Source organism: Pezoporus wallicus, unplaced genomic scaffold, assembly GCF_028554395.1.
Source record: "Pezoporus wallicus isolate ANWC-B61680 ecotype Strahan unplaced genomic scaffold, APGP_CSIRO_Pwel_v1 contig_5767, whole genome shotgun sequence".
NCBI classification, from domain to species: domain Eukaryota; kingdom Metazoa; phylum Chordata; class Aves; order Psittaciformes; family Psittacidae; genus Pezoporus; species Pezoporus wallicus.
Genome location: NW_026640599.1, coordinates 6,765,484 through 6,909,662, shown reverse-complemented (window position 1 = coordinate 6,909,662; position 144,179 = coordinate 6,765,484). Strand labels below are relative to the sequence as shown.

Sequence of the window (144,179 nt, the reverse complement as noted above, 5' to 3'; positions counted from 1 at the left end):
CTAAGCACTGACTATAAATGTACTTTATTCCTTGCAAAGTATCATGGCTATGCAGCATACATATGTTGAACATCAGGATAAAACACAGCCAAGCCGATTTAGAAGTGAACTGTCAGAGACATGCTGTCATTAGACAAATCCCAAACTGCATGTCACAGAGAACAAGAAAGTCCAAGATGATGCGACACTGCTACAGCTCAAGGTTTTCCATGACAGCGGGGTATTGGTTAGGTGTGATTTATACTGGGGAGGTAATAATTGCTAGGTAAATACAAACAAAAATTGGATGAGCAGTGGGGAAAATAAACATGGACACATTTCAAGAAATTGTGAATGGATGCTTGCTTCAATTAAACCGACGTGTGCTTTTCTTACCTGCCTGTTTGATGAAAAGGATTTATTCCAAACAAGCTGCTGAAACTATGGAATGACAGCAAATATATTAGAGAATAATAAATGCTGAGGCTGCTACTTTACTTTTCCAATAGGTAGTTCTGAGGTTTGTGCAAACTTAATTTTATTTAAACAGTTTTCTGACTGAAATGGTCATTCCCAGTAATACCTACACCTACTTGCTGAGCTGTGCTATGAACATCCATCAGCTCTGCATAACGTATGAGACAGAAGCATTGGCAAGCCAGCTAATTCTTTGCAGGGTAATAAATCAGCATACATGTCTTCAAGCTGAAAATTAATAAGTGCATATAATTCTTCATAAGTATATCTGGCGCTTTGAAGCACAATGCAGCACATACAATTGAGGATGCAGGAGACATTTTTTTTTACTGAAACGAAAATGCAGTATTTCATGCTTAGGTTTGAAAGAAGTATAGCTTAATAAAATAAAGCTTACAATTCAAGTCACTCTTTTACTTCAAAACTAATTTATTGCACATTTTACACATCCTGCAAGTGATGAACAATGGCCTTGGATAATTACTTTCCTTACAAAGTGTGGGAATCAAAGGATATGTTTTAGATGTGTGGTCACAGATATGACCGTGCTGATGAATTGCAAATAACCAGCCTGAGAGCTGATGATGTGCCTTCTTTGATAGCTGTACTGTTTATAAATTCTCTTTTCCAGGATGAGTAAAGCACTTAATAACAGGATTTTTGGTGCATGCATTTAAATTAAAAGAAAGTGTGGCTGTGTGCAAGTATAGTTGCTAACAAGGAGAAGAGAACTGTGGTCACTTACCAGCTATTTTGACATCTATTTGTGACAGGTTTTGTCCACTGCAGCTAGTACTAGTCCTGGCAGCCTGTGAAGACTCTAACTCAATTTGCAGATGCTACAGAGTGCAATAATTCATGGAGCAAAATCCCTCTCTTCACTTGTAATTCAGCCAAGCCCTACCTGACATCATTGGAGGATAATTTTGTGTATTGTTTTCCAAAACTAATTCACTCTCCCCCCATCGTTTTCCAGGTTAAGCTGTGGCAGCAGATACTGCTGTTCACAGCAAAAGCTACAAAAAATATCCCACCCAAACACTCACACAGACTTCATCTTTCAAGGGGCCATGTAATCACCCTTCAGTGAGAGCTACCTGAAGGTCACTTAAAGCCAGGAAGCCTGACAGAGATTTTCCGTTATCCAGTATCTGAGGTTTAAGTAACGCATGCTCTGTAACACTGCACAGACTCTGAAAGGTTCAGTCTTCACCCTCCAACATTTTAGGAAGGCTTCAGCACTTCGTAGAAGTAGACACATACTTGGCAGCAAATACCAAAACAACTAGCATGCATTGCCAAAGGCAAGCTGGTAACACATCTGGTATGATCAAGGCTCTGTGTCTGTGTTAACACACTCACTCCTGCACTCTTGTGTCGCAGATGATTTTGCAGCTTCTGATTAATTTAAGAGGATTCTCATTTTGAATAAGCCATGCATAGCTTTAATTCCCATTTGTGCAGGTTTAAGGAGAAGATTCATATATAGTTATTTAACTTCACCAAAAATATTTTTTCAACAGTCTGGCCAAAAGAGCAACGATTCATTAGGAAAGGCTTCCTGTTTGAGGAGCTGGGTGCTGACCTCAGCTTTCTTCCCTGATTCTCACGCTACAGCCTTTGGCTGCCATTACCAGCCTCTCACTCTCCAGCCTCTCCTCAACATAAACATTTGCCATAACTGGATTCTTTGTCTGCAAAACTGGAGTCCAGACCATAGAAGGCTCAGCCCATGAAGAGTGTCCTCACAGAGGGAAATGAAAAACACTGGCTCTTATCAGCTGCGTTTCACTCTCTCCTGCCACTATCTCTAGCTGAGCATGGTGAGCTTCACTACAGAGCTAATTTCTTCCCCTTCTGAGACTTGAGGCACGTGTGCTTTAGTGATACGAGATTCCTCTCGCTGAGTTTAATACTGAAGCAGGAATTCATCTTAAGACTGTAAGTCACAACATGATAGGAAAACCAACGCAATTCAGAGCCAAAAAGTTCCTTTGTATCTTTAAGGGGATTTGAGAATCTAACCTGATTCCTGCCTCTGTTCCCATTACAGGCTGTTACCTGTAGCAAGCACTGTTTATTTAAGCTGAACACAAAGCAGTTACATTAAATGGTCTTTCGGTAGTGATAGCTGAACAAGAGAACAGAAATGCTGGGCTGGCATGGTGGTAAAGCTGTATTTTGATTTGTATGTGACTGCTTAAATGAAGCTGTCACCACAGTAGTCAGACAATACCACCGACACTATTAGACAAAAAACAGAATGTAGAAGGCTGATTTTATATGGCTTTATGAGATATTATGTGGATTCCGCATCTCTGGAAGTGTTCAAGGCCAGGCTGGAAGAGGCTTTGAGCAACCTGGTCTAGTGGAAGGTGTCCCTGCTCATGGCAGGGGGGTTGGAACTGGATCATCTTTAAGGTCCCTTAAACCCAAACCGTTCTGTGATTCTATGACTGAGGGTTCAATAATGCAATGCAATGTCTTCCATGCCCTGACTGCAACTAACAGTTCAAACATTAATTTCCTCTAGAAAATTAAGCAACATTGTTCTCTTCAGCACATTGCAGAGAAACAGCAACTGGTCACCTGTGTCCTCTATAGCCTTTTTACCTTCAGATTTCCCGTTGAAAAGCGGGACTAATCTAAGTAGTATCGTTCAGGGTTTATTAGCTCACACTACAGGAACCTCAGCAGCGCTGCTTTACCTACAGCGCCCCCTCGCGGTAGCAGCGCGGCCAGGCCCCCATGCCTCTAATGAGCCCGCAACCCCGCACCCTTGCGGCCGCCCACCGCCACCGCCTCCGCCTCCTCCTCCTCCTCGCACCCTTCTCTCCGCTCCGCCCCGTAAACGCTCACTGCCCTCCGCGCGCTCCATTGGCTGTCGCGGTGGGCGGTGGTGCTGCGGGAAGCGCAGACGGCGCATGCGCGGTGGCGTGAGGCGCGGGTTGGAAGCCGGGTGTCCCGCGCGTGGCGGGGCTCCCGCCGGCGGGGTCTGCCTTCCTCCGCCTCTTATTCCCCCTTCAACGCCGTTAGCCGCCGCTTCCCGCCCTGCGTCACACCCAAAATGGCGAGCAAGGAAGGTAGGAGACCCCCGCTCCCTGCGGAGACCCTCCTCGTGCTTCCTCTCCAAGGAGCTTCCGACCGGATGGTAGTGAGGGAGGGCCGTTGCTCCCGGTGGCCTCCCCTTCGGGACCCAGTCTCCTACCCCTTCCCCGCCCTGGTGTAGCCGCGGCCCGTGTCGGCAGGCTCTTCTCGCCCTCTCCGCGCCGCGGTTCAGCGGCGGAAGGCGCCGAGCGCCTGGTTCATTTCTCTTTCCCACCCGCAGCGCTGGAGGACACGGTGGAGGAGCGCGTTATTAGTGAGGAGTACAAGATCTGGAAGAAGAACACCCCCTTCTTGTACGATCTGGTGATGACACATGCACTGGAGTGGCCCAGCCTCACCGTGCAGTGGTTACCTGATGTGACCAGGTGAGAGAAAGGGGAGAGAGGCCTGGAAGGCACAGGGCTTAGCTGCTGATTTGCTCACTTTGCAAAGCAGGAGGAGCTGAGGCTCTGTGCAATAGCTTGTTCCACTGCTCTTTCTGTCTCTCTTAACCATGGTAATTTAAGGATAAAGACCACACAAGATGAGAATAATTTGTGTTAGACACCTCCTTGTGAGCTTATAACTATTTTGCTCGTTTGGGTATGCAGAAGCTATGAAGGAAAAAGTTACAAGCTGATACTTTACCAAAGCTTAGCATAGCAGAAGATGTTGTGAGGTGTGAGGAGAGAAATCTCAATTTATTGGTATGAGACATAACACCTTCCTGTAGTTACAGCTGATCAGAGAAATTTGTGTATTAAATCGGCTTTTTCTTGAAGCCTGGTTTTCCTCATGTGCACTATAGATTACTGATTTGTAAAAACTATAGTATGTGCCCTTTTTTGTTTAAGTCTGGACTTTTTTAAGAGGATACTGTTCTAAGACTGGTGCTTCACATCCTGGTTCTGTCCCTGGCTTGCTGATGACTTCACATATTTTAATTTTCCCATTCTTCCACCTCTCCCAAAAAATTATGGTCTCACTGGTTAATTTCTTAAAGAATAGTGAAGGTGGGGATAGATTCTGTTCATATGACAGCTATTTTGATTATTGCAGTAACCACTCAGTGCTCCATTGAGGTAGCGGACAAAGACCAGATCCCTCATGTTGTTGTAAACTGGATACAGCTAGGTTTTAAAGTACCTTGTTCGTAAAGTTTGTGCAATAATCAGAGGATGGTTTCTTTCCTCTTTAAAAATTCCATCGTACAAGTGTGAGGTTGTACTTGGTGGTTAGATGATCCCTTCAGAATGTTTGGGGAAGATGTTGAGAGATGCGAGCTAACTAGTTGTGGCATGGAGAAAATGAACTGGGGATTTGAGGGTGTGGAGCCCTTATGAGGAACACTTCTGCTTGCCTCATATTTTGCAGATTGACTTAATATTCAGTTTAAAACCTGGTATTTCCAATAATATCTCCAGTGTCAAAATATATATGCCATTAAAGGCAAGGACTGTCTCTTTGTATGGCACCTGACATGATGGGACATCTGTTCCTGATGCAAGTAAGTGTGTGTGCATTGTGTGTTTTGTTTCATTTCATATTTTTCTTTCCCCCTCAACATGTACGATGATGCATTGGAAGTGGTGTAGTAATACCTGTGGTAATACAGTGGTATATGATTGCCTAAGTGATTCCTGTTTGTTTGGATTCAGACATGTAATGAGTTTGCTGCTTTCAAGAATGCAGAAACTGCTTGGTTTTGACTGTTCACACTTTTTCCTTTCAGAGATAAATGGCGCTGTGCATCCAGTCTTTCGCGTATTACTAATTGTTGCAGTTAACCACCAGAAGAGAAATTTCTAATTAGCTAGGATTTGTACAGTTTAAAAATGAGCTTCTGAAATAAAATAACAACTGTTAAAAGCTTCTAAGAGAAGTAACTAAAATAGGTTGCCAATTGTCCTCAGTATTTGTTTTATAGAAAGTAGTATTGATTGTTTTCTAAATACTGTGTGACTGCCTTGGGAATTAAAGACAGAAGTAGTTATTAATGTCACCTTTAACTACATACAAATTGTTAATTGTCCCTTTTACTGACTCACTCTAGCCTTGCTGGTTGTATCTTTGGCTTGCTTAAGTCAGGGTCAAGTTCAATTTGTTGCACAAGTCTCTTGCAGCAAAAGAAAGGATCTCTTACCTGAGTCTCTGTTTCCTAGCTCTCTGAAGAAGTTTTGACCCTGAGTGATATTAAAGCCAGCAAACTTCTGGAACTGAGCATGTAATTTTATTCCATGCATTTATTATCCTAAACAGGCCAGAAGGAAAGGATTATGCTCTACATTGGCTGGTTTTGGGAACACACACATCTGATGAACAGAACCACCTGGTTGTTGCAAGAGTCCAGATTCCCAATGATGATCAGTTTGATACTGCGCAGTATGACAGTGAGAAAGGAGGTGGGCATGCATGAGTTACCAGATGATGTTTCTTGGAGTAGGGAGGATGGCACAAAATGCTGTTTTACCTGTTTAAAATGGCTGGTGTGATAAACTGACCTTCTTCTGACAAATTTAGAGTTTGGAGGCTTTGGATCTGTGACTGGCAAAATTGAAACAGAGATTAAAATTAACCATGAAGGTGAAGTGAACCGTGCTCGTTACATGCCACAGAATCCCTGCATCATTGCTACAAAAACACCATCTGCTGATGTGTTGGTATTTGACTACACTAAACATCCTTCAAAATCAGGTGGGTCACACTTCTTGAAGTTAGGCAAAATGCCTCTTGTCATTAAGAGGTAAACTTGTATTTAACTGTCATTAGGAGAAGAGGTGATGGGCTCTGTAACCCAAATGAGAGGGACCATATCTTTGAAGACTTTAACTGCCTGGTTATGCTCAATGTCATAAGAGAATCTTGATACAAGCAGCAACAGAAACAAAGTTCTTGAATGATAATAATGCTTTTGGGGATTGATGTGCAAGGTGAAGCTAAATGGAAAGTATTTTCTGTCTTTCAGACCCAAGTGGAGAGTGTAATCCTGACCTTAGATTAAGAGGGCACCAGAAGGAAGGCTATGGCTTATCCTGGAACTCAAATTTGAGTGGACATCTTCTCAGCGCATCAGATGATCATGTAAAAAACACATCTTTTATTCTGGTTTAAAACAAACAAACACAACAACCAACCCCTCTTAATTTATGCTGTAATAGATAATTGGAGAAAAACTGGGTTAGTGTAGCTGTATATTGTTATGGTAGGAAGTTCTCACATATTGTAATAATATTTATAAAGGCTGTTAGTTGACTTTAGGCTGTAATCAACAACCAGTTTTTGTAATGTTCTTAATGAGATAAGAACAGAATGTTTTTATGGTTGTCTGCTGGAAGAAATTGTTGTGTAGCAACCCTTTAAACTGGCTTGGGTCTTAGACTATAAGTTAGTAAGATTGTCAAAGATAATTGAACTAATAGCTTATAGATATCTTTGGGCTTTAAAAGTGTGAATTGCTTTTGTGACCTTATAAATAATCCTTGTGCCTTGAATTCACGCAAAACTGATTAAGAACTTGGCTCGCTTCTCACTTTTGGCATATTGAGTGTTCCTTTTCAAAGACAAGAAACTGTTTCAGGAGTGTCATCTCTGTTTATATGGAGCATGTGATTATTCGTTTTTTTTGAAAGATAATACAGTCACAGTCATGTAACAATAGAATATGCCTCTTATTTACAGACTGTGTGTTTATGGGATATAAGTGCTGGACCAAAAGAAGGCAAAATTGTTGATGCAAAAGCGATCTTTACTGGGCACTCTGCAGTGGTTGAGGATGTGGCATGGCATTTGCTTCATGAATCTCTGTTTGGATCTGTGGCAGATGATCAGAAGCTCATGATGTAAGTTGGGGTTAAGCAGTTTTTGGATGGTGTCTGCTGTCAGGCAATCCAGAGCTTTTGGGGGGAAAAAATCTGAATTCTGGAATGACCTCATTTAACTCTTCAGTGCAGTAATGCTGCAGTCACTGAAATCTGCATGTCATTTAATGTGTTTGCACCATTTGAAAATAAAATGTGATTAATACGTATGTCAGCTTCCTGGTACCGACTGCTCATGTATAACAGATACAAAATACTGACAGGTTATGGAATAAAAACTGCAGCTTTAGACTAAGGCTGAGTAATAGCACAGTCTCTTAAACTAATGTGTAGTGAAAAAGAACCTCCTGCGAAAACTTAATATTTTTTCACTCTTGCTCTCTCCTCCCTGCCCCATGCCCTTACCCAAATCCTTCATTGCAACAGTTGGGACACAAGATCTAATACCACGTCCAAGCCAAGTCATTCTGTAGATGCTCATACAGCCGAGGTCAACTGTCTGTCCTTCAATCCTTACAGCGAGTTCATTCTAGCAACTGGTTCTGCTGACAAGGTTTTTACTTGTGTATACTTTAAATTCATGAGTATTCTAGATGATAGCTCTATAGTCATTATAGTAAAATTTCTTGTTACCTTTCTCAGACAGTGGCTCTGTGGGATCTTCGAAACTTAAAATTGAAACTCCATTCTTTCGAGTCTCATAAAGATGAAATTTTTCAGGTGGGTAAACTTTTCTCACAAGCTGTAAACAAAAATACAAGAGTACTGACATGAACAAGATCAAGTAGATTTTCATATGGTGACCAAACACAATAAATAAGTCTGCTAAATATTAAATAGTAAATTTTGGTTCAACAAGTACAGACACTACCACACAGTTTCTTACAGCCTTTTCTCACTTGACTCTGAAGCAAGTAGTCAACAACTGATTGCTAAAAAGATACTAGGGGTTTGCAGGTGCTGTCAGTACAGGTAGAAGATTTTTCTAAAATGTCTTTCTGTAGAGAGGACTTGGTTTAAATTTAGTATTGTGAACTCTGCCTATTCAGTAGGTGCAAGTAACAGTGAATTTTAGACAATCAAACTTCATAATAGAGTATATCTCTAACAGTGAAGTAAGGCTGGCTATTCAACTTGAGAAATCTTTGAGACTTTAAAGCACTCTGTTGGCACTACAGGATATTTTTTTGTGCTGTAAGGAAATGATTAATTCAGTATAGTTACTAAAAACTGGTGGCCAGTTACCTGGTGATGGTCATTCAGGATATGCTTTAGGAATCAGTAACTGGTCCAGTCAACATTTTTTCTTTCAACAGGTTCACTGGTCTCCTCATAATGAAACAATTCTTGCATCAAGTGGTACTGATCGTCGGCTTAATGTATGGGATCTAAGGTGAAGAGCAGTTCCTTTCTTTCAGTATATATAAACACATGGTAAAAAGGCTGCAGACATGCTTTATTTGGTAGGCTTGATTTGTACTGTTCTCTAGCCTGCCTTGCTTGCTTATCTCATACCTGGTCTTGCAGGTATACAGTTGAAGCAGCACAGTACTTAAATTGTTACTTCTCTGTGAGGTTTTCTTGTTGATGAGTTGTTTTCTATTGTCTTTGGTGAAAAGTGATTTCTGCCTCCCTGTGCTTCACAAGTTAGATTCTCTTTCAGTGTTGGTAGTGCCAAACAGCTGATGACTTATACCTGAGGCTTACAGTTACTTGACAGTGAGAAAAAACAATAGCAAAAGCAAATACTGGAGAAACAGGCTAGGAAGTGTCGAGTTAAATTGATGTAGGATGCAATTTTATTTATTAATAAAAAGTATAAACTATTTTCTTACAGTAAAATTGGTGAAGAGCAGTCTGCAGAGGATGCAGAAGATGGGCCTCCTGAGCTGCTGGTATGCTGCTCTTCAGGTTGCAGTCTGCTGACATGCTGTGTGGTAGTAGGATGCGTTATGACTGTGCTACTAAATCTGCAGCGGTTCATAAATCTTTCCACCTTCCTGGTTTTCAGTCCATTACTCTAACTTGCAGTAGTCTTCCTCTGTTCCATTTGGACTGGATTTTTATTTTTTTTCAAAGCTGTCTTGGACATGATTTGCACATACTCATTGCTGAACATATTTACAGTTTGGCCATGTGCTTGTTTGTACTCTAACTAAATGTCTGTAAAGCCAAGGCCTCCAATTGTTTATTTTGAAATAGACCTGTTAGGTCCCCCATAGCTAACCTTACTGATGTAGAGTGCAAAGACTTATGTTTTGGTTTGCTTCCTTAGGAAACAAATAATTAAAAATGCTTACAGTTCAGTTTTCCTATTTCCTCCATAACTGTGTAAGTGCTCATGTAATTAGATAAGGTAATGGAAATATGGCTGGATTTCATAGCCCAACCTTATGTGAAGTGGCACTGTTCTGAGGATGTTAGCCAGTTGTTGCTATAATATGAACTGTTGTCTTAACCACACTTGCAGCAATTGTATCGGCATCCCACACCTTTGTCTGTGTTGTGAATCTCTAGTAGCAGGTTTTTGTTCTTTGTATAGTCATTAGCATGACATTTGGCTTCTGAATCCTGGGGTTTAACAGATTTCTCTCTGAAGAAGCATGTGATGTGGTTTACGTGGTTTCTTTTTTTTTTTTACAGTTTATTCATGGAGGACACACTGCCAAAATTTCGGACTTCAGTTGGAATCCTAATGAGCCTTGGGTGATCTGTTCTGTATCGGAAGACAACATAATGCAGATATGGCAAATGGTGAGTGTCGCAGCAGCTTGTTCTTCTTAGGGCAGCCTGTGCCTTCAGTGACTGAAAGTAGCCCGTCCCCTGTACTTCCTACACTGTTTGATTGGAAAGTAAGAGTTTCAAAAGAAAACAGACTAAGCCAACCTGAATAAATACAGCTGCTGCTAATTCTTGACTCCCAGGTCCTAGGTACTAGTTTAAAATAAATGTGGCAGTTGCAAACTTATATCCAATACTAGCCAAGACTTGTTCTTACCCCAGCTTCCCACATGCTCACTGTGAAGCAAGATGCCATTTACCGCTCCAGTTAGTTCATATTACTTTACATTACAGGAGTTTGATCAGTTATCTTACAAATGTGGAATAAAGTCATTTGGGAATAATCTAAGTTAGGAAAAAAAAAGTAACAGACTTCAGCGTACATCACAGGTCAGGTTTCCAGTTTTTAGACCTGTTCTTTAACTTGTTTTGTGTGTTCAGACTGAGGTTGATACATGTCCGAGTAAAACGTCTGTAGTAAGGCTAATGTAGTTAAATGGCGAATGCTTCTGCTGTAGAAATAAAATGGTACCTGAAGACAGCTGCTGAAGTCTGGCCACTGTGTACACATCTTTAATTTGTCTGCCCCTAAGAAAAGGCAGGGAGAAGGTCTCTTTAAGGCAGGAGTGATGCCTATGCTGCCTTGCTATTACCGTTTTTTTTTCTGTATAAAGTGTAGAAGACTGCTTAAAACCCATTGTGTTTACCACTTTTAATATCTTGTGTCTTTAGGCAGAAAACATTTACAATGATGAAGAGCCAGATATAGCAGCAGCCGAACTGGAGGGTCAAGGAACATGATTTTTCTTCCTTAAGGAAATACTGGTTGTTACATAGTAATGTAATTTGACTACTGTATACATGGGGGAGGGGGGGAGAAAAACAAACCAAAATCAACCCAAGCACGGGGCAAAAGCATTGCATCTGATCGGGAATATTCTTTATTGGGCACAAAAACTTTGTATAGCCAAGTTGCCATGGGATACCCTTGGTTATTTGGGCACTTGGAGCAATTGTATACTGTACAGCAATTAGCTTTTAGGGAAAATAAGGATGACTTAATACCTAGGTCTGTATATTTTTAAAGAAACTTGTGGGTTCTTGTAAATAAAACAGTCAAATCCTCACTTGTCCCACACGCAAAGTGCAATGAAGAAATAGTTTTTATTAAATATGTAGAAAGAACTTTTCACTTTTACACAACACTTTTGGATTGGCTTTGCATAAATAAAATTTATTAAATGAAGTGTTTGGTGTGTTTAATGTCCATTGACACATGGTGAATGCCATCCCACCTGAATATAATTGAATTTCTGCATGGGTATAGAGATCTGTAGGTTTTTGTAACTTAGCCCACACTTAAGGGTCTGGGGAGATGAGAGTTGTCTTGATGTGAACAACTTGGAAATTTGAATCCTTTACAAACAGAATGGGCATAGAAGGAGGTTTGGGGAATGCATGGAGAATGACCTATGAGAGACCTGTAAGCCTCAGCTCTTGAGCAGAGTCAAGTAACTGTGGTGAGTTGGGGTTTGGGTGGTGGTGGAAGTGCTGTCCTCTAACATTTTGTTGTCTTAGGTGCTGAGATGGTGAGGTCCTCTCTGTGGACTCAGTTGGGTCCTGCCTGTGTTCACTTAGAGCCTACCTGTAGCTTTGTTTTGGTTAAAATGATGTGAGGCTATCGGGCAGGTGTCTAAAATACATTAATACCTGAACAAACACAAGACAAATATACAGTTTGTTTCTAAAGCTGGGGCTGACTGAAAAGCTGGAGAATTTGGATCATGTAGAATTAAATATCTTTGTGTTTATTCGTTACAAGTTATGGATCACCTTGGCAGCTGTCAGACAAGTCTTAAGTCAGTGTCTAACGAGTTTAAATTAAAGCTTTTAGTAACTTAAGGCAGCCCTTGATTAAATTAATTGTTGGCTTTCCTGATCTTTCTGTTCAAGCTGAAGGAAATGGAAGACATTGACTGTCACTGAAAATGTGATTTTTTGATGTTGAAAATGTTAAAATCCAAGTAAAAGGGAAGTAACAAGTCTCTAGGCTGCTGAGCTCAAGCTGCTTGTACTGGGTTGGGCTGGGATAGGGTCTGCTTCATGGTGCTGTGTTTTGGGTTTATGCCTAGAATGGTGCTGGTAACGCACCTGTGTTGTGGCAAGGGCTGTGCAGCGCTTGGACACCACAGGGCAGTGAAGATACAGTGCATGACAGCTGATCTGAGCTGAGGGGATGCTCCTTACCCTGAATCCCGCTTGGCAGCGGAACTGGGGCAGAGGAGGAAGGGAGCATGTCATGCTGAATGCTGCTTGGAAGCTGGCAGGGCACTGGCCTGCTTCTGGCAGGGGCCAGTGGTAGTTATGACAAGGGCACAAATTTGTTTTCCGGAGAGAACTGGGTATAGGTGCTATGTACTGGTACTGCAGTATTGGAATGTTCAGTGGAAGTTAGCCCTTTCTGGGCAGAGGTAGTGGTTGTGAGCTGGAACTTGGCTATAAACATCCTGAGGAACAAAATCGGTTCAGGATTTTGTTCCTCAGGGAGGAGCTTGCCTTTATGTCACAAAAAGAACCAGTCTCCGGGACGCACTGTCCTTTGGTTATCTACAGCAGATGGTCCCTAGGCCAGTGCTGTGAGGGGTTGGTGATGAACTGGTAGAGCAAAGGTGTTGGGAACTTCCCATCTTAGCTATGGGTCATTCAGCTGAGAGAGTCAACATCTGTTGACAAAGTCTTGCAATGTATGAGCAGCCCAGCAGTTTTCTTCACCTCACAGGAAGGGCTCCACAGTGACTTCTAAGGGGAACTTGCACTGCTCTGGATGATAATTTAATTTGCAAGTGACAGCAAATGATGTGTTAAACATACTGAGCTCAGAGATGGGTTTTGATCAGGTCCTTTTGACATGCATTCTGACATATACAGCTCTTGGAAAAGTAGGAAATTAAAAGGTTGGTGGCTTGATTACTACTGGAAAAACAGAAGTGTTTCCCACAGAGTGCAGTGGTGGCTGTTCCAGGCCCAGAGTGACTGTGGGCTCTACACAACTCCCACTGCTGGTTCTCTTCAGGGCTGGCTTCAAGGAGATCTGCAGCTGCTTTGCACCTGCACGTACAGTGCGGTTCCTCCCTGCAGTTGGTGATTTCAGCTTTGTGTGTCTGTTACAATTGGGGTTGTCTGCTTACATCTTCTTACTGCCTTGCCTCACTAATTAACTGGGAGTGGGAAAAATGGGTGAGCAACTAACTGCAGCTCTTTGCTCTCCTTCAGCTACATGTTTTTGTCTTCCTGCCTGCTGTTACAGGGACCCACCCCCTATGCTGTAGGCCCTGGGTCATCATGCATAGACATGTCTCCTTCCACACCTTTTCCCAGAATGGCTCCTCTAAATGTGATGCAGGTAGGTGCGAAAGCATCCAAATGTTCCCATGGAAGGCTGAGATGCTGTTGGAGTTCAGCAGGCAGGCGGCAGCTAGAGAGGATGTACTGGACAGTACGAAAGATCAGTGCTGCTGAAGGACAGCTCAGCTGCTGCCTGGTTAACCATGGTCTAGCTAACCACTGGTCTAGCCAGTGTTCATGGGTGTAAAAACACTACAGCGCTGTGTCTGGGAAGTGGAGATGAATACATCTGCTAAGTGTGGTTCTGTTTTGACTAACAGAGGTATACAGGAGGCTTTGGGTCTCCTGCTGAGTAGCCCGAGACAGCCCCTGCAGCTGCTGTGCCAGCACCTCCTGTTGTGGCTGTCCCACTTGCCAGAAACGTCTGTCCCACTGGCTCCAGGAACATCTCAATGTCCCCTTGGGAAGCTGGATGCTGGTGGCTCGGTGTTCGAGGCCCACATGATGTCCCTGTAATTTTCACATCAGGCTCTCTGAATTCATTCTTGTCAGAAAAGGGGTCTCTTGTACAAGGCAGAACACGGCTGAAGCACAGCTGGGTCTGGCAAAACCTGGGCAGGTTGCTGCTTGTTCACTCACAAAAGCCTAAAGGCATTCTGTTTTCTTCATTACCTTGTTTTGCATCCTGGTTAACTGGACAAAAACAAATCAGATAGATACTGCAAAAGTATAGTGGCATACTGTCCAGAGCAATTTTATTGCTGATAGAATGCTATTGTACGGGTGCTTTTTTACAGGTGTACACACCTTTTAAAATAAGATGTGGTTGTCAGTGTTCCTGGCTTCCTACACTGAACTGCCAGGAGCTATGAGCCGGAGCTTTCTGCCTTGTCACTGTTGGTGGATAGCTTCAGTGTACCACCAAGCCCTGCCACTTCCCTGTAGAGCATGGAGGCATCAGCTAGCCAGGGATCACGGCTGTGCTCAGTATCCATGCTTGTACAGCTGAAAGGTGGCAGGGATAATATATTATGGAGCAAAATGAGAGCATAATTTCCTTATCTTTAATGTAGTTCAAAGTACTGCAGTAAATGCAACCTCTATACTGCTTTCTTCTCCCTGAGTCTGAATTCTCTTTCACAATTGTCCTGGGTTCAGTTTTAACAGTTATTTTTCTTCTTCCTATTAGCCGGTGCAGTGCTGTGTTTTGGCTGTAGTCTGAGAAAAAAGCTGTTAACACACTGATGTTTTTAGTTGTTGCAAAGTAATGTTTACCTTGATCAAGGACTTTTCAGTCTCATGCTCTGCCAGTGAGGAGGGGCACAAGAAGCTGGGAGGAAGCAGAGACAGGACACCTGACCCAAACTAACCAACGGGGTATTCCGTACCACATCACATCGTGTCCAGTATATAAACTGGAGGGAGTTATGTGGGAAGCCCAGATCACTGCTTTTGTTGGGCTGGGTATTAGTTGGTGGATGGTGAGCAAGTGTACTGTGCATCACTGCTGTTTATTGTGGTTTTTTCCTGTTCCCTTTTTTAGCTTTATATTCTCTTTCCTTGTTATTTCCCTTCTCATTATTATTACTGGTGGTAGCAGCAGTGGTTTGTGTTATACCTTAGTTACTGGACTGTTCTTATCTCAACCTGTGGGGTTTACATTCTTTCGATTCTCTTCCCCATTCTGCCAAAAGCAGGGAAGGGGGTGTGGAGAGAAGAGGGGAGCAAGCAGCTGCATGGTTCTTCCGAGTTACTGGCTGGGCTTAAACCACAACAACAACAACGTGTGTGCACATACATAGAGTCCTTCACTTGTGGCAACCTTGCACAAGCCTGGTTTTGATACCTCTGGGACAGCTGGTCCTACAGCCAGGTTTCAGGGCCAGTATGTAAGAATCAGCCTACATCTTGTTGACTTCAACCAAACATTTTGTTACTGAGTGAGAATGTGCTGCTGGGACCATTGGGACTTTAAATTTGCAAGTCATTTTCTTTAAATACATTTTGTTATTTCCCAAGCAGAATACTTGTGAAACATTGATAAGTTGTTGTATTTAAGCCTATTTGTCTGAGTGCCTTAAGATTTTTGGTTTTATAGACAGATAGGAACAGCCTCATGCTCACAGGCCCTTGTTCTCATGGTGGACTTCAACCACCCTGATATCTGTTGGAGCAACGGTAACAGTCCGGCACAAGCAATCCAGGAGGTTCCTCGGTTGTGTGGAAGACAACTTCCTTCTGCAAGTAATAGAGGAGCCGACAAGGAGAGGTGCCGTGCTTGACCTCGTGCTCACCAACAGGGAAGGGCTCGTTGGAAATGTGACGCTCCAGGGCACCCTTGGATGCAGCGATCATGAGATGCTCGAATTTGAGATCTTCAGGACAGTGAGAAGAGCGTGCAGCAAGCTCACTGCCCTGGAATTCAAAAGAGCAGACTTTGGCCTCTTCAGGAACCTGCTCAGTAAGGCTCCGTGGGATATAGCCCTAGAGGGCAGGGGGACCCAAGACTCTTGCTTGATATTCAAGGAACACCTGCTGCAAGCTCAGGAGTGTTGCATCCCAACTAGAAGGAAGTGCAGCAGGAGGGCCAGGAGACCTCCTTGGATGGATAAGGAGCTGCTGAGGAAACTTAGAGGGAAAAAGGAGGCTTATAAAAGGTGGAAGCAAGGACAGGTGGCCTGGGAAGAATACAGGGATGTTGTCTGGGAAGCTAGGGACCAGGTTAGGAAAGCTAAAGCCCAGTTAGAATTAAACTTGGCTAGGGATGTGAAAGAGAACAGGTAGGGATTCTATATTTACACTGCAAATAAAAGACAGACTAGGGACAACGTGGGACTTCTCTGGAAGCTATCAGGAGAACTGGCTACCCTGTATTTGGAGAAGGCTGAGGTTCTGAATGACTTCTTTGCCTTGGTCTTCACTGGAAAAGGCTCTGACCACACCACCCAAGTCTTGGAAGGCAGACGCAGAGACTGTGAGACTGAAGACCTTGGGCCCACTGTAGGAAAGGATCTGGTTTGAGACCATCTTAAGAACCTGAATGTGCACAAGTCCGTGGGACCTGATGAAATCCATCTGTGGGTCCTGAAGGAGCTGGTGAATGAAGTTGCTAAGCCACTGGCCATCATATTTGAAAAATCATGGCAGTCAGGTGAAGTTCCCAATGACTGGAAAAAGGGAAATATAACCCCCATTTTCAAGAAGGGGAAAATGGATGACCCAGGGAATTACAGACCAGTCAGTCTCACCTCTGTGCCTGGCAAAATCTTGGAGCAGATTCTCCTGGAAGGCATGCTAAGGCACATGAAAAACAACAAGGTGCTTGGTGACAGCCAGCATGGCTTCACTAAGGGGAAATCCTGCCTGACCAATTTGGTGGCCTTCTATGATGGGGCTACAGAACTGATGGACAGGGGCAGAGCAGCTGATGTCATCTACCTGGACTTGTGCAAAGCGTTCGACACTGTCCCACACGACATCCTTGTCTCTAAATTGGAGAGACATCAATTTGATGGATGGACCACTCGGTGGATAAAGAACTGGCTGGATGGCCGCACACAAAGAGTTGTCATCAATGGCTCAATGTCCAGCTGGAGACCAGTAACGAGTGGTGTCCTTCAGGGATCGGGGTTGGGACCGGTCTTGTTCAACATCTTTGTCGCTGACATGGACAGTGGGATTGAGTGCGCCCTCAGCAAGTTTGCCAATGACACCAAGCTGTGTGGTTCGGTTGATATCCTGGAGGGAAGGAATGCCATCCAGAGGGACCTGGACACACTTGTGAGGTGGGCTGATGCCAACCTCATGGAGTTTAACCATGCCAAGTGCAAGGTCTTACACCTGGGTTGGAGCAATCCCAGGCACAGCTACAGGTTGGGCAGAGAAGAGATTCAGAGCAGCCCTGCAGAGAAGGACCGCTGTTGGGTGTTGGTCTATGAGGAATTTAACATGAGCTGGCTTCAGTGTGCACTCACAGCCCAGAAAGCCAACCGTATCCTGGGCTGCATCAAAAGGAGTGTGACCAGCAGGTTGAAGGAGGTGATCCTGCCCCTCTACTCTGCTCTTGTGAGACCTCACCTGGAGTATTGTGTGCAGTTCTGGTGTCCTCAACATAAAAAGGACATGGAACTGTTGGAACAAGTCCAGAGAAGGGCCACAAGGATGATCAGGGGACTGGAGCACCTCTCCAGGCTGAGGAAGTTGGGGCTGTTCAGCCTGGAGAAGAGAAGGCTGCGTGGAGACCTCATAGCAGCCTTCCAGTACCTGAAGGGGGCCTATAGTGATGCTGGGGAGGGACTCTTGATTAGGGACTGTAGTGACAGGACAAGGAGTAATGGGTTAAAACTTAAACAGGGGAAGTTTAGATTGGATGTAAAAAGGAAGTTCTTTACTGTGAGGGTGGTGAGGCACTGGAATGGGTTGCCCAGGGAGGTTGTGAATGCTCCATCCCTGGTGGTGTTCAAGGCCAGGTTGGACAGAGCCTTGGGTGAGATGGTTTAGTGTGAGGTGTCCCTGCCCATGGCAGGGGGTTGCAACAAGGTGATCTTAAGGTCCTTTCCAACCCTAACTATTCTATGATTCTATGAATATTGGGTGACCTCCATAGGAAGTAGATACCACTTATATACTGCTGCTAGTAGTAAATACAGTGGAATTTTATGTAAAAATAATCTGGACAACGGCTACAGCAAATTATTTCTTTATTGCATTAAACAGCAATAACTTTGGGTGTACTTACTCAGTACCTATGGAGCATACTTAATTCATTCAGTTATTCCTGCATGCTGGTACGTGCTGGGGAGAGGAAAAACCAGCAGGATTTTCACCTACACGACTCTCTTTTAAAGGGAGCTGTATGCAGAGTTTTGAGACCTACCTCTTCTGTATTACCTGATTCCAGAAGTGCAGGCATAACAAGCACTAGGGAAGGTAATTTAAAGTGAAAAATTGACAATTTAGGGTGACTTCCTCATTTGCGCTCAACACATATGTATCTGATGCAATTTTTAAGTGTAAAGGGTATCCTCTCTCTCCGTTTTCAACCTGCATCAAGGAACTCTAAATTCTTTCATCTTTGTAATGAAATATAATATGAATGACAGTGGAATTACAAAGTACATTTTAAACCTGTTTTATTTCAACAAAACCTGTGTTTTTTTGAAGTTGAATGATAAAATCTTCAGCTATGCTATCTCTTCAGACCACTTGAGCATTTTAGAAAAGGGGTGGGTAGCTGGAGAGCAGCATGCTGCCAGCGCTGCAGTGTACTTTGCTGGTTTGTCACTATAAAGACAAGGCACATTACTGGTGTGCATGACAATTTCTTTTTCCCACTATTTTCTTCTCTAAGAACCTTTGAGTGTAAACTTGAAAACTAGAAATGTCTCTGTGAGGAGCTGCAAGACGGTTAAGTTACTTACTGATACGGAAATATTTTAGAAGACTGATACCTGTCCAACAACAAAGCTGAGAGAGTAACATTCCTTCATTTCTTCTCATAGAATCACGGACTGGTTTCCAGTTCCAATCCCCCTGCCACAAGCAGGGACACCTTCCACTAGAGCAGGTTGTTCCAAGCCCCGTCCAACCTGGCCTTGAACACTGCCAGGGATGGGGCAGCCACAGCTTCTCTGGGCAATCTGTGCCAGTGTCTCATTACCCTCATAGCGAAAAACTTCTTATGTCTAATCAAAATCTCCCCTCTTTCAGTTTAAAGCCATGCCCTCTTGTCCTATCACTACACGCCCCTGTGAAAAGTCCCTCTCCAGGCTGAACAAGACCAACTCTCTCAGCCTGTCTCCACAGGAGAGGTGCTCCAGCCCTCCGGTCATCTTTGTGGCCTCCTCCGGCCTCACTCCAATTGTTTTCAGTTTCAAGCAATTTCAGGGTTTTTCCTTTATTGTGAGCGAAGAACTGCATTTCCTTTTTATTGCAGCACACAAGACTCTTAACAGTGTCAACTGTTCGATCCCACAGAATTTTTGATACACAGCCATGTGGTTATGCCCTTACTCATAGTATACTTTGTTATTGCTGGTGTGCATACTGTACCTTTTCACTTCAGCACTGAAAGAACAGAACAAAGTGCACTTTGTTGGCTGTGTAAACTCTCTACAGAGAACCAAGTGCTTTGACCTTTTGCTTTTCAGCCACTAAAAAGTCCATTGTGGTAGGTTCTTCTTCATTCTCTCAACATCACCTTATGTCCTGTGAATGTCAAACCCAGAGCTTCCCCCAGTCCAGGCACGGCCCAATATGGGTAACAAGTGCTGACCTGATGCTTGGGAGCTGTGTATCTACTCTTCCCCTTTACTAAAAGGCAAAGATTCTCTGCTTCAAAATTCAAGCCTGCATAAAAGACATATGCCAGATAAAAGGCTTAAGGAGAAGTCAGAAACCTCCTGGCAGGAAAGGGCAGAACCACAATCAAAGCCAGCAAAAGCGCTTATGAACAGGATTTATAAGACAGGAAACATGATCAAGATTAAATGGCTTTATATGAATACTGGTGGTAGGGAAAAAAACCCCAACCAACCAACCCACCAAATCACACAGCTTAAATAGCAGTAACATATCCTGGACTTGGCAGAACTGAGGTAGTTATTTTGACTCTTGACACCAAGGCAAAAACCTGGTGGAAGTGACAGTGAACTACATCAGTATGGAATATCCTGTTACACGACTGTATTTAGAATAAAGTTAAAAAGGACTTGAATGAGGACTTGAACTCATCCCCTCAGCTTGAGCAAACAGGGTGTTTAGATTTGTAGATGCTGTAAGAAATTACTTCCATGAGTCAGAGCTTTAGGAGCAATATTCTTGGCAAAGTCCTGAATTAAGCAGGGAGCCTGCTGCAAGAGTCAACTACCACAGTCCACATAACACGCACACCCCAGATCCTTGTTTGAGCAAGAAATCCAAAATAACCTGCAACCTCAAAGCTAGAAGATAGCAGTTTGAAAAGAAATCAAAATTAAGTCTTTACAGGTAGCACAATATTCTTAAATCACTTAAGTTCAAGGCTAAATGGGGTGCCAGCGTCAGCAAGGTCAGTAACAAGTAGCATAGTTAGATGAGTCTGAGTTGCACTGATAGAAGAAAATACACCCTTCTTTCAAGAAGACATGCCTGAAGAAGAGCAAAAAGGTGGATCATCAGAATTTAAATGTAAAAAAGGAAAAAAAAAAAAGAAAGAAAAAAATCAGAAAGAAGTAAAAAGTACCTGTGAAGAATAACTAACTGAAGGCACAAACACAACTATCTTGTTAAAGAACACCGAACACACTTGCCCACCTGCCAGGCAGATGATACCCCAGCAGCTGGACTGAAAGGCTGGAAATGCAGGTGGTGAAAGAGGTTCTCATGTCCGAGCTACTCTTCACAAGAGTTAAGTACAGCTCAAATGTACAGCTGTGTGTGTACATGAACAGAAGAGACTTAGCACCTAATAAAAAGGCAAATTTCCCAGCTATTAACTGTGATGCATAACCAAATTTATCTCCAGTAAAAGCTTTCAAATCTGATCAGTTTTCATGAGGAATTTAGGAAGACTGGGGAGATCCACGGCACTACTAACAGTAGATTGGAATTCTTCATCAGTATGTACCATAACAAAGGATAGAAATAGTAGAGAAGCTGTGGCTGCCCCATCCCTGGCAGTGTTCAAGGCCAGGCTGGAGAGGGCTTGGACCAACCTTGTCTAGTGGAAGGTGTCCCTGCCCATGGCAGGGGGGCTGTAACTGGGTAGTCTTTAAGGTCCCTTTCCAAACCAGTCTATGATTCTACAATTCTGTACAGGGGCAGAAGCAGTGCCTTTTGTGGAGACAAGTCTCAGATGCCAGGGAATATCTGGAGCAGCAAACAAGTACAGCAAGGACTGCAGTGGAGACCAGGCAATGCACTTGGATTTTCAATACTTGACACAGCTCTAGACAAGGCTCAGGTGTAGAACCTACACTGTTCACTTGTTTGAAGATACCCATTTTATAAAAGCTGAGAAATTTAAATAAACCCTCTTCCCCCTGACTCCTCATCCTCAAAGAGTCACAGGGAACATCACAGTATATTGTAAAACAATCCTATGTGCTACCTAGAAGAAATGTGTATGTAAAGGAAAAATGAACCCCCAAAATGTTCTCGTAAGTTAGGGGAAGTTGCCAAATGTTAGGGAATATGCCAAAGGTGGCAAACAGAGCGCTTAGCATTATTAGGAAACTGAGAGGGAACTGTGCATTAGTAGGACCCCACACCACATGACAGAACGGGGAGCACCAGATGACATTACTAGAGAACCTGATTTTTAACACAGAACCCCGTATTTCTCATACTGCAGCAGTTGAACCATGGTAGGTAAATTTTTGGGGACAGAAATCAAAGCAAGCTGCCACAGGATCAGCAGAGCACCTGCCCTCCATGGCCTGAGCTCCCCCCCATCTTACTTCCTGTACTCAAGCTTGTAGAGTTTCCACTGGTAGCACACCACTCACCAACACAACCATGTGGCAGCACCTGCTCAGGGCACTGCACTTGAACAATACACTTCAACTCAAATTTAACATCTTTTAATTTTCATTTTTGATTTTTTTTTGCAAACAAATACAATGAGCTCAGTAGATCCAGTCAGAAGACATGAATACGATGTTAAAGAAAAACTCAGAGTCCAATATATTAAGCATACTTATTTACTTAATCTATACAGAATTGAGTAGATAAAATTTCAGATTCACATTAGTGAAAAATCTCTACAAAATGTTCTTGAAAAGCAAAACAAAGACTGCCTGTTCATTTATCATTTTTCCTCATGAAAGCAGACATGGGTTGTAAAAATAAAGCAGTGTGTTTAGCACAAACTAGATTTCTGCATCACTTTTTTCACAGTTATTTCCATCTACAGTCCAAAGAGGTAGATTTTCTGCAACACCTGAGAATTGAACTGTAACGTAACCAGGTGTAATGAAAGGAAGGACAAAACATTAGAGATACAGCCCTAACTTACTTGTGTACATATACACACATTTGGGTCTTGAATCACATCCCATTTAGCTTTCTGCAGCTTAAGCATGGTGAAACTGTCTTTTGGGCCCCAGAGTTTTGACAATTAGACATACTTATTTCTGGCCACATCAGTTTAACAGCCCAGGTTAAACAGTTTATGGTAGTGGGAGAAAGGCATTCATACCAGTTTACTTAAAAACCCTACTGGAACCCACTTGGCTGCAGACTGGCAGTGCAATAGCCTGCTGTATGGCAGATCAGTTAGAGTGCTGAGCTTATCCTTAGATGAATTTGTGGTTTTTAATTATTTATTAGATGAATTTGTGTTTTTTATTTATTTATTTTGTAACAACATTCTCAAAGCAATGCATGGAACTATTGACTGGTTTCAGGAAGCGACGTATAGCTCACTTTGGCCAGATAAGTCAATATGATATGGGTATGTTTAGGGTAGTAAAGAGAAAAGGGTATCCCCATTTTAAAAGCCTTTCATCACTTGGGGTGTTCTGCTTCATTCACATATTAAGTCAATAACAAATATATTTGTATTGCTGTTCTATACATCTGTCGTGTCTCTAAAAGCCCTTTAAAATATTCTTGCAGCAGGGTGCAAAAAAATCACTCTTGCCTCCATATAGAACAAGCACTATAGAAAGAATTGTTAAAGATACAAATGTTCAAATAATAGATAGTAAAAATAGAAAACTGTATGTCCTACCTTGCCAAGGGTATGATGCATCAGATACAAAGTTTTTCACTTTTCCTCAGGAAAATTACTTCATGCTTAGTGTTAGCTGAAAACTAGTTCTCACAAGTACTATTTTATTTTTTTTTAAACAGTCTGATTCTGTAAAGCAAGTAATTTGAAAAGCAAGTCTGAAATACTTCTTTCCAGTCTTTTTTTTATGCCATATGGTTAGCATGATTAACATTTCAAAGCTCCTAGTCTAATGTGACTGACTGCTCACTGCTACCTTCTTTTCATTCCTGCATTGTGCTTGGACCACAAACACAAACCTTGCACAAATCTAGAAGAAAGATGGCCAGCTTCCCATTTGCTCCACCATTTAAGAAGTGTCAGTTTTGCACAGCTCCTCTTAGTGGTATGAGCTAAAACACATCTATTAGGCCTTATATGACCTTACTCTCTCAGAGACAGCTACAATATCTCAATGTACATTACTACAGCAAAAGGATCAGGAGCTCAGTGCAGTCTGAACATTCAAGTAATTTAGCCACTAAATGGTCACGGGCAACAAGGGTGGGAAGCTCATTGAGAGATGCGCTGGATTCAGAAAACCTCTCCCAAGTAAGTGCAAAGAACTTTAAGTACCAGAAAAGGCTACATATGTTCGTATTTCCTAAAATGACAGCAACCAAAACTAGAAAGTAAATACAGGGGAACTAAAGTTATGGGTAGCTTGCAGTTTTTTCACACATTGCCTTGTCCGAAGTTAAATGCTGGTCCTAGTTTCTTTCAGGAACAAAAGTCAAAATGTGGCTATCAATTTTTCTAGGATTTTTTTTTATGGTTAACAAGGGAGCTTCTCTTGTGGTATGTTAAGAATAAGAACTTGAAGTACCATCTTTACCAGATAACCTAACTGGGAAGGCACTCTGCCAACTGGTACAGCTTTGAGGTTGAGCTGCAAGAAATTCCACGTTGTACTTCAAGAAAAGTATTTGAATCTACCTGTTCACTTATAACCAGTACATGCTTAACTTAAATATATTGCATACAAGGCTGTTAGAGAAAGCCTATATGCTACAGACTCACGTTTTCCATGCCTCCAGCAGTAAATGTCTATTTTTTGGCCTTTCAGATAATCTGGAGATTTGTCTAGACAGCAATGGATTCCTCTAGTCAGGATAACCATGTGATGGACACACTGCAGCTAAGAGGGAAGAACATGACTAACACCCATGGAATAGGCTACACAATGGCAAAATCCCACTCAGTAACGTTGCTGTGCATTTTTTCACGTATTTATATTTAACACGTTCACAGATAGAGCAAATAGCCCAAACCAGCCTTTACAACACAACCCTGAGAAGCCTGCACAAAGTTGTACACCCTGTTTCACCAGCTGCAAATTGACATATTTCAAAGCTGTTTTTTTCATACCACAAAGTACGTAAAAGCCTTTAAACATTTTTTACTATGTCCTGGACCTTTAGTTTTCCATTCATATATATGAAAACATACTAGAGGGGAAAGCTGACTTTTTTTTACTGGCCATTAGACATCCTAATGCAGATACATTTATCGGGGAAATCAGTATTCTTTAGTATATTGAGTGACAAATCAATGAACAAAACCAGAATGCTATTATTTAAACCAAAATGTGACCTGCTGTCACTGTTTTCCCCAGAACGATGTTGTATCTGTACACGGTCTTCCACGACAGTGATTTGTGTTGTGGGGAGGAAATGCACATGCATCTTTTTATGGAAAAATATTTTCTTTTAAAAAAATGAGGCAGATGTGCAACACAGTTGTGGAAAATCTATAGTTTAAGCTATTTAAAGCTGCTATGCAGCTTCCTGTACCACGTAAGTCCAGTAGTTCTAAGAAAATACAGATATGGTAGAAAAAGTAAGAAAATTTTCACCACAAAACCAAATAGTTACCACCAACAGAGAAAGTTATACACAAAATATATCTCTCAATACAGTGTTTACACTTCATTTTAGTCTACAGATTCAGTGCCAGGAACAGGACTTGTTGAGACAGTCTTTGCCAAATTATTTGCCACAAGTGATTCCACATCAGGTTGGATTCCTGGTTCCATGTCACTGGGAGTTCCCAGCTCCTCGTGGGAATTGAGCGTGCAGGACTGCAACACCTGCACGGCTAGATCCACATCTGCTTCTCTGAGAGAAACCTGCTCCTTCAGGACTTCCACCTTCTCATTCAGCTCATTCCTCTCTGTCTGAAGAGCCCTGCATAGCTTTTCCAAGCGCTCCAGTTTTATTTGAAAGCCCTTGTATTCTTTATCTCTTACTGTTTTCTGAAGGACAAAAGACAAAAAGCTCTGTGATCACACTGATTTTGTTTGTTGTTTTGTTTTTTTTTTCCTTAAAGACTGACTACTATTTAATCCTGAATATTAAGTTCTAATTAATCCAGTAGGTCAAATTCCAGAGCAAATTTCCTTAGAATACCTGACCACTAGCAATGGCTTGTCTAAGCTGGAGTGGCAACACACACCTTTAGCAACAAGCAATTGATACCTCTATAACAGCATAATACTAATTGTGAGGGCTGAGCATCAGTAAAGATCCTGATACAAGGCATTTACAACCCAAATAATGGCAATTATAGGGAGCAGAAGGGCACAAATGAGGGAAATCTACAATCCAAAATCCAGGTCAGCAGGTACTGTAGTCATCGTTCTCTTAACTAGCTCCTTAAAAGAACTGAGAAAGATAAGCAGTGCCATAGCAAACCTACAGGACTTAGCACAGCCCAGCAAGATCATACCTCATATACTTAAACTAGACCTTAGACAGTGCAGACAGAACTGTATGCCTATAGTTTCTGTGAAAACTGTTTTAGCTCCTCTTTTACTAGACTACAATTAGGTAGGTAATGGTATCTCTTGACCCTAAAAGCAGAAGCAGTGTAGAAAAGTAACTGATTCCTTACACGTGTTATTTCCTTCATGTCTGTCTTGGGTATTTAAAACTTATTTCTATCACAGCACTGACTGAACTTTGCTCAGCATACTAAAATACAGTAAATTCATTCAGCTTGCATGATTTTATACACATTATCCCACCAATTAAACAGTAAGCAAGCAAAGATAAGGCCGATTTTGTCGTGAGTTTAGATTTATAAATCAGCTTTTGGTTTTTCATGTCTAAGACCACCAGTACCATTTACAGAACAGAAACCATACAGCAGCCAAACCAAGAGGCAGCTACTGTGCAGTATATTCAGTTCTTTAAAACTAAGAAATTGCATGAAGTTCCCCAGGACATAGACTCTAGTTTAGACATACTGCTGCTTAAATGGTAGTTACCTCTTCAGCCATTTGCAGAAGAGCCTTGTTGTTGTTTTCCCATTTTGTACGCCACACTATGGTTTCTTTTTCCAGTTTCTTAATCTTCTTTGTCATCTGCAAGAGACAAACAGAAGACTTAATTTTGTGGCTTGCGTTGACTTCTTATTGTTACTTTCCAAGTTCAGTTTGAACAAGTTATTTTACAGGGAAGTCTTTTTGCTCAAAAATCAACCCTGCACATACAAATTCTGCATTCAAAGAAAACAAGATTGATCCTTAGAAGAAGCAGACTAGCAACTTTCAAGTAAAACTAAAGGGCTCCAGGGAAAGAAGTTTTAAAAAAGCACAGCCAAGAAGACTGAGAAGTATTTTATGCCTTTAATAAAACACTCAAATTAGGATTTTGGTTATTACGTGTGTTAAAAACTGTTAAAAAAACCTCCAAAACCATTTCTCTTCCATAATATGACAAATTTTTAAGCTCTACGTTATGATCCAAAATAAATTGAAAAATATTTCATATATTTTCAGAAGGTAAACACTGTTATAAAATCTAAAATGCATCCCAGTAACAGCATGCATGTTTATATTACTTTTTATGAAACCAGGTAATCCTGTAAGTACCTTCTCCATTTCTTGCCTGAAGGTTGTAAAGAGTTCATTACTTTTTGCCATGGTGGTCTGGAATTCTTCAAACTTATCCATGTAAAGAGAAAGCTGTTGGAAAAAGAGGCACGAACATTAATCCGAACAGCTGTATACAAATACAAAAATATAGTACAAGGCAAAATGAAACTCAAAATATTAGAGGATTAAAATTTTTTTTTATACTATCCTATGATCTCCATTTGAGAAGCATGCAGAACCTGTCTGAAAACCTGCTATTGAAACCGAATATAAAGGAGTTCCAAGATTACAGAACAGCAATATATTCTTAAGTAGAAAGGGTATTATGCCTAATAAAATGTTTGAAGACATCACAGTTCATCACTATCTCATTTTTGCTTCCCTACTGAAAAAAAAAAAAAAAATCATCTTGACAGATACAGGAAATTCAGCACCTGGTTAGTGAAATCACTCAGAAAACCTCTCCATAACCACCCAAAGGTAACAAGCAAGGCTGGGACAAAATAAATAGGATTCATTCCAGAAATCAAATACACATTCACAGTTATGAAATCTGCCCACTAAGCAAAAAGAATGGGCAGAGAATACTGACAAGGAATTAATTTAATTTAACAGTGAAAAGGCTTACATTTTAACAAGTGAAGAATATTAATCTACAATGACAGAAAATTTTCTTGCCCTACATCACAAGGCCAATAATTAAGGAACTGAAAAATATATTCATTAACATAACCTGTTTAAAAAAAAAATATCCCAAAACCTTATGGTCCTTACTAAAACAACCTATAATACCAATGTGTGATTTGATGTTCTAAGAATACATGACCATCTTCCTAGTCCACCTGAAGAATAATCAGTTCTCTCAATTCTTACACTGAGGATTAAAGGACAATACCGTTCAGAACACAAATATTTTATTTTGCCCTAGTATTAGAGGCAACTTCACAACAGGAATTAGCTTGGCTTGTCAACAGTACATGATGACTGCCGTTATTGTAACTGAACCTTCTAGCTCATCTTATTCTACAGAAGAATCTGTTAGCCCCAGGAAACCACAAACTATACGCACTGTTACCATTAAAATGCATAACAAAAAGGCAGTGGCATTTTGAATAAAAGGTAATCAACTACCAAAAAAAAAATCATAAAAGACTAAGCATGACAAAAAACTACTTGGGATAATTTGGGTATTAATGTATTGAAGTTCAGTGGAGAGGTGTCCACATGATTACATCTAACTGCACAAATACACACACACTTGGAACAGAACTGTTGGAGAGCCTGGAAAAGAATTAGGTATAGTAAGCACAGAAAAAAGGAATGAAATAGAGCTTGCAAGAAGACTTAACACAAAGCCTCACAAAAGTGAAGCAGTAAGAGGTGTACAATAAAAGAAATAGCTACTGCTTCTCAGATGCTATGTATATATGTGCTGAACCAACCACTTCCCTCTGCTTTATGTGCTGAGCTTGCGTTTGGACAATGACTGCAGGTGATCCAGAACCAAAGTGCAAAAATTGGAGGCTATTTCTCCACTCACAGAGAAGATTTTGCTGTAGCATTTATAGCAAGAAAACAATCGGAAGATAGCAGGTTTTTGTGGACAGAGACACTCAGGTTACTAAATCTGAATAACTAGAGAGATAGATGTGACATGGCTTGCTCCCAGTCCTCTACAACAGGATGAGACAGAAACAGTAAGGAACAAATTCTGGTTAAAAATCCCCACCCAACTCTCTATAGTCACAAGGGCCTCTCTGGTTCTGAACAGATACATATATATCTCTATATATATATCTATATCTGTGTGTGTGTATATATCTATCTATACACACACACATACAGAAACACATTAAAACCAAACATGATTCATTCCAGCAAAATAAAATTGTAGAAGAGAAAACAAGAGTTTCAGAGAAGCCAAGGAATGGTGAAGTAGCCATCACAATGAATAGACTGTTAAACTTTCATATATTCTGGTCTTTGTAATACTATCACTATTAGTTAAAAAGTATACTAATTCCAGCAATTCGATGTTTAGCACCTCCCAGTTACAGTACTCTCCAGAAGTATTAAACAGCAAGTACAAAAATGTCTTTACAACTTACATTTCACACTTCACTATCGAAGAGTTAACTACTGGAAATTAAAGACAATTAAAAAACACCAAATAATTTTCACAAGTAGCGTATAACATCTGAATGATGCATATCTGCATGAATGATAACATGTAGTTTTTCTATATGTTGCATTATGTTCACTACAATCACAAATATTTTGGCATTTTCTTTTTAGAACAAATGTACTGAAGACAACTCCGTTAAAAAAAAACCAAACAAAAAACAAAACAACAACAACAAAAAACAAAAAAAACCAAAAAAAAACAACCCACAAACAAACAAAAAACAAAACAAAAAACAACCACCAAAAAAATACCTGCTGCTTCAGCTGAGCTTCCTGCTGCTTCATCTGTTCACATTTGTGTCTGGACTCAGTAGCTTCTTTTAGCAACTAAAAAAAAAAAGCAAAACAAAAAAAAAAAACAAACAACAAACAACAATGCAAAAAGCCTTATAATGCAGAAAGTACTCCTATGAATGGCTTCATTTATAACGAAAAAGAAACAAACATTAACATCGCCTAATGGCCATCCAACCATGTTTTCTCACTTGGGCTTTTTTATTACTATACTTTCACATATACGATTTGAAACATGTGCTGGCATGCAGAAATTTTTGAGACATTTTTCTAATTGGTAGCATGAGTCAACATTTCTATTTCTGCAGCAAGTTTGAACTGCTAAATTTATGAGTAGCTCATTAACAAACTGTATGCAATTTATAACTGTTTTGTAACCTGATTTATTTTCTTCCTCCATTTCTCCAGTCACTAATACTGCCTTTACAATAGCCTTTACAGTCTAGTTAAAACCAATTTTGCTTCAACTTGACACCATTTTGTAGGTTCATCATTGAAAAGATTTTCATCAGCATATGATTCCAAAATTATGTTTTAAAAATACAGAACAACCCCACGCTGGATGATCATTTTAAGATAATACAGGAAAAGCAAGGCTTTGTCTAGAAGTTACATAAGGAACATTGGCGAAAAAAAAAAAAACAAACCCAAAACAAACCACCACTTCACCTAAGTATTATTTTTGTTTAATTTGAAGCAAACTTCCTGGAAGACTGCAAGTAAATTGCTGATTATGAACGTATAAATAAAACATCAGCCATAGTTTTGGAGACAGACAAAAAAGCACTTATTTCTTATAGCGTAAAACCAGAAGTTACAACTCCTGACCACAAGAGTACCTTTGGTGTTTCAGCTCAAGCCATTTCCCAGTCAAAAAAAAAAAATCTAAATAATATCCAGCCCATTTGCTGAGAAAATGCAAACAATAACATTACTTGCCTGTAAATATGGACACTAATACTGAAGGCATTACACGTACACAAAACTTAAATTTCAGTCTCACTGTTGAAATCTATCCTAACTTTCAATAGACAGTACCCTCAATTTGCCGAATCTGTTTCAAATCATGAAAAATATGGTTTGGTGGGTTTTGTTATTTATCTTTACAAAGAATTCACTTACAAACTCCCTTTCTCGCTGATGTTTCTCCTCTGCTTCTTTAATAAGCTGCGTAGTTTGCTGAAGTTTGGCATCCACAAGTTGCTGCTGCAGTTCTTTATGTTTGAACACTTTATCAATATGCTAAAGAAAGGAAATCATATCAGTCAAATATAAACAGTACACAGGTCAATTAAGGTAAATATACATGTATGGGGAAATGCATATTGTTTAGAAGTTTCATTCAAAAGAAACAGAGGCAAAGGCTGTTTTACATGCCTTTTCTCTGCTACGTCCATGCACTGTAACTACGCTTTTATTGTCTTTCACAGAAGCCAGATGCATATTGTATTAAACTGGTACAATGCTGTAAGTCACCTCACACCAAACATACAAAAGTCCTGTAACAGGTAGTCTATATCCTTTCTTCTAAAGGTAGTGTATTATCTCTAACCCTTACTGTAGTTGTTACTTCTAGAATCTCTGGTCCTCATTGTTAAAAAAAGCTCAAAATGAGCAAAGTTTTCAACAAAAATTTATTTAGCTGATGAAATTCCACAAATCATTGAATCTTCCAGTCTTACATGCATCTGTAAGTAGCATGAGGCATCTTTCTACCTTTTCTCTTCCCCACATTATCTCATGAAGGTGGGAACTAGTCTACAGAAAGCTCTCTAACTGTTCCAGGTTTAAAACCAACCAACCTTCCCACCCCCAAGAAAAAGAACCACAACTGAATAACTACATTCCAAATCTCCTCTGCCAAAGGAGAAAAACTAGGAGAAAAACATTAAAAACTAGCAAGCTAATCTTAGCTGTAGAACTCCCTGAAAGTCAGTTCTCTCTTTGACAAGAGCTGCCTGTTTTCCACTACTGTAGCTTAGACTGGCTAGCTTACATGCTGGTGCCTATTGAAGCTAGCTCGGTTAGTCCTATAATAGTCATTTCCATACCACTGGTCCAAATATATTCTTAAAGCACGATAGCTTACTTTGATTCTGTGCCAACAAGAGCAGCTACATACACAAAGGAGCTTCCCAAAAACCACCAACCATAATGAATCAAAGTAAAACAGACAATAACTCTTATGCTGGTAAATTTATAATTTAGACGAACTTCAAACACATACTTATGTTGGAAATAACCTTTGGAAGCTTTAGTTCATTCAAACCCCAGTCAGCTTCAGTGTCTGATCAGGCTGCTCACATCTGGCCCAGCTGAGTTCTGAATAACTCTAAAGACAGATTTCCCAGTCTCTAGACTACTCATTTCTGTTTGACCACTTTCACCATGAAAGATTTTTTTTTCAATATATCTTGAATTTAGATATGCAAAACCAGACAGAAAAGGCAGAGAGTGGGCTCAACGGCTACTTAATTTTTCACAGTAGTGAAGTAAAAGGAATAATTTATATACATGATGGTTGTAAAATATTACAGGGTTTTGTCCCCTATAAATAATTATCTGATCTTTACAGTCAAGGAACTAACAGTATCCCATTAGAAGCATAATGTAAGCACCTCTTCTCGCAGTGCATACTGCTCAATGAGTTTCTTCAGTTTTTCCCCCAGTTCAATATTTTCCTGGCGGAGCTTGGCATTATGTATACCATGCTGTTCCAGTTGAGCCTGAATTTCATTCAGTGTAATCTGGAAGTGTGCAGTTGCTTCTTTCCGTCTTTCTTCTTCCTCACGTGCTTGCTGCATGTTTTCTTCCTTTTGTGAGAGAATATTAATGTGTTCAAGCTAAACCATGGACCTTTTTCATATTTTTGAGTCAGAAACAATAGCAGTACTACACTTCTGTACAGTTTCAAGTTCTAGAGTACTAGAATTAATATAAGCCATAGCATGTTGTGCTGACTACCCATATGAAGTGTGTACATACAGAAACTCCAGAACTTCTAAAGAATCTTTTCTTTACCACTCTGAACATTACAGAGAGGCTGGTATTACAAGATGTTACATGAATACCTTTGCAAGTGTAAGAACTACCCAGATGTTAAAACCAGCACTGATTTCCTACAGTGATCACAGATAAGAATATCTTGGCTCTCTTCCATTATACTCCCATCCATTATATTCTGACAGAATCAAGCCTTTTGTGATACCATGCCATTTCATGCTGCCATTATATTTCAGTTGTGCTATTTTTTCCCCAGAAGTCATCAGCACTGCTTCCAGAACCAAATATGCCAAAATTACATACTGCAAGTAATACAAGGGGAAAAAAAAAAAATAGCAAGGTTAATTATACCTACATGTTTTACCTTAAAATCAGGGATACTTACATCACATGACACTCTTCTTCTGCAGGTACAGATAACAAGCGAAGTGATAAGTAAAAAGCAGCAGCCTTGATTTTAAGCAGTAGCCAATAAAGTCAGATTTCCACCACCACTGGCATTGTAATTTATATAAACTAACCTTCAAAGTCTTGTTATGACGCTGAAGCTCCCGGCAGAGAGATTCCAGTTTGCTACGTGCCAAAATGGCCTTGCTATGCTCACTCTGCAAGTGGACTTTCTCCTTCACAACTTGTGCTTGCTTCTTCTGCAGTATCTTCATCTGCTTTTGAACATTTCGACTCTCCTCCAACTAACATTAGAGATTATATTTATTAAATAAACATAGGTGAAACTATATTCTTCTAGATGAGCAGACTGAATAAACTACAACTTTCAGATGAAAGAAAGTAAAATAACTTCATTAAGACCCCCAAGGTGACACTTAAAAAGAAACTTCCATCATCCTACAGACAATTCTAAATGTGCAAGGACAGAAGATGGAAATACACAAATTCCAACTTAGCCTGTGAGGATAAGGGACCATGGGCCTGCATTCAGCCACAGGGTTAGAACTAGCTCTGAGAAAGAAGGATGTGGCAGATGTAATTAAAACCCAACTGAAACTGGCTTTTCAACAGGTCACAATGTTTTCCACTCTTATCTGCAAGGTACACACAGCTGTTTATCCAACAGGTCTCTCTCTAGTATCAGAAACAAAAATCCACATAAATGTGTGCACAGTTCTTTCTTGTCAGCAGGAGCTCCTACCAAAAGAAGCAGTAATTGATACAAGTTTGTAAAATGCTAAGGTATTTCAGAATGGAACAGATAACAACTAGCAGCCCTGACAAATCAAGTACTATTAAAGCTGCACAGCTCAGACTTTGATGACTTAAGAGTTCTGTAGTCTCAACTATTTGAAGCAAATTCTTTGTTGTACCTCTTTAGGCTCTTTAGACTGTAAATGACAGTGTTAAACTACGTATATGGTGCTGACTTCAATATATATTCTATGAATATCCAGTGAATAGAAGTTTCTTGCATTAATATCTAGTTGAAAGTAAGTTCCATTACACAGGATTTTTGGGCTCCCCAAGAAACCATTTTGTTTAGTCTGTTCTGTTGTAAAGAAGGTAACAATTAAGTTCAACACTGCTCCTTATTAGTGCCTCAGCCTTGGGACACCACAGGAAAAGAAGGCTGACAACAAGGAACATCACCATGATAGAATAATAATACAGTGCTGTTTTTTTGAAAGAGCTCAAAGTAATGCTGAAGCACAGAAGAACGAATAAATACAATTAAGCACCTCCATGACAACAGTAAATTAAATGTATATTTAATCTAGTTTGGAGAAAAGGATTGTTAAGGGAATATTTTGATATTCAAACATAAAAAGCCCTTTTCTTGGGTGGCCAGAAAAAATACTTCAAGTGGCTGTGCTGTCTGCATACCTATGAAACTTCAGGCCTGTAAAAGTATGCCAGCATGAGACCTATCGCCACGGATGCAAACCTTCCTACATCACAAACTGATCTCCTGATAGATTCCAAATTAGGAAAAAAAAAAAAATAATTGTGGAAGATCTTTTGCCAGGAGAGAGGCATTCCTACCTTTATTGTATAGTCCTTTTCATGAGACACCACTGAAAAACCTGACAGTGAGCTTTAAAGATGATGAATCTTTAAAAAAAGAAAAAAAGCATTGTAGGTGCACTGTCATAAACAGTTCAAACCTCTGCTGGCATTAAAGCTGACACCTGTGCCAGTGGCTCATCACCACTATCATGAAGAAAAGAATGCATCTTAAAAGGAACACAACCTAAACTTTCTGAGGGAAACAGAGTACCTCTAAAACTCATTCAGCTAAAACAACTACTGCTACACCTGGACAACCTCCCACCCAAAGTCTCAACAGTTCTGAGCATCCTGGGAAAAGCAACTGGTTTTCCAGGAAGGTGACTAACTATGGGCTGTGAATGGTTATGCTGCCTATGGACTACAGATCCTCTCCTGGGAGGGGAAAAAACAATGTGAACATGTTTCTCTCCTGATGGTCTTCAACAAGAACGCTCAAAATTAAGATGGTGCAGATAATTTCTTTTTTCCACAGAAGCAAGGAATTCATGCAAACCTAGCCCGTCATGCAGGCCATCATCATCACTGTGATTTGACATGGGAGTTGCTTGCTCAAATAGAAAAGGCATCACATGCACAAGCAACTGCTCGTAACAACTGATTTACTGCATTTTAGTCTCACAATATCAAAGCTCATTTTTTGGTGGGCTCCTCATCCTTGAGTTGCACTGTGAAAGTATTATTGTATCTCTTTTAAATGAAAGTGACTTCTTATAGAAGCTGCCGGTTTTGAAGGAAATTAACTCATGTGGACAAGAACGTGCATGTGAGAGAGCAGAGAAAAAGCTAAAATGTAACAGATCTCCAAGGAGGATTTCCTAAACAGAACTAATCTAAGTCTATTCTTAAGTAATTAGTATTGCCTTTGTGAATAAAAAGACTACGTGCTAGCTCATCCTCAAGCTCTGGAGACATCCTGAATCTCAAAGGACAAAAACACCCATTATTTCAGAAGAGCTACGCTCCATGTGGTGCAGCCATTATGTCATTTTCAAAACCACCTTTGTATATAATACACCTGACATCTACATAAGGAAAAAACCTCATGCTTTTGTCAAACTCCTCAGTTATCTCGTTTTACATTCATTTTGTAACTGCAAATACGGTGGGAAAGCATGCACACAGTATTTCCAGTCTTTCCATTCTTGTCTGTTCCTGTCTCAAGATGAACAAGTCTCCAGGGACATTCTGAAAAGTGAACTCATGAGTGTGTGTCCCCAGTTTTATGATCATCTAATTTAGAAAATAAATTATAATTTCTCCTACTAGGGGTAGGAATGCAGTTTATGATCAATCACTGCTAACTTTTTGACTTTCTGATTTGTTAATGAAGAAATGTTACTTTTCTATCCATTCTTTTGCATAATCAGAAAGCACAAAGCAAAATTAAACCTAAACCTAACTTCCCCTGCTCCCCAAAATCACTTAAGAGTTAAGTATAACTTACTTTTTCCATATCTCATTATCCCAATATGTTCTTTCCCTTTATCCTAAAGGGTATAAATTATAAAATGCTAGCACAAAAGCATTATTGACAGACAAAAACTAAGAAAATAATTACTCCCCAAAGAAACTCTAAACTTCTCTGTTAATCCTAATCCTACGCTTCAACGCCAAGTTATCAAAAAGTTATCATAACTTGTTTTTTCTTTGGATTTAGTCAGTCATGTAGAAGCAGAATGCATGCTAGTTTGGCTGAATTAATACCCATAATAAGCCTGAGCTTGCTTTTTCTTCCCCTACCAACACTGTGAAATATTCAAAATTGTTACTGTCCTGTATCAGAAGTTCTTGTATTCCATAGTTAATATTAACACATGAATAACTCTTGCTATCTTTACAAATTACTTACCAGATCAGCATACTTCTTGCACAAAGCTGCCAGCTTTTCCTCTGGTGTAGAAAGTGTGTTCAAGGCTTGCATTAATAACAATACTTCTTTTCCTATGAATTGGATGAAAACCACCAAATTGAGAAAAGAAAAAGTACTAGAAAAGAGCCTATCTTTAGAAAAGTAAAATACAGATCCATGAGAAATTAGCACAAATTAAGTTGTTCTTTGGTTTGATAGCTGCATAATCCTAAGAGTTGACACATGGGAAGCCATTACAGTAAGAATTTGTGTTGCCTATGTGACATTACATAACTTGGATAAAGTTACAAAAAGTAAAAGTTATTACTTTAACCTTAAAACCACAAAAATATTTTTACATATATTTTTAATAGCACAGATAAAAAGAAAAATCTAAAAGAGCAAAATTTAAAAGGTTAAGTTTTTGCTAATAAAGGATATTCACACAAGTGTTTTTAATAAGGTTCTGGGCTTTAAATATCAGCAGTGCTTTGGTAGCATTGGACACCACAATCCCAAATTTAAAAGTTAATCCAACAACCGGAAAGTTAAAAAAGCTGATTAGTAATTACCACATTATTACTGTTATAAAAGTTCCTTTAAAAATAGCATTACCAGCTGAAGGATTCTTACATATGCATTAAGAATTGTCTTTTCCTAAGCAGAAGTGCACCTTTTCTCAGAATACCTTGTTAAAGATGACAAGTTTTGGCTACAGAGTAAACCTGAGGCAAAGACAGAGCAAATGCATAGCTATTTTATGAAAATATTAAAGCCATTTAAAAATCAAAATGCTGAAGAGAACATACCCAAAGTTTTCTCCTTGTGTTTTTCACTCTCTGGATCTTGCTGGCCATCAGGTGGATCAGTACGGGCTTCTTCTCTCCCAGGAGTTTCCTCACGAGACTCTTGAGAGCAGCATGTGGACCCCGGGTGCTTTCTGTTCTTTGTGATACACTCAGCTTCTTCCAATGAAGCTGTGTTTTCCAGGCCACAACAGTTGGACTGAGCATGCCGCAGTGGTGTGCCAGACAGTTCATCACACTTGCTCTTCACCAGCTGATCCTGGTTATTCATTCCCATCTCCTGAGAAACAGCTTCTTCCATTGCACCAACAACCAACTTCAGAGGGGAAAGGAGGAAGTGAACAATCAATCAACTATACTAAAAACGAAAACTTTCAACTTTCTTTTGCATGGACAAGTAAAAGTAAAATCCCATCCTTATTATTATTATTTCGAGGCCTTGGGTGATATGATTTAGCGTAAGGTGTCCCTGCCCATGGCAGGGGGTTGGAACTAGATGCTCTTAAGGTCCTTTCCAACCCTAATGATTCTATGATTCAAGTTGATATTCACTGCTGTTAAGGCAGGTATATAAGTAGCTGTAGACAGAATGAGCCTAAAGAGTGATGAAGAAAACAGCATACAACAGTCCAAAATCCTAAGTGCTCTTTTACAAAAGAAATTTGAAACCCTGTAATTGCAGGAATGTTTATACTCTAGAAATAAAAAGTTCCCATGGAAATTTGTTCTTAAAGCTCCAAAACTAACTGGCTATCATCTCAGCACACAATCTTAAATGCAAACACTTCTCCCGTCATAGTTCTTAAAATCTCATAAATCGACACTAAGTATACCAAACCTAAAACTCAGCAAGAGTTTAACTAGGTTTATGTATTGTTATCTGAAAAATAAGGTACATAAATTGAGACAGGAGGACAACATTATAAAACCCAGCTTTATTACATATTGGTTCCAGAAAAGTGGAACATACCAGTTCTGAAATAACCCGAGATATACTGCAAGAAAGAGGGAGAGGCAGGGAGGGAATTAACCTACTAGGAAGTCTAAAGAAATACACAGAAATACACTGATAACACACCTAGGGTAAGAGTTCAAAATACCTCAATCGGAATGCCAAATAAGAGTGTCAGCTCATGACTGGAGAATATCTGTTGTTTTAACAAGAATTATAAACTCAACTGGAAGCACATCCATTTTTTAAATTTAAAATTTAAATCTATGAAGTCATCAAAAAAAGTAAGTATTAACTGGCTTCAGATTTGGAGTCCTACTGCCTATGATTTTTAACAATACATTATTTCTGCTCAATTAAACAACTTTCTCTTCAAACATTTCCTAAACACCCAAAGGTTTAATCATTTAACCAAAAAGTTAAACATCACCAGTTGCTTTAGAACTGCAGTGATATGTCCAGTATTTTGGAGCAGTAATATCACTCTATATACTGATAATATCACTCTATATACTACTGAGCAGCTACCAGACTCCTCTCTCAACCACCAGGACAACATTCTCAGTTTCTAGATATATTTAAGGCTGACAAGAGAAATTCAAGGGTGTGTGGTTGGGTGTTCTTTTTTTGTTTTGTTACAGTATAGAGGCTGGGACTCCAGACAGTACTTGGCAGTGGAATTTTTTGCTGTGGATTTGTGATCCTACTATACAACATGCATCCATGAATGAAAGTATAATAAGCAGAGCTGAACTCACTTCACTGCCAAAGTGATCATTCTAACTGATTTGTTTTCAGCGAACGGAAAATGTTTTGTTAAAGTCACAAGAAATTATAAAAGCAGGACCCATTTATATGCAGAATTTCATTGTTTAAGCACAGATTTATTTCATATTACCTTATATTTTTAATATTAAAAATGTCCTAAATCTTAAACCTGGAGTTTGTACTGGGTTTTGTATTCTGCACAGATGTACTCCTTTCCTCTTCAAAAGGAATTTGCCAACACCAAAAGAACGCAGCCAACACTAATAATATATTGTGAGATATATTTCAACTCCAAATTTGTTCAGCATGCTTTGAAGAGTTATTTAAAAATCATTAAACAAATGTGTTAATACTGTTAAAGAGCTTATGACAGCTTAGCTGTTCTCTACACGTAAATAAAGTCCCTTGTTTTAGACCTTATCTAAGGCAGATTCATTCTTCAGAATGATGGAATTCATACAGTATCTTTCATGAATGACAGTAAGTTTTTTAACTGCAAATAATCTGCATACACATTTAGGAGCAACTTCTGACTTACAAAGGAAGATTCACTTTCACAGCTTTTTACAAGTGTGGAAGTGATGCATGTGGTTTATGGGAAAAAAAAAAAGAAACAAGCACTGCCAATTTTATTCTCCAGTAATGCAAGACAAAATATTTGATAAATGCCTGCAAAGGTAATGCAGTAATATAACTGCTGTAAAAAAGAACCAAGCCCAAGATTTAACAGACTTTTTAGAGCTGTAAGATGCGTATTTTTTCCTATGTAATCTTAAACTGTGGGGCTTCCATTGGCACAGGAAAGACTTACCCCTCCCAAGTTTAGGGTCAGCTAAACAAACAAGATTCTTCCTAAAAAAGGACAAGAAATGTGAAAACAACAGAGACTGCTTATCCTTTTCATAGATATCAATGTCTGAAGACATGGCAGAGATCTCCAAAAATCATGATTCATACAGAAGCCAAAGAAACGATGTTGCATTGGAGTGACAAGACAGGAAAGATCAGAGGTATCAGATCACAATGTGATACCAGAGCAGAATTGCAGTACCAATACAACAGCTGAAACTTGCATTTTTTCTATTACATAGGACATGAACTTCTGGTTCAGATACTTGTGCCTAAGAAGCCGGGCAAAAGGTAGGGAAAGTCTGCTCTAAACTCGAAAATTCCTGGTTTGGCACATTATTTCCAGACCTTCTGAAATCCATAAACAGACTCCCATAAACTTTTGAAAGCAGAGCACAAAATTGCCAGGAACTTCAAAAGGCAGCTGAGAAGGCTGACTGGCTCCATTTGTGGTTACACATTGAACAGCAGCAGCTCTCTTGCTATCACTTCATTCCCCTTTTTCATACCCACCTCTGTTATGCTAGCCACAACATTCACACAGCTTGTTCTAACAGTTCATAGCCAGATTGGTACCTCAGTCCCGCTCACTGCACAGTTAACAGGCAATCCTCCCAACTAGGAGTGCTAGCACGATGGTTGGAAAGAACCCAAAGAACGAGAGTCACTATAAAAAAGTAAATCTAATCACAGCCAGAGCACAAGGAACTAAATAAAAAGCACCAGTTAAATAGTTAACACTGACTACTGAGGTACTAGAACACTGTCAGCAAGATGATGTTCATGAAAAGCACTGCTCCAAATTTAAACAACCCAGAATTTTTAACTGGTTTTCAGCTGAGAAATTTCTGCCATTTCTGGGGAAAAAACCAAAACCCACAAAAAAAAAAAATACCCCAAAACACAAAAACCCCACCCCGACAACAAACAAAAAAACCAAACAATTACTGGTGGGGGCATACATGTGACCAGTAAGACACAAAATGCCCACTTCTAGCAAACCATCATAGTAACCTCAACTCTTGTCAATTCAGAGCTGGGGCAATTAGCATTCATATTCCACAGCACCTGAAAGTTTCACAGAGTGAACACCACCACCTCATTAATTCAGCAGGGCTTTTGCAGCAGTCAAATTAGGTGTCAGTTCAATTCTGTAATGACAATAACAACCTCTTAACTCTGAGTATTCTCCATCCTTTGTCAAAAAAAACAGGATTTTCAGAACTTCATGCTCATTCTCTGAAGTCTAACAGAGCAGGCAGAAATAACCTACCAGAATACTGAATTCAAGAAAAAGATTTATGTGCAAGCATCTTGTACATCTCAAATATCTTTGAAAATAATAGCCATAGTGAAAAAAACTATTAAACTTGACAACCTTCTTTTGGTTTTCCAGTGAAAATGGAAGAAATCCAAGCTTAGTGACAAGCAAACATGCTTGCTGCAAAACCAAAGCTCACTGTGGCAGTAGAGAGATTTTGTAACAATATCAAATATTTTCAGCTTAAATACAATTAAAAAAAATCGGTGACCACGTACTGTATTTAAAGAAGTGGTTCTACCAGCAGCTATAGCAACCCTAATAACAAACCAAAAACAGCTTAAAAAAAAATAGTTAAATTCTATCAAGTTGTGGTCTGTAAGTTCTAGCAAAACTAACAGTAGTGGCACAACATAAATACATTAGAATTTTAGTAACTTAGATTAGAAAGTGGTTTTAAACAGAGAAGTCTGCTATTGCCTGACTAGGGCCACAAACACTAATAGCTATATGACTTCCCAATTATGACTAACCAAGAATTTTCCCCATTAGCTGTCACTTTAGATATTAACACATAACCAGAAGTCTGAACAGCCTTCCAACATTCAATATTATTCTTAAACACTTTACTATAGGTAGTTCAGATTTGATCTGTATAAAGCTTCAAGCTGGAGCACAGCAATAATAAATGTCACACTGAGAATGTTAAGTACTAAACAATTCTCTGTCACTGAAATTGCCCCCCCCCCCCCCCAAGACAATGGTTAGAACAACCCCAACTTTTACCTCTATCTTTTCAAATGAGTGCTCATCAGACTAGTGAACTTCTCAGTTCAACATTCCAGCCAGAACACAGAACTTCCAAAAACACATTGTGTAATAGTGCTGATTCAGTACTGACTGAATAGAAACAAAACCACCCCGCCAAAGACCTTCTACTGAAATCTCCGCTACCTTTTCTAGTTGATACCATGCTTCCACAGCTTCCAGCTGGCTTCCAACCTGCTGCTTCTAACCAACTTTAATGATAGGAGGGCTATAATCTGACAGGCCAGAATTAAGACTGTTACATACCTAGAAAGATGTCCAGTGAGAGACAAAGTATGTTGCACAGGTAACGTGTGACTTTTTTAGATCACGAAATTGTTTACAAAAATTCAAAACTCTACCATTACAAAACAAGATACTTGCCATTTACCTAGCTGTTAAACCAACTATTAAAAGATGCTGACACTTCTGAATTAGTGTATCATCTTCAAGCTATTTAAGACAGAGTCATAAGTCAAACAGCTTTAGGATGCCCTGCAGGAAAATTACTGGTAACACTGCCCCTGCTCATCCGCAAGTTTTCATTTAGTCTTTTGCTATGTTCTCTCAACTTGTACCTAGATCAAAAAAGTTGCGCATCAAGAAAACTCTCAGTACCTAAAGGATGAGAGTACAAGAGAGGTATCCTATTTATGTAACTGGCTATGATCACAAGAGTCTAAGCCAACTTTACTTCAAACAGTTCTGCTCCAGTAACGTGCACTGCATGTAAGGACAAAACAGATACTTTGGCAGAACTTTCCTTACCATGCCAAAAAGTATTAATAAGACTTACTTTTTTGTTCTCTTACCTACAAGAGCCCGTAACACACAGTCAAGTGCTACCTGATATATACTGTACTTATCATTGCTACTATATGTACTCAAATACCTATATTTTATACGCCTGTGCATACACATACTCAGTCTTTTCCTGAAAACTCTGTATCTCTTATTGAAAATAAAACCATAAGCAGTAGTTACACCCACATCTTTTTTTTTTTTCCTATATGCTAGGAAGTTACTCTAACAAAAAAAAAAAAAAGTACTGGTATTAGTCTGTCAAAACATCTCTTACTGCGTCCATAGTAGCAGATGGCCTGAACTGTGAGAAGACTTTTACAACCTTAGCCTTCAGAACTGCTAGTACTTTTAAATAATATCCTGGAAGCTTTAGAACAAATGTATGTACACAAAACAGATCTTCACAACTGTAAGACAACCTAAATATATAAGCAAATATGTAATCATTGCTCAGCATCAGGCTCAAGAAAAGTCCATTTAAATAACATCACTCAGCTGACTACATCCTCAAACCTACCACACATGTAACTGGGCATAAAAGCCTTATAAACCTTAACCTGATCAACTGCATTCAAACAAACAGAAACAAAAAACACCTGTAACAGCAAGAAGTACGTGATTTCTCATAAATGTTTATGGTTTATAGCAAATGTTATGCTTCCTGAATCCCAGCAATTTACTGTTACCTGCTAGCATGTTTTGAAAACGTTTGTGTGATATACTTTTCCTCAATACAGATATTCAAGAAGAGTTCATTTAACATAACTATTGTGCTAAAAGAACAGTCATTCTTGGTAGCAATGTTAGTCATGTCTTCTCCACAAAAAGTAGCATTTTGGGATGTCACAGAATTCGGGTTTGAATTTTGCAGCAGGTGCACCTTTATCCACTGGTCTAGACACAATAATTCAGGTGCTTGTGACCATGAGACTAGCTTATTAAGGTTATTTCTCCATGCAATAAATACTTTCCTATACTGTGTTCACTGACTTGGATGATCATGCAGCCTAATTATACCTTTCTGAAAAAGTGGTGGCCAAGGTGCCTTCCCCACCAAACTACAATCTTAATTGTGAGATCAGAAAGTCACTTCAAACAAACATTTCACCTTGTTCTGTCATTACATTAAAAATTATGTTCTATGTGCTCATTTACCTACTTTCAAAACACTGGACTGAGGCACCTGCAGTACTGCTCATCATTAGTTTCAAAGTATTGCAAGCTTGGAAGTAAGTCCCAACACAGCAGGAGGCCGATTAAGAAATACCTACTGTGGAAATCTGTATTTTATCTTTATAAGTCAATACAAAGTCAATGTTAACAGACCGCTATTAACACTGCTGGCCTTACATCTAAGATTAAGTCTCTAATATTGTTTCAAACACATTCTTACATGACCTTTGCTTCTGGTCCTTATATTTCTGTTACCCCTTCCATGCTTCTTGCTCTTACTTTCATCAACCTCATGCTGCAGAAGAGATTCCTGCTTTTAAAAATAGCTTTATTTACCTCAAGCAACCTCAAATGAAAGAAAAATTAAAAAAAAATTTTTTTCTTTTGTATCATTCTTTTTCCCCTGTGCTCTGAAAAAAGTAATTAAAACCATCTCTTCCCTGCTTTCCCTTAAGACATTAAAAATAATTCCTGTAATTCTAGGGGAAAAAAATCCCAAAACCCATTGGAAGAACCCAAAGCTTAAATGGAAACTTTCAGGGCACTTACAGGGCCAAGTGCTACACATTTCACCAGTCCTTTTTTAATGCAAGGGGCTGAGACAGGTGCTAATTAAGAAAATATTTAATATAGCATGAATCACTTCCACCAATGAGGCTTCACTTCCTCTTGACTATAAACCTAATGGTTTTCTAGTCATCCACATTATGTTTCTGGAAAAAGCAGGATAGACGAGTTCCGAATTCACAATGCAAACAGGTCACAAAGAACCTAAAAATAAAGTAGCTCCCCTGTATCAAGGCAGGGGGAGGGACGCTGCAAGAGACTGCTTAAGGATTTTTAATTCACAAAAAAAAATTTGAAGTAAAATTTGCTTAATATTCCCTGTCACGTTTCACCTTTTTAAAATGCTCAATTCCATTCGACTGCAGGTAGATGAACCAGCGTGGAGATGCCAGTGTTTGTGTGTTTTGGATTTTATTTGTATTTTGGTTTTAATCATCAGCATCTGCTTTCGTCGCAGATGCTAAAGTTCCTTACAAGCCCCTTACAAGCTCCAGTAAGGAGCTTCAAAAAAAACACACAGCACAAGAGATGGTTTTTCTTTGAGGAAAAAATACCTCCAGAGCCTCTTAAATCTCTCCCCAAGAGCCAAAATAAACAACCACCACCACCACCACCAAGTTACTATGTATGGGACGTTTTTATTCTTTGTAGCATTCAAGAAAGGTCCCACAAAAAAAAAAGCCACTTGGATTTATTTAAGGACACAGGATGAGATACCTAAGTGGCACATGAGATTACCGTGGCAGTTCTGTCAGGCAGCGTGTTGGTGATGTCACGGCTCAACTACTGCACGTTTTAAGTCTTTGCTGTTCGCTGCATACACATTTTAGGTTTTTCCTATATGGACACGCAACAAGACATTACTGTAAAGTCACCGAGAACACCGTCGCTTTTGATGGCGTGTCGGTAGAGGAAAGAAAATGAGAGAAAGGACCATTTTTCACCTATTTCGAAAGGAAGCACTCCCCCCACACACACACCGCGCGGCAGGCAGGCAGGCAGAGCCTCCGCTCTGGCACGCGTGCCTCGCACCTCAACCCCACGGCCCGCACCGGTGAGCGCCAACGGCCGGCACGGCGCCTGGCACCCCTAGCCAGCGGGATCACCGTGGGGGGACAACGGCAGACGGGCAAATGCCTCCCGGACCCCGACCCGACCCGCCTCAAACCGGGCCCCGCCACGTGCCGCTCTCCCCCCCCCCCCCCGCCAAAGGCCCGCCGCGCGCTCGAGGCAGGGACCGCCCCTCGACCCTCGGGAGAGGGACATGGAGAGCGGCTGGAGCAACCCCCCAGCCGGGGAAACGCGACCGCGGCTCCTCAGGAGAATGCCGACCCTCAGACACACACGCGCGGCTGCAGCGACGCGGGTCCAGTTCCGTGGGAAGCGGAGAGGAGCTTGTCCAGCCCCGTGCCCGGCCCCCGAAAACCACGGAAGCGGCGAGGGTACGGCCTGCCCCAGCCCCAAGCCCTTGCAGGGCGCCGAGGCCGCGTGGGGATGGGGGAGGCGGGGAGCGAGGCACCACAAGCCACCGGGTGGGGAGCGGGAGCGCCCTCCCACCATGCCCGGCTGCGCGCTGCCTCACCTCCGGGCCGCCGCTCGCTGTTACCGCCACCGCCGCCGCCGCCACCGCCTCCTCCTCTCCGCTGTGGCTCTGGCGCCGGCTGCGTTCCTGCGCGCTGCTGCCGGTGCCGCTGCTGCTGCCTCCTCCGCGCGCTGCCTCCGCTCCGCGCGTCGCCATGATGTGACGGCAGCATCCAAACAAGCTGCCGACAGCCGAGGCACACCGGAAGCTCTCCCTGCCTGCCCGCCCCTTCTCCCTGCGGCAGCCAATCGCCGCGCGGTCCCCGGCCTCACGTGAGAGGTCACTGCCCTCCGTGCCCACTGCTCCCGCGGGAGTCGGCGGAAGCACGCCGGGGTCCCTCGGGAGCAGCGGACTGCGCTTTCCGGCGTGCACCGCGCGACTCCCCCTTTCCTAGGACATGCCGGGAGCTGTAGTCTGGTCTGCCGCGGGGGGCGCCCGTCCTGGGGCGGGGCGGCGGGCACGCGGTGGTGTCAGCGGCCGGTCATCGGGGGACGTGTTGTCCGCTCCGCCTTCCTCGTGGCCATTGGTGCCTTTGCCGTGGCTTGGGAGACGCGGACAGCTCAGCGGCGCCGCCGTGACGGGGAGTCGGGCGTGGGGTGGGTCGGCGGGCCGCCTGTGGGTAAGGCGGACGCCGGGGATGCTGCTCCTGAGGGAAAACTGGGCTGGGAAGAGAGGTTTAGCCGGGAATTGCTTTGTGCAGGTGTGGCCGAGGCCGGGACAGTGGACAGGGCGCTTGTCAGGCAATAACCTGGAACACTGTTTTCTTCCCCTCCATACAAAAATGATGTGGAAGCTTGTGACCCCAGAGAAGGGTCACAAAGATGATCAAAGGGCTGGGAAGCCTGGCTTATGAGGAAAGGCTGAGAGAGCTGTGTTTGTTTAGCCTTGAGAAAAGAAGGTTTGGGGAAAACCATATCACCATATTCCAAGTACTTAAAGAAGATGGAGACTCCCTTTTTACAAGGAGTCATATAGAGAAGACAAGGAGTAATGGGCACAAGTTACTCGTGGGGAGATTCCATTTGGACACAAAAGGAAATTTTTTCACTATGAGATCTATCAGCCATTAGAATAATTTCCACAGGGAAGTGGTGGATTCCCTAGCATTGGACACTTGTAGGATCTGGCTAAACAGGATGCTGGGATATCTACTCTAGGTCATGCTTTGCTAGAAAGGCTGGACCAGATGACATCCGTGACATCCCTTCCAACCAGGGATTTGACAATTCTACGAATCTTTAGGCCAGCACAGACTGAGGAGCCACCTGGAGTGAGGTAGAAGCCCTTCTGGTGAACGTAGCCATGTGCTGCTGCAGCCCAAACCTCAGCCAGGCTTTCCCCTCTCCAGAAGACTTCAGCAAGTGGAATGGCTGCTGTGGGGTTAAGGATTGCTTCTGTGGAAGGAAGGTTGACATCACATGCTGGACGGAAGAATGAAGTTGCTGGGGCATGCATGCAACCCTTTGAACTCACTACTGGTTTCCTGGGCGTGTGTGGATCTTGCTGGACTGCACACTAGTAGCACGTGCAAGCACACATCCTGGTAATACAGATGTTCCCACTTGTCAAGGAAATAAACTTAACCTCTATAACCCAAGGGGAACCTTGATATTCTTTCATAGAGTTACTGAATAAAAGTACCACTCTAAACCTCCTTAAGCACTTACTGCTTCAGAGAATAGGTGGATATTTGTGTTGAGTAAAGTCGCTTCTGTGAGGGAGTACCTGCTTGAATTGTTTTGGCCTTACAGTCTAAATCTGTGCTTCCCAGACCTAGTCAATTGATGGTTTCAAGATGAAAAATAATTTTTTATTTTTGGGTATTATCCTAATTTTTAGATGGAGGTTTTCTCCCCTAGAATAACACTTGTTCTTTTACAAACATGCATAATATTGGTACAATTCTTGGAAAAAGAAAAAAGTGTCCCTCTTCTCCCCCAGCAGAATTTTGATGTTTTAGGATTTTGCGCACACATCCCTTCTGTTTGAGAGTATCAAGAGATCCATGCAAATATGCTCCGGTTGATCGCAGGATGGCTCATGAAATCCATAAATAGGGCTTTAAGATTGCTTTTAATATCTCAAAAGCATTATTGGAATGTTTATATGTGTAGTAAAACATAAATTAACTCTTGCATTCTGTTCCCCTCCCCCTGATAGGCACTTTCTGGAATAGAAGGAAGATTAATTACAAGTATGAGCTACTTTGAGAGAAAACAGAATAAAGACCCACAGAGTTCTTGCTGGCTGTAAGCCTTTACTGTAATAAAATTCATTGTAAGGCCTATTTTGGTGAATTTGGGTGCCAGAGAAGTTAACACACATCATGCAGTAGAAGCAGGCACAAGGCCATTCTGTCAAGGGGGACAAAGATTTCATCAAAAACTACTAGATGTTAGAGAATTTATTTCCAATGGTAATTGTTTTCGCACTTGAACTGTCAGGGGTTTTTCTGCTGATTCTGTGACACAGATTGATTAACACAGATTGCTTATAATTATTTTATGAAGAAAGACACTGCTTCCTACCAAGTCAGTTTTTACAGAAGTTTAGGGGGGTTTGAGGGTAGCAGATTCGGGCTTAGTAAGGGAAGTACCACTGGCTTCCAAACTCAGTCACAGATCCCTGGTGCACCTATTGCTCCCTGTGCTGTTGTCCTCTGAACACCACAAATGTGAAACTGAATAAAAAAAAAAAAATACCCAACTTTTAGTATTTTAGATTGTATTTATGGTTTTCTTCCTGTGTCTTTTTGAGTTATTTTGTGAACTGTTCTCTCTCAGAAATGCTCAGAATTCTCTCAGAATTTCTCTCAGAAATGTTGCCATGCACTTGCCAGCAAAGTGCATGTCAACAGTACTGAAAATTCGTGTTCCACTCCTGCAAGTAAATACACGTACTGACAGGAGGCTGAGGACTTATTTGCAGTTGTGCCCTGCTCATGACCTTGCTGAAGATTGCTTGTGCGAGGGAGGAACAGTCATGGACTATGTACTGGGAGCAGCCAAGCAAATGTTCCACCCAAATAGCTGTTGCCAAGTAGCCACTTAATTATTGGGAATCAGAAGTAGCGCTCTTATGTTTTGACAGGCAAGAAGCTAGTATCTGAGAAAAAATAGGGGAGGGGTTTATTATTATTTAGAATATAACTAAGCATCCTTTGGTAAGAATCTTTAGTCATTTTCAGGGTAACCTAGCTTTATGAACTACTTCCAAGTTAATGTGGTTATTACCATACTTAAGAGTAGTCTTAACTTTGTGAACCCTCTCAACTACTTCACTGCCCTCACTGGGATAGGCACTCCTAGGCAATTTGGTGAAAAATGAATTGCTTTGTTATTTTTTTAGAAACACATCAGTAGGGTGACAACTAGAACAAGATGTTTAAAACTCTAAACAAAGACAATTGAGAAACTGAAATAAAGACGGTATTTCTTTTCTTACAGCATTGTTACAACATGCAGTGCAGTCAGGAAACCATTGAAATGGAGCACCAAATTTAATTTTGTCCTTTTCTCATGATTACTATGATAATGGCTTTCATAAGTGTTTTCAAGAAACTCCGGACTATCAGAATTGTTGTTGGAACACTCTCCCCTGGTACTGAGTAGGAACCATAATTCTTTCAGTGTTACTTTTCACAGAATGACCAACTGAAAATGAAGGCAAAGGGAAACAGAAAAATACAAACAAACCAAAACCCTAAGAAAACAAAACAAACCTAACCCAAATCACCACTCTTCTACTTCACAGGATGAGTGATGGCTACTGGGCAAATTGCCTGGGGCCCATTGTGGACAATATGGCAAATGTGCTGGCTGAACATGCAGCTAGAAATAAAACCAAACAAGGTTTTGGTGTACATGTGGAATGGGATGAGGAGTAAGAGAGAAAATGGAAACAGGATGTGTCAGCTGGGTGGTGTGTTCTCCTGTGTGGTGTTGCACATCACACCTCCCTCCCATAAAATGAACTCCAAAGGTAAAAGGGATCTGAGAAAGCTGTCAGAATTTACTGGGTATATGGGAAAATGCCATCATTAAAATATGACAGGAATGAAAAATCTGAAGTTACTTCCTTGGTTCAGGAAAGTAATGTGTGGGACATGACGGAAAGAAAGTAAAGTTGGGTTGTTTTGTTTTCCATGTCACACAAAGTTCAGCGGAATTACAAAGCGGCACATTCGAAACGATAAAAAAAAGATTTTCCCCCTTCCCACATTAAGAAATTAATTACCCCACACCATCAATGAAGTAATGAACTAGATTAAAAAAGGAACTCGACATTTGTATGGTTAAAAATGATAGCCAGTTACAGCTTTGTGCAGATGTACTTTGAAAGAGAATTTGGATGAGATGCCAGCCACCAGGGTCTGAAAGCAAGCTGTGGCTCACTGTGAGGAGGCAGGCAGTCAGTCTGGGACTCCAATGAACCTGGCACTGCTTACCCTCACCCTGTATGTGTGCTGGTTTACACAAGCCAGGACTGGAGGCAGGACACCCAAACCAGAGGCTGTGCTTGCTATTGTGAGTTAAATCTGCCAGTGATCATCCTCTGGCATCTGGGCCAAGGGGGTGCAGACTCTTCCTTACAATATTCCTTGATGCTCAGGCTCCAAAGCTGGGTTGCACACCATCTCCACTGGGAATAACTCAGTGGCAAGATGCTAATGAAGAGATTGCTAGGTGGCTCAGGGGAAACATTTGTAGGGCTCTTACTGTTTATAGGCATTCAGATTTCAACACATGCTCAGACACATCAGTCGACTAGTCCATCTGTAGCCAGAGAGACTTGAAGTGTGACTGATAACAATGTTCCTCTGCCAGAAAGATCCTATGTAACAGTATTTTTGCCAGTGTAGGCAATGGTTTCTGCTCTTTCATTCACATGCCTACTAATTCTTTGACACCACATCCACATTAAATGTCTGAGGAGGCTCCTCTCCGCCCCAGTAATACTTTTACAGTAGCACTTTTTATCCATGCAACACACAATGGGCTTTAAAGTCTTGTTACATGATACAGGATGCAAGGCAGTGATGATACAGCAAAAGAAAAACTGTTTGATGTTTAAATTGCAGACATCAAAGTCATGAAAGGGCATATGGCCAGCATTAAAATGTTTCTGAAGTGAGACAAGAAGCTGAGTGTAATGAGTCTGTTCTTTAGCCATTATTTGACTGTGAGGTAAATTGGCCCATTTCTCCTTGGGAAGGGTAGGAAACGCAGAAGAGCAGGAGCTGTGCCTGCTCCTGAAACCTTCACATTTGAGTATGGAAGCCATAGGTAAAGAGAACAAATAAATAAGAGAAGTGCAAAATAAGGTATTGTGCATGTGTACAAGTAAACAACCCCACACTAAACAGGGTTTTCGTTAGAGCATTGTATATCAAATCATGCATCAAATCCCTTATTTTTCTAGTTTTATATATAGCCCTTTACTAATTGCACTTCTATCTTCCCCTACTTTGTCAGAATCACAGAGCTAAAATAACCTTTCTGCCTGTGTAAATTTTGGATTAAGCATACCTCCCCAAATTTATCTTATCCAAACCTGGAGAGGTTTGTCATAGCTTCATGAATCCCTGAATTAGCAGAGGAAAGCATTCCCAACCTGTGCCAGAGTGAAAACCAGGCTTTTAAGAAATAAAGCAAGTGATTCATTCTTCCAGATGATTCCTACAGAGCACAGTCTCATTAAAAATGATACAGTGACAAACTAATGATTATTATTTTGGTTGCTCCTCCTCTCGTGATGGTATCTAGTTAAAAGTGACAGCTGAAAAGGAAAAGTATATTATGATTTTTTGAATATATTTAGACACTCATAGATGTAGGTTTCTATTTATATATGTGCATGGTCTTCAAATATATATATAGAGAACCAATACTGGGCTGTGCTGAGAAGAAAATGAAGCCATACATGTCTTCTGCTATTCTTGTAGGAACTGTTTTCTGAAATAATTAAGTATAATACAAAGAAAATATAGCAAGAAATTAATTCACTGTTACTTACCATTTTATTTAAAACAATTGGAACACTGATCTGAAAAAAACCTCAAAACAACTCTACCCCCTAACATTTAAAGCAACAGAAGAAAACATTGAAAATGAGTAGTTTGGAACAAAAATCTGCTAATGGATAGATAACGTGATTTAAGGCTAGGCTGCTGTACAGCTGTTGTTATATAATTCAGCACTTACTGATCTGTATAGTATCAGGCTAGACAATACATCTTCTGAACCTTGTCTGAATCAAAAGGTAGGCCATTATCTGTGTGGTTCTCAGCACGGCAGTCATCCAACCAGACTCTAGGTACAGCACATGGACTGAGGACCCAGTGGGGCTGCTGTTGCTTGGCAGTATGCCGGTAAGTAACCAGGCATGCTTTGTTCCCTTTTATGTAAGGCCTATTACAAAGTAAAAGTCAATAATATATGAGTGGCCAACAGTTCAAGGATGCATTTCATGGTCAGGTGATAGACTCCTGTACAAAGGGTTATTCTTTTAAAACCTCAAATGCATGAGGTTAAAATTGACATTCTGTGCTTCAGTACTACAGGCATAACCCCATAAAACAAACACCAAGATAACCAAACAGTGAGGAGAAAAAAAATAGCTTTTTGACCCAACTGAAGCGATAAAATAAAATTTACTGAAATAATTGAGGAAATTGAAAGCTTTGGTTAACTTTTTTTAGAGAACAGCTGTAAATGAACAAGTAAAAATCATAGAATGGTTTGGGTTGGACAGGACCTTAAAGATTACTTAGTTCCATCCCCCTGCCACAGGCAGGGACACCTTCTACAAAAGGTAGGGGAACATTTTACTACACTTCTTTTATTGCAGGGTTTTATGATCTTTCTTCTTGTTCCTCCTCCAAAAAAATTAGTGAATCAAAAAATTCTATACACATCTGAACTAATACCAACTGGACTAGTAAACTAAAATAGTTGAAGAGGATGCTTCAGTGCACAGATTAACTAGAGATGGTGTTTCAGAAGAAAGTTGTTAGTACTGTTCCAAGCTAACCTAATGATTCCTGGGCAATCTTTTCCCTATTTCTCAAGGGTTAATTCCAGAATCTGCAAGCTTATCTTCTTCTAAGAAGACCTGCCAACAATCTTTTTGTTTGTTTGCATTTCCTCAGTGTTTTAAACAACTGCATTTTCAGTTAAATTGTCTTCACGGGTTGGTATTATTTAACACCCATTCTTGGTTTCCTTTGGCTTTGTCACTGATTTTTAGGAGCGGCACCACCCCAGTGCTTGGAATGATGTTGTTAAAAAAACACGGGCATACATGCTTATGAAATATGATGACACATTTGGGCTACAGATGCATACAAAATTCACCGTGAACATGAGGAGGTCTACCTGAGTTCATCTCATGTGACAAGTGGAATGCAGATACTTGTCCTCTTACCATGCACAGTAATAACTGCGAGACACTGTTAGCACTAACCTAATGGAAGGCATTGCACAGCCCTGAAAACTGCAGGAGTACATAGACCTTACTTTAGCTTTCCAGGTTAAAACCAGATATGCGGATTTGAAAGTATTAATACAATTTTGGTAAGACTTTAAATACCAGAGCTCAAGTTAGACTTGGCTTGCCTATGTTATTGTCTTTTTAAAGGCAAATTTAAGTAGTGGGTTGATTGCGTTTTCTTTGGTTGGTTGGTTGTGGTGTTTTTGTTTTTTTTTTTTTGTTGGCATACTTATTTTTCACAAGACTTGGAAAACAAAAGTTTTACTTGTAGGCGGAGCCAACATTTATGAGAGATGGAGTTTGAAATCTATAACCATCATATATGCTATGCTCACATGAAAAGAGAGGTAAAGCTTGATATACAGATCTCATGCAAATAATCCTGTCATGTATCTCAAATCACTAGCAGTTATCAGGCTGGTTTTTAAGGAAGTAGACATTTAGAGCAATTATTCTGAGCTTTTAGTCATCCAGAGAAGATTGGCCACTATAAGAATAGAACTACTGATCTTTTTAGGATGTGTTATGTCAAACTGTATGTAGACAGATCCTAACGTCTCCAGCTTAAATCTGTAAGCAGTTGTATTTGTCAAGTGTAAACATTAAGCTTTGAATAGTCTGATTTTTGTAAGAGTAACAGATTTGACTTTTGCAGCCTTTAACTGATTCCAGATATTAAAAGCTCCTAAAGTACTTATTTAGCATGACTTGCATCTGTTAACCAAAAGCGAAAAACACTATAAAGAACACAAATTGTGCTCAAGATAATTTGTAGTTGAGAAAGTGAATGGCAATAAACTAGTTGGAGAAGCCAAATGGATGCAGGTTTAAATCAATTCATTTTCATAATAAGAAATACAGGAGGGCTTTCCGTCCAAGTTACTAACAACGACAATTTCAAATAGTCCTTTTTTACAGCAATAGCAGTTAAACATACTTAGTGCTTTTCAGTTCCCATGGGATGAATATTGACTGAATAGTTACAGGTGAGGCTGAATAACTTCAGCCTCTTTACTAGAAGTTTCCTGTAGAATTTTGTCATTAAGACAGAGTTTACTGTATGTAACATACCTATATAATTCAATTGGGCTTAATGGCTCCTATCTACTTAATTTTATCCACTTTTCCTTCATATTTGGAATTGCATGAATATTCTGTCACATAAGTTTATGAAACAGATGACAAATAGAACATAATATTTCATTTATACACAAAGATACTGACTTAACGGCAAAGCTACAGGAAACATCCAGATGTCTAAGAAGAATCAAAGTCTTTTAAAGAAAACTTTTCTATTTAAATCCCATGTCTTATACATGGTGACAAAAGTATATTTTTGAAACCTGTCCAAATCTTAAGTATGTTTGTCTCTCACTCTGCCCTCCTCCAAGCAAATGAGCCAATTTTATACATATCTACAGTATTTAATAAAGATGCCCAAACCAGTCATGTTTTTTACAGAAATGTTTCAGCACTTAAAATAAAGAGAAACAATCTGTTCTCACTCAGACAGCAAAATTAAATGGAAACATAACAATCTTGTGAAGAAAGAATGCATTAAACCATGTCTCTGTGGGAAAAGGCAGCATCTTAATATTATGATTTAACAACAGCTTAATTCAAGCAGTTAAGAACTTTGTTCTTATTTAAATGCTTAAATGTTTGCCAGTTAATCATACCTAGTTGATAATTAATCAGTACTTCTTTTGGAGTCTGATTTAGTATTTTGTTTAACAAAATATCAGAAGTTATTCAATAGGGTTTTCTATAAACTCTTTGGCTACAATCACTAGTTAAATACACATGAAAGCTACGAGCTACAAGCACCTTAAAAATAGTACACATTTACAGATTATACAGGGATCAGAGTGCACAGGTGAGGAAAGAGTTATTATCAAGGTCTAAGTTACTTACAACATCCATTTTTACATCCAAAACTGAAGGCTGCAGACAAAAAGTTTGAGATTCTTAGGTTTAGAAATCTCTTTGCAGAGCTTCTTGACCACCTAAGATGGCCACAAACTAAACTGCTGCTTCATGTAGTGTTACCGTTTTCAATTATGACATATGACCTGCTATGTCTGTCTCCTCTTTTTTTTTTTTTTTCTTTTGAAGAATGTAGTTCAGAAACTGCTCATAAAGAACAGAAATACTGGTTGTATTCCCATATGGAATTATAACAATTTTAGATTCTTTTATGTCTTTTGAAGATATTTCATAAACAAAATATGAAAGCAGAAAACCGCATCAGTCCTCAGAAAAAGCTTAGCGCTGTGGTGATTTTGTGAAAATGCTTAATTTTCTTCTTGGAGCATTTCTTCTATTTCTTTATCCCAGTTTTCATCACGCTTTTCTGATTCTGTTACCACCTCATACTCCTGAAGCTCTTGTTGCAATTCCTTTTCCCAATCAGCAGTTTCTTCTACAAAAGATTAAGTAACGTGTAAGAAATAACTTGATAATATAGCATGTAGCTTATTTACATAAAAGTAGATGAATTTGCACTCAATCTCTTTCATATTCCCTAAGCTTTATGAACAATTCTCCTTAAAACCTAAAGAAACGTCAAGACCAGATATTTCATCATCTTATTGACCACAAACAGGAATGAATTACTACACAAGTCTCTATTCCTATGTGTGTATTATAATAAAGATACAAAAAGTAAACAGGTGGCTTAGTTGAAACAGGCGTCCCTTTGCAAGCTCATTTCCTACAGTCTTTCAGTTTAATGTCAACCAAATTTCCTTTTGTACTTTTAAATCCCCAGCAAAAATTTAATGAAGTTCATAAGTTTGTTGGATAAACTCTTATGGAGTTAAACAAAACAAAAACAAAACCTCAAACCCAATATCAAATACTATGGATAATTTAGAAAAAACAGCAGGTACTCTTTTTGCTGACATTTGTAGCTAGGCAGGCTCATTTAATCAGTGTTAAGGGTAATCATATTTCATCCTTCAGGCCAAAAAATGAGTCAGAAAGCATTCCTGTGTTGTTAATCTGTTTTAATTAGCTCTACCTATCATATGCAAGAGTATGAGGGAGGAGATGGGCGTTTGATGTGTTACATGTTGGTTAGTACTTCAGCCTAGATATGAAGATACGTAATTCCATAGTCCAAGTCACTATGGCCAGCTGAGATTTTTCCAACATGTTGCACATTAATGACTTACTGAAACACTTCCATCAAAAAGCTAGATGCAAAGAACTGATACTACTTATTAGAATTCTTCAAGCTTGGCTACATATTGAAAAAAAACCCCACAACTTCAAAAAACAAGGATTCAGCAACATAAAAAACATATTTTAAGATGAATTCTGAATATTATATTATGATAAGCATCTACACATACAAGTGTCTTCACAGTAAGCTGTTCATTGCATATGGACAGAGCCACATTATCACAGATTGCTTTTATGCTTTTTACACTGATACTAGTTCTTCTGAATTAAGTATAAGCCCCATTTTATTTCTTCTCATCATTCTCAAAGCTATTTCTTAAATTTTAACTTTTCAAAATGCGTGAAAAACGTTTTACAGCAGAGGCATCTGCAAGCTCACAGTCCGGTGCAAATACTGCCTTTTTAGCAGGTGTAACAAGAAGAAAACATTGCCTGACTTTCACCTGGAGTTACTTTACCTCCAGGATGTCAATTAAAGAAAGAAAAATTTGTACACATGAAGACCCATGAAAGAGAAGGCAGGGAAAGGAGGAGGTAGACAGAAAAAAAGATATTCTGCTGTCAGTTTCATAAAAGAGCCACTTTAAGAAGGTTCTTTGGATATAAATTCGTAACAGCTAGCATTTTGTATAAGACATGGTGAGAATTAGCATTAATTTCTGCAATATATTGCAGGTCATTTCACTCACTTTGAAACAGGGTAAAAAAAGAAATCTACTTTCCTAAATTGAATTATTTACTACATCAACCTGTCTTAGGATTTCTGTATTTAAGATACAGAATGTAATAATAGCCTTACCTTCTACTACTGAAGTCTCTTCTTTCTTTTTGTCTAGCACCAGTTGTTCCATTTCTTTTCTTAAGTCTTCCTGATTCAAATTACAGGCATCAAAGGCATCACTCACAAATTCTGATACACCTGGACTTGTGGAAATCTCTTCCTCGTCCTGCAGCAAGACATTTTTGTATAAGCTTATGCAAAAAGGGGGGGAAAATGCCACCAATGCATACTTCCATTTACGTGACTGTCTTTTAGATAGTTAGCAAAAAAAAAGCAAATCAAATGCATTACTTTTAAAGAAAAATAGCCCACAAAGAAAAATAGTTGTAAAAGTATTTTTGTACAAAGAGAGATGTTAGATAGTTGTACTGAAAATTATCTGCTTTTCATTCTAGGCTTCCTCATGTGTTCTCCTAACTTTAATTGTTTCTGTAATCTTCAGGAACAATAATAAAACAGTACCTATGACTAAATTTTGACGACAATTTTGTGCAGTTCTCTACACACAAGTAAATTTGAGAGAATTGTTCTTTGTAAATCCTTCCAGCTTAATTTAGTCCACTGCATATTACCTGCAAGTGAAGCTCTGCTTCTGCCAAGAGTGTCTGCTGGCACGATTTTACAACTCAGAAATGAACAAGTCATTATGTATCTAATTGAAAGGTTTTTCAAGTATCAAGCAAAACTCTTCTTGCTATTACAATAAAATAATGTTGCTATTACATTGTATCATTTAGATTTCCTATACTTAAGCCTGACAACTGCTGAAGAGTTGGACAGAACATGGATCATGACTATTATTTTTATAAAGGCATTCCTCATGTCTAAATATACAGTGCAAACCTACTCAAAATATTTTGGAGAAAACATGTCTTATTATAATGTGCAGGATACTACTGAAAGTATTGCTTAGATAAACTACTGTTTCCTCTTTTGAAAAGGAGTTTAAAGTGTATGCACTAAAAATTAGTATCACAGCAGAACAGCAGCAAGTTAGGACTCTCAGATATTATATTACTATGGTTCATAGCACAACTTGCTCAAACTCCCCGTTACCTATAAGTAACAGCTTCACATACTAAGTATCAGAGAAAATATAACAGCATATTTACCTCTTGAGATTTTATTCGAGGCTTTATTGCAACAGGTGGTGTTTTTGGCCGTACTGTTTCTATTAAGGGGGGGGGAAAAATAAGGTAGATTACATTTAAATATTTAAAGATCTAATTTAATCTGCATACCTATTAAATGTACAAGAAAATTTTTTTTAAGTTTTAAGGAATCCTTGTGGTTAAATGCTGGATTCAGCCATAGATAAAGTGTTTGCAACAACAAAATGGAGGAAAAACCATTTTCTATTCTTAATTAAGGCAAATTTAGCAAACCGTTTCCTCATTACGACTCTAGAGTTAAATCACAGGAACACCCTGCCCCTCAAAACCATCCAGAGAACTAGGTAAATAGGAACAGCTGGGAATCTCAAAGAATACCTTCTTTCAGGTAGAACACTTAAAGATTGCATCACATCACAAGATCTTCAAAGTAACAAATGTAGACCTGGCTGGGTACTACCACTGACATGAGCACTAGTGAGCTCTTTGAGACTATGTCTGTATGCAGACCCCTAAATGCACACAAGAAGAGTGTTCGTCAGCCTCACCTTTTTTCACACAGTCAAAGAAGCCACCAAAAAAACCCCACAAAACCTAGAAGGGGATCCCAGTTTCCTAAGAAAACTATGCATTCTGTATATAATAGCATGGTGCCAGGAAGACAATGATTCTTTACAAGCAAAGACAGATCTTTTTATTGGCAGGTAAAGGAACACCGAAGCATTTTTCCTCATGCAACTAGCAGGTTAGAGGAGTCACAATAAAGAGCCAGGTGGCTGCAAGAACAATTAACATAGAGGGAAGGTTGTGGTAGTGATGGAGTGCTTGCTTAGCAGTTCTATTTGTTTAAACATGCAACGCTGCTCTGAGCTTGCAGCTTTGCTTACTGCAGTGTGCCCAGGTGGACCCTTCCTGCTTAGCAATTTCTGAAGGGGGCATTATTTTTTTTTTTTTAGGTTTTATTTTTAGAATTGAGATCAGTTCTAATGAAAATACCTCCTTAATTGGTAGGTGTCATTGTTTATACAGCTCATCTACTCAATGCCTACTGTTGTTTTATCCTCTCTTCCTACCCTTTGTCTTCCCAGTCTTCAGAGGACCTGTTACTGCACCCAGCTCCACAAAGAGACTCCAGCACTCCTAGTTCAAGGAGGCTGTAGAACATGGTACTCTTTGGTGTTCAGCACCAAATGCCCAAACCACTGTGCAAGAGATGTGTTTCAAACTCCACCTGCTGCTCTCATGCAAAGGTGGCACGGCAGTTCTGCACTGGGCCATGCACCAGTCTGATATGACTAACATACCATTAGTCCTGTGCTAGATCTACTGGCCTGGCATCGTCTCCTCTACTGCTGATGTGCTCTTTGCCCCTGAGGTAACTCCATTGCCAAATAAATAGTTACTAATACCTGGAGAAGGCCTAAAACTTCACATTTTGTTATAGATCTTACATAGTCTCTACACCAAGATCCATATGTCCCTTCTTCTTTCCTTTCACATCAACCATACTAATTTTACTTTGTGAAAACAGCAGGTAAGGAGGCGACAGATAAAAATAGAAGCAATTAATTCTATTTTATGGACAGTCAGCTTTAAGAAGAAACTCTTAACATTATGAAGAGTTACCAACAGGCAATTACTTGTTAACCCCCAGTTAGAGAACTGAACCTTCAAAAAGGTTCTTTAAATCAAAAATAACACTGATGATTCAGAGCTTCCCAAGTCTATACACTTTTCAAATCAAAACACGCATTTACTACAGTCTGGTAAATGTCTCTCTGCCATTACAGTAAGTCTATCTGCATATTCTGTACTGGTCTTCTGAATTTTATAACATCTGTAAGAGATCAAAAGATTGTGCTGCTTTTTTTTTATTTATTTAGATTAAGGTATGTTTTGTTTTCAGTCACAATGGTAATTTTACTATTATCCAGCAACTTTATCTTCCAAGGGTTTAGCTGACTCAAAGACAACAGTTTTGTCATTTAATAGGGTCAGTTGCCATCTCTTCTGTAGAGTTGAGCCACTTCAAGTAATGCAGCTAGTTTAGCAAATGTGAGCACTGTGCTGTTCAAAGACAAACAAAAACCCCCAAACAAACAAAAACCAAACAAATAAACCAAACAAAAAAGAGAACCAAGATTATGCTGCTCAGGGAACTTACAGTTTAATACTGCCCATTTAATTACATATTTAGTTTACATAAAGGAATCCCTCAGCACTGTGATTAATGATAGAGTAACTTTGATTTGACCTGCCAGTCAGCCGCAACAGTGGCAGCTTGCTTTGCTTTTCTGAAATTGGTTTACTGAAGAGACGATATGCAGAAACAGAAATAAAATAAAAAGCTGAGTCGAAAGGGGAAGCAAACTAATAACAAACAGACTTGAGTCTTATAAACAGCAGTCAAGAAAGTATCTTCTGGCAGAATTTATGTTTCTAATCTTTCCAAATGCAACCATTTCCTCTATACAAAGGACTAAATGAAAGGATCCAACACTCAAAAACCTATTGTGAGGCACTACAGACACCAGAGGAGAAGACAGTCACTACTTCTAATAGTCTATAATATAATCCTATCAGTTGGTGTAATTAAAAAACCCAGAGAACAGAAATTAAAATTAAAAAAAAAACCAAAACAAGTGAAGAAATACAAGAAAGAAAGAAAATTTGATAAATGCATTTAGATGCCATTTAAGTGCAAAAGTTTATGAAATTATGAGAATTCCAGCAATTTGTTGAATTGATACCACCTGTATAGGGTAAGAGTGAATGCAATTTGCTCACAGAAAATGGCAAAAATGGGAGCTGATACGGTGGGAGTGTACAAGTGACATGACCAGGGAAGCGGGAAATGAGCCCAAATACAGTCTGCACTGAAAAGTAAAGACAAAAGCTTTCTGTTATGATTAAAGAGTTCATGTAGGACGTTTAAGGGCAGCTCTTTTACATGAGGGATAAAAATTAAGTCTCAGCTTCCATAACTCATTAGTTGTTTCTCCACATGTATCATAATTTCTCTTATCACTTTTCTGTTTCTATGGTGAGAAAAAGAACATGCTTACAAAACTATGAGAACAGTAAGAAAAATCACTATCATGTAATTCTCACTTTTTTTTAAACCTGCACATATTTTAAATTAAAGGTACAGAAGAAAAACCCCAAACACAAGTCTTGTACTCCTTTGCTTAAAGCAGTCTTTTGAAGTACAATAAGCAAAAGTATTACATCATTATAGTAAACACCTAAGTCATTTTGGGCTATCTGTATGCTGTCTTTCTCAACCTTCTCAGGGAGCGAACCCTGCTCCCAACAGCACATTGCTGTGTGCTGGCAACAGTTACTCTCTTCAAAGGCTAGCATCCTCTCAAGTGCACATGGCATGTGGTCACTTGCCAGACATTTGCCTAGATCTCTGTGCTCCATGTAATACGATCACGAGGCCACGGTTTTTTAAGCTTACAAAGCTTGAAATAGCATGAGCAGTGTTTCTGTGATTGACAGCATGCTGTTCAACATGGGGACATGTTGCCATGTGTGACTGTATAAAGCCCATTGGGACAGCAGACAATTGTTTTGGATAAAAGAAGTCAGAATTGGTGGTTCTTGGTCTGCAGTAGATTCTGGAGCGATCTGTCCTGCCACCATTGCTTGGAATATTACTTTTTTCATTCTAGATAGGGATCTTGCCTCAAGAAGAAAAACACCAATATGAAAAGATATATTTGAAAGGGGAAACAAAAATGAAATTAATAGTGATCAGTTTGTTGTCAGTCACGCCAGCAGGACTTAAGCATTACCTATTTCATGGATGATGACAGATTTTTGATGTAAGGGATACAAGAATCTGTTCCAAGATGCAGCAAAGGCTTTCTCCTTCTGCCTAATGCCTACCCAACCTGCCAAGATCCTTCAGGTGTGTAACCAGGGGTGGTGAGCATACCTAGCTTAAGCTAAGATTTAATAAGCTACTAGTTACCTTTTGTGTCTTTGCCAGTAACTGCTTTCTACTCTTTATGCTGCATGTACTCTTGCTTGCAGAATTTGTTTACATGCAGGTAAGATGCCAAGTGGCTCTTAAGAGGGTCAGTAAAAATCACCTGTATAAACTGATAAATGTAACTGAAGACACTTGCATTGAAGTGGCTTTTCCATCTCAAGGTTTAATCCCAAGTAGCCTCCTGATCTTTATCTTCCTCCACTTCTATAATACACTGTGGAACTTTCTACATCCTGCAATCATCTCTGCCTCCACCACCACAGTAATTCTACCCCCGTATCACTCATTAACTTCTGTTTGGCCTGAGGTCTCAGCACAAGCTAAGAGCAAACCATGTGCCAGCTGGCTGGGTTGGCTAGTACCTGTTGTCTTACTAGGTGAAACAGTTACCTCCTACTACTTTTTGACAAGTCAAAAAAAGCACACCAGAAACCACTAGGGGTCTTGAGCTGCTACAAGCCATGTACAAAATTTTCTCTCTTGAGATTTCCACTCTTCGACAAAGTTGGCTGAAATCGCGAAATGGTTTAAAACCACTAGGAGCCTCCTCTTCCCCAGTCTCACAAACACACTGAGTATGACAAGGGAAGCCCCAGTTTAGTGAGAAATCCAGAATAAAAATTCAACGTCACCTGATGTACACTATCAGTATGCCTGACACTAACTTAGTGAGCTGTCCTAAAACAGAACCTTTCCATACCTTTCAGTTGACTATCCTCTTCTCTGCCTTTGTTCTCTTCTTTTCCTCCTGCTTGCTGTTGAGCTGCAAGTGCAGTGAGTTGTGCAGACTGTTTAATTAGAGACACCCTGTAGAAATAATTTCTCCAGAACACCTCCTCCTTTACGCTAGAGAGAACAAACAAATTTTGATTACTACATTTGGAAATACAGTTCCTTTTAACATCTAGCAATGAAATAAAATTAAATTTGCAGAGGGACGAAGTAGACATAGGTGCCATTTAAGTTAAAACTTTAAGAAGAAGTTTGTAATATTAACACAGTTTAAAAAAAAATAAATCTATCATTGTAGAAGTTTGATCTCTTACAAGACAGTTACAATTGACTTAAACATATAATAATGTTATGACTTTACAAAAGCTTAACAGCATGCTGCAATACATAATCTGGAAAAACAGCATAGCGTAATATCTCTCTTGTCAAAGTACGTGGGGAGTGAAGTTACCTTCCTGTCCATTCAGGCAAACAGTGACTATTGAGACTATGAACAGGGGAAAAAACCCTGTTAAGCAATGTAGAATAGGCAAGGACAGCATGACCAGAGGCTGAAGACAGAGCATCAGAGACAGATATGATGAAGACCTAGAATATTTAGGACCGACAGTAGAAAAACAACAGCAGGGAAGGGGGTAAATAAAATGAGAAGCTGGGAAGCTTTATATAAAAGGAGGAGACAAGACAGAAAAGCTCATGAAGATGTTTTCTTTCCTGTTTCCATCCTTAGACAAGGAGAGTAATGTTAGGAACTCCTACTTAACAAGAATGTTGACCTGTGAAACAAGCTTTAGGAGCAGCATCTGGAACTGGACCAGAAAGGAGAACAGCACTTGAATGAAGCTGGGATCAAAAAGCCATAGTGGAACAGGCCGTAACTGCTGGGACAAAAGCCTTGTGGATCTTTCACTTCGGTCCACTAGAAGGACAGCAGTTGCAACACACAGCTTTTCCCGCTGCCTATTCAAAACCAGTTTTCCTTACTTGCACTGCTAGTGTTTTGTGATGCATTCTTTTACCATTTCTGCAGGGGGCCTCTGACTCTCCCTAATAACCTTTTTGGGGTGTCAGTACACCGACAGATCTAAGCACTTTTGTAGCTGCATTTACCATGGTTTTGGGAAAAAGATTTTCAATTAATTTACCACACTGAATACAGAAAAAAATTAAGGCTTCTCCCATCCATAAGTCAACAGGCCCTTATTAATTTGAATGTGTAATGGATCTACTTGTGTTCTATCCTCCAACTACTAAACCACAATGCACATGCAATATTTCATGCATTTTAAATTAGATCTAGAGGAAGTACATAAAGAATTGAAGGAAGTGAAAATAACAAGAAGTAATTTATGAATATATACAGACACATCAGAAGCACAAGGATACATAGTTGTAAGGGCTGGAGCACCTCTCTGAAGACAGGCTGAGATAGCTGGGTTGTTCAGCCTGGAGAAGACTCCAGGGAGACCTTAGAGCAGCCTTCCAGTAAATAAAGAGTAAAGTAATTACAACAAACCTGGAGGGACTTTTTACAAGACATATAGCGATAGGATAAGGAGGAATGACTTTAAACTGAACATAGGTAGATCTAGATTAGATATTAGGAAGAAGTTCTTTACTGTGAGGGTGGTGAGGGACTCCACAGGTTGCCCAGAGAAGCTCCATCCCTGGAAGTCTCCAAGGCCAGGCTGGATGAAGCTTTGAGCAACCTAGTCTAGTGGAAGGTGTCCTTGCCTATGGCAGGGGGGTTGGAACTAGATGATCTTTACAACTGTTGTATCATTCTATGATAGTAACCAGCAGAAATTACTTACTGTTTGGGAACGAGATCAAACCTCATCCTATTGAGAAGTTCATCTTCCTGTAACATCACCATTGCAACAGGGTACATTTGATCAAAGTCAAAATTAAACTGCACGCCTGCCGGAGGATCCCGCAGAAAATTTCGTTTATCCTTTGAAGAATATATTTATGGTCATTAACTGGTATCAGAAAAAGGATATCATATTTCACACACAAGACCAGCAATGGAAACCTGGTTTCCACATAATTTTATCATACCACAAAGCTGCAAAGCTTTTGTTATTGGCTTTATTACTGACCCCAGTAATACTGGGGATCTCCTTTGGCTCAAGTTGATCCTGAAAGAACTATTCAGTCTTGCATGATCAGTACAGTGACAGACACATTAAGAAAGGACACTGAAAATACATAATCTAATGCCAGCCAAAAAATAAAAAAAAATAAAATAAAAAGGGAGGAAGTTTTAACCTCTCCATTTGGAAAACTTTAAATCTTACAGGAAATGAAATACTCACTGCTGATAAGGCCAGTATTTGTTGCTGAATTGTCTCTTCTTCATTGCTGTCTACCCAGGGAGGTACTGCTGCTTCTGTTATTGAAAGAAAGAAAATAATTGCATATGTATTACTTGAACAAAACCCGCCTTAAAGTAACATATACCATAACAAAAATAAGCCATCATTTCATTTTCCTAAACTAAGCACATGGGACATGAGAGAAACTCTAGGAATGAATTATTGCTTATCAGAGGTAAACTAGCTAACTAACTAAATATATAAATAATTGCCGATTTCTGTTATTGTAAAACTGTGGGATTTTCTTTGCAGTGTGCATCACTCAACTTGGTACCTCTTAGTTACTGAAGTAGTGCTGTAAAACTGGTTAAGCTGCCTGCAAACAGAAATATCTAGATTCACTTTAAATGTGTTAGCTTTGTCTAAATTAAGTTTTAAAAATAATTTGCTATTGTATTAATTTTCTAACACCCAGAAGACACCAATTCTTTAATGGTGGAGAAAATAAGTTATAAATTTGTTATAATACATGCAATACACTGCATAAGCATACCTGAGGTCAGCTGATTTATATGTTTACACAAATACTTCCAAAATAGTTCTATAGGCTATATACAGAGGAAAATAAACTACTGTAGATCTACAGAAATGTACTAATCTCTTCACTGTCAATGCAAATTCAGCCTACAGAGACATTATGATGCATCTGTAACAGTTAATTCTTACGCACTTTAACTAGCACTGCTTATTTGGCTATGCATCTGACATCAGCAAGATCTTTCACGCACATGGATTCCCATCTGATGCTAATGCTTCTTTCAGTAAGCCATCTGTTAGTCCTTCTTTTGTCAATCTAGCTACCTATTTTCATAAAACTTTCAGAAACATATTAACAGATGACAAAGTTTACTAACAGAGACAAAAAGACAGAAATACAGACAAGTGCAGTCACAGAAACAATCCTGCAGGAAGAAATCCAGCTAAAATATTGTGGACAGTATGCAAAATTTTAGAACAATCCATTTAAAACCAGCTCATTTTCAAGATTAACAGTAGAGCCATTAATTACTCAAACTGCAAGAAATCACTGCATCCATGTAGCATGTTAAAGGAGATAAAAGCCAATGATGAAATGCAACATAAAAAAGTGTGCTTATTTTAAAGTTTCAAATAGATCCACTGCAGTTAATAGTACATGAGTGGATAACTCAAAGGATTTAGATCGCAGATAATTATAAAGCAAATGATTTATGGAAATGTAAAAAAGCAATTATGCCTTTACTGTAAGCAGAGAAACACCTACAGCAAAACAATTAACTACAATAGTGCAAACCCTAACCCATGTTTTTAATTTCAGTATGAAAGTGTGATGATTGCTAAAGCTCAAAAGAGAAATAATCAGCATGCCTGTTTTCAATAAATACACAGGCTTAAGATCCAAAACAACAATAAGAAATCAGCTTTGCTAGCACAGTGATATTTGAGTTAATTTCAGAAAGCTGAATTTGGTTAAAAAAGCAAATCTAAACCAACTAGATAATGTAACACTAACCTCACTTAAAAATGTCATCTTCCATAACATACTTTAAGTTCTGCCATAATGTGTTTCATTAAACAGAGTTTTGATAGATTAGGTTTAGATACAGCTTAATTATCCAGCTTCCAGCGAGTTTTAGCGTAAGCAATGTTTATGCAAAAAATCATACCTGATTTTTTTGTTTGCTGCTCTTGGACAAATTTTTTCTGTTCCTTCTGAAAATCTCCAATAATTGTCTGAAATAAAAATTACGGAACCACAATTAAAAAAAAAAAAAATCACTCCTTTTGTTTCGTGTTCACTCAGAAAGTGCTTTCAAATACACTGCAGGATCATGTTCTTATATCCCTGGTGGCCCTTTTTATAAACATTTGATTTTACCTTTAAAAGTTTAAACTACTGTGTACGCTTTCAAAATTACATTTAGAGTTCTATCAAGTTCAGGGGACCACAAAAATACTGGAGGAAAATCCTAGCTGATAATTTGAACATTAGCATACTATGGCTATATACTTACTGCCTTACCATATCAAATACAGACAACACAGACTGTTTAAAGATACTCTTTGCCTTACAATAAAATTTAGGAGTTGCTCAAAAAATACATCCACTGCAATAAATGAGACTTGTAAAATTGTTAAGTATTACTTAAAGAATGTCTGCTTGGCTGACATAACTTCTCCATTTCTGTTGATGACAAGTTTTCACCAAAAAATTATGTTCCGAAACATCCTGTATTGAATTTGGAATTAAAGATAGAAGAATTATCTCAGAAGTCAGCATGCCAAAATCTAGTAGTAACAGTGCAAATGTTCTGTTGAAAGCAGAGGCAAAGAAAACATGAAGCTACAAATGAATACTTAACTCACAAAATGCAAAATTTTATACAGTGAGGTCTGTGGCTTAACAAGTTGCCAAAAAGCACACAAGTCGTTAAGCCTGATAAATTGCTATAATTATTTTTTTCCTTCAACAACACAGCATTCAGTTTAACACCAGTAAGAGATGCCTTAAAGAAATGCTATCACATGCCAGATTTGCCATGTTATAACAATAGTAAGAAAACATATTTTAGATCAAACGTCTAGAAATAAAATACCTTATCAATGATACTATCTATTTTTCCTTCTTCTACAGACTTCTTTATCGTCTGTGCTGTTTCAGCAACGGATTCAGATATCTTTTTTGTAGCAGCGGTGGCAAAATTGAAGAGGTAACCTTTCAAAATAAGAAAGAGAAAGGTGAAAAAAATCCCTTGTTCTCTTACTATATGTATTTTCCTTTCTCTAATCATTTGGACACTTACTTGAAAGCTGCTTTCAAAATCATTTAATACCACTTCTGACCTCCAAAGAACTCCTAAAATCCTGTTTATCCTCTTAGTTCATATTCTTTAGTGATGATGATCAAACTGTATGTTTGATCACAACTGTCTGTAAATCAAACTTTTACACGTGAATCTTGTTTACCAAATTAATGGTCACTGAAATACTGCTTTCCAATGAATGTTCTGAAGCAAAAGAAAGTGTCTTTCCTAATTTCATATAAGTATTTCAGAGACATTAAGCAGGAAAGTAACTTTAACAATAGTATTAAAACAGGGTGGTTATTTTGGTCTTTTTAAGAAAATCAACATACACAATAAAGTCTCCTGGAGTAAGACAACAAATGCCTGAGACATTTCAGTCAAGTAAAATTTGAGATTCCTTCAAAAGTCTTAAGATAGAAGTTTATTCCTGTTGTTTACCCTTTTTCTATTTTGCATTGACTTCCTCTTTTTAGTCTCCTTGAGAGGCACTATTGCCCTCTTGGCTTACTTCTGAATACATTCAGCGCCAGAACAACAGTAACAAGTATTTCCAAAGACTAACCAGCATTTCTTTGTATTAGCAGTGCTGAAGCAAAGAAAGGTGGCAGGGAGAGAACTATGTGGCATAGGCAGTTACAGGCAGCAAGATGTATACTACAAACCTTCAGAAATATTAAATACCAGTTTATTGACAATGGATTTTAAAATAACATTGGTATTATTTCCTCAGGCAATGACACTGTCACAAGCACTTTATTATATTTGAACAGTTGTATTATGACTTAAGATCACAGTTACAGTGCATACAATGATAAAATATTGGTAAGTGCCACTGTAAATATAATAACTGCAGATGGATCTAGACAGATTGGAGCATTGGACAATCATCAACAGCATGAATTTTAACAAGCTGAAATGCTGGATTCTGCACCTGGAACAGAGTAATACCAGACACAAGTATAAATGGGGAGAGGCTGGAGAGGAGTCCTGCAGAAAGGGACCTGGGGGTGCTGGTTGACAGCTGGCTTAATCTGAGTCAGCAGCGTGCCCTGGCAGCCATGAGGGCAAGCTGCATCTGGGGTGCTTTACACACAGTATAAGTAGCTGGCGAAGAGAGGTGATTGTCCTGATATATTCATCCTGATGTACTCAAGATGTGTAGACTCACCTTGATTACTGGGTGCAGTTCTGGGCCCCATGACTTAAGAAGGATGTGAAGGTCCCTGAATGCGTTCAGAGGAGGGCAAGAAAGCTAGCTAAGGGCTGGAAGGAATGTCCTATGAGGAATGTCTGAAGACTTTGGAGTTGTCTGGTTTGGAGAAAAGGAGGCTGAGAGGTGACCTCTGATTGCTCCCTACAGCTTCCTGAGGAGGGGAAGCAGAAAGATGTGTTGATCTCTTTGCCATGGTATCCAGGGCTTGGACACTTAAGAATGGTTCAAAGCTGCACCAGGAAGGTTTAGACTGGACATCAGGAAGCATTTCTTTGTTGAGAGGGTGAAGAAACCCTGGAACAGACTTCCTAGGGAAGTGGTCAATGCCCCAAGCCTGTCAAGTGTTTAAGAGGCATCTGGATAATGCCCTTAATAGCACACTTTAACTTTTGGTAAGCCCTGAATTAGTCAGGTAGTTGGACTAGTTGTGGAAGAGACCTAGATGAAAGGGACCATCTAGGTCCACTCCAACAGAAACAGACTATTCTATTCCAATTCTATGGTTAGAAGTAGTAATGGTAGATCTAAACTGCACAGTAACTATCAAAAATATTTGAGGCATTGGTAAGAATGAAAAGCACGTGAGATGATAAGAATGTTTTAGTTATTCCCCAAATTTTACTTTGACCTTTATACAAGGGACTTTAGAAAATCCCCAGTATTTGTTTCAAACAAAACCTCCCAACTTCCTTCTCAAGACCTCACAAAGATTCCACTTTCCTTATGGGTTAGAAATGTAAGAAATAACCCTGAAATGCAAAAAAATGATTTATTAAATGAGCTGTTAGCCACAGGTAGAATGAATTACTTCAGATCATTCATGTCACCTTTTGGAAACCTGACCTTTCTGGCATATAAAATATTCTCTTATTATGATATCACCTCTGATTTAAATACTGAAATATGCAGAGGTCTAGCCAGCCCTTAAGAAAGTTATTTTTATATGTAATTTCTAGTTATAAGCCATAGAAAAGTGGCAACCAAACTTCCTTCAAGTAGTTGCTAGCATCTTTCATAACCATTATCAGGCTTTACAACCCATCACATGCTTCATGTGGTAAAAATACCCGCCTTTCTTCTGCACTTTAGATATAGACACATTCTATATAGATACATACTATTCTCCTTATGATAGCAGAGGAAGCAGCAGTCTACTGAATTGCTTCCCTCCTACCAGCTTGTATTGCTTGTTTTCTGTATCCCTGTAAACTCTCATACGCAATTGTTTTAGGTGCAAAAGGTGCTGAAACATTTGCTGTCCATCAACGTTTTGATATTGTTGGGTAAAGTGGTTTTGGCCAGTCCTGGAACCAGTTGGAAAAACAAAATGCTTTTTATTTCCATTAAGGGCAAATTTTCTTCTGAACTAAAGTACTTTAAAACTTCAATAAGAGTTGCCACTTTGCCTCAGAAAAATAGAACTAGTGGTAAACAACATTTCCACTTTCAAGTGACCAAGAAACTTTCCCTCCCTCTTATAAATCTGTGCCCATATTAAGAACATGTATCTAGCAATATATCTAGTATTAGTTCACACTGACAAACTCTCCTAACCTTTGTAAGAATAAAATAATGAGGAGGAAAAAAGAAAAAAAAAAAAGGAAAGGTACGTAAGACTTCAGTTTTACCAGTAAAATTCTTTATGTGCTAGGGGAACCTCTCCACACAGCTACACTGGTTGTTAGTCATGCAGATATTTCTAGAGTTATCATCTGTTAAAACAATGATGCGCAAATCTTTATGAAAAAGCCTTTTCATCACAATCTTCTCTAGTGTCATAGTCAATGAATCACTAAACCAAATTCTCACTTTCAGAGCAAATTATGGTCTGGACCTTTCTATGTGTAACAGTCAATACTTACTTTTCTTCTAAATTCAAAGTCTTTTCTCCATCCTGAACAGTGACTACCATATTAGGATTGCTTTACAATAACCAGACAAGTATTTGTCTGAATTAAAAAAAAAAAATCAAACCCTATTCCTTTCCTATAAAAAGAACAAAATCACAGAAATCCCACAGCAATTTGTGAGGTACATTATATGTGCACGACTTCTCCCAATGGGAAATGTTAATTTAGTAACAATTCTGAAAAAAAATGATAACTGAAAGGAACATTTGCAGTCATTTACTTGGGTCATATTTTAAACACTGAAGGGTTTTGTTTATTTAATGTGTTTTGCTCTGCAGTGAGGCAACATTCCTTACCAATGCACAGAATTGTGCGCAATAAAATATTTCTCATTGCCAGTAAGTACTAAAACAAATCTCTGAAATACAGAAAAATGATGAAATTAGAGAATTGTGTCACTTCCAAACTTCCAGCTTTATTAATTGCATAGGATTGTTTCGTAACTGTGGTAGAGACTACAAAGCTGCATGAAAAACTCCATCTTGTGAAATACACGGTAGTTATCCATACCACAGACTGGACTTAGCAGACATGATTTTAAAGGAGCTGAACAACAAATATATGCAAAAACAAAAACAGAAAAAGGATAGCAAACAATGACTTATAAAACTTTTCACCAAGATAGTTTTCCATACTACCTAACCTAACCTGAATTATCATTTACCTCTTAAAACATATGCTTCAGGGGTATTTAAAAAATAAAAAACCAATGTCTCTAGGTCACATAAACTTGTGTTCTCTGTTTTGCATCACTGTGCAAGCTCCACTGGAGCTGCTGCCATCTAGATGAAAAGCAATTTTCCTTTTTATTTGTCGAATTGAGAAGAAACATGCTTAACTCATCTGAAAACCTATCTGTAATTGTCTAGCTCAGCTTAAGCTCTGGTGTAAATGCCAGTAGTACTAGTAACTTCTCCTCTAACTTGTAAACATACATAAATCCGGCCTACCTTCCTCTTCCAATTGCTACAGTACTCTCACCACACTGCAGGACCTTACTTCTGAGAATACACAGCTTTTTTAAACTAAACCCACAGCAGCACTGCCCGCATAAAGACGCCTGGGCGGGATATCCCACTCCAAGTGAGACCACTCTTTCACTCAAGCTTTCTCTTTGGATCAAGGCCCCCAGCAGCGACGCGTGTGTGAGGTGAAGGAGCCCCACTTCTCACCGCTGCAGTCCCGGGGACTCTCCACCCGCAGGGCGCTGCCCAGCTGGGTGCGGGCGTGTCCCGGAGCTAGCGGTGCTGGGCCACCTCCCCCCTGCGCTCCCCAGCGTACAAGGATGGGACACTCACTGCCGAGCCCCTTAGCCTGGCTGAGGAGCGCCTCCGAGTCCGGCTGCTCCGAGCTCTGCACAGTCGCCTCCTTATCGACCACCACCACCTCCTCCTCCTCCTCCTCCTCTTCTTCTTCCTCCTCCGCGGAGCTACTCCTCTTCTCCGCTGGCAGCAGCTTCTCCTCGCCTGCCCGCTCCAGCCCCAGCCAGCTGCCCAGGCCCCGCAACATGGCTGAGGAGTGGCAGCCGCACTGGCCCGTTAACGGGCACTCGAAGCTCTAAGGGGCTACTAGCTCCGAAAGCGGAAGCGCAGGAGGCTTGGGTTCTCGCGCCGCCGCCCGCCTGCTCTGCTCCTCCGCCCGCGGATGCCTTTCCCCGCCTTGACGGGGTTACTCTGCGGCGCGGGGCCGGTAAGGGCTGCTGTCGTGGCGTTTCGCCGTCCTCTGTGGAGAGGTGCTGCTTCTCCTCCGGGTGTTCGCTTGAGTTCGGCAGACCCTGGCGGTGATCCAGCAGTGGTTACCACGCAGCGGGCGCACCTCATCTTGGTGGGACAGCCATCCGCCTTTACGACCGCAAAGGTGTCGCGGGGCGGCGAGTCGCAGTCCGGTGACTCACAGTAGCCTGGGAGGAGATTGCCACTCTCTTCCCCCGCCCTGCCGCGATCTTCTGCGCCGCCGGCCTGCCTCCCGGCCCGGCTTCCGCTCAGCGGCAGCCCTCTCAGGGCACTTCACGCCCCGCACCTGGCCCTCAGGTAACGGCCGCCCCGAGGTAACGGCCACCCGGCGCTGACGCAGGGCAGGGTGAGGGCAGCCCCTCTGCCGGGACCGGCTGCAGCCGGATCCTCGCTGTGGCTCAGCAGTTTTCGGGTGGAGCGCTTCCAAATTGCTGCTGAAGGCAGCAAGTTTCTGTTGATGGGGCAGAACAGAGTAAATGTTCCTTTCCACTTGTGCTGATTTCCTGTTACCAACAAAATGCCTTTTCCCAGTATTCGCTTTTTGCTTTCCCTCCCCTAACTCTTTCATTCTCCTTTTACAAGTAGCTTCCCGACCCACCTGGAGTCCTTTGTTTCTATTGGAAGTAAGCTATGTATTTCCTTAAGCTGCTGGAAAGTCGCTGTTCTTGCTAAAATCACAGCGGGCTCTTCATTGTGGTTCCTCTAAGCAAGGTAATAGGGCTCATGAGTTTTGAAGCAGCATGTGCTCGAGGTTTATACCTGTTGTCGAAATAACTTCTCTTAAAATTCTAGGCTACTAAAATAAATTGAATACTAAAATAGCAGGAGAAAGTTAATTCCTGATTGAACCTGTTCTCCTCAGTTAAATATTTTTGATGCCTGTAGTCTTCCTTTTGTCCATGTTAACAAGGAAACACTAGTAGTTCCTGTTATCAAGAATGATGACATTGATGATATTTTTACATTCTTGAACTCTAAGAGGAATCTCCCCGAGGACGCAGGCCTTGTCTTCAGTATAGTAAGAGGAAGGCTTACAAAGTGCATTCACTAGCTGCTGCTTGCTGCCAGCAGCTGAAAACCATACTGTGTTGATTTATACTGAGTTCTTAGGTCATGTGTTTTTGCATGTTGCTTTGGATGAATTCAGTACTTGAGTAAGGAAAAGATTTTCATGACTTTAGAAGTTTTGCTCTGGTGAGCCATGCTGCCACTGTGGAAAAATTACTCCACTGATTAGCCTCCACAGCTGCCTGAATGTAATATGAATGTGACTATGAATGAGATACATCATCCTGTTTCAGATGGGGTGGAAGAATGGTGGCAAAATCTAGGCTTGTCTGAAAGCCAGATGAAGGAGGAGACCAGCAGGGACAACATCAGCAGAAGCTGGTGCGAACAGCAGATCATAGCAACAAGGAAGAAACCTTTCTAGTTAGGATAGTAATTATCAGAATGTTTAGGGGGTGGTTTCTTCATCTTTTTCTTAATAGTTCTGGATACTTTACCATTCATACTCCTACACAGTGCAAAGTGGGATATGTGTATTAGCATCTACTGCATTATTCTCCTCCCAGTCATATGATTTATCTAGTATGATATTTGAATCCCTTATTTCATTATAGGTCTCTTACAAAGAACCAAATTTTTAAGAGAGTAAGTTTCTGTACTTGAATAGCTGTTGTTGCCAATGCTGGTACTATTCCAGAGTGATGGGAAAAATGGTATTGTATCTGATCGAGGCTTCACCACACATAATTGGCATTAACTGTTGTGTTTCTTTTTTTAGGGTATGAGGTTTGTTGGGTATTCACAGTTCCGTCCTGTAAAGAATAATTTATTTCATGGTCTAGACAGGGAAACAGAGGCTCTGACAAGTTGGCCATGCTATAGGTCTCAGAGCTGCTTTATCCAGGGCTGCCATTCTGAATGCATGATGAGTGTCATGGGCTTTTCTCTAAATGTGAAACTTAAAATGAATAAAATGTTGTTTTCTAGAAGAGCATTAACTGTTCCTCTACATTGCAGTCCACACATGCTAAGTGATTCTTTTTTTTCTCTCAGAGTAATTACACGGAGAGGGAGAATGGGTAGGACTGTGAAGGAAGGACTCTAGGGTATTATAAATACAGACATTCTGGTTCAGTTTTTCTTTCTTGGTCTCATGTTCTGTTGATCTATAGGATACTGTAAGACTTTGGGTGAAACAGTTGATACACTATGAATTGGAGGAGTGAAAGCTACTGGAAAGTGGGGTGGATGCTATAGCCCAGTTTTAATAAATTTTTGAAGCTACAGTCACTTTTTAAAGGTAAAGGTACTGGATAGAGCATGTGAGTGTTCTGGCTAATGTAGCAATGAGCTAAATTCTTAAAATGTGAAGTTATCAACTGCTTTAGAAAAAAAATTCAGGGTGAGATTTGTCTTGCCTGACATGTGATTCTGAAACTTAGGTGGCTTTTCCTGTCACAGGAGAGGGATATGGCAGATGAACTGTGTTTCTCTGGCACATCCATGGGGCAATGTATCAAAATGGTATCTGGTTTTCCATTGCCTATGGAGTAGATTTATGCTTATGGATTGGACTGTAAGATGGGAGAGATGAATCCTGCTCCCAGATTCCAAAATGGTAATTTTTGTTGTCTGTTTCCAAAGGTCATTTCAACCTAGATTCTTTGTTTACTGAGACTGTGTTCTTTCCTAACATGAATTTGCATTCATCAGATGTATGTCTTTGTCATTTTAGATTTTCAGCTTGAGATCTGTGTGCTTGTGCTGATTTTCTGATGAAGTACATTCTGGTAACTGGTGGTGTCATCTCAGGCATTGGCAAAGGGATCATTGCAAGCAGCATTGGCACCATATTGAAATCATGTGGTCTGCGTGTCACTGCAATCAAGATTGATCCTTACATAAACATAGATGCTGGAACCTTTTCACCGTATGAACATGGTATGGAGAGCAGTGCTGTTCTGTTTTGCATAAATATTTGTATTCTTAGTAGGGTGGTGTTTATGGTGTCTTTAAAAAAACAAACAACAGTAGTAGTTAGTAATTTTATAATCTGTTTTGCAATGCAAATTCCTTCCTTGCTATGTGTTCTCAAGGGCATTGTCTGCTCTAAGTAAAGAGAGATAATCTGTTGAAACTACTTTTGGAAGTAGGTGCTTCATTTCTATAAAATCCCATTTTGTTAGGAAAATCCTAGCTGTAGGCCTTGTTCAGTTATTTTCAGTTCAACTTGATTAAAAAAAATAGAATAGTGGTATAAAACTTATTTGAAACTGAAGTAGTTAGCAGTTACTTATGAATGCTGTTATCTGGGTGTCAGGTGTCAGTGCTTTCTAGTGTAAATGTCTTCATGAGGGTTAGATTAAGTTCTCATCTAAGTCTATAAGGATCTAGTCAAAACCATCAGAGAAGCTTAATAATACCATTAGTTTGTTTGGTTAGTTCTCTAAACTACCTTGATTGTATTGACTACATGATGAGCAGCAGGTCAGTCTGTCAATATTTGTAATGTTGCCTGTTCCTTCAGTTCTCTGGCTTGTTACTTAGACATTTATTAAAAATGATGTTTTAAAGTTCCAAAGTACCTTCAGCCAATAGACATTTCTAATTCTTTTTCTTTGTTAGATTTTTTTCTGCCTACTTTTAGTCTAGTCCAAAAGTTTTGGAACTGGAGGTAAACATATCTCCTCAACTAAAACAAGACCACTTTGCTTTTTTAAGTGGAAGAGCACAGCACATCAGACCTCTCCCCAGAAGCAAAATTTAACTAATTAGATCAGGTACAGGGGAAGAGGGGACTTTAGGGCAAGTAATACCCACATGATATTCCCCCCCATTCTGTTCACTTAAGAGTTTCTTAATGTTTGTGAAGAAACATCAGCTTTCTGGATAGTAAGTAGAAATTCACACATGCCAAAATGGCAAGCCTCTTTTGTTAACATTTTGGCAGAAATATGATTGAGTCACAGGATTTTAATTTAGAGATTTCTGGTTAACATAAGAGGTTTTTTAGTAATATGTTTTTCAGTTCTTCCAAGGCCTACATATGAGAAATCTTGGTTCCACTCTGTGTCTGGCTTAGATGGTAACTTAGTATTAGAGAATGTAGTCAGTGCCTCTCAGGATCAGGGATAAGTCTTCTACCCTTTTGTAAGCATGGAATCACAGAATCATAGGGTAATTAGGGTTGTAAAGGACCTTAAGGTCATCTAGTTCCAACCCCCTGCCATGGGCAGGGACAGCTCAGTCTAAACCATGTCACCCAAGGCTCTGTCCAACCTGTCCTTGAACACCGCCAGGGATGTAACATTCACAGCTTCATTGGGCAACCCATTCCAGTGCCTCACCACCCTCACAATAAAGAACTTCTTCCTTATATCCAATCTAAACTTCCCATGTTTAAGTTTGAACCCATTACCCCTTGTTCTGTCACTACAGTCCCTAATGAAGAGTCCCTCCCCAGCATCTCTATAGCCCCCCTTCAGATACTGGAAGGCTGCTATGAGGTCTCCATGCAGCCTTCTCTTCTCCAGGCTGAACAGCCCCAACTTTCTCAGCCTGTCTTCACATGGGAGGTGCTCCAGTCCCCTGATCATCCTTGTGGCTTTTGTTAAACTCTTCATTGGACTGTTGTGTCTTGGCAAGATATATTTCTGTAGTCCACACTACCCTTTCAGGAGGACTCTTTTCTCCTTGTGCGCTGGTTCCGTAATCTGTTTAACCATTGGTTTATTGAGTCATGGCAAAATATTTTGGGTTTTTTTTTTTTCTGAAAAGCTTTCCAGCCTTACATCAAGATCTAGCAACTTTAGTTCCTTCAGAAGTTGATTAGATTCAGAATTTAGAGTCTCTTTAGAGGTCTACGAAAAATCTGAACCCGAAGAATATTTTAGTTAGATTTTTCAGGATCAGAACGCTTGGTGTGGACATAGGGTACTAAATGTACAAGATGAAACAACTGAATAAGAAACAGTGGTCATGCTTGAAGAAGCATTTATGTTTAGCCTAACTTTACTCCTAGTCCAAGCCACAATCATTAAAATAGATCCAACCAACAAGAATTTACAGTGAAACACTTTGAACATGCATAATAATTCATGCTTATAAAAGCAGTGTTTTGCAAATTGCTGTTTTATTTGTTGTTGATTTATGATTCCTGGAGATTGTTTTCTTCCAATCAGGGGTTGTAGTATGCTGTTAAAATGCTGCTTAAATGTTTTAAGTCACTTAAATATTTTGGCAATGTAATTTAAACTTATTTGCAAACTATATGTGACTGAGGGGTAGACTAAAAGTAAAGACTTAATATCCAGGTCACACAGAATGACAATGCAGATCGAGCTGCATCATGTGCTTTATTGATAACGTTGTTGTAATATGTCATTTTAAAAAATATTTCATAAATTTTAAGAGAAGTTTGTGGTGTTCCTGCTGTGTGTTTAATAATTCCTCATTATTTTACTGCTTTTCTGTTGGTTTTCTCTTTATTTTTTCAGGTGAAGTTTTTGTATTGAATGATGGTGGAGAAGTTGACTTAGATTTGGGAAATTATGAGAGATTTTTGGACATCAGTCTCTATAAAGACAACAATATCACCACTGGAAAAATATATCAGCATGTCATTAATAAAGAAAGACATGGTGATTACCTGGGGAAAACCGTTCAAGGTGATATTCTTTATTCTGTGGGATACTTGTCCGTTCAGTCTTTGCTGAAGCGATTAGCTAGAACAAGCTATTCCCTGCTGCGTCACTTTATTCCTTTCTCTTTCCCAAGAGTTTTGGGCATATTCCTGTAATGTTTGGCTTCTGGGCTCAAGGAAAAGAGAAATAGAAAAAGGAACTACTAGTTTCCTTGTGATATTTTTGCTCATTTTCCCCCTTTTGCATGCAGAACCTGGCATGTGGGTCTCAAGATATGCTTGCTTGCTTTGTTTTTTCTTCTTGTAGTTGTTCCACACATCACTGATGCCGTTCAGGAATGGGTAATGAATCAGGCAAAAGTTCCAGTGGATGATGACAGAAAAGAACCACAAATTTGTGTAATTGAGGCAAGTATAGAATCTTTTAGGATATATATTCACAATGAACACAAAACAGCTAGCTTGTTTTCTCCTTGCTGCTTACTCTAAAAAGGTCAGACTGAAGTTTTATGGAGAGCAGCAATGCAAAGGCACATTATATTTTCTTTGGTTTGTTCTGAAAATGACAGGTGTAGTCTTTATCCCTACAGCTTCTGTTTACTTGACTAAATCCCTTCTAGAACACTGCTGAAACTAAGCTGCTTAAGAGTTTTCCCTTTGCAAAACCTTGAAGGAGTTAGACTGAGTATGTGTGTCATGTACAAATGTAGTCTGAAGTTTTCTGCTACTGGGTGAACACAAATGTGCAATTCTGTCAAAGGCCACTTGATGGCACAGAACAGTCATGAAATATGACTACTCCATAAGACATAGGTGCTAAACACTGCTTTATTCAGTGCTTAGTCTACTTCAGCTCTTTGTGTCTTTGGAAGACATCTAATTCCTGTCTTTGTAACAGGGACTTTGTATTGGGTGTTGGTTTGGTAATATAGAAAGTCTTGCATAATGTCAGGTATTACTTCATGTTGTCCATATGGCTTTTATCAATGTTGGAAAGTTATGATAATACCGCTAAATGCCTGTATTTTGTTGGTCACAACTGTTCATTAATCTGACAGACAGGAAAATAAAGGGTTTTTGTGTCTTTTGCCTATACAGTTAGTTGCATGCCATCCAAAGCAGCAGATGTAAGCACAATCATTGCAAAGCCTGTTAGGGGGAAAAAAAAAAACAAACCCCGAAGTAAAACACAACAGCAGTCATTGGGTTTCTCCTTAATGTGTGTAAACTCTTTAAAAGCACATATTCTGAGTAGTTGTCAAAAAAACAAAACTTTAGTTTGAAATAGTTGTGGTTCATACTGTCAGCATTGCTCATTGTCAGCCCTCACAGTTGACCTGGCTCACTGGACAGAACTGCCAGAGATTGCCAGGAGCCTGGGGTGTAATACAGGTGACTCCCGTAGAGGGAGATGTTGCTTTGCTTCTGCCTTATTTGGAAGCTTTTATCCTTCACTATTGATTACTTGTTTACCACTTCCAAGGCATCGTCAAAGCATGTATTATTCAGTAGCACCACTCATCTTCCCAGGGGAAGCTTATGTGTTTGATGTAAAGTGAATATAAAAAAAACTTGAAAATTGTTCTGTTTTCCACAGGAAACAAATATGCAGAATAGATCAAGGCTCTTTGCAGAGTGTGCCTGCAAGTTTCAATTGTCTTTTTTTTTTTTTTTTGAAGGTAAATATTTCAGAAAACTTGGTAGAGGTAGACTTTAGTTTGGTTGGTTTGTTTTTGCTTTCCGACACTGACATATCTAAGCTTTCTTTTTCAGCTTGGTGGAACTATTGGAGATATTGAAGGAATGCCATTCATTGAAGCATTTAGACAGTTTCAGTTCAAAGCAAAAAAAGAGAACTTCTGTAATATCCATGTTAGTCTAGTACCACAGGTAAGTTATTAAAATTGATAAAATAGATTTTAAAGTGTATTGGGCTTCATATTTATTTACTTTTTCTATTAACCCTTTCATGGTTGAGGGTTTTAGACACGCAAATATGAAACCCAGTCACACTGGAGTAAATAAAGGCCACACAGGTAATGGAATTGCAGATCTTGAGTGGGAGCTGCCTGCTGGCTCCTCTGTTACAAGAGCTGGCTAAGTTTGTCCTGCAGCCAAGGGTTTTGCGCAGCACAGTGGTCTTCTGTAAGGGAACCCTGGTGTGGATCACTGACTCCTTGATGTACAGTGGTCTTCTGGTCAAGGCTGCTGCAACTTTTTGTGCAGGGCCAAAAGTATGTTTCTATTCAAACATTACATTCTAAATTTTACTTCACAAATATGTTTTCTTATTATTTTAAGAGATAAGTATTCACTGGGGAGATTTTGGTAAGCAAATACTGGTAATGATGATATGATTGCACCTAGTACAGATACAGAGAGAATTATTAGCCACCACAGCTTTGGATTGGAGGATTGGTCAGTTATTGGTAGGATTGATTCTCTGTATTTGAAAACAGAATTTCTTACTACCTCTGATAATTTCCAAGAACAGTTACTGAAGGCCATGTGCTGTGTTGGGCCTTCTCTGTTTATTAGCAAAATCCAACTTGTGGAATATTCCTCTTCTACCGCCTGAGTCAGTTGCACTGAAACTATTTCTCTGAAGAAAAAAACAAACAACCCAAAACCCTAACCAAAACCAAACATAAAACCCCAAAATAAACGTGACCTGAACTAGGGCCTTGTGGGTTCTTCAGAATTTCTTATATAACAGTGTTGCCATTTCTGTTTCTGCCTATTGTGGCTCTGTTTGGATATGTTTACTTCCTTCAAGTATTATTATTTGCAGTGGCTTTTCTGTTTTTACCTTGTAACTGCTTTGCCATCTGAGCTTTCAAAATACGTCTTTCCAGCCTAATGCCACTGGTGAACAGAAGACAAAACCAACACAGAACAGTGTTCGAGCACTGAGGGGTCTAGGCTTGTCTCCGGATCTGGTGAGTCAATAAATGCAGATTTTTATTTACAGGTCATCTAGAAGTGTCCTTGTGCAACGTGTCTTCAAAGTATAAGCCTTAGTGTTCCATGAAAGACAAGAATTTTAGAAGAAATAGAAAATACATGCTTCACTGCTTCACTAAAGCCACAGGAAATCAAATTACTCGAATTCACTTTAAGTTAACTTAATTCAACTAACTCCTTGTGATATCTTGGGACTGTAGCTCTGTTCTTCTGAAGTTCTTTGCAGGGAAATCATTCTGTACTGCTAAAAAGAATCTAAAGTCTCAGTTCACTTTGTGGGAAGACCTAGAATGCCTCTGGCCTCTGTTCTCTCACACATTTCTTCTTATGCATCTATTGCTAAGAAGAAGCAATCCTGCCTTTGAAGTACAGCCTTTAAAAAAATATTCCTGCTTGGAAATTTAAACATATAGGCGAATCTCCAAAGTAAGGTTCCTCAATTTCTGTCATAGAATTGTAGAATAATTTGAGTTATGAGGGACCTTTAAAGTCATCTTGTCCAACTCACTGCAGTGATCAGGGATATCTTCAACTAGATCAGGTTGCTCAGAGTCCCGCCCAACCTTAATTTGAATGTTTCCAGGGATGGGGCATCTACCACCTCTCTGGGCAACCTGTCGCAGTGTTTTACTATGCCCCCTATAGAAAAAATTCTTCCTTATATCTAGTCTGAATCTGCCCCTTTTAGTTTAAAACCTTTATCTCTTATCCTGTCACAACAGGCCCTACTAAAAAGTTGATCCTAATTTTTTTCATAAACCCTCTAAGTACTGGAAGGTCCCACTAAGGTCTCTACAGAGCCTTCTCCAGGCCTGACAAGCACAACTCAGCCTTTCCTCACAAGAGAGGTGCTCCAGCCTTCTGATTTTTGTTGCGTCCTCTGGACTTGCTGGTAAGAGCTCCATGTCTTCATTCCTGTGCTCAGGGCTCCAGAACTAGACACGGTATTCTGGGTGAGGCCTCCAGAGTGGAGTGGAGGGGTAGAATCGCTCCCTTCACATGCTGCTCACACTTCTTTTAACGCAGCCCAACATATTGCAGCTTTCTGGGCTGCAAGCGCACACTGCCGTTATCATGTTGAGCTTCTCATCCACCAGTACCCCGAAATGCTTCTTGGCAAGGCTGCTCTCAATCCCTTCATGCACCACATACTGTAGTGAACCTAAAGCCAGCAAGTTACACCTCATGCTAGTTGGCAAATGATCAAAAACCCAACTCCTTCCGTTTTTTCTCCCCAGTGCTTTAGTTAATGAGTATGTGATCATTCACTGGATGCAGATTTTGTCTGCTGATACTTCTCCTTGGGAACAAAGGGGAAACACAATTAGAATGCAGCTCCCTGTTGTGATACGTGTCTGACACTGATGTTAATCTGCTTGATCAAGTGCTGACAGCAGTGAAGCCCAGGGCAGCACAGCTTTAAATGCCAGTAAAACCTCAGTTCAGACTTACGCTCCTGTCTTCCTGTGCTGCAGCTGGTACAGCTGAAAACACACTCTATTTCTAGGTCTGCTTGAGAAACAGAAAAGGACAATTTGGCTCTTTTGTGTGAGGCTATTTGTTACATCAAAGAATATTTTCCTTGCTTGATTCTGGAAGTTCTTGAGCCTTTTCCATTCCCATAAAGTCCGCAGGGAGAAAAAGCTTCCTAGCCCTTGTGTTGTGGCTTAAGCCCAGTTGGAAACTCAGCCATGCTGCCCTCACTCACTCCCCCACTTCGTCCCCCCACTCCTGGAGGGATGGGGAGGAGAATCGGAAGAATGTAACTCCCACGGGTTGAGATAAGAGCAGTCCAGTAACTAAGGTATAACACAAAACCACTGCTGCTACCACCAATAATAATCATGATAAGGGAGATAACGAAGGAAGAGAATACAACTGCTCACCACCCGCCGACTGATACCCAGCCCGACCGAGCAGTGATCTAGCCCTTCTGGGTAACTGCCTCCAGTTGTACATCCTGGGCATGACATGCTGTGGCATGGAATATCTCTTTGGCTAGTTTGGGTCAGGTGTACTGTCTCTGCTTCCCCCAGGCTTCCCCTCCTCCCTGGCAGATCATGAGATTCAGAAAGTCCTTGGTCAGAGTAAACATTCTGACCAGCAACTAAAAACATGGGTGTTATCAACGCTGTTCCCAGCTGAACCACAGCACTGCACCAGCTACTGTGAAGGAGAAAAATGACTGCTACTGCTAAACCCAGGACACCTAAGAAATGAAAGAGGAGTGAGAATGGTTACTGGTTCTATATATTTATATCTTCAAAGAAGAAAGCTTACTCTTAAAAAAATAGTCACACAATTACATTTTGTGCTGTGCTTTCTGATTTTTTTTTTATTCTTGCATTTCAGGTTTATCAAAAAAGCATGCTTATAACTACAATATAAGTAGGATATGTGTACATACAATATATCATACAATGTGTACATACAATATATCCTTAGCTTATATAGGTGTCGTGGTTTAAAACCAGACAGAGCTCCTTCACTCACTGTCCCCCCCCCTTTTCTTGCCCTCCCCCTACTCCCGAAGGGACAGAGAAGAGAATCACAAAGAATGCAACTCCCACGGGTTGAGATAAGAACAGTTTAGTAACTAAGGTATAACACAGATCACTACTGCTACCACTAATGATAAAGGAAATAACAAGGGAAGAGAATACAACACCTCACCACCAGCCGACCGATAACTTGCCCTCCCCAGCCCCACCAAGCACTGACTGATACCTCCTCCAACCCTGCAGTCCATCAGCCCTTCCGGCTAACTCCCAGTTACATCCTGGGCATGACGTGCTGTGGTATGGAATACCTCTTTGGCTAGCTTGGGTCAGGTGTCCTGTCTCTGCTTCCTCCCAGCTTCCCCTCCTCCCTGGCAGAGCATGAGGCTCACAAAGTCCTTGGCCAATGCAAAACAACATTGTTATCAGCTCTGTTCCCGAGCCGAAAGTCAAAACTCAGCACTGCACCAGCTACCAAGGAGGAGAAAAATGACTGCTACTGCTGAACCCAGGACAATAGGCTTTATAAGTAGGATATGTGAAAGGATGTCTTGGGTAGCTTCAGATTGTTGTGACGTGGCAACTGTGATCAGCTTGTGTAGTGCAGTGCTGCTCTATATTCCAAGCTTCAGGCGCTAAATTTTGAAATCCCTCTTCAGGGGCTATTTGTGTATGGAAAGTTGCCTGTGATTTTTTAAAGCCTTTAAGATAATTCCAGTGCCTGACTCCCTCCCTGCCCTTCAAATTAATTTTTAAAAGCCTGCTAGGTGTGTGTAATAAAAGAAAAACAGGCTGATCTAGTCACTTTATCGCATCTTCAGTTCTTGCCTGAGGCTGCTGGTGACCACTAAAGCACTGAGAGATTAAACTCTGAGCACAGCTTTTTGGCACTGCTATGAAGTTGCTTGGGCACTGCTTCAAGAAAATCTTTAAATGGTTGCTGTCTTGGGCAGGGGCCCAAGGCCAAAGCAGCACATGGGGAAGATCTTAGAACAGCAGGCAGGAGGGCTTCCATCATAAGCTGTGCTGCCAGGCTGCCTGATCTAAACTTAGCTAGACCTGTTCTTAATACCTGCTGCCTCCCTGCCTGGGCCCAGGCTTCCCTGAGGTGGCATGCTGGGTCAGCCTTAGCTGTGCACCTACAGGAGCCTTTCTGTTTTCTGTGGGGTGTTCTAAGTGCTTAATGAAAACTGCTGTATCCACAGATACAGTGGTCACTGTAACAGTGTTTTGAAGACTGATTATACACTTGTCGGTGCTGCCCTATTCAACTGGATTGTCACACATCTTTGTTTCTTTGAGATCTGCCTCTGCCACTGTAACCAATTCTCTGTGACTGTATTAACTTTAAATTTGTCTCGGCAAGATGGATGATAGATTTCAAAGTGGATTTAATTATATGCTCATATTACCAATTATATATTACTACTGTTTGAAGATTTATGTCTTCAACCAGTATCCAGTTTTTAAGTATAAGTTGTGCTTAATTGAATAGAATGTGCAAATTGTTTCATAATTATTTTATGATTATAAAAATGTGCACTGGTTTTCCCTTATACTTGCCACTGGTTTTCTGTTTCTGGAATTTCTTGCAAGGGTAGAGGAAATTAATTAGATTTTGTCAGTATTAGTGTAACTAAGCTGCACTCTGGCAAGGCAATCAAAGATCAGCTAAGAGTTTCTGAACAAAAAAGGGCTTAATGCACTAAGTAGTTGCACTGGCTGGACAGATGGGGAAAATAATGAGTGAATCAGGATCATCCTACTTTCCATTACACTTTTAGGATTCAAAATAGCTTCATGTAGTAGACTTGAGTAATCAATAAGCACACTGATAGAGCAGTTCTGCGTTTGTCTGAAGTTACATAATGCAAAATAACACCTTCCAACAAACACCAAATCACATGTTTGTTTATTGGTAAAAGTTGCCAATATTTTCTAAAATTCTTAAAATTCTTTAGCAGAAGAGTAACACCAGGAACACCCTACCCCCCTCCCCCCCTCCAAAAAAAAAAATGAAATAGTTTTCTCATCTTCAGCCTTCTTTTTTTTTCATGATATACAAATTAGAAACTACAAAAAGGTGCTGAAGTATTGAAATACTGGAGAACATGCATGTAAGCTAAGTATTGTTGCTCAAAATTTATCAGTTCTTTTGATTGATCATATTATTTGTACTTGTAGAGCTGCTAGACTTTAGGTAGAGAGTATTACAACAGTAATGCAAGAAGGGAGAAGATGAGGAAGCAGTACTACAGGGAGTACCAAAGATTAATTAAAAGTGGGTCAGTATGTGCAGGTGACTGATTTACTTCTGCCTTGCTCGCAGGTATTGGTGAGCTATGATATGTTGTGAAACTCCAAAAGAGAAGAAGAAGAAAAAAAGGCACATAAATTTGTTCTGTGCCTCCAAAGGAGTTAATTTCTCCATGAATAGTATTGAGTGTTCTGTTGGTTTGCCTAGTAAATGCTCAAGTCTTTACCTTCTGTTATGACAGATTGTCTGTAGAAGTGCAAAACCTATAGAAATGGCAGTGAAGGAAAAGATTTCCATGTTTTGCCATGTGGAGCCTGAGCAGGTCAGTACTTTAATATTTTATTCATCATTATTTAAGTATGTGGGAAAGCATCCAAGTATTTCTGTGCGTTTCTGTTTTCAACTTTAGACTGATTCTAGATGACCTTAAGGTCCTTTCCAACCCTAACTATTCTATGATTCTATATTGCTTACAATTTTTATCTTGCTGTTATGTGCTCTATAACACTTTAAAAGTATTGGCAGTTTATATGTTAGATTCTATGTCAAATAATTATTAACAATTTGAGTGGATGTTAAGTGAACAGTTAATAAAAGGAATAGATTTTGAGCACATGGCTAATTCCTATACATGGTTGTGAAAACTGTGCACTTCTGAAGCTATGGTTGGTTATTGTCCTTAAATCATCTCAGGTGGTTATAGTAATGGATGAACGAAGTGTGGGTAAAGCTAGGGGCTTGCTTATGTCCCTAGATCATCACAGACACATGAAGTATCTTACTGTGATAATATTTAATAGGCTGTTCATGCCCTTTAACATGCTTGGAACATCTCCGTGTAGTTCTGTATATTTTTATAATTAATGTGTGATTTTTACATTACTAGTTTGTGATTAATTTCTGTTCAAATACTAATTCTGATAAATGCTCCTTAATATTTATGCGAGTGAGAGCATTTTACTCTTCAATGTAATGGGTAATATAAAAGGGATAACAGATGCCAACAGTTACGCTTTGTTTCAAATATGTGTCCATGTTGACCTGTCTTTCTGCAGGTGTGTAAGAAAAACCTTTTTATAGTAAGATTCCAGATGAGCATGTAGAGGGCAGGGGGCTATTACTCCCACCACCACTCTTACTTCCATCTTACTATCTGTAGAAGTGTACAGCTCCCTTGAGCTAGCTTCTGGAAATCCTTCAGAAATGCCTTTATGGTTCTCCACCCAGAGACAGACAGATGGAAGTTCAGTCAAACAACAATGCTGTGTGCTTTCCTGTCAGTATCAGGCTGTGTGTAATCATGTACACAGTTAGATTCCAACTGCAGTTATGTGACTGGACTAAGAGTCCAGTGTGCCCCTGAACTTCCCTGCAGAGTTCCCTGGCAGGAAGGGGGCTGTCTTCATGATGGTGTTTTGTTTCTAAATTTCTGTCTTTTAGGGTAGAAGCTCAGCATGTAGTATACAAAAATATAGAATGTTATATTTCCTATGAAAAATTATTAGCTAAGTCTCTTACGTTACCCTTTTTTTGTTAGGTGATATTTGTCCATGACGTATCTTCCACTTACCGAGTACCAATCCTGCTGGAGGAGCAAGGCATCATTAAGTATTTTAAACAGAGGTTAAATTTGCCTATTGATGACCATCCAAGTGATCTTCTAATGAGATGGAAGAAAATGGCTGACAGGTATCCTAATTCCTGCTGCTTTTTCAAGAAGTATTTTAATGCAAGTTAGGATTGTAGGTCCCGTGAAGTCACCAAACTCGTCGGGGGACAGTAGCATGTTGCTGATCAACAGCTGTGAATGGTCTGGGTTTAAAAACTGTCAGTTTTGAGATTTTTAGTTGATGACTTGTGAAGTTAAAGGAAAAGCAAACATTGTTAAAATGTTTTCTTTGTGAAAATCAGTCTAATAACCAAAAAACTTGTTTTTGTCAGATATGAAAGGTTGCTGAAGGTATGTTCCATAGCTCTCGTTGGCAAGTACACAAAACTAAGTGATTGCTATGCATCTGTTTTCAAGGCTCTGGAGCACTCCGCACTGGCAATTAATCACAAACTGGATTTAATGGTGAGGATATTTTTGGATTTTGCTTTCAGGGATACTTTGAATATACTCTACTGTACATCATGGGAGGCAGTTTTAATTCATGTGGAAATTAGGAGATGCATCATGCAGATAAATACTAACTGGCCAAACATCCCATTTTTTCAAGAAGTGTGTACAGATTTAGTAATTTTATTTGGATCTAAACATACTTGAAAGGAATAATGCAGTACCCAAAAGGGGATCTGATGAAAAAGCAGGGTTTACCTGCACATTTCTCTTTACATCAGAAGTAGGTTTTGCTCACGAGACTGCTTATCATGTTAGTAAGATTAGCTTGAAGGCAGAAGAAAGCAGGTAAACTGAAAGCAGTTTAGTTTGTTTTTAAAATCCTGTGCCAGAAGCTGTTGCTCTTTATTTCGTTTATTCTGAGAGCTATCCGTTTTATTTTTAGCAGAATTCTGTTATCAGAATTGAGCCATAAACCTAGTAATTCCTCAAATACAGAACTATTTAGGGATGTAGTTTGCCTCTTATTAATAAGAACAGAAAGTTGAACTACATGTGGGAAAAGCTTACCACCTTTCTTGCTGGTAGAATTATCATTTTCCATTGTTGAGTTTGTTCCAGAGATGGCAAGCTCGGAAATTCACTTGAAAATATTAGGTTGTCTTAATGCCTTTAAAAGGTTGCTCTCAGTGGAAGAAAAACCTGTTTTATTGCATGGTTTTTTTTTTTTTATAAGTACATAGATTCAACAGAACTTGAACGTTCTACAGAAGTGGAGAACTCTGTGAAGTATCACCAGGCATGGCACAAACTGTGCAAGGCAGAGTAAGTAGTATTGGGTATTCTGTATCCCAAATGCAAATGATAATTATTTCCTGTGATGAAAAATGCTTCAGTAAATAAGTTTCAGTGCATCCAAACTTCAGTTACTTACATAAAGTGATAGATGTGCGTGGTTAGTGACAAGCTTCAGACATAGCAAATTATAGTATCAACCTTAGCATCTGCTTTTAATCTTCTTAGAGAAGTTTCAGTTGTTTGCTTGGTTTTTTTTTGTTGATTCTTTGTTTTTGATAGCTAGATTTTCTTCACAGTGCAGGTCAATTGCCACAGATTTGTCTTTGTCAACGTGCATCATAGTGAAAGGTAGTTAAATAAAATCTTAGTAAATGCTGGTAACACTTTCAAACATAGAATCATAGAATAGTTAGGGCTGGAAAGGACCTTAAGATCACCTAGTTCCAACCCCCCCTGCCATGGGCAGGAACACCTCACACTAAACCATGCCATCCAAGTCTTCGTCCAACCTGGTCTTGAACACTACCAGGGATGGAGCATTCACAACTTTCCTGGGCAACCCATTCCAGTGCCTCACCACCCTAACAGTAAAAAACTTCTTCCTTATATCCAATCTAAACTTCCCATGTTCAAGTTTGAATCCATTACTCCTTCTCCTGTCACTACAGTCCCTAATGAAGAGTCTATCCCCAGCATCCCTGTAGCCCCCCTTCAGATACTGGAAGGCTGCTATGAGGTCTCCGCGCAGCCTTGTCTTCTCCAGGCTGAACAGCCCCAACTTTCTCAGCTTATCTTCATACGGGAGGTGCTCCAGTCCCCTGATCATCCTCGTGGCCCTCCTCTGGACTTGTTCCAACAGTTCCATGTTCTTTTCATGTTGAGGACACCAGAACTGCACGCAATACTCCAGGTGAGGTCTCATGAGAGCAGAATAGAGGGCCAGGACATCTGTTAGGAATCATTGCCAGGATTTCAGTTTGCATTGTTTGTTGTCAAAGTGCATTTAATTTTTTCAGTGTTATTTAGTAGACATTAAGTTTTGGTGTCAAGATAAAGTAGTGAAAATGTAGCAAGTTTATTTAAACAATAGGTATTTTAAGCAGTGGGAGTTTCCCTGTGAAGCATGAGGCTGGTCAGAGGAGAATTGGGGTGGGTAGATGAGACAAATCTCCAAATTGTGAGTTAAATTCTGTGTATTCTGAATGGTCATATAAAATGCCTTTTGTGCCTTGTGCTTGTTTTGGTATAATTTCAAAAGTCTTCAATTTGTGTGGACTTCCTTTGCTGGCTGGATTCTACATGTTGGTTGCTTTATATATTGGTGTCATTCCAGTGGCATTCTGGTCCCAGGAGGGTTTGGAATTAGGGGAACAGAAGGCAAACTCCAGGCTATTTCCTGGGCAAGAACAAAGAAAAAACCCTTTCTTGGTAAGATCATTAAGAGTCAGAAATTGTTGTGTTTTGGGAGTGTATAGCAAGCTAATTGATCTGATTAAAAAGAAAACAACACTCTGTGGAAGGATCCTGTCTTAGGCAGTATGTGTGCTGTTGTGAATATTTGCCTTGTAGATAATGCCCAGGGTTATAGTTATGTACTATATTTGCTATATAAAGGAATAAAAAGACTGTCCCTGCTTCAGAGGTTTTATTTGCTATGTTCACATTTATGTGGAGACTCTTTGTGTCTCGTAATTTAATCAGCATCATTATAGATACTAATCAATGTGCAGAAAATGTAGGTGTCTTTGGACACATTTGCTATATTAAATAATTTTTCTTGCTTTATGGTATGTTTTATTATGGTAAAGTCTAAAGATGCCATCTAGCCTATAAGCTAAGTGCTGTTTGTGTAAGCGCCTCTGAAGCTTTGGTCCCTAGTCCACATTTCTTAACATTTTTTAAGTGACTACTTGGACTAGTTGCCAAAGCAAAATTTGTATCTGGATATACCCAGGATTTCAGCTTCTGTGTGTCTTTACAGTAATTACTGGTAAAATAGATGGGAGGAAAAAAAAATATTTGAAGAGGCTTAAAGCACTTAACTGTGTCACATTTATTTATCAGTGTGCCAAATTTAAAGAGTTTTTTGCATTGAGCAGTCATTTTGGTTTAGCTTGTTGTTAAGTCTGTGTATATACACTGGGTACCAAGATTTCCAAGCAGTCAACTTTAAGACAGAATAGGAAATACTTTCAGTCCTGCTCTTTGCCCTGTTAAATTCTGGGGACTTTGTTTCCTCTTCTAGGAGTTTGTCTGGGAATGCAATTAGCAGTTGTGGAATTTGCAAGAAACTGTTTGAATTGGGAAGGTGAGCTCGGTATGCTTGTGTGACTATGATTTGCTTAGAAGAAATTTTATTCTGTATGTGAAGTGTATATTTATTATTAGAACTATTGTACAGATCCTATCATCATTAGGTACTTAGCTCTTCAACATGATCATTTTCAGCTCAGCACCCTGTGCTAACTTTCTGTACAAGGGGATAAGAACTCTTCTTATGCAGGTTGCTTGAAACCTGCTTCTTGATCTAGCAAGTGTAAGAGAAAGTGTTCTTATAGTCTGCCTCTGTAGTCTCGTTCTGGAGTGTTCAGGTGGTGAAGAGTAGAAGTGAGAAGTGGTTTTCTCACTTGCTTTTATTAGTTTGAGTAGTCAAACCGTAGCTATTGCAGTAGAAGTATGAAGAGATTTAGCTCACCAAATAACTTCTGTAACTGACAGCTGGGAGGAAAAAGTTATGGGAAGTAGGAAAGGCAGTGTGTATGACTGAGGTCATATGCTTCCTGTGATTGCTCGAAAGTGGTGCAGTGTGTGTTTAAACATATAAGATGGTAGCTTAAATGCAGACAATGAAATGCCACAGAACTGTTACGATGCATTTGTATTGCATGTATAACAATGGAAATGTACTGTTTGCCTTGAATGTGTTTCAGATGCTAATTCTACAGAATTTGACCCAGACACAAAAAACCCTGTTGTAAGTACTGATTTATTTTTTTTTCTGCGTTAGTTTTGTGAACATGTATGTTTTGTTAAAAAGGGAGTTAGCTCTTTGTAAGACATATATATAACGTTGCATAGTAACACATGAAAAGGCATCTGTTATCCCTATTCAATATTGTTTAAAAGGGTATTTTCTTTTAATAGTGCCTTGCCTTCACCTGCTTAGTGTGTGATTTGTCTTAGCTTTATGTCTTGTAATTTTTCTAATAGTTTTCTTGCCTGTAGACTGATGCTGGGAGTAGACAATAATGATTAGATTGGCTTTCCTAGAGAATAATATATAAAGAGAAGCTGGAAGTGTAGCACAAAGCTATTATCAAAGTAGAAATTCATATAGAAAGAGAAGGATTGTATAAAAAGCTGTTGAAAAATTCTTGTGTTTCCTTTGTATAAACAGTATAAATAACCACTACACTCCTTCTCCCTTATGAATCTCACAGTCCTCCTTTTGAGAAAAATTTTAGTACTGTAGGTATGACAGGGCTGAATCTTACACCAGTGGTAGAATCTTTTTTTCTTTTTTTCCAGGTATCTCCTAGCTCAGGAGATTATAGTATTACAAGATCATAAGAGTAAAACTTAAAAGTGGTCAGTAAGATAGGGTTTTTAAAAAAATGAAAATAAATACAGGTGAAAAGTGAAGTAGCTTTTTAGTGTCAGATGTAAACATCTGTTCTAGTGATAACTTACAGAGATCTACTGTTCCTGTGTCAGTTCCCTTCAAAAGAGTTTTGTTGGGATTTGTAGGTAAAATTATATATATATATATATATATATATATATATATATATATATTTTTTTTCCCATAGCTGCTTAGTCTGAAACAATGCAAGTAGGAGTTTTTAAAAGCACTTGGCCTTTTTTTTCTGAGGTTGTTTATATGCTGTGTGTGTCATGTTTTAGAGTGTCTTGGTTTAAGCCCAGCTGGTAACTCGGAACCATGCAGTCGCTCGCTCGCTCCCCCCTTCTTCCTCCTCCTGCTCCTGGAGGGATGGGGAGGAAAATCAAAAGAATGTAACTCCCATGGGTTGAGATAAGAGCAGTCCAGTAACTAAGATATAACACAAACCACTACTGCTGCGATAAGTAATTTTAACGGAAATAACAAGGGGAGAGAATACAAGCGCTCACCACCCACGACTGATACCCAGCCCAACCTGAGCAGCGATCTGGGCCTTCCAGGTAACTCCCCCCCAGTTTATATACTGGGCATGATGTGCTGTGGTATGGAATACACCTTTGGCTGGTTTGGGTCAGGTCTGTCTCTGCTTCCTCCTGTCTCTGGTCCTGTCTCTGCTTCCTCCCAGCTTCCCCTCCTCCCTGGCAGAGCATGAGACTCACAAAGTTCTTGATTGGAGGGGCTTTTTAGAGCTAGTTTCATTTAACTTCTTGTCGTGGTTTAAAACTGTGGTGTGGAATACCTCTTTGGTCAGTTTGGGTCAGGTGTCCTGTCTCTGCTTCCTCCTGGCTTCACCTCCTCCCTGACAGAGTATGAGACTCACAAAGTCCTTGGTCAGAGTAAATGATTTAGCAACAACTAAAAACATTGGTGTTATCAGTGCTGTTCCCAGGCTGAAAGTCAAAACCACAGCACTGCACCAGCTACTAAGAAGGAGAAAAATGACTGCTACTGCTGAACCCAGGACACTTCTCATGACTGCATTTCAGATAGTCACCTCAGGTACCTTTTTGGGATACAGCTAGATAACTGGGGATTGAGTCCCCTTTTGGAACTGGTGGTTTCTCTACATTATTGTTAGGATTGTTCACAGCAGCTGGCTCTGATGCCAAGCTCCACACTTAGCTGAAGTCGGGAACGTGGATGCTTATCTGCTGCAGCCCTACTGTCAGTTTCTTCTGTTACGGAAATTGTAGTGTGTATTAGTACAATATATCTAGGACTAAATTTTTATTCCATAACTAATTAATGGAGTGATTTGTGATTTGCATTCAAGGGCAAGTAAGGTATATATGTTAAAGAGAACATTATTTGGACATAAAATTAAGAAAATAATGGCGTGAGTGCATGTGTCATGGAAAGTTAATGCAGTGTTTACAATCAAAGCAGTATGCTTGCAGTATGTATAACGGATATTCTTTTGTTCTGAGCTACATTAAGGTTCTGAAATTGGTTACTACCAGTCATATTTCAGCATTTTAATCTGATCTTTGACATCTCGGTTCTGGGCAAGGAACGGATGTAAATCATTCCAAAGGGGAAATTTGCTCTGTCAGTAGTTATAACTGCTAATAATCTGTCTTAACAGAGTCCATGTTGTGCTAAAATTTAGATTTTTAGTTTAGATATTCTATATAATCACAAGTTTAGATATTCTATATAATCACAAATCAATAAAAACAATCAGAAGAGAAGCAGGTTAGTGAAGCTTGTGAACTACTTAAGTGGTGTAGGTGTTTCATTATTCAAGAAAGTTAGTTCACTGTATTAGCACTGATAATATCTTGCAATGCCACTATGTTGTTCAGCTGAGGGCTAACTTAAGACCGAAGTTATATACTTTTCTTTTGGTTCCTGCTCTGTTGGAAACTGAAGTGGGGGAAGAAAGGCACTAGTAGTAGTAGTGGTAGTAGTTCTATTTGCTTTTATTTTTAAGAAAAAGGAAAAAAGACAAAGTTCAGATATGTAGGTTGGCAGGGGAGCTCAGGGACAGCCGTAAAATATGCAGCTACTTTTGCGTCTCTTAATTTGCTAAGCATTCAGATACTCTTAACCGTACTTAACCAAAGCTGATCGTTTTTTCTGAAGTATGTATAAAATATCTTGGTCTACTTTGCTTCCCTAATGTCTGTGTCAATCTGAACCTTTTTCATTAGAAATAAAAAGTTGGGAATGTAAAGTAACTATGTAACTCAGAATTAGGCTTCCAGAGGAAAAACAGGTGTCTGAAATAATGAAAAACATCACTGGTAGTTTAAATAACACAAGTTATTGTACCACAGAGGAGCATTGTGTGCGTTACTTAAAAGTTTTGAGGATCGTAGAAGTCTTTTATGTGGTAAGGCAATTATGATTTGTTTTGTTTTGAATAACACGCAACTGAAGGTAGAGAGTTGCCTGCAATGCTGAATATGTTTCACTGCAGCTGCTCATGTATTTCTACTGACTATCATTACAACAGTGTTGCTCAACCTGGGTTCTGCAAAAGCACCCATGAGTAACTTTATATAGGAAGGGAACCCTGTATAACCCTGTATAACCCTGTACTGCTTGTTTTGGGGAATATTGATATCAATTATATTGGCATGTAAATGCCTAAGTATCATGAAGTTAAGGTGTCAAACACCTTGGAAAAATAGTAGTCTCTGCATACAAAAATGGAAGCTAATGACTTAGTAGTGTAAACCAGACAAAATTGCATCTTTATAGTACTGTAGGGAATAAAAAAATCCTGAAGCTGAATATTTGTGTGATAAAAACTTAAAGGAAATGAGACCTAGAATTTTAATAAGCTACATTTAACAGATTAGAAGTTGATACTAGATTTTATTTAGGCTTAAACTAGAAATGTGAACTCGGAAGGGGGGAAAAAAATAAAAGGTCTCTGATATGGCAGTTACCTGTATTATCAGACCATACAATTTACACTACCAAAATACCACCTTAAGGTTTTGGCTTGAATTCCTGTTTAACACACATTTGATTTCAGTAGGAAAAATGAGGGAGGTGCATGAGCACTCATCACAGCCCATCAAGTTCTTGATCTCATCTTGGTTGATTATTTGCAGGTCACGTTCCCATTATATATAGTCTTAAGCTTTCTGCTTTACTTCCTAGCCTTCAAAATAATGGTAGGTAAATTGTTACTGTTCTTAGCAGGAAAATAGCTGTTCAGAAAAGTAATGCATTTGCTTGAGAGTAATGCTTAGTATGAATTTTCTGTTGCAAATGATAATTTTAAAATTAACTCCTTCAAAGGGAGACTGTATAGTCTGTAAACTGCTAATGAACTGGATTCACTGAATGGCAAAGGAATTATTTTTTTTGTTCCATTTCCCTTGTCTTCCTCAATTATTAAGCTTAGATTTTTTTTTGGATGAGACTTTTAAGTATGTTCTTTGTCAATTTTATTGTAACTGCATCTGACTGTTACAGGAAAATAAAAAGATGACTCTAGAAATAATTCCAATACACTTCTTTTATTTTTCCTCCATTAAAAAACCTCCAAATTTTAATTGTGATAGTTATTCTTCATGACCTATGCATCTTGTGTAGCATCATGAAACTTCAAAAATTTCACTGGGGAAAAAATGCATTTCCTAAAAACTCAAGAAATTGTGCAGAAATAGATTTTACCAGTAGATGACACTATTGTAACATGTTTGTTCCTTTATGTCCACTTTTCCTATTCAGGAAGTCAGTAACCTGATTGAATTAAAAAATTTCTGAGGTCGCCTAAAAGATGAAAGGAGTGTATGTCCCACTCCTGCAAAAGCACCTTTAAATTCTGTGATTTTACTTATGTGCCTAAAGTAGCTACTGTAGCTTAGTAAACAAATGTGTGTGGGGTATATTTAGTTTTGAAATTGGAGCTTGTTGTTCATTTAGAATATATTTTTTTTCATAAATCAGAAAAAGGTCATAAATATTATTTACTTCTCTTGCAAGAAACATAACACTTTTTAACAGCTGAGGGGTTTGTGTAAAAGAACAGCCCAGGAGCCTATTAGAACATTCATATCATGTTTAAATATCAGAATTTTTGAGGCTTCTATTTGTGCATCACTGGTGTGGAGTAAGTTATTCCTCATTTCATGGACGGGAAATTCAGGGATAAGAACCACTGTCATATGGGATCTTGAACATGCTTGATAGGCTTTGCAAGTAAGTTGAGCCTTTAAGTCCTTAAGTAACTCTGAGATCTCACTGGTTTATGAGGATAATGAATGATGTTGGTGTTAAAATTCAGTTAAAAATTCCAAGTTCTCCAGTAGGATTAGTGCCTAATCCACTGATTTACTTGTCTTCAAAAATTTTCATTATTCTTATCTATCTTCTTGTTCACTAATTTCCTCTTAAATAGTAATGGCCATGAGATGTGTGTGAAAATATGTCACAGGTACTCATGCAATGAAAAGGTTAAAACTGCACCAAATAAATGTAATGAATATTTTAATTGCAAAAGCAGTCAGTCAGTTCCTCTGTGTGTATACTTAATGTGTTCCCATTTACAAGAGTCATAACACAAACTAGTTATGTAAATATAATTTAAAATGAACACACAATGTTACAGACATCATACTTAACATTCTTATATTGTTATTGAAAATAAGTACTTTATGGTTTAAAATTTTTTACTGTTTTACTGTTTACACTATGCAAGTGTTGTTTTATGTGAATGATGAAACTGAACTGGGAGGAGTATTGGATAGTATATGCTAGGGGACACTGCTCAGATGGAATGACACATCTTTCCTTTTGTGTGTTTTAGAAACCATTTGATTTGAATTGCTCTAGAGGTCCAAACGATAGCTCAGGTAAAACAGGGTTTGGATTTGTTAAACACTTTTGCAAATGTAGTGTGAAATAGAAACAGTTCTGAAGTAATTGTGAGGCAGCTTAGCTGTAAAGGGTGGCTAGTAAGTGTGCAGGAGACACAGTACAAAACATAATTTGTTATACATCAGATCTTTATTCTGTATGTTTTAAAATCTTAACAAATCTGTGGGTTTAGGTGTACCTATAATGTACACATGTGCCAGGCTCTTCTCCCTCAAAGCAGTGGTGTTCATTCTTGCAGATGCCTTACTGTCCTGTACCAGTTATCTTTTTTATAAGCATCACAAACTCATCAAAGCTGATGCTTCCATCATTATTTTTGTCCAACGATTTAATTATATTATCAAGTGAGAATGAATCCTGTTTTATTAAAAAAAAAAAAACAAAACAAAAGAAAAAGAGAGAATGAAATAACTAGATTGCCACAACTATTTTCCTGTAAGGAATGTTGCCAAGAAGTGATGTAGTCATTAACAGTCAGTGTTACTTGAAGGTGTTGTACTTACCAGTTTTACTCGTTAAACTAGAAATACAGTGCCTGCTCTCCCCTCCCAGAAATGTTAACAAAGATATGGTAACCATTTAGAAATATCAAGTATTACTCGGGTTACTTCAGTCTTATGTGTGAATTTGGAATTTAGGAAACGGAGCAGGTAGAATAGCTGCAGCATGTACAGAGTCACCAATACAAAACGATTATGCATACTACTATTTCTTTGTTAGATACTCATTTGGGCCCTGCATACGCTGTTTAATGAAAGTAGTAATGCATTTTTAGGCTTTGGATCAGGACCTGAGAGTGTCTTTCCCTTCCCTTTTGCCCTCTTTACTAGGAATACTGTATTCACTGTTGAAAAATTCTTGCTAATGTGTTAAATCTAGTTCAGCTTATTAGTTCCTTTTATTTGTCATGTCTGGTAAGAGCACATCTCAAATCCTAATGCAGTGAGTGTTCTGGTAACATCCCTGATCAGGCTAGTTAAATAGTATAAAAACAGTTTTGATTTCTAATCTGAATTTAAAAAAGTTTTTGTTTCTTCATACTTTATGCCTATGCATATTTTGTAATGTCCTCTCCTGCTTTTATGTTGATTTATTATGGTGCCATGTATTTCTGCAAACAAAGTAGGTTCTTGAAAATACCTGATACCCAGACAGAAAGCAGCAGCATTGGTTTTTTGAGCTCTTCCATTTCTGCATATCTGAGAAAATGGGTATAGTGCTAACTTGTCTACAGCTAATATAAAACCCATTATATTTCTGAATTTGCCATCATATTTCCTATTAAATTTTGACAATTAATTTCTGACAGTTTTTAAGAGAAAAAACCCTTTGTGTTTTATTATTTTGGTGGGGTTTTGATTGTTTGTTTTAATTAGCCACTTCATATTAATGAAATTACTAAATTGAATTACTGTAGTTCTCAACGTACTGGATTTTTCTATTGAGGCGCAATTTTTTTCAGCCCTTTAGCAAAAATTGCTTTTTGTCAGCTATCCAAAACACAGTATTTAACAATTTGTCTAGGAAAAGAATCTAAATTGGGTCCTAATGCAGTTCAGGAAAGGTCTGGCAGAGAATATGTATGAAATCAGAACCTAGAATTTTTTTTTAATTTATTTTTCTTTTTTTTTTTTTTTTTAATTATTCCCCCTCTTCTCCACTCTCCCCGAAAAATGGGTATTTCTCTCTCTAGCTTGGTAGTGTCTCTTTTCTTTACATGGCTTCTTTCCGGAAGGGCAAACCTTCTTTTATTTGGTGGTGGTGGTAACTTAATCTAGATAAAAATTAGCTCATGTCTCTTCCTTTTAAATGTGTCCTACTGATGTACTTGGTTTATATATTTTTCTAGATATTTTCTAGATTCAGACTTATTACTTAGACTTAAAGCAAAAATATTTATAAGACTCAGATGCAATATTCTGTGTGCGATTTGGCTTGCATAAAAAAAAAATCCAAACAAAATGGCTTCTTAGATTTTTGCATTCATAGAGCTTTGTTATAAACTCCCTGCACAGATACCTGTTTGGAGCTGCTGTTCATTAATGTGAGTGGAGTTTTTTATAAGCCAAGCCTTAAGAATTGTTTATAGAGTCAGTGAAACCATTTGGGCACATAATCTGCCTTGCAGTGTCATTGCTTGTATTTCCTTTTTCCTATCCATTTCATAGGAAGCACAGTGAATATAATAATACATTATATAAAAATATATATGAATATAATAATATCATATAAGAGTGAAACTTACCTTCAGGTACTGTGCAAATTGATTCTGAAGTAGATTTTTCAGCCCACCGATGGACAGTGCACTGGTGCTACCCTCCATTAAAGCATACTGGGTAAAATACTTCAGAAGGTTATCATTGAGTAAATGTTCCATGTTTCTCAGATGTTGTCTTGAAGAACTGCAAACAAAGCAGACAGTAACAATCCTTGAAATGTATCTGAAATCCTGCTTGTTGTTACTAACCATGTGAAATGATTAATATTTAACCTAGCTGAAAAGAATTGGTTTTGGTTTTGTGTTTTTTGGTTTTGCTTTTGTTTTTTTGTTTTTGTTTTTTTGTTTTTTTTTCCCTCCCTCATACTGGATCAACTTTCTGAAGGCGAAAAAGAAAAACCAAAACCCAAAACAAAACAACAACAAAAGTTAGGTTCAAAGATTTGAAATACCAAATATGTTTAGGTTGTTCTTACCTGACTCAAAATCCAGAGCTTTCAAATGTATTCAGCAGAACTGAGAGGTTGGGGCAACCTTTATAGTTGCTTGCATGCTCCACCCTAATTATGAAACTAGCATTTGTCATTGAGTCAGTGCACTAGTTCTGTTGTCTTTTCAATAGTCAAAGGAGTAGGATACTTTAGTAGTAGAAATGAGTAATTTTTTTTTTTTTTATCTCTGGAATGGGTTGTCATGAGCATCCACTGCTGCACGTGACATAGATTTACTTGGTGTTCATAGGCCATCCTGGAGGGAGAGGTTTCCTCTCTTAGACTTGTGTATTTTACATTTGTGTACCACACACAAAGAAGCCTGAAAAAGGCTGCTATGGGGATATGTATAACATTTGTTATTGTAATGGACTTTTAGAAAATGGTAAATATGTTTGTTTTAAAAAGATCCAATTAAGTAAACATGAAGAAGCTACTTGCTCTTTGTGCGAGTTGATAATCACTGATGCCATAGCCACTTCTCCAAATTTTGTGCTGCTACCTAGCACAGGAAAGTATGAATTTCCTCTGGAATAAAATTTTGGTTGCTACTGTTAAGAATCAAAACAGTCTGTGATGTGAATGGAAAAGCACTGAAGTATTCTAAATGGGAAAGGTGAATCTAAGATCCTGAAAAACTGTTCCTTCTTGCAGTCATCTTCCTAACTGAGTAGTGTGTTCTTCAGGTTCTGAAATTGTGTTCTGTTGGTGGACTGTGGAGCGTTTTTGAGTGATATTCAGCCCGTGGTCAATGCTTCATGGCCCAACACTGCTGGTTTTGCAGCTGCTGAGATGCTGGTTCTGGCTGTGGTTTCTGCATGTGGTTTCTAATCTGCCTGATGTCTGCTGGTGTCTGGTTTTGATGCTTAGCTCCAGGCTCACTTAGTAGATCTTTTACCCTGTGCGTCACTTACTGTGAATCAGTCACCACTGTGTCACTTATAACCCTAAGCTAAGAGCTTTGGGGATCTGTAGGAGATAAATGGGTTGGAAAGTTTTTGGAACTGCAGGTATATGAGTCGAGGGTTCCATGACAGTTAAGTACGAGGTTTTCTGAGAAGACTAGGCAAGCTTTGCTAAGTGCATCATGTATATGTCGACATAAAGCTAGGAGTTGCTGCTGTTATCACTAGTGGCGTCTCTGATGCTGCCAAGGTATATGGTGATAGCAGTGCAAGCAAGCCTGGGAGTCCTGGTCTAGAATAAATGGTATGGGTTAGGGTAAGACCCATGCACCAAACCTGGGCCATGAACTCTAAGCTCATTCATGACAGATAATCTGAAGTTCCTTTTTCTTCCTCTTCTTTTCACAAACAAAATGAAAACTAAGTGTCCGTATCTTTCTCCTTGCATCCTGTTTTCCACTTCTAGTAGATGGTGAAATTTTAGTAGCAGTGTATGACTATGTGATCTGCTAAGGCTTTGGCTCCACATCTGCTAATTCTCCTTGCCTACAGGTCCTGTGTGTGGTAGCCTCACGATGTTTACTCCTCTATCCCTTTTGGGAGCAGTGTCAGAAAGCTGGTGTGCTGATGTGTGCTGTTGACATTTTAAGTGTTCAAATGACTTGTCTTTACTTGTACCGAAAGCACATCCCTGTCTTCAAGATGTGGTAGTAAGATGCTTAGTAGTATGGAAGAATTGCATTTCAAGGGATCACAACTCAAGGAATTCAGCCCATTAGCCTTACAGATTTGTTAAGGTTTTGTTAAAGAACACCACCTAATTGCAAAATAGCATAACCAGTTTTACTGAAACATCTTCCCATGGAAGTGAGACACCAATGTCTGGAAATGTCTGGAAATGTAGGTGACCTGCCTAAGAGTCGCACACAGAATGTGGGGATAAATCCAGTCTCTTCAGATCAGTTTTATTCACAAAGCACTGTAATCTCTTAAGAGGCAATCTGAATGAGAAACTGACAGAGTTGGGATTTGTAATTTCATCTCCTGACTCTTTGTCTTCTTCTCTCTCATTTAGACCACAGTGCCTTCCTCCAGTAATTTGTGTGGCATCTCTGAACACTGTATTGGAATCAGCAGCAGAACTTAGTTTGACAGGCCCCAGCACAGTCTTTGCCAGAAGACCCTTTTTAGAGCATAAGTGCTCTTCTATAATAGGTACAGTTTGTCCAGCACAACCCAGCAATGGCAGAATGATTATCAAGGTGTAAGAAATTCTGGTCGTTAGCCAAGAACTTGAACATAAGTAGGGGAAGTTAATACCTTGCTGTTGCCACTATTAGATGACTTGTAACTAGCAGGTAGCAGCATTTATCAATGCTGAAGAACAGCACTTGGTACCAAGCTTTGTGCAAGCTGCCTTGCAGTGTAGAAGTAGCAGTCCAGCTTTGGTTACAATGGATTGCTGCTCTTTCTTGGATGTATGAATATATGTCATTTCTGCAGTTTATGACATAATTCAATTAGGTTTGCCCTGGGCTAGAAAAGTCATGTTAGTAAGCACCATATCCTTTTAGAATTGACATTTTTATTGTAGCTTAGATACAAAGCCATTAGCAACAAAAGAACTAAGTTGATGATGTTGTGTGAGTCTGTTTAGGGCTGCACATCACACCCATGTCCCTGTGATGATTGTGTGTTGTTTCAGTGATGGTGTCTGCAATAGTCACTCAAATTGGTTATTGCTGAGTATTACCCTAGTAAACTGGTTTGCTGGTGTATTTGGAGCAAACACACTGGAGAGTAAAACAATACAAGCTGCAGAAATGGCTGAAGTTTGGGCAGCACTGCTAGTGGTAGGAGGGGTGAAGCTTATGGCATCCTGGTCACGTGGTCTTCATGCACATCCTTCCTGCCACCATTGATGGCTAAATGGTATGTGAATCTATGCCCCTTGCTTACCTTAATGTGCTGGACTAAACTAGGTTGGTCTGCAACTGGATCTCTATGCCATTGACTGATACTGTTGGATGGGACAAGGCACCTTCCACAGGGGTGTGGCTGTCACCTGAGAGCAGCAACTATGTCTGTCATCCTGTTTAATCCTTTGGTGATAGGTTAACACCCTAACCCTCCAGTATTTTTCCATCTTCTCCAGTGTATTTTATAGTAGCAGTACTACTGTTACTTGTGTGTGAGCACAACTAAGTCAAAGCTAGTTGAGGAATTTAGGTAGATTTAGATTAGATAGTAGGAAGACATTTACTGTGAGGGTTGTAAGACACAGGAACAGGTTGCCCAGAAAAGCTGTGGCTGCCCCATCCCTGAAGTGTTCAAGGCCAGGTTGGGTGGGGCTTTGATGAACCTGGCCTAGTGGAAGGTGTCCTTGCCCATGGCAGGGGAGTTGGAACAAGATGGTCTTTATGGTCCCTTCCAACACAAACCGTTCTATGATTCTATGTTAATCTCTGTGAAGTTTATGTTACAGCCTGACTGCAGTATAGAAATGTCTACTGTCAAGATGAAGTTTTGCTATAATTGAAAAAACGTATTTGTCGATGTTGTGCATTTGTAAAGAAAGGGCAGGAGGTGATTTTGTGCTTATTATTCACCTACTTCTACTGGTATGCTGCTTGTGCATCATATCTAGCTTCTAGACATCAGCCACTAGATCAAGGCCCTTTGTTAGCTTTGGTTACTTTCTGGAGTGGAATCTGGAGTGGAAGTGGAGAAAGATGGTGGGACAATTTAAGTAAATTGGACTGGATTAGGGGTTCTGTGGAACATACAATTCCTTATCTGATTTGCAAAAGAATCTTACATGGGTCTCAAATAATTTTGATTTGTTACAAGGAAGCAGAGCAGCATTTGTATAGTACTAATGCTATCATAAAGAACATACATGTATCTATGCCTGTTGTAAAATACTAATGCCCACACTGAAGTTAAATATGGGACATGTACAATATTAGATTAGTAGGAATAATTTTTTTTAAAATACTTGTACTGCAGTAATTAGCAAATAATGAAAGGAAGGCCATGGAGATGCAGATGTCTTCTGCTGCCACTGTAAGGGTTTTGATGAGTTCTGCAGAGAATTGGGCCTGCAATTGCAGGCATCTTCAGACTTCAACTTTCCAGTGTTGCCAGTGCCATGGGTTCTAACTGTTGGGCTAGGAGGAGACAAAGGGCAGATGGAGAGAAAGAATATCCGGTTAACAAATTTTCTGAGAAAGATCAAATAATTATGGCTGAGAAATTCAGCAAACCACACTACAGCCATTATAGGGAACCTGGCATTGCTCTGAGGTATGGAACTGTTAGATGGAAGTTGAAGACTAGTTGTAAAATCCTTTATGTGTCATAAGTGATGCATTACTTATGTTAAAAATGCCATTGTTTGTAAAAGCTCCAGTGGTGATGTATGAAAGGGTTGTCTCATCTCACAAATTAAACTTGAACTATATGGCTTATCCTGACAAGAGTTTCTTCCAGGCCCTCCCTTGTGACATATACCTTAATGAGAGGTTGAAGGTGTCTTTCTAAACAGGACTGGGCGTGCCTGCTACAGGGATGAATGATTTAATATGATGCGTTGTTTGTAGTCATCTTTAAATTTGTGATGTGTTATTCATCGTAGCTGTATGTGTCAGCTTTTGCTGTCATGTACACATCTGGCAGACAAACGTCATTGAAACTCCTTGTGATACAGACATTTTGTGTTACACGAGACAGTTTTGAGGGAGAATGTGTTTCAAGAGAGGTTTTATCCTTCCATTTTCTGAAAATGAAATCAATGAGGAGAGATAGAATCTAGTTCTGTAGTTTGTTCTCAAAGCATTGTTGCTGTTCTCAACAATGCAGACCTGATGGACTGTTAAAAAGAGCTCTAGAGGTGCATGTAATAAACCACATGGGCACAGAATGTAGGTGTTGCTCAGCACTGAGATGCCTAAATCCTTAAGTGTGAACATAGAATCATAGAATAGTTAGGGTTGGAAAGGACCTTAAGATCATCAAGTTCCAATCCCCCTGCCATGGGCAGGGACACCTCACACTAAACCATATCACTCAAGGCCTTGTCCAACCTGGTCTTGAGCACCGCCAGGGATGAAGCATTCACAACTTCCCTGGGCAACCCATTCCAGTGCCTCACCACCCTAACAGGAAAGAATTTCCTTCTTATATCCAACCTAAACTTCCCCTGTTTAAGTTTTAACCCGTTACCCCTTGTCCTATCACTACAGTCCCTAATGAAGAGTCCCTCCCCAGCATACTAGTAAGAAACTCCTTTGCTCAGTTTTTTTCCTGCCTGGAAGTAACTATAGTGTGTTGTCATGCAAGTCCAGGACTACTGTTTGTCAATGTGATAATCCTACTTGTGAGTCAGAAATGACACATGTGGTTGTCTCAGTCCTGTAAGAGCCTGATCCATTATGTATTCTTACAATTAATTTATTTAATATGATTTGATAGAAAAAGGGCCTAATATAATGCAGGTTAGTGATGCTTTCTTTTAAAGCATGACTACAACTTGGGATGATATGGTGATGTGATAGGATACTCTTGGTTCTCTTTGTGTGCATGTGGAGAAGATGGGGAATCTTGAGTTCTGGCTTCTCTGTCTAAAACAATTTTGCCTTTTACCTTAAACAGCAGGAGCTGGGAGAATGAGTATTCTGAATTTCTGACCACACGGACCATCATGCAGTCTTGCATGGATGTCTTTGTACATTGGGTAGGCACAGTGGGTCCTCAGGACTGTTACAGTGCTTAAGCCCTTTTTATTAGAATTGTGCTGCAACAACCCTCTAGGTCACTGTGACCCTGTTGCAGCTGGGCTGGCCTTGCTGCTGAGGCAGAAGGAAATCATTGAGACAGTGCCACAATACTGAGTAAAAGTGTTTGTGCTAGTTAATGACCACTTGCTTTCCTCTAGGAACAGGTAAGTTTGGGGAAAACAGCAGCAGCATCCCTGAGAGGTGCTCTTAAGGGAGGAAGAATTGGAGGTCATTTTGCAAGGCTTCTTTGATAGCAACCTCTGAATCTCTCTGTTCAATTTCTTCACCTTCAGCACTCTGTAGAAACACCTAGATCAGCCTTGCTGGCCTGATCAGACTCAGCAGCACAAAATGCAGAGGCAGAAAATTAAATAGAATAGTGGTAAGAACCTTGAAACTCTCTGTTTTGATTCAAAGATGCCTATATGCACTGGTTGAGCTCAAGTAATTGCTCACTCTCCTGTAAGTGTGCCATGCCATACCATGTAAAATCAGATTATTAGTAATATTCTGGGATATGTTTAATTATCAATGTGAAACGTAACAAATGATATTACCAAGTAACGGCTTTACCTTTGGCATACAAAGCCCTCATCTGCTAGCACTTTAATGTGTTGTAGATATAACAGATACTTGCTAAATTATTTCCAAAGGAAGACTGTCAAAATTATACTCTTGGAAATAATGAAAATGTATATATAAAAAGAGTTTGTAATTATTGCATCGTGGCCTAAAAGGTAATATAGATCTAATTAGCTGTGGCTTCCATTAAGATAATCATTTGGCTTGGCTAATTACAGAGAGCTTACATAGGGATGAGAGATGTAACTTGCCATGAAACATTGGTCTTCACTGATGAAAAGGAAGCCCAGCAGTTGGCCAGGAGCCTGGGAAAAGCACTAAAGCCTCAGTATTGCTCAATCTGTAAACTGAAAAATTAATTTTGACAAATCACAGTAGACATGCTATGTCTGCAGACAGCACAGATTGGCAACTCATTGTTTTATTGCACAGCTTATCTTTGTGCAAAACTTCATCTTGTGGCAGAAAAATATTTTGAATTTTCTGAGAATAATCCATTTTACGTCAAGATAATTAGAGTTCTTGCAAGGTTTCTGTTGTCTTGCTGATTCTCTTACTGTGAATGTGGAATTGTTAAGTGATGGTATAAAGAAAATATACGAATTCTGTAACAGAATTCATATGGACGGGGGAAAGATATGTATTTTGGAATAAACTACCATTTTGAAATTCAGTATCATTAGCACCATTATGTAGTGAATAGCACTGTTTTACCCAACTTAACTACTTCTTACATGTGTTTTCTGAGCTGAAACCTTAGTGACAAAACACGTTCAACTGTCTCTGTCTTCCTGGGGGTGTTACAGAGCCAGTACTTAAGTGAACAACTGAAAAATTGTCAGTTCTTTTGTCAGTGAATTAATGTAGTTTCTTCTTCATTCCACCATGCCCTTGCAAGCTCAGCAAAACCTGAAGTTCAAGTGACAAGTAGCTTTGGGAGGACCTTTATTTGAGATAATGAATTAAAAGGGAAGAACCCTGCTTTCCCTGTAAAACACAGATTGAACTGTTGAAATGTATTTGTGAACTAAGCACCCTTATGGTTCTATCACATGTAGGCAATGAATTTAGTTTTTCCAGTGATTTTTATGGTATCACCTTAAGAAAAGCGCATAGTGTCATGCTACAGCTCCATCTACACCAAAGGCCCTAGAATACCTCTTGGTCAACATCAGAGGGGTCTTCTCAGTGGGGGGATCTTACAGTAGGCATCTTCTACCAACCTCCAAAGCAAGATGATAAGGCCAACAAAGCAAGCTTTGGGTCACCTTAGCAAGCTTTGGGGCAGTGGAACCTGGTTCTTATGGGTAACTCCAACTGCCCAGGCATTTGTTGGAAGAAAAACACAGCAGCCCACGTCATCCATCAAGTTCCTGGAATACGTACAGGACTGCTTCCCTCAGACAAATGTTAGATGTGCCAACCAGGAATGAGGCACTGCTGGACTTGCTACTCATAAAGCAAGAAAACGTGCTTTGTAATATCTCAGTTAGTGATAACCTTGGCTGCAGTGATCAGAATATTGTGGAGTTTGGGATCTGGCTGAGCACGCTGAAGGTTAGCACTAAGATAAAGGCTTTGGATTTCAGAAGAGCAAACTTCAGCTCACTCAGAGCTCAGCTGGGGGGGACTCCATGAGAAACTTCTGTGGAGCATAAAGGAGCTAGCGAGTACTGGGAGATATTCAGGATCACTCTCCTGGAAGCACAAAATGAATTCATCCACTTTAAAGCTAAGGGAAGTAGGTGGAGTAAGAAACCCCTTGGCTCAACTGCTAGCTTCTGAGCCTGCTCAAAACCAAGAGAGAAGTGTACAAGAGAACTATAAGGGCATTGCAGGGTATGCCCAGTTGCAGTTAGAAAAGCTAAAGCTCAGCTTAAATTGAAATTGGGCAGAGATGTCAAAAACTACAAGAAAAGGTTCTTCAGGTACTTAAAGAACAAGCAGAAACAGGAGGAAAATACTGGCCCATGTTAAGCAGAAAAGGTGAATTAGTCACCTGCAATGCTGAAAAGGCAAAGATTCTCAATACTTTATTCAGCTCTGTCTTTACCAGCTCTGCTGGGCCCCAGGGCTGGGAAACAAAATTCAAAGTTGGTGCAAACACAGACCCACCTTCAATGAAGGAAGAGTTGGTATGTGAACTGTTGCAGAAGCTTGACACCTACAAATAGATGGGCCCCAGTGATACCCACACAAAGTTCCTAAGAGAGATGGCTGACATTATTGTGAGGTTGCTCTCCATAATATCTTTTATGTTCTGGAGACTGGGCAATGTCCCAGAAAACTGGAAGAAGGCTAATGCTACCCCCATCTACAAGAAGGGCTGAAAGGGACATCCAGTTTTACTTCAGTCCCTCGGAAAGTGGTGGAATGAGCCTGCTAGGGGCTATCACAATTCAAATGAAGCACATGTGTGGGAGAAGCCAGCATTAACCCACCAGGGGCAAATTGTGCTTGGCAAACCTGATCAGCTTCTGTGATGCAGTGACCTGCTTCCCCCCAAAAACCACCCATGCAAACAACCTTCCAGAAATTGTGTATATATAAAAAAACATAAAACCACAAACACCAAAACAACAAAAAAGCGCCCCAACCCCACAACATTTTAAAGAATGAAATGGATTACCTGTAAGCTACAGTTCATATATTTAAAACTATATGAAATCACCTCCAATATTATGAATGTCATCTCCATAGAAGTTTCTCCTACCTGGATAACTGACCACGTTACACTAAGACACTGGCTTTGTTAGATGCTCACCTAGGAATGTATGAGTTTCAGTATCATTAGCTGCCTTGTTTTTAAAGTGTAGGAACAAGATTAGGTGTCACAGAGGTTGTGGTTCTGCTATGTTAAACAAATTGCTTAATCTGCTTTGTTTTTCTCATACCAAGTGGAGGTAATGAAACACTTGCCTTTCCAAAATGGCTTGATGTCTGTATTATGGTTTAACCTAAGCTGGCAACTAAGTACCTTGCAGCTGCTCACTCACTCCCCAGTGGAATGGGAAGGAGAACTGGAAAAAATGGAAAAATCTCTGGGTTGAGATAAGAACAGTTTAATAATTGAAATAAAAGTAAAATATAATACAATAATAATGATAATATGAAATAAAGAGACAGAAAGAGGAAAGAATAAACCTCACCCCTGAGAAATGCACAATGCAATTGCTCACTACCCACTGACCAATATACAGCCAATCCCAGAGCAGTGGTCAGTGGTTCCTGGCCAACTTGCCCGAATTTATATACTGGGCATGATGTGCTGTGGTGTAGGATACCCCTTTGGCTAGTTTGGGTCATGTGTCCTGTCTCTGCTCCATCCCGGCTTCTCATGCCCCTCCTCACTTTCAGAGCATGAGAGACTAAAAAGTCCTTGATCAGGGTGCTATTGAGCAACAACTAAAACATTGATGTATTATCAGCATTGTTCTCAGACTAAAGCCATAATACAGCACTGTACCAACTACTAGAAATTAAAATTAACTCTGTCCCAGCTGAAAGCAGGGCAACCTTTAAATAAAAGGTCTGTGCTGCAGCTGAGGACTTCCACTCTTTTTGTAAGAGCCCTGAAGACATCTAGGAGTGAGAATGGAAATTGAATGTGTGCCTAAGAGTAGGTGGGGAAGAAAAACAGGAGGAATTCAAATCGGTTGCATAATTGGGTTGGAAGGGTGTACTTAATGAGATTTAAGTGGTCTGTTCATTATGTTCTGAATTATGTGGTTTTAATTGAACATAAAAGCAATTAGCCAAAGTTTTATTTTTAACAAATGTTCTGGCTCCCTATTAATACAAAGATTCCCCCCAGATTAAGACTTATTTCTTAAATGAGGTTTTCTGTATTTTTAATTTTATATTTGTCTTCCATCCTTGATTTACGTGTGATGAAGCTACAGGTTGGGCAGAGAAGAGATTCAGAGCAGCCCTGCAGAGAAGGACTTGGGGGTGTTGGTTGATAAGAAAATGAATGTGAGCCGGCTTCAGTGTGTGTGTGCAGCCCAGAAAGCCAACCGTATCCTGGGCTGCATCAAAAGGAGCGTGACCAGCAGGTCGAAGGAGCTGATCCTGCCCCTCTACTCTGCTCTTGGGAGACCTCACCTGGAGTATTGTGTGCAGTTCTGGTGTCCTCAACATAAAAAGGACATGGAACTGTTGGAACAAGTCCAGAGGAGGGCCACAAGGATGATCAGGGGACTGGAGCACCTCCCGTATGAAGACAGGCTGAGGAAGTTGGGGCTGTTCAGCCTGGAGAAGAGAAGGCTGCGTGGAGACCTCAGCAGCCTTTCAGTATCTGAAGGGGGGCTACAGGGGTGCTGGGGAGGGGCTCTTCATTAGGGACTGTAGTGACAGAACAAGGAGTAATGGGTTAAAACTTAAACAGGGGAAGTTTAGATTGGATATAAGGAAGAAATTTTTTACTGTGAGGGTTGTGAGGCACTGGAATGGGTTGCCCAGGGAAGTTGTGAATGCTCCATCCCTGGTGGTGTTCAAGGCTAGGTTGGGTAGAGCCTTGGGTGAGATGGTTTAGTGTGAGGTGTCTCTGCCCATGGCAGGGGGGTTGGAACTAGATGATCTTAAGGTCCTTTCCAACCCTAACTATTGTATGATTCTGTATGATTGTATGATAATATTCTGTACTGTGAAGTTAGAAACTGAACAACAGAACTCCATTTGAAATGGATTCTACAGTTACTCACTGTAGATTTTAACTAAAAATTCTTTCTCATGTTTTGTGACTTTTTTCTGCCATTGGAAACAAACTATTAGGTAAAAGATAAAATGACTTCTGTATGGGCACCGTTAAATAACTGATTACTTTGTGAGGTTGTAGGTGTTCTGTGTTGCTTTGTATGAGAACTAGCTGCATAGCTCTGTGATACTGTGCCTGTTGGTGACACAGCCTAGAACTTTTGCTGTGTGGCAATTTCTTTTGCTGGTTGCATGGTAAACATTTGTAGCATTTGAGTGCATCACTGCATTATCTGTTGAATTGATCTGTGCCTGGCCACCCCCGCTTTTCACAGAGGATGTCTGAATTATACTGGGTGTGTTCATCTGATGTCATGCTAATGAAATACTTGATTTGTGGTAGCATAAAGGTGACATTACTCTTTAAATGCTACTTTCTTAGAAACAATACTGGTAAAATATTTTCTGTAGGCTATCACTATATTGTTGCTAAATAAGAAATGATCTGAAGATTCATTTATCCTCCTCTGGCCTTTTTCATGATGATTCTCCACTTGCACGCGCATATCTTCTCTGCTCCTCTCTTCTTACTTCCTCCCACATATCTCTAGCTGGTTATATTTCAAAAATGCATGTACCATATTTACCTTTAAAATGAGTATGTAGATTTGCAGTTCTGGTTTTATGATCCATTAGCAAACAAGAACTGCACACATATGTCTCTACTGTCACCTTAACTCTGGATCCTGTAGTTGAATACAAGCATCCTGGTGATGCTCACTGGTGTCTTGCTGGGGAAAGAAGTGATTAACATTTGAGCTCTGGCAACATAGCATGGATGCAACTGGTTAAGCCACTTGTCTTCTAAACAGTTTGAACTTGAGCCTGATACTTATATAAACACAATTAAGGAAAGCAAATTCTAGAGAAGTCATGTCACTTTATGTTGAAGACGATAGTGTTAGTGTGCTAGAAGGACGATTGCAAGGACTTCAGAATTAAGTTATGATTTGGACAGTGATGTTTAGCAGACTTTTGGAGGAGGCAGGACAAAGTGAGGAAAGAAGGAGCCTGCTCAGAAGGAAGACATTGTGGTTCCTGCTTGAAACAAAAATTATTTGGATTGTAGGTCATAAGTCTTCTACCAGAATTAAGATTCTTCCAGGCAAGATGATCTTCGGCTAGCTGAAGCTTTTCTGACTGGAAGCAGAAAACTATTATAAATGTATTGTAAAGCATGTGACTCAGAGCATCCCTGAAATGACTGACAGTGATAATTAAGGTAATTAATCTCTGCTATAATATTAATATGTATTATTACTTTTGGTTTTCTGAAGCATAAAAGATAATGTACTGTTGTTGGATAGACAGTAATGAAATTGCCAAAGTACTTTTCTGCAAGATAATCTAACTGGGTAAAGTTGTATCATTGCCATTTTCTCCCTGTGCTCTGGCTTTTTTTTTTTTTCTTTTTTTAATATAGTTTACTGGTTTATGTTTTTAGTGGGGTTTTTTTGTTTGTTTTTTTTTTGTTTGTTTTGTTTTTTTTTTTTCCTGTAAATCCAAAAATTAAAAGTCGGTGCATTGATTACGTTGTATGATACCCAGCACTTGCTTTAGTTCTTCCAGTTCTCCAACTGGAATGTATGAGTGGAAAGGATGGTAATGACTCATGGAAATAATCTCCACTACTGCTGTTGACTTCATGGGGCAAAGAAAATCCTATTATTCATTGCTGGACACAATGAGGTGTCCATTCTATATGCCTAATGAGATATCCAGCATCTTCAGATTGTTCTTTGTAATTTAGGAGAAGTTACAGGCATGAATGACCAGACAGGCCAAGGTACTTCTATTGTTTTTGGTATACCATGGAAGACAAATAGAAGTAGTTAAAATTAGTGGTTGTGACAGAGGCTTTTGCTTACAAATTCCCTTTTAGAGTATTCCTGTTCTGCTGTTAGGCCACAAGATTGTCTTTACTAAAATAGCTCAATTTAGTCAATTAAGTAGGAGAACCACTAAGTCATGGGGTGGCCGACTTTAGTTTGATAAGTACTTCCATTTTGTTACGGGGAGCAGAATGTTACCAGGTAGTAGAGGTGAGGGGACTGGCGTGACATTTAAACAGGAGTTAAACCAAGAGGAAGCGAGAAGGAGGACAATACAAAACTACATATAAAATATTCCAAGATATCTACATAGTAGATATATATCTCTGTTTAAACAGTAAAAGTGATCCTGCCTTCCAGAAACAATTACTTTAGCTTGCACAGTATTGTTCCTGGGTGTGATCCCTTATGAGATGCTGTTTCAAAATGTAAAAATGAAAACAAAGAAAAGAAGGGGGTAGAAGAGAGGAAGAAACATGACTATACTGTAAATTAGTATTGTGTTAGTATGATACTCTTCATTATCAACATTTCTTCATCTATCTTCATTTCTACAAAGTGACAGCTGAAGTGTAAAAGTAGAGTTGAAAAGAAAATATACTTCCTCATCAGAACAGTTTGCTTCAATTAAAGGCTACAATGGTTGGCATAAGCTGGTCTGTTTGTGTGGTTTTGTAGAATGGACTCAGCTAAGCTGCTTGTTAAAGGAATTAGACTGACCCAAAATTCTGACGCTGGAAGTAGAGTAACATTTACTTTCACAGCTCTCTGCAATTCTCTACTGTTTTAGTTGGATTTTTTTTGCAAAGATATACAACCTGCAAAATACCTTGTGGAAGTTTAACGTGTCTGCACTGCAGTGCCTTCAAAACATTTCAAGATACTTTCTTTTTCTTTCTATTCAGCTGATTTTAATAAAATGCTCACCTATCAGAGATACTATTTTAGATCAACTAGTAGAGAATCAGGGTTTAAATTCTGGTGTCCCTTTCGATATATGGTCAACCAATCATTAAAGCTAATGGTCTGCCACTGATCTTTGTGTATGATATGAAGTATAATGCCCTAATTGTGAAACTGGGCTGCTTCCAACGTATCTATAGCACAGAAATCCTCATGGATCTAGTGTCCTTTATTTCACTTTCCTTCATCTAGTCCAGGTTCTAAATTAGGCATTTTCTTGTGGCAGTATCAAGCAACGTGATATTTTTTCCTTCAGTTTAAAACCTCTATTTAATGATCTGTTAATCAAATGTACAGTAGGTAAAGCTAGTTGGTGAAATAATTAAACTGCATGAAGTTGTTCATCTCAGTCAAGCATGTGTTGTCAGATAACGTAAAAATGATTAAACTGAATCGCATACAATAAAGCAATTTTTCTTAAAACAGAAGTTAAACTACTTTGTGAGTACTTACTTGAAAACTTCCAGATTCTTTCTCAATTTCAAAGTATAGTATTGTACCATTACCTTACTTTCTTTTTTCCTATTCAAATAGCTATCCTTTTGATAGGATGCTTTTCCATCTCCAACAAATAAAAGAAATAGTCCACAGATGTATTTTATTTCCATTACAACAACTGTTATTCTTAGGATGTGCGCACACAATTTAATAGATTTGTGGCAAACGTGCCCTGCACCTGATTTGGCAGGCCTGAAAAGGAGGAGGGCTTAGAAAAATAATTACAAACAAATGGCTGTGGCTTGCTGTTCTGATTTGAAAGAGATTACTTGAAATCTTCAAACTGATCCAGGACCTTTCAAGGGATTTTTTCTTAGCTCTGAAATTAGCTGGGAAGTTTTACACCACCACAAAAGTACCTTCCAATTAAAAAGTACCTCAAGCTAGTATATAAATGAAAATAGGGAAATCTGTAATTTTCTACTTGCTGCCCATGCCCTTTCTAAACTAAACCACTTAGTTTCTGCATCCCTGATCATCAGCTACTAAATCACCGTTGGGCAGAAGTGGAAGATAGGTTATCAGGATAGTTGGTGACACCGTTCTGTGAGAAGGATCTGAGGTTGAAATGCAGTCAGTCTTACTCACCAGTCTGGAAGTGGTCTGATTAGGTTAGGGAAACGGGATGGAAACCAGCTGCTTGTTCTCCTTGTCTTCCCTATGAGGATGCTGATTTTTATGGCAGATGAGTAAAATTTCTTTAAAAAAATAGTAGGGTGGTGCAGGTTCTGGTACTAAGCATTGCCTGGACGCAGGAAGCAGAAATTTTTCTGTTGAAGGTCTGGAGTAGTGAGCACTTGAAGTAAGCAATCCTTCTGCTTACTTTCTTTGAAGTAAATAATTTTCCTTCTGCCTTGTGTGCTGTAGGCAGAGATAACTGATATGAAATGATTCTAATGCTACCTTGTTAATGAAAGAATAATGGTTGCTTGCTTATGTGTAGTAACTCAGGGTGGAGGAAGTACAGAACACAGTGGACAGTTTTGAGGGTAAAATGTGTGCATTGTTTCTGCTAAGGACAATCTCATGTCTCCTTGGCTACTTTGCATAGCTTAGTGGGGCTTGTCTGTGGGCAAGTCTTCCGTGGCAGTTGCCTGTAGGATATAATCACCTGAGTCAGGAAGCATCAAACATCTACTGTTTACACAATCTTAGGCTGTGTTTGATTATATATGTCCTGTCTTTGTGGCGGGGGTGTTTGATGAAGAGAGCACCAGGCTCTGCCTCCCTCTCTAGGTTCTTCTCTCTGCTTTGAAATACTCAGAGATACACACTTACTTCATGCCTTCCTCCTGATGTACACATGTGGATTTAAGTGAATTAGTAAAGGCAGAATTTCGCATACTGTTAATTTCAGTTTGGAGACGTCTCAAAGGCAGTGACAGAGTTCTGACTTTTTAATAGATGTATGTGGTAGGAAGGGAAGGATTTCTGCTGGCTATAGATGTGCTGATCTTTCTGAAATTAAATTAGTGAGTATTTGGTGATTAATTGTAGTATGAGCTGGACTGGTCCAAAGCCTGAGAAGAGCCTTCCACTTTCTTTTAGTTATTCAAGTCTGACAAATCCTGCACACCCTGGCATGTCATGACTGGCACTCCAGTGTATTTCTATAGCCAGCACTGCTTGACCTTATTACTCCTGCTAACACTGACAGTTTGAACATTTCTGCTTGATTAAATATTTAAGCTGACTCTAGGGCGTATGGTTGGAATAACTAGAATGAGTTCTAAAATCTGTTAAGCAATATCTATATAGGCTTTGCATATCAACATCTTCATTAACTTTTTCTGTTCAATGCACTTTGCTTATGAGTAAGCAAGCACTGTTTGAAAAAGAAGTTATACCCTTTGTGACATTTTGCGAAGAAAATGTTACAAAACATTCTGCACCAGAATTTCTGCTTATTCAGGCACAATCCTTCTTTGAGAGTTTTTAGGCTTTAATTAAATAAATGCTGAAGGGCAGTTACTTAATTCTGAAACAGGAAATAACAAATCTTTGGAAAGGAGGATTTTCACACTGGAAAACGTTTGGCAATAACAGGCTATGGGCTATTAGGAGTTTAAAAAATTTAAGCTGATATTTGTTGGAATATTTGGATACTGTGATGTAGTTTAGTGAAGAGAGTAGAGAACAGGATTTTTCAAGCTGGTTGCTCATATTACTGTATAGCTGCACGAGTCAGCTGTAGATGATTTCTGCTTTGCTTTTATACATGGTGGTGGTAATATTTTTGAAAACAAATGTTACTTCAATCAGAGTAATAGAGCACTGAGTAGTCTGAAATCTGCAAGTGGCTTTATGGCAACTAGTTCCATCCTTGGGGGCTGAGTGCTTTAGGTAGGTAGGCAATGATGGGGTTTGCTTGGAACTAGGATATCTTTGGGAAATAAGGGAATAGGGGATTCTGGCAGGTATGTGGTCCTTTCACCTTCTTTCAGTAACTGAAAATATTTAAACCTTGGTTTTGAATGAAGAGGGAAAGAATGTATTTTTGCTTTACTTGCCAAGTTGGAAGCTGTCAGTATCATACTTAGTATTGCATCTGTCAATTCTTTTCATTAAAATGATTGTACTATTGTTTCTAAAATGTTAGTATAAACATCCCATTTGTAGGTGGCTGGGTCTGTCTATTGATGAACTTGTGAATGAAACAGATGAGGTTGAATCTAGCCAGTACTGACAAATCCTGAATGGAAGAGGCAATAAAAGAATGGGTTCCTCTAGTCTGGTTTGAGTCCTTGTCAGTTTGTGTTGTGTTTTTTTTATAGCTGTGTTCAGCAGGGATGAATATTCATGAGTACCTGTCGCTGTATTCCCTGCTCCTGTTTGCTTTCCCTCTGCACATCTCTTACGCACTGAGTGTCTTAGAGCCTCTTTTCACTGTTCAATTAATCTTCAGGGTCAGGGCTTCGCCTGATGCCTTGATCAGCACTTAACATGTGTAGCAATTTATTTCAGCAGTGACAAATCATTTCCTTGGCAGACGAGAGCAGAGTAAAAAAGCAAAAACCCTAAAAATCTGCTTCCAAACCTCACTTCCCAATGACTTGTTCAAATAAATAACGTTCCTCTCCCTCCCTGCCTTTCCTCACCCATCCTTCTCAGCCAAAACCCAAACAGACACGCCTAACATCCCCCTGCCAGCCCCGGAATCCATAGTAGATGTGTTTTTCAAAATGCATTGCAGCCTGTGAGGCAAAGCAAAGACAAAATTTAATGGTCCGGGGGTGATTACTAAAATGGTAGGTGGTGTATTTAGAATCATAGAATAATTAGGGTTGCAAAGGACCTTAAGATCATCTAGTTCCAGCCCCCCTGCCATGGCAGGGACACCTTATGCTAAATCATATCACCCAACGCCTCGTCCAACCTGGTCTTGAATAATTTTCAGGGCCTTGGTTGCTCCGTATTGAGTGCCTGGGCTTGAGAGGTTTTCTCATTAATTTTTATGTGTGTCCTGACAACAATGAAACAACTCAAGCAGTAGGTTTCATCAGTAGAATGATTTAATACTGATCAGGCTGTTTTATATCTAGGATGTGTTTTGTGTGATGTCAGAGTGATTATTTATTTCATGCTGACTGTCTGCTAAGTGTAGTATGTGGTCTCTGTAAAACCCCTGTAGTGCTGGCAGTTCTCAGAGATTTGGGTAACAAATGCTATATCTCTTTTTGCATCCTCACTGCTGATGCCTTTTTGTTGCTTGTGGTACCTCTTGTTCTATGCTGTTCTCCAGTCTTTCAAAGAACTATTGCATAGTGAGAGCTGGTTTATTCTGTGGCAGGAAGCATAAGCTCTTTGAAGAATCTATTCAGTTGCACAGTTGTTCAAAATAACCACCACTTGAAGGTTCGTCTTTTATCTGATCAGCTGAATTCTGATAAATATGGCAAAATTTTCCATAATTTTCCATAATGAGTTGCTTTTCTGATGCTTATTACTGTCCTTGGGGTGTAGGGCAGTGTTGTCACTTTGCTTTCAAAAGCTTCTTGCGCAAACTTTGTTACAGAGAAACTCATTTAATATATAAATACTGAGGGATGTGCTCTGATAGTTGCTAAAGTTGATCAGAGTCACAGAGCATATCAAAAAGGAAGATCCAGAGTCAGAATAACTTGGAGGTATTACTCATAAGTAGCTCCTTTCCTCACCTGACTGAAAAAATATTTGAAGTGTCTATTTTCTTACTATCCTAAACATAAAAATCTTGGGGAAGATGGAGAGCTGGTTTATAATGAACATATTAAAAGCAAAATATGAACACATGCAGTAAGCTGCTTGATATCAAAACTCAATATTGCTGTCATATTGGTAGAAAATCTGCCACTGGTAGGAATAAGGTTGAACAGTTGTATCGTGATGTTTCTTAAAAGACATCTCAGTTAAGACTCAGCAGATGTCAGGGAAGGTTTTAAGGATTAGATTATCTTTCGAATATGTGCTCCTGACCACACTAATGTAACTGTTGAGTCACAGAAATGGGCCTTTTTGAAGACAAAGATTAGTTGGGGAAAATTCCGTGACTCTTCCCTGAGAGTCCATTTCTCCAGTGAAATGTTTGTTGGGCTTGCAGCCCCATGTTGGGTCCTGAGAGAGGGTGGCAGAAGCCCTCAGGAGAGCAGATGAAGCTGTGCATTCACAGTGTGGCTTCATTCCAGGTTCCAGTCTAGATTCCAGGATTCCAGTCTAGAGCTTTAGTGGGACTCGTGAGGATCAGTGTTTGTTCTTTGCCTGCTGAAAGAAGGAAGAGCTGAGAGTGTGGCCATTACATTTTTGAACTGATATGCTCTGTTTAACTGAACTGGAGACCATGTATTTGCTAACTGATGATTTTGAGTCTTCCTAGAGGACACATTTAAGCACAATAAATTAGTGAAATCTGCTATGCACTGCATAGACAGGTCCGCTTCATTTGGAGCCAGGTGTTTAAGAGCTGAGCTATGTCTTTCCGGAAGTTACCATCCCACCTATTGTATCCCTATGCTTCCTTTTATTTGTGGCATTGTGCTCAAAGTTTTGATAGAGAGAATATCTTAGTACAGCAAATTCTGAAAGGTGAAAATAGTAAAATTTTTTTTTTTGGGGGGGGGGGGGGGGGGGGTATGGAGGATGACACCTCAAACACCTGGGTATTACCATGCTGCAGTTAGCAAAATTTGACCAAAACATCCTGCCCCAGATTTTTAGGAAGAAAAATCTAAAGGTGAGGAATTAAAATCTAAAGGTGAGAAAAATCTAAAGGGACAGTATTTAGGTGCTTGATACACTTTTGAGGATGAAGGGGTGTCTAGTCTTGACTTTAGCCTCCAAACTTAAGCAAACACAAACAAACAAAACCTGTCAACTGCAAATATTTATTAAACAGCTGTTAAAGTGAAATTTTTGTAATTGCAAGAGAAGCAGATACTTGGAAGTACTTGATAGCTGCTTGTTACTACTTTATGTCCATCTTACAAGAGTCAGGAGCATAACTTTTAAGGTTATCTGTGGTGTAGGCAAGTAAATAACACCTCACAGAAAAATTGTGTTTGGTTTCAGAGGATCCGTGTTTGACACATACACACAGTATACTGTATACATTTTAACCGCTTCTGATGTCCTGTGTTGTTTTGTGGCCACTACTTCAGGGAAAAAGGGAGAGCAAATGGATGGAAATAAAGTAGAAAGCAGACAATTTCATATTTTTGAAGTAATAAGGTTTCAGTGAATATTTTATTTTTTTTTCTGTATAGTCCTCACCTTCATGATTTGAGAGGTAGTTAAGGTATTTGTAATATCCCACTAGTTTGATCACAACTCCTGTTTGTGACATTTTGTAATGAGTATATAGCTTATAAATAACAGTTTGAAGGTATAAGGTTATACAGAGATAATTGCACAGCTGAAACGCATTGGCACAAGACCAAAGGCCACGCACTTTCCACCATCCCTTCTAAATTGAATAACTTCACTTTATGAGGTGTATCATCAGAAATTGTTTTCATTACTCCCAGAGGGCAAACTGAGGTTGATAAAAATCCAATTCCGTATTACCCATATGTATGAATATTTATATTTTAAGAATCTTTGTCAGTTACATTCCTCACTGGCTGTCTGTGTGTGAATACATTGGTCATAGTTTCTGCCTATGTGCTTTACACTTTTAAACTGGTTTACTTCTCTGAGGCAGACTTCCTTTAAGTCTGCCTTCTCACATGATTGTGAGGCCCAGCAGGATTTTTCAAACTAAGCAAAACTAAACATGCTCCTTTCACTAAACCGTAGTTTCTCACATCCTCTGAATCCCACCATTCTGGATTCCACTTGACCCACATAGCATCCATTTGACTCATCCATTTCAGTCCTCAAACCCAGTATTTGTATATTTTCTTCACATTTTATGTTAAATAGCATATTCCGCATACAAGGCAAAGTATTTTGTGTATTCTGAGGCAATCTGAGAAACCCTTTAGTAAAGGGGAAACTAAGGGAGAATGTTTTTCCATTTTCTGCCAGTGATAAATTAGTGACTTATGAAATGTTGGAGTCACATCTTTTATTACTCTGCTTTTACAACATTAGATTATAGTCTTGTTTCAAGTGCCTTCTTTCCACTCCTGTTCCGTGCCTTTTCACTCCTCCCCAGTCTCCAAAAAAGAGGACTTTTGCTGTCTTCATACAACAGCTGTTTCCGTTTCTTAGCGTAAGAAGGAACATTCTGTATAAAGAACAGTATAGGAAAGGGACTGGTGTACAGAAATATTTACCCAGGATAATCTTTCAGCCTCTATCACTGTGTGGTTCAGGGACTTGCTTTTTCAGAGATGCTGTCTTTATTACTTGGAGGGTTTTTTCATCTACGAAGTTATCAGTTTTAAAAAACATATGTACTGTTATAGAAACAGAGAATAGCTTTTGGTAGAATTATCCTATTGCTCATGTTTTGGTATCTGGGTTTTTGTTTCTAGCCCAAAAATTAAATTAAGGAATTAATAATAAATTATTTTTGTTGGTTATAACATTGCATTAAAAAGTTTCACACCAGTTAGCTAATACTCTCAGTCTATTACACTCCCAGTACTTAGAACAAGGCTTTAGGGAAACCAAAGAGTAGTCATAATTAGGAATGCTTGGAGGAAAAATTAATAATGTTGTCATTTATAAATCTCTGCAACCTGTTATGCAGTTATTGCTTTCTTTTTTTTTTTTTCTGTGTTGGATGAAACAGTGTTTATACAGTTTTTCTCTACAGGTTATTGACATGCCAGAACACAGTCCTGGAGATATGGGTGGAACAATGAGGCTAGGGAAGAGAAAGACTGTTTTCAAAACACAAAATTCTGTTTTAAGTAAGTTACATTTCTGCTCTTATGACTTGCCTTTTGGGTAGGAACTCTGTAACATAGCAAAGCAAAAATGCCAAAGCACATTTTGTTACAGTACTACAACCTCAAGCAAGCATTTGGGTGACAGCTTTCCTGAGCTCATTCATTCTGGTCCTGTTCCTATATACGTTTACCCAGGATTGGAATGTAAAGAAGGAAATGAGAGACATAGAAGTCCCAGTGAAAAAATCAGTTAGGGTCCAACACTTTAAATAAACAGTGAGGAATCTGTTGAGATAAACTGGAAAGCAGATAGTTTAATTCCTTATTTTTTGGAGAAGATCAGAACATTTATTTCTTTATGAGTTGATAGGATGTGTGAACCAGGACTGCTTGTTCTACCCCTGAAGCTTTTTGGTACCCCAGTCTCCTATGCATTATGCTCTTGACAGACCTAAATATCGCTTGTCATTCTCTAGAGTTGCCAGTATACCTCAGCTTTAAATGTCACCTGGCCTCACTGCCACAGTCCTCACTTTATGAAAGACTCATAGAAAGCTCTGGTAATTTACTCAGGAAATCTTATTCCTGGTTTTGATATTTTACAACTTGAATGGAAAGTTTGAAAAGGCAGTTCCTTAAAATTAATGCATATTTGCATTTTTGTAAAATTACAGTACTGTCACTCCACAATTTTTTGAGATCTTGGCAGTCTAGTTCCTGTACCAACCATTAAGTGAGATAGTAGTCCTAATGACACTAAGATAAATTGAGAGCAAAGTTTGAGCCATGGCTGTAAGTGAGAGAGATGATTAAATTCTGGTTTACTGCATGCTTCTAACTTACTCCTTGTTTCTCTGGAATGTAGAGTGTTCCAGATTAGGCTCAGTGAACTGCAAGAGTCCTTTGGGTAATGAGATCAGGAAAAGAGAGGAAAACAATATTCTCTGCCATTGGAGGTATTATGCCAGCTGCCATGCATAATCGATTAAAATGGAACAGATGCTACTAAAAGGCTTCTTTTGCTGCACCTATTGTGTACGACTGTTGTAAAACCCTGAAGGGATTTTATGTTGCTTGTTCATTCAAACTTACTTTATTTTAGGCTTTACAATTTAAATTAGTTTAAGTGTGACCTTTAGACTCTACTCTACCTAAGCTATTTCTGGTTAAGGAATGTTGAATGTGAATCCTGAATAAACTTGGGTAACATAAATTAAAAGAAACCAGTTGTCACTCAGAAAAGCATAATCTTGGAATGTCCTGTTATGTTCTAAATTTGACATTTTTAAATTACATCAAAGTGTTGTAATAACTATTAAAGCAACCCATTAGCATTAATTTCTCTTTTGTTGTATATTCAGGGAAACTTTATGGTGATGAAATGTTTGTGGAGGAGCGGCACAGGCATCGATATGAGGTAAGCACTGCTAGTGTAGGTTGTACTCAGAAGTTAAAGCTCAAGCAAATTACTTTTGTCTTGGTAGGCATGATTCTCCTTAAAGCTAATGTAGAAGCATAACCCAAAATTTAGTAATAGATAGTATAATTTAGATCAGAAGGAGCCTCTTCAGTCTTCTGGTCCAGCTTCCTGTTTTGAGCTGAGCCAGCTTCAAAATTAGATCAGGCTGCTTAGGATTTTGCTACATCTAGTTTGAATCTCTCTGAAGATGAGAATGTTGATCTTTTGACAATCTGTTCCAATGCTTAACCACTTCATTATGATCCCTTTTTTCCTTTATATCTAATAGGACATTTCCTTTGGCAGTTTGCTTTTTATTTCTCGGTCTTGCGCTGTGCATCTCTCAGAATAGTCTGGTTCAGTCTTCTTTATACCATTACATTAAATAGTTGAAGTCAGCAACAAGATCCAGTCTCTGCCTTCTCCAGGCTGAACAAATCCAGCTCATCCAGTCTCTCCTCCTATGCTGCATGTGGTCCAGCCCCCTAATCATCCTGGTTGGGTCTCCTAAGGACTTGCAACATTTTGTCAATCTTTCTTGCACCCAGGGGTCTGAAACTAGGAACAGTATTGCAGAGGTGTTCTTACAAGTGATCTGTAGAGAGGCTGTGTACTGGTTTTGTGGTAGAGAAGTTGCAGTGTCTTAGCAAAATGGTATTGGAGAGGGATAATCCCTGATGTCAGGGATTATTTGACTTTCTGTGAAGTATTTGAAAGCTAAAGGCTTATAATCCTTAAATGTGTTGATCCTTGGCTGATCTGGCTTATTTAACAGCTTAGATTATGTCCAGGTAGTGCACATTCTTTCATACATGGGTAGACTTCAGGCATCAAATGTAGGTGGACTTCAGGTATTTACAACTTGGAGGCTAATACAGATCACTTGCTTCCTACCATCCAACTCTGTATGCCTTTTGTGTAGGTCCACTCCTCTGTTTGAGAGCATCTCTGTGTATTCAGGGTACTGTCATTCAAGGAAATAAGTGAGAGCTGGACTCCTGGAGTTACTTCTGAGATAGTTCAGAAGGGACCTGACTCCACCAGTATCTACAGAGGGGCCTGAGCTATGAGATGTATGCATGCTATAAACTGATTCAGACCATGTTAAGTTTCCTTAAAAAGCTCGGAGGAGAATGTGATCATGGTAAAGGTGCTCAGAGTTTGAATAGTAACTGAGTGGTTAGAACATCACCAAGGAAATGAAACAGCTCACTGCAGAATTCTTCAGTTTGAAGGAGGAGCTGAACCACAGCTTGTGTCATAAGCACTGAAATGCAGTGTTCAAAAAGGAGGTCAGCTTTTATGCCTACTGCGGTGGGCCATTTAAAAAATGAGAAATGCAAGCTGCTCAGAATCAAAAGGACAGCAAGCAGAAGAGACCCTGGGTTTAATTTTTTTTAATATTATGTAGTAAGTTTTAAAATTACTAATTCACCTCTTACTAAATAAGCATGCCCGCTTTTACAGTTTTATGCCTGAGAGTTGTTAGAACAAGAAAGCAAAAGTTCCCAACTCTTTTTCTCAATCCTTTTTATTCTTGTATGCATACTGAAAACATTACAAATAACCTCTACTGTTTGATAAATCCAGAAATAAATAGAATTACAATTATTATTACTTTGAATATTTCAGGTGAACCCAGAGTTGACTCACTGCTTTGAAGAGAAAGGTTTGAAATTTGTTGGCCATGATACAGAGGGGAACAGGATGGAAATTATTGAACTGGAGAGTGAGTGTCGTACTTGTCTGTAGTACTTTCTAAGTCTATTAAAACCATGTAAACTATCAGTTTTTCAGTTCTTAAATGCATATAGGAATAATATTTATCTGTTATAACAGCCAAGATCATGTTGGGAAATGCTGCTGACTCCACCTGTGTGTTGCAGTGTGTGAAGATTCAGAGGGTGTTAGGAGGCATCTTACTCTTGTCAAGGATTGTGCATGTATTTGATTATCAGGGAGAGACATGCTCCTTTTCCAAAAGGTCCTAATTCTAGCTCATTGGGATTTGGCTGAGTAGAATCATAGAGTGATGTAGGTCAGTTACAGTCAGTCTAGCCCTCTGCTTCAACACAGGGCTGCCTTCAAATAGGGATCAGGTTGTTGAGAGCTGCATCAGTCAAATTTTGAGTATCTCCAAGTATGCTGTTTGTTGGATTTCAAACCACTCACCACTAGACTTTGAACCCAATAGTCCAGCCATTTTTTAACACGCTTTGTAGTCTACCCGTAGTCCACAGCTCCCAGATGGAATGCTAGGAAACCATATCAAAATCCTTGCATTGTGAAGTTGGGATTAAGGGAGGCTACTGCTCTCCCTTAATCCAAAGACTGATTGTTCCCAAGGTTGTTGTGCCTGGTTGTCTTCGTGTCCTTCATGTGTCTGGAAATGCCTTAGAAGAGGGTTTGTTTCATAATCTTGCCATAAGCAGAGGTTAGGTTGACTGTCCTGTAGTTCCTTATATCTTCCTTTTTGTCTTGAAGAAGAGCATGGTGACTGCCTTTTTCCAGTCATCAGAGACCTTCATGGTCACCTTGGCATTTCAAAGATAAAAACCATCTTCACAATGACATTGGCCTGCTCCATAAACACCCTCTAATATTCTTACTTACGTCCCAGTAACTAATATATGTTCGGTTTACTTCAGTATGTGAAGTATGTATACATGCAGTACAGCCAAAGTATAAACCATTGCTGGAATAAATTACTTAGAGAGGATGTGAAATCTCCATCCTTGCTGGTAGTAACCTTCAAAACTTTACTAGAAAAAGCCATCAGCAACCTTCTCACCTTCTGCTTTGAGCAGAAGGTGAAGATAGAGACCTCTCAAGATGTCTTCCAATTAATTTGTCTCTCAGTTACCCTCTGATTAGAATTATAGAAAAAAAGTATGAAAATCAAATAAAAAGCAAGTTCCTTTCTTTCACAGAGCTGATTCAGATGAAGGTTTGATACTGTGGAAATCTCATAGATTCAGGCTGCTTTACCAAGGAAGAGCTGATTTCTTTTCTAAGAAGTTCTGAAATAAAAAGGAACTAGACTGCATATGTTTGGTGTATGCAACACAGGGTAGCTCTTAGAAACAGTCCCTTTAATTTTGCTTGATTCTTTGGTCAACTCCTTGCTTTTAAGTCACTGTTGGCTAAATGACTATCAGCCAGCTGAAGATGAAGGTACAAGTTTTTTTTGTTTTCTTACATGTCCTCTAATTGCCATTTGTTAAGATAAATTCCATGCACGGAAGCATGAATTTATCATAAGAATACATTATCATCCCATGGAGTGCTATTTGTGACATGATGCTCCTGAAGATTCATTTTATGTACTCCATGGTATGTTGAAGAACAGCACTATAATTTTGAACCAGGGTTTGAATAGTCACTTACAAATAATGTCAAACAACTGCCCCACAGGGAGTAATCTGAGAGCAAAGGATACATGTGAATTCATAAAATACTAATCGTCATGGTGGGTTTTGCTTACTATGTTCCTGTTATATATTACCTTTGTTATGCATGCTGGTGTTGGGAGCTATTTTGCCTGCCGTGTCTGAAAGAATTTCCATAGAAAGCATCGTGAAATAAATCAGGCAGAATTTTTAAATTTCATGTTACTGTGAAAAGAATAAAAGCAGCAGTAAAACCTGGAATTATTTCACAAAGGGCTGCAAGGAGACTCTGATTACTAAAAAAAGACAATGATCGTGTGGAGGAGTGTGGGTTGGAGCAGAAACACAGAAATAACAGTACACAAGATAGCTTAGGCAAAGCTTTTAAGCAAAATATTCCCACAGGAAATATTTGGTGCTTTGTCATTGTCTTGTTTTGCACCTTTAAAGAGCTAAACTGCATGGTAGATAGAAGTTATGAGAGAAATTTAGGATCCAGGTTCTCTATAAGGCATAGCAGCAGAGAGCAGTATACTAGATCATATTATCTTCATGGAAGAAAAGCAAAGCTTTTTTTCTTATCATTTATTATGTAATGCGCAGAAATTCCTTGAATGGGATTATTTTGGAAATTGTTGAACCAGAAGAGATCTGTGGTTGATTTCATTCAGTGTCCTGGCACTAGAAGTGATTAATGTTATTTCCTTTAAAACAATATTCAGAGATGGAGCAGGTGCACATCATGGAAGACAGCGAAAACATTTTTCTTTCCTTCCCTTTTGAAGAAGACAAAAGGAAAGCAGAAGCAGTAGTTAAAAGAATTTATTTGATTTGTAAACAGAGCGCTGAATGTTTAAGAGAGATGAAGCAGCATGGCTTGTTTATCTTAGCAGGCAGAGTTGAATGATAGTGATAGTCATCCTTAATCACACAGGCCAAGCAGCAGGAAAGAGCAGTGCCATAAGAATTAATGGCAGTATGTATAAATTGGCAGTAACAAAGATGCCCCGTGAATTAGGAAAAGGTTTCAAAGCAAAAGGAAAGAGTATTATAAGAGTTTTCTAGTAGGAGCAAAAAAACCTAGGGGGTGTTATGGCAGAACCTTGACCCTGTGTGCTTGAGACTACATGATGTAACTGCATTTAATAACAGGAGACTGGACTTAATGTCCCAGAAGATGGATTCCAGGCCTAATTATTTGAAGCTTGTTTCCCACAGTTTTCTCTGTATGTTCCTTTCGTGTCCATCTCTTAGTGTGTAAACAGTGGCTATATGGTGGTGCTTGGTCCTTTAGGAACTGTTTTGGGTTTTTTCCCTCATATATATGGATGCATGTTTTGAATATACGTGCATAAATATATATTGGAAACCAAACTACTGTGAAAATAACATGATAAATGGAGACTTTGTGGGTGCTTCTCCCTCCCTCCCCCCTCCCCCCCATGTCAGTACAGGTTTGTTATTAAGCTTTTAATGACATCATTGTGCATGTTAGGGTCGAATCACAGCATGCTTTTTCCTTAATTTATCTTACTAATCTTCTGCCTCTGTTGTCAGTTGCTTTTTGTGGAAAAAGTAAAGGTATCCTGCTGCCTCACCCTTAAATTCACACATGCTGATCTGACTTCTTGAATTGTGTGAAATCTTCAATAACAGTTGTTTTACTATCTTCTTCCTACATCTTAGAATTTTTTTTGACATCTGTCTTGTAGATCACCCATATTTTGTAGGAGTTCAGTTCCACCCAGAGTTTTCCTCAAGACCTATGAAACCTTCGCCTCCATACCTTGGACTGTTGCTAGCAGCAACTGGGACACTCAGTGCATACCTGCAACGTGGATGTAAATTGTCTCCAAGGTAATCTTTCTTACTTACTTACCTGAGGTTTGAAGTCACGTTTTTTGGAGGGACTACCCCATCCTTCAATTCAGGAGTCTGTGAAAGGAAGAGGAGTTCTTAATGTGTTGATTTACTTATTCCTGTGCATGCCTGACGTAAACCCTGGTGAAAAAGTGACTGTAAGCAGTAAGCACAGTTCCTGACTTCCTTGTTTTCAGAGGCTATTAGGGCTAAACACGGATCCATACATTGTAACCAGAAAGAAGCAAAAAAACCTTTAACAAGTCATGTGAAATTAGTGTCCTCCTGTGTTAACTTTCCCTAACAGTAGTTTCACAAGGAAAGGTATTTGTCAGAGGATCAAGTAATGAAATGAAATTCTTATCTAGTTGTATTTGAATGATGGTAGTACCGAAAAAAGAAAACACTGATTTTATTTTTCAGTAGCTAAATAATTAATACTATCTAGCAGAGACAGGCCTGAAACAAAGTGGTTGGAATACTGTTAGACTTATAGAAGGGTTTGGATCTAGATCAAAGCTGAATGGTGCAGCCAAACTAAAATTATTTGTCCCAGTTCCCTTGGACACAAGAGTTTTTGGTTTATTGAATGTAGCAATAGTTTTTAGCCAGTGTTAACTCATTCTTGTTTATTTCAGTGATATCAATAACAGTTATAATTTCATTACAACAAGAATAATAAAGAGGTCAGAGGGAAGTCTAGGGTACAGTTACAAAAAAGAAAAAAATTAAAAAAGAAAATCACAAGGACTTAATAAGACAGAACGGATGCAGTGCTGACTTACTGCCTTTTCCTCTACACAAGGCTCCAAACTTATTAGTTTTGTGGGGGTGTCATTTTTTTTTTTTGTATTTTTTGGGTTTTTCTGAGCTTCCTTTCTATTAGGTCCTTTTCTTAAGTGAGAAATAGAAATTTTGTTCTGGCCAAGCCAGGTCAGATCTATCTATTTTGGTACTCTGATCCTTATGGCTGTCAGTTGCCTTTCATAAATGCGCTTCTTTGTGCACCATGGCCAATTGTGCAGTGGTGTATATACATACAGAATTTCTTAACAATCTGGAAACTACAGCTTGGTTGATACACTCCTATTAGCATATCCTGTTGTTGGTATTAGTGGTCATTAGCTACCTTTTAAAATTTGTGCCAGTGCATTATACAGTTCAAATTTTTGTGGTGCTTGACATGAGGGAGTCTTCAAGCTCAGTGGTTTTCAGTCTTTTCTTGATGTGAGCACTCTCTGCCTCACAGTTCATCTTGTTGCCCAGGTCCCAGTATCCTTCCTCTTATTGCTTCTTCCCATAAGTATACCTATTAATCTCTCTGATATAAAGAAAAATTACTTTTTTAAAATGGGTGACCTGTATGTGTCCTAATTTAAATTTAAATCCCTTAGCATTATACCAAGTATATTTTCTAACCCTGACTTTAAGTTTCAGCACTTACTGAATGTGCTGCAGTTAGGCTTATTTCAATTAATCAGTAAAAAGTATATACCAGTCTTTTTCTTCACATTCATACAATAAACTCCAACTAGTACTTAAACATTTAGGAAAGACAAAATTTAGTACTCTCAAACTTTATATATAAAATAAAAATTTTGCCATTTACCTAATTACATGGCAACCAAACCACTCTGTCTTGAGAAAGAGCATTGGAATAGAAAAATATTTTGAGAGTAATAGAGGAGTATTTTGCAGGGAGGAACGTTCAGGAGGGAATCGCAGTGGTAATTGCAGCACATCCACTTGTTTTAACATATCCACCTGTTGAGTGGAAAGGATTTCCAATTTAAACCTTTAAATCCCAGAATTCTAGTGATTTCATTGAGCTGTAAAGCTAAGGCATGTCATAGCAAGATTGAAACAAGCCTGAAGAGGGGATTTTCTGCACACCTCATCCAGCACTGCCTACATGAATTGTAGTCATGCTCTTGACTAGAGCCAAGATGTTACCTGAAAGAGAATTTGTGGAGACCAGCAAGTTGAGCAGATTACATAAACTAAGCTATTAGAAATACCAAAAAGAGAGTTAATGATGGAGTTCTGAGACAAAAGCAAATACATATTTTAGCATGAGGTCCTTAACAGGAAAGCATTACCCCAGAACATTTAACAGCCCCATAATTAGAATGCAATTTTAGGACATCTGACACCTGGACAGAAGCCCTAGCTTCTAAGCGAAGTAAACTGCAAATTTAAAGATGCATCACACCTCCCAGGAGAATACCCTGAATAAATAAAGTGAACAATAATAAATGAATAATTGTGAGGCTTAGTCTGGTAGACAGTCTGAGACAATGCTTACACATAGGAGCAAGCATACCTACTTTGAGATTGGAATGCATCCTCCCAGTTAAACTTAGTTCCCAGAAGATTTGGTGTATACAGAGACAGTCAAGAACTGAGCAAAGGGTCAGAGTAACTCAGTGATGAGTTACTACTTAGTTACCTGAATTGGTAGTTAGGCATCTGAGTTGCCTTTGTTGTTTCAACTTCTCGTGCTTTCTGGCATGAGTGTCTAACCATCAGGCAAAGCCATGTACTTCATTTCCTTGTGAATGGTTTTAAATTGTGAACTTCCAAATATTTCCAGGGAAATACTGAAATCGCCATTTAATATGGAGCTGAGGAGGATGAGAGGCTGCCAGTTTACATATTCCATTTTAAAGAACAGAGGAGAACCAAAGGAGACTCTCAGAAAATGTACAGTACCCACAAATACACTGCCTTTTAAGAGAAGACAAAAATTTTTAATAGAAAAGTAGTGAACGAAGAGGGGAACTCTACACGTAATGTTGGCTTGTACTGAGTATTACAGTTTGATTTAAAAAAAAGTAATAAAACCTGGTTTATCCTTGGGAACAATGTCATATGGATTGCAAAACCTCTGTTGTACAATAAAACCATATTGCTGTTTCCCCCCCCCCCCCCCCAAGTTAAGCATCAGCAGGCTTTATTTCTTCTCTCACCTTAACACACGTCTTTATTAATGGCCTGCAAGAGTAGGCTGCAGTGCATTAATGGTATTTGCAAATGTCATTTAAATAAGAGCTGAAAGCACTATTCAGAACAAAGAAATAACATAAAAATATATAGGGAATTCAGACACCTGTGCTGAAAATAATGAAAACAGATGTTTATGTAGAGGAAGAGGATAGTAAGCTAATGATAATTAATTTAAACACAAATGTCCAGTAGATGGGAGGAAATGCAGGAAGTGTGAAATGTTTCTAGGTGAGAAAGTGTGGGCAACTGACCACTGCCAAAAGAAATTTTTGCATGTCAGTAATAAATATGCTAATGTGCCAATAGGCACCAATCCAATGCCATCTAATCACAGAGTAGTCTGTTAAGTTCTGGGAAGGTTATTAATGAAAGATTAAATTAAATAAAAGATTAAGAAAAGATTTTGAGTTGCATTCAGAGGCAAGGAACAAAAGTGTCCAGAGGTGTGGTACATAAAGACACTTGGGAAGATTTGCCCATGTAGTGCTTACTGCACTAAAATGGTCCAAGTGCCTCCTAAATCAGCTGTGTAGAGAGGTTTGGGCAAGCACCTATAAACAGAAAAGGAAGCAGCCTGTGAGACATGTTCTCTAGTGTATGAGGGACAAAGAAGGTACAGGCAGGGCTATCTCTTATGTCACCTGTACATTGTCCCCAAGCAAGAACACATCTGGCACAGTATCATATTTCTACCATTGTAGACATTTCAGAGGAAGTGAAGGATATCTTGTGATTTGAAGACTGTTAAGAGAGCAGTAAGAGAGGGGCTGCTCTACAAGATAAGGCAAACCAGGAACTGGGGTGGAAGGTGTACTGGCAGGGATAGTGTCCTCACCATCAGGAGTCAGAACCACAGTTGCCAAAGAAAGAAGGTGAACTGACGTCAGTGTCAGTCACCATATCCTACAGACAGTCCAGTGCAGAAGTGCAAAGTGATGAGATAGGTCTGAGGTCAATCCAGGAAGTCCAGTCAAGAAGTGAATACAGAACTGCAGAGTTGGGTACAGGCATGCCTACAACATAGCTCAGGCAAGGATTAGGAACCAAGGCTCCCTAGCCCATCAGTGGAGGCCTAAGTGAGGATGGTCAAGGCAGCTAAGACCTGCTGGGACCCTCAAGGCTCTTGCAGAAAACTACAGAAAAAGATTTAAAGGAAATCCTTTCAACAACAGCAGTACAAACTTAGTTAAGGCAGTTACTTTGTCATTTTAATGTTAGGTGTTTACAGTGAAGACACTTCTGAGCTAGTCAGCCTCTTTCTGTACTCGCTAAGTGAATATGCACTTTAAAGGAGTCAGCGCAAGATAACGCTTAAATGGGTCAGAAGCATTATACCTACTGTACAAGTGCCTGTTTCTCTCTATTGATTGTAAGCAGCTGAAGATGAAGATGTTTAAAGGTGAATGAATTGAACCCTATGCGAGAGACTCAGCTGAGGGTTTTTATAAAACCCAGATCCATTCTGGCATCTTGGTTGTTATTTTTGTAATGCTGGGTCCTAATAAAACTATTATCCCAGGTCTAGTTATGTGAGCGCAGCATTTATTTTAAACAGCCACAGCCTATACTAAATGTAATTATGTTTATCTTTAATTTGCATTGAGGAAGAAATGCACTTAGCTTGGCTCTTGCCTTTGCACAGAATAACATTACTATAACAATTGTTTAAATTGCTTACATTTCTAGAAAAGGACTTTTTTATCAATTATATGTTGAAAAAGAATGAAACTATTTTCTGAAACTGTGTCAAATACTTAATTTCTAAAGGACATTGATCTGGATTCCCAGATAAAACAAACAGAATGTTCAAGGAGTACCTATTTTGCCTGTTTCTTAATAAAGACATTGAAAGCAGGAACTTTTGAGCAGCTGTTTGAGAAACATAGATTTAAAATTGATCTTGAGACTTAATTCTCATGATTCTGCAGCTGAGATTAGTTGCTGGCATGATGCATTCCAGCTTCATTCCATGTAGCTCCAGCTATTGGCTGCTTTCCATACCATACCAATAGGATGGTATGGAAATACCATATTGCCATACCATATGGAAATACCTTGCCTCCTTCCATGGTTTGGACTGATGCATAGCAGATGTGTAATGGTACTGTCAGTAGAACAGAGAGATCTGAAATGGGCATAAATTTGGTAATAATGGAGCCTGTGCAGGGGGAGGCTCTTTTTATTGCTTACATGTTGAGAATACAGGGATCTGAGGATGAGTGAACTTCACAACAAAACAAAACCCCATAATGTAATTTCTGAACAGAGGATATTTCAGTTCACTGCAAAGTGAAATGCCAGCTAAGTACTAGTATATATTTCATGTTGTAGTTAACTGCAAAGTGAAATGCCATATAGGTTCTGGTGATTCTTCACTTTGCAGTGGATGTATTTCCATTAACTACAGGTAGATTAGGTGTAAGGATCAAAGTGACCGGAATTCTTCATCTTGAAGACTGAAGTGACTGACTAGATGCAGTGACACTGCATGCTCTGAGTTTTGTTTTGTTTTTCTCTTGGCCACATCTTTATACTCCAGAGCCCATGAAAAAAAGAAAAAAAAAAAAAATAACTGCTGTGGACACCTTAGATCTGCTCACTAGCTCCTTTGTGTTGGGAGTCCAGTGTTACAAGAATTGTTACAAACAAGAAGTGGGTGTCAGGTTCCTGCCCAAGGTAATGACTAGGTAATTTGTACACAAAGTGAGTAAAACCTTGCTGAAGGAAATGTAAGACTTTTTATTTCTCTATTTTTCTTTTTTTTGTCAGTTTAGGGCTCCGTGTGGAAAAGACTGTCATGAAGGAAAAGCTGGGCTTATTTGGTTTCCCACCACCACCACTTTCATAGCCAGCGCATTTAAGTAATGTTACATAATACCAGCTGTAAGCACAAAATATCCATTTAGTTTTTGAGTTTAATATCCGTGTAGCAACTCTGTAATTTGGAAGGAGGTACTTTTGATTCACTTTTTATTTATTCCAAAGAGAGATGATGACTCATTTGTGGTTAGTACCATCCGGAGTTTTTCTTCAGGTGACTCATCAGCTGAATACAGCTCATACAGTAAATGTTATAAACTGGACATCAGCACTGCTTTGCAACTGTAACATGCAAGTGCAGCTATGCCAAGATTCATGAGTTCCTGTTTGCTTTGAAGTCCACTGGCAGCATAATTTTTGAAGAGGTTCAGGTTGTCTCAGAGCCAAAATTGTTCTTAATATGGTAACCACAGCTTCTGGGGATACTTAGAGATACTATTCAAGCAGCTGAAACTGTGAGACTGACAGTTACCTGAGTCTGAAGCTCAAGAGCTGATCCTTACCTGGGTATTTCCCCTACCTTTCTTGCCACTGTGGCCTACCTGTTAGAGAGAAAACTGGCTTACATCCAACAGGACAGCTGTAAAGTAGGGGAGACCACGAGGTGCTACTGCAGAAGTCCAAAGCGTGATGACAGGATCCTTTCTCTGTGATGTGGAGTCAAATCTTGTATTGAATTGGACAGTGTGGTAACAGTAACAAAATTGTCCTTGGCTGAGTAAATGTTTTAGCCTCTGTACTAGTGGCTACCCAAGTGACCCTCAGTTTCATCAAACTGGAAACAGGCCTGAGAAGTTGGGGTGGTTAAGTCAATTAAATGATGGAAGCATCCAGCATTGTGTGACTGCTTCTATTTGCAAATGCCTCTAAAACCTGTGGCATTTGGTGGGGGTGGACCTGTGATGACAGCACTGGGTGGGGATCAGCACCTGTCTTTAGGAGGTGAAGCTGGGAAGTTGTCCACTCACCTCATTGGTCCTTGAGCAATTTTCCTTAAGCATCTGCCTCTCATACCGTATTCTGTACAGAGTTCTGGCATATGTTTTCAGGCTGTGGCTGCCACAGGGCAGCAAAACCAATTAAAAAAAAAACAAATTGTGTGAAGATTTTGGGGTTAAAACCAGAGGTATAATAAGATGCAGCTCTCTGCAGTCACTGTTCTACCCTCTGTTCTGTGGACATTTTTTTCTCTTTTGCTGTGATGTGAAAATGCAAAACTGTTTTAATAATAATGAATTTTTATTCCATGTTTCCATGGGTACTTTCAGAAAGAAGTAAGTACAACGTTGGTGATGTTGTGTTTGTCTGTGCACATTTGGCATGCTTGATCATACTGTTAACACTTTCCTCACTTGAACTGTGTAATTGCCTGCCTGCTGGTGAAATTATCAAGTTGAGCATTTCTCTCTAGCCTTATAAAACACACTCTTTGTAAGAACTGCATCAACAACATGTATGTCATGTGAAGAAAGGGCAGAGTGCTGTAGGAAAAGTCTTAACGTTAGAACAGTTGGAATTTCTATGTTGTCTTGTGCAGAATATGGTACAGTGATGTAACTGTGGGAAGCTTCCCTAACAGTCAGGTAGAAATTAAATGATATGACTGTTGGTGCCATATCTGCTGTCCCACTCTATTAAAATGGCTTTTAGGTTTTACCTAATCTTTGGGGTTTTTTGTTTTTGTTTTTTTTGTTGTTTTTTTTTTTTTTAAAGAAGAGAGCATGAAATTCAGGCTACAAAATTCAGGCTTCATCAGTGCCCAGTAACAAGCATTAGTATAGCTAAGTGCAGTATGTTCACTGTTCCACTTTGCTGTTTAGATCAAAGATTTCCAGCTGTGGGGTTACATAGTTCCTCTTGAAACATTACACAGCAGGCAGTTACTGTAGATCAGCTGATGGTGTTGTGTTGAGGTGGGTCATGGGCTGATTATGTGCTTGATGTCTCAGTAGAAGATCATTCCCAGAGGTGGGGAGAGTGATGTGACTGATATCCTGTTAGCTGAAGACTGAAGGTGTCTGTGCAATGTCTGGGGTAGAGTTGATACTGAGGCTGACATGGGTATACCCACACAAATGAGGTCTGAGATTCCCTACCTATACAGTTTTAACTATACCCTGTGCTCTGCAGTACCACAATACTGACCAGAATTACTGCTGCTCAAAGGTACTTGTCAGTTCCTCAGGCTCCCTTTGCTGGCTTCTGATCTTGGGAAATTCAAGTATCTGGAAAAAAGATTGTAGAAGTAGGGAGAGGCTGAGGCTTGAGGCTCTTCTGAAGAGGTGCACTTAGAGTTAAGATAAACCTGGAGACCCAGTAGACATCACAGCTGACTGTGGATTGTTGGCACTTCTTTCTTTCAGTCACTGCTGTGATTCCTGTTCTTCACTGTTTCCTTGTTCTGGCCACTTACAAAGCGATTACTTACTTGCATGGCAGTTTGTTCTGTGAAAACCAGTCTATTTCTCTCATGAAACAGCAGAAGGGGATAAAACCTCAGAAAAAAAAAAGCTGTCAGGACATTGCTTGGAGCAATAAAAATTATTTATATTCTGATTGGAAGAGCAAGAATTGTAATTTAAGTATAAATAGAAGCATTCTGAATAAAGTTGTCTTTTAACTTTTTCTTTGGTCAAACAATGATTTTCTTTATCACAAAGGAGAAATTCCTTTTAGTCTTGCTCTGAATACTTGCTGTTCTCCATGTTGTTAATCATGGTCATAAGCACAAAGCACCAGCAAACTGTAGAATGAATGCACAGGAGCCAAGCGAAAAGAAATTGCACATACTGTTTCTCAGGTAAAATACTTTTTCTCATCAGGTCTTAGACTCCAAACTTAAGCCCATTCCTGTAGAGGAAGGCATTCTAAATACCAAAATTGAGCATGAGCTTAAAGTAGGTTTCTGGAAATGGACTGCATTTGAGGAAAGTGTTGGTTATATGAATCTTTTGGGTTGGAGGGTTTGAAATAAAATATTTGGTTTAGATCCTTCTGACCTGTGTATTGCTTTTAACAGTGACAGCTACAGTGACCTCAGTGATGACAGCTCTCTAGAAAAAGAGTTTCCTAATTCAGAAAAAGCTGAAATGATTGTATGACAGCGCAGAAATGCATGATGCTGTTGAGGTAAGCTGAATTGTTGTGATACTGCTTTGTGACATTTATTTCTTCTAGACTTAAAACACAAGACACAGTTACCTTGATACTACCTTTTGTTTCAAGTCCCATCTGAGAGCTTATGTTTTCTTCCTTGCCTGCAGCACTTAATTTTTTTCTTCTTCTGCTGCTTAACTCTGCAATTGTGATATTAAAGTCTGCTAAGTGTTTTGGATACAGCTTGTATGTAGGATGCTGTACAAAGTTAAGCTGTGTTAGTGTTTGATGGTACAATGAAAATACAGTTTAAAATGATGTGAGGGTTGTTTTTTTTTTGTTATTTCAGTTTTCAAGTTTGGATCCCTTTGAGTACACTATGTTGGCATGACTTTCTGCATTAATATTTGCTTGTAATTTCATCTGATGCATTGATACATTGAAGACATCCAAGGTTAATACTTGGATTTAATCTGCAGAGTGACAGAGATACAAACCAGTTTTATTAAGTCATAGCTTTGTTTGCTGTAGGCTTTGCAAAAGCAATATTGGATTGGTTGTTTTTTTTCACCTGTGAACATGGTGACTATAGATTTCCTTTCAGATCTTAGTCTTTATTTTCCCTACACAGGTTCATCAGAGTTGTACCCGGTGTGGTACTCTGTTACATGTGTGCATTCATGCTTTTCCGTATTTCTGAGCACTTCTGTAAGCAGGACACAACTTTTCCCTCTGATTTCATTCCTCTCCATGGTGTAGTCACTAAGCAGCTGTGCCAAACAGATGATTAAGTCTGCATATGAATGATGCATTTCTGCCTGATGGTCTCCTGATTAAAATACTGGCATGAGATGTGAGAAATCGGAGTCTTTAGCTGCAGTATGCATTTCTTCTGTATTTTTTATTTATTTCTTTTCCCCTCTCATGTACCACGTTAAAGATAATAATATATCTCAAAATCATAAGAGTGAAGAGCAGAATGTTAAATGATTTCATGACCTAGTGCATGCAGATACAGTAATGATGCATGTCACAGAGTGACCAAAAAATAAGTAGTCACAATGTGCCTATTTGCTCTTGCCCAGATTCTTCCCACCTCCAAACATCACTATGGCTCTGTTTCTTGAGGCCAGCACATAGTAAAGGACAGCCCCTTTAGCTTTGACTTTGCTTTCCTCCATGGAATTTATGAATGGTAATTCTGTTTACCATTGCAGATGTGACTTTTTCATCACTTTTGTGATGCTTTCAAGTAGGTATCAGTAAAGCAGATTTTATTTGAACATGTTGCTAGTGGATACCAATTGAATTCAACAGAATTACTCTAGAAAGGATTAAATAACTAATTCAAAATATAAAAGAAGGATACAAGCGTTGGCTCATTTATTTTTATCTCAGGGTTAATCAGAACTGGATACACGCATAGTCTATATTTACCTTTGTGGTTTTGCTTAAGCTGTTTGACCTAGATGAAGTGCATCCACCTGCAGTATTTACCATAGGACTACTTCAAAGTAAGTCAACAGATTTGAGAGAAACTGGCATGAAATAGACTGTTACAGAAGAAATATTTTTAATCATTATTTTTTCCATTTATTCTTCCTTACCCTCCCTCTTTTATGTTACAGAAAGTTGGGAACAGTTCAATACTGAAGAGAAGAAAGTAGAAGAGTAAGCTGCTTGTGATCCTCATAGTGTCTCCACCTATCATGTTGCTTTACTGATGACAGTTTCACTTTCTTGTAGCAAAACCAGTTCTGTATAAATGTTCTTTCTCTTTAAAAATGACAAAATGGTTGTGCACCTTAGTGGTAATCATTACTGATCATATCCTGTGTTTCAGAGTTGTCTCAGGTAAATATGTATTAATTTGCTAGTTCACAACTGTTCTTGATTTGAAGGAAGATTTGATTGTTTTCAATTTGCCATAGAACAGGAAGATGCATTGGTTCTTGTGAAGGAGAGGGAATGCACTAAAAAAATTCAAGCAAAAGTTGTTTTATCCATGAGCAGTAGAGAACTGTTTTGAGTTTGTTTTGCTATTTAGCTTGTTGCATATATATAATTTTACTTTTTTGCTCTTCAGTATGTACAAATAAAAAAATTGTTGCTGTATTTCAGCTCTTTGTGATTATAAAAATTGATGTTGGTTACACCTCTTTTCACTTTGCTTTTATAAGTGATTTCACTTTTGAAAAGCTCAAGTTTGATTTGCTGTTTCTGCTGTTTCTTCGGGAACTCTGACTGAATACTGAACGTAATTGTGATCTACAAAATTACAGAAGTAGAAAGCATTTTTGTATTTGTATTTTGTAAGAGAGAAATTAAATACACTGATATGTTAAAATGTAATTTGAACACTTGTGTGGAAATTGTAGAAGAACCAGTCATAAACCTGGAGCATTATCTGAACTCCAGCCATGTAACACTCAGTTAATTTCAATAACTGAGTATGAAGGTGAATTAAGGTTCACTCTTGTTTTCTCTCATCCAGTGACCACTCCATGGTCATGGCATTCTTTCCCCAGTAGAATAAAACAATTTATTTTAATTTAGAAATCACAAGTTATTCCACTGTATGACAGTTACAGGCACCCTTGCAATACCAGGACTGCAGCCTGAATCACTGACACAGAAAGGGAATGCGAGGGGTGCTGTACCATGTTTAAGGCTGAATCCTATTAGCCCTGTAGCATCATCAGACTTGTCAAGAAGCTGGGCCCAAGCTGTGTGACTGATGGGGATCCAAATACCTGGGCCAGCTTTTCCTACAAAGAAAACTGGAATTTTGAGCTTTGTGTTTCATTGGTTTTGGGTTGGGTCCGGTCTTGTTTAACATCTTTGTCGCTGACATGGACAGTGGGATTGAGTGCGCCCTCAGCAAGTTTGCTGATGACACCAAGCTGTGTGGTTCAGTTGATACCCTGGAGGGAAGGAATGCCATCCAGAGGGACCTTGACATGCTTGTGAGGTGGGCTGATGCCAACCTGATGAAGTTTAACCATGACAAATGCAGGGTCCTACACCTGGGTCAGAGCAATCCCAGGCACAGCTACAGGTTGGGCAGAGAAGAGATTCAGAGCAGCCCTGCAGAGAAGGAATTGGGGGTGTTGGTTGGTGAGAAAATGAACATGAGCTGGCTTCAGTGTGCACTCACAGCCCAGAAAGCCAAACGTATCCTGGGCTGCATCAAAAGGAGCGTGACCAGCACATGCAAGGAGGTGATCCTGCCCCTCTTCTCTGCTCTTGTGAGACCTCACCTGGAGTATTGTGTGCAGTTCTGGTGTCCTCAGCATAAAAAGGACATGGAACTGTTGGAACAAGTCCAGAGGAGGGCCACGAGGATGATCAGGGGACTGGAGCACCTCCCGTATGAAGATAAGCTGAGAAAGTTGGGGCTGTTCAGCCTGGAGAAGAGAAGGCTGCATGGAGACCTCATAGCAGCCTTCCAGTATCTGAAGGGGGCCTATAGGGATGCTGGGGAGGGACTCTTCATTAGGGACTGTAGTGACAGGACAAGGGGTAATGGGTTAAAACTTAAACAGGGGAAGTTTAGGTTGGATATAAGAAGGCAGTTCTTTCCTGTGAGGCACTGGAATGGGTTGCCCAGGGAGGTTGTGAATGCTCCATCCCTGGTGGTGTTCAAGGCTAGGTTGGACGAGGCCTTGGGTGATATGATTTAGCATAAGGTATCCCTGCCCATGGCAGGGGGGTTGGAACTAGATGATCTTAATGTCCTTTCCAACCCTAACTATTCTATGATTCTATAAAAGGTAAATACCTGTACAAAAATAGAAAAGCCATTATTGCAGCTTTGTAAAACGGTAAGTTTAAAAGCTTTGCATTGCTTTAGAAAATCTCAGGTTACACAGTTTATCTCTTCACTAAAAGAAGCTTCAATGGTAATAAAATATAAAATGTATTCCTGTGGAAGGGTTTATCTAGAGCGGTTTGCAAATGCATGCATGCCTTAGAAATAGGAGGTATTGCCAGAATTGGTGTCATTGTATGGTTCCCCCAATGAGAGACACTGTTCTGTGAAAGATGAAGCATTTTCCTAAGATTGTCTGAAATGTGCAAATGTATTTTCAAATATATTGTGTTATTTAGAACTGTTTAGATACTGTGTTAAAGAATCATGGTGCCCACTGTGAACTGTGGTGTCGAGGGAATTTTTCATGTAGTCAAGTGAAGCTGGAAACAGCGCCTTCATCTTTTCATCTCCCAGTGCCATTACCGATCCTCTTGCTAACTGTGCTACATAAATGAGTATCCCTGAAGACAAACCCATTACTGTCACAAGGGATCCATCTCCTCTTTGAGCTGACAGAAGCAGCAGCATGCCATTTCCAAAATGGAAAAAGGCAAATGAACTTTTTCCACCCAAATCGTGGGCTACAATTAGGAGTGTTGCCAGCAGATCCAAGGAGGTGATCCTATGCCAGAGTGGATAATCTTGTATCTACCTGTTCCTGGGTTATGTTCTGTAAGCCTGTACAGTTTACTAGCCTGGGCATAGCTGAACCACTCTGTCTGGGAAAACCTGACTGAAGAAATGTTGGGTGTGGGTATTGGGAACTGAAGCTCTGTTTTGTTGGGAGGATCAGTTGGGTGTGTTGGAGGATGACGTTTAAAATCTATGCCTGCCTTGTCCAGAAAGTGGTCCTGTGCTGATGCCAGCTATGGTCAGCTTTTCCCTCACAGGAAGTTTGGTGGCTTGGTTGAGTTGGACCAGAGTCTGCACTTGTTTCTGAACAAGAGGAGCAGCATCCAAGCTTGGATGTGACTGTGGGGTAGATATTGCACTTAACTGATACTGTAGGCAGAGCTGTATCTTACTGAGTATCTCTAGTCAGGTGTTGTATCTCATCAGCACAAGCTTCTGTTTCACTGTAAGATTTACAGGTAAAGCCTTTTAGCATCTGCTCAACATATGTAACATGCACTGCCTTGAAGCTGAGGTTTCTTTCCTTGTTTATTTAGCAGCTTGAGAGATAACCTTTGTGTGCTAACGTAATGACTGCAGAGGTTAAATCTAATAGAAAGTCTTACATCTAAGTTTTCCTGAGACACTGAGGAGGATTTGCCTGGCCACCCAGACTATTCCTCATCAGGGAATGCTTGTGGAAAGGTGCGCCAGATCTTGCAGTAGCTTGCTGTTTTTCTGAAGCCACTGAAGTGATGCCAATTCATATCGCACAGTGTGACTTTATTGATTACAGAGTGGTACTGAAGAGTGCTTACTGTCACCTGGGATTCATTGGACTCAAGCGTGGTTCTAAATTCCTCTGCAGGTGTCTAAGCCCTTGCTTGCCAGGAATACCCTGGAGGTTTTGAGCAGTAGGTTGGAAGTAAGGCTGACTTCACAGCAAGAATCTGTGAGCAGGAAGTACAGCACCAAGCCAAAGGAAGTTTTCAGGAAAGAAAAAAGCAGATAGGCAGTGATGGCAAGGGGCTTGCTGCTCAAAAGGGTGTGGAGGAGGTTAAGGAAAGAACAAGTGTAAGAGCAACAAGTGACTTGCCAACCTAAGCTGACCTCCTCATGGGAGCTGTTACACTTACTATAGAAATGCAAATGAAAGGTTCTCCCCAAACTCAGGGTGTGTGTCATGATGACAGTAGGGAGTGTAATTACAGCATACAGGACTTCTGAGTCATCTTGGTTGCAGCTGACAGTGAGGCCAGATCAGCATGGAAGTGAACAGGAGCTGTGGAAACCTATGTGGGACCGGCTGAAGCTCATTTTCCCCAACTGTACTGTTTGCATATGTGAGGTGACTAAAATTTGCTGAGAAAGGGAGTCAGGTGGATCAAGGAGGGGATCAGAGTAACATTGCTCTTGGGAGAGCACGTGGCCTCCTGCAGCATCCTGGGAAAACTCACTGCAACGTGACGGGATGCAAACAGTATAATCCTTTCTGTACCTAGGACTGAATAACACCTTATCCTTGCACACAGGCTGGAGGAGGCTCCTTCACTTGGGCATCTGCATGAGAGTTGTGATACATTTCTGTGCCTCAGCATTACATCCCACATACTGCTCAGTTTTTCCCTGCTAGCATAGTGAATTGGTAGCTGTTATCCCTGTGGTAACTTCCAGAAAAATTCT

General features: G+C 39.4%; 4 protein-coding genes across 9 annotated transcripts; 2 read left to right on the top strand and 2 right to left on the bottom strand.

Annotated features, from left to right (window-relative positions):
* Positions 1–3,462: 3,462 nt before the first annotated feature.
* Positions 3,463–11,388, top strand: RBBP7 (RB binding protein 7, chromatin remodeling factor). Its single transcript, XM_057419542.1, has 12 exons — positions 3,463–3,539; positions 3,785–3,929; positions 5,803–5,945; positions 6,064–6,237; positions 6,509–6,624; positions 7,222–7,382; positions 7,788–7,914; positions 8,004–8,081; positions 8,678–8,754; positions 9,199–9,256; positions 10,005–10,115; positions 10,875–11,388. Exons 1-12 carry the CDS (start codon positions 3,524–3,526, stop codon positions 10,941–10,943), a joined length of 1,275 nt encoding a protein of 424 aa, XP_057275525.1. The 5' UTR covers positions 3,463–3,523; the 3' UTR covers positions 10,944–11,388.
* Positions 11,389–22,818: 11,430 nt separating this feature from the next.
* On the bottom strand, positions 22,819–46,280 carry TXLNG (taxilin gamma). Of its 2 annotated transcripts, none has more exons than XM_057419539.1 (10): positions 46,037–46,280; positions 37,277–37,589; positions 36,468–36,559; positions 33,118–33,288; positions 32,212–32,406; positions 30,716–30,835; positions 29,552–29,626; positions 27,113–27,205; positions 26,507–26,602; positions 22,819–25,492 (listed from the first exon to the last, which is right to left on the bottom strand). In XM_057419539.1, exons 1-10 carry the CDS (start codon positions 46,190–46,192, stop codon positions 25,172–25,174), a joined length of 1,632 nt encoding a protein of 543 aa, XP_057275522.1. In that variant the 5' UTR covers positions 46,193–46,280; the 3' UTR covers positions 22,819–25,171. The 2 variants fall into 2 exon arrangements, with proteins under 2 accessions (XP_057275522.1, XP_057275523.1); XM_057419540.1 differs by lacking the exon at positions 46,037–46,280 and adding an exon at positions 44,113–44,189.
* Positions 46,281–54,930: 8,650 nt separating this feature from the next.
* On the bottom strand, positions 54,931–73,217 carry SYAP1 (synapse associated protein 1). Its single transcript, XM_057419543.1, has 9 exons — positions 72,924–73,217; positions 68,293–68,411; positions 67,363–67,429; positions 65,657–65,730; positions 65,153–65,292; positions 63,307–63,452; positions 58,607–58,665; positions 57,513–57,660; positions 54,931–55,949 (listed from the first exon to the last, which is right to left on the bottom strand). Exons 1-9 carry the CDS (start codon positions 73,132–73,134, stop codon positions 55,822–55,824), a joined length of 1,092 nt encoding a protein of 363 aa, XP_057275526.1. The 5' UTR covers positions 73,135–73,217; the 3' UTR covers positions 54,931–55,821.
* Positions 73,218–73,385: 168 nt separating this feature from the next.
* On the top strand, positions 73,386–140,223 carry CTPS2 (CTP synthase 2). Of its 5 annotated transcripts, none has more exons than XM_057419536.1 (19): positions 73,386–73,655; positions 76,102–76,307; positions 78,863–79,033; positions 79,316–79,416; positions 80,782–80,898; positions 81,864–81,947; positions 86,969–87,049; positions 88,265–88,416; positions 88,669–88,801; positions 89,523–89,611; positions 90,918–91,012; positions 91,830–91,892; positions 92,515–92,558; positions 122,365–122,461; positions 123,802–123,857; positions 125,532–125,628; positions 129,001–129,145; positions 137,994–138,103; positions 139,699–140,223. In XM_057419536.1, exons 2-18 carry the CDS (start codon positions 76,142–76,144, stop codon positions 138,073–138,075), a joined length of 1,773 nt encoding a protein of 590 aa, XP_057275519.1. In that variant the 5' UTR covers positions 73,386–73,655; positions 76,102–76,141; the 3' UTR covers positions 138,076–138,103; positions 139,699–140,223. The 5 variants fall into 5 exon arrangements, with proteins under 5 accessions (XP_057275519.1, XP_057275518.1, XP_057275517.1 ...); XM_057419535.1 differs by having other exon boundaries at positions 73,386–73,704; XM_057419534.1 differs by lacking the exon at positions 73,386–73,655 and adding an exon at positions 73,868–74,069.
* Positions 140,224–144,179: the final 3,956 nt, after the last annotated feature.

Bases quoted from the DNA above. Each gene is read 5' to 3' on its own strand.
- RBBP7 (XM_057419542.1), top strand. The intron at 3,930-5,802 runs GTGAGAGAAAGG...TATCCTAAACAG, and splicing joins TGGTTACCTGATGTGACCAG to GCCAGAAGGAAAGGATTATG. The intron at 8,755-9,198 runs GTGAAGAGCAGT...ATTTTCTTACAG, and splicing joins CTTAATGTATGGGATCTAAG to TAAAATTGGTGAAGAGCAGT.
- TXLNG (XM_057419539.1), bottom strand. From the start codon at position 46,192: ATGGCGACGCGCGGAGCGGAGGCAGCGCGCGGAGGAGGCAGCAGCAGC. The intron at 37,590-46,036 runs GTGAGGCAGCGC...TCCCCTCTGAAG, and splicing joins CAGCGAGCGGCGGCCCGGAG to TTGGTTGTTGGTGCAATGGA. The intron at 30,836-32,211 runs GTGCTTACATTA...TCCTTTCTTTAG, and splicing joins AGTATGCACTGCGAGAAGAG to CATATTGATAAAGTGTTCAA.
- SYAP1 (XM_057419543.1), bottom strand. From the start codon at position 73,134: ATGTTGCGGGGCCTGGGCAGCTGGCTGGGGCTGGAGCGGGCAGGCGAG. The intron at 63,453-65,152 runs GTAAGTAATTTC...TGTTCTCTCTAG, and splicing joins TTTGATCTCGTTCCCAAACA to CGTAAAGGAGGAGGTGTTCT. The intron at 57,661-58,606 runs GTAAATATGCTG...GTCTTGCTGCAG, and splicing joins CTCGAATAAAATCTCAAGAG to GACGAGGAAGAGATTTCCAC.
- CTPS2 (XM_057419536.1), top strand. From the start codon at position 76,142: ATGAAGTACATTCTGGTAACTGGTGGTGTCATCTCAGGCATTGGCAAA. The intron at 88,802-89,522 runs GTGAGGATATTT...TTTTTTTATAAG, and splicing joins ATCACAAACTGGATTTAATG to TACATAGATTCAACAGAACT. The intron at 123,858-125,531 runs GTAAGCACTGCT...TGAATATTTCAG, and splicing joins GGCACAGGCATCGATATGAG to GTGAACCCAGAGTTGACTCA.